Below are 112,887 nucleotides of genomic sequence, written 5' to 3'. Positions count from 1 at the left end.
TTAAAGAGTTTCTATTTTTTTCCCCTAAAAGTTTGCTTGTTTAGCTCTTACATATAAGTCTACGATCCATTTTGAGCTCATTTTTACATATGGTATAAGGTACACATCTGTGTTCAACTCTTCCCATGTGGATCTCCAGTTGTTAGTAGGCTATTCTTTGTCTAATGAATTGCCTAAGAACCCCTGTCAAAAATCAGTAAAACATAAATATTAAAAAAAATTATTTCTGGACTCAGTTCTCTTCTTCTGATCTCTGTGTCTATCCGACTAACAATTTATACTCTGTTGACTGTAGTTTTATAGAGTAAGTTTTGAAATCAGGTAATGAAACCCTTCCAACTTTGTTCTTTAATTTAAATTGTTTTGGCTATTATAAGTCTTTCATAATTCCATACAAATTTTAGAACCAACTTATCAGTTTCTGCAAAAAATCCTGTCCAGCCTTGTGCTCTTAAAAGGATAGATATTTTCAGGCCACCAACTTTGCCACCTACAACCCCTTAGGGCTGAGAATGCTAAGACTCCAGGAAATCACACATCTAATCATTCCACCAATATGTCTTCACCCTGTCTCCAGAAAGTTCACTCATTCATCAAAAGCAAATACAATCTAACTAAAATATGATAAATACACTCTCTTGCTACAGAAGTCATTCCCTGGCGAAGCTTTTAACCTTTTTGTCAATCCCCAGATACCCTCAGTTACTGATCTCTTAGAGCACATAATGGAAACACCAATAGGCAAAGACCACATGAATCTCTCTTAAAGGTCAATGATATTAAGAGCACTAACCAATCCTGCAGAATGTATTGCTCATGAAACACATCTGAATGTGCAAAGGGTTTTTGGTGGTGATTTAGATGGTTAGTGATAATAATAACTAACACTTATGGAGCACCCTCTAGGGGCCAGACTCCACACATTTAACTCATTTAGTCCCCAGAATGACTCTCTAAGGTGAGTACTCTCATTATACCATCTACAGATGAGGAAACTGGGGCACAGAGCTTTTAAGTCAACTAAAGTTCACACAATTAGGAAACTAGGCAGAGATCAGCTGTGGACACAGGAAGTCTGGCATTAGAGACCTACTCTACACTAGTACTCTATACTAGTGCGCTAGTGTTGATAATAACGTCTACATTAGATCTGTTGATAATAGAGACAAAAAAATATAAAGCCAGACGTTGCAGAACTGAGGCTCATTGTATTCATTTGTTCCCTCCCTTGAGGGCCTAGTATGTGATAGGCCTTTTGAGACACTGGTGATGTAGGTTGAACTGTGATATTTCCCTTGAAGAAACAATCCAGAGAGTGAATAAGTCCATATGGTGTAATGAGTGATGCATCTGGCAATGAAAGCAGAGGTAAGGACACCTAAATTAGCTTGTTGAGGGATGGAAGAAGGTTTCCTAGAAGAGGGGATGATCGCTTTCAGGGATGAAAGAGTGAGGCAAAGGAAAGAAAAACAAAGTGGGAGAGAAGACTTACAGGAAAGAGCATGGTGCCTGGGGTAAAGCTGCATAGTTTCAGAGTCAGGTGAGTGCACCACGGGGTTGAAAACAAGGTTGGAACAGTGATTGTGAGCTTTATATAATTTACAGAAGAGCATTAAACATGTGCTCCCCATCTCAAAATATCAAATAAAACAAAGAGGAAATGATGTGTAGAGCAGAAACCCAAGAGCCATGAAATTAGAGCTTTGGTCTACGCTGGGAATATGTAGACTGAATATGCATTAGGAAAAAAAATCCAGCTGTTGACAAGCACTTGATGACTTCCTGTCATTCTGTACAGAAACAGCCTCTTCCCTTTGAGAAAGTAAGATTGACTAGGACATCATTAGAGGTTCTTGCCAAGATCATAGCAATTCCTCATTCTCAGGGAACTTCGCTCCCACTACCATCTCCCTCCTCTTTTATAGCAACAGGCCCCCAAAAGTCCTTTATATGCTATGATGTTTCCTGTCTCCTCTGACCACTGTTGGATGAACCAAGGATGGGCACCTGCACCGTGCTGAGCCAATCAGATGCCAAATTCTCCTGTAGTTTAACTTTAGAACTATAAGACTGCTAGTTATCTTGCAGAACCCTGGCCGGGATGGAGTTTGTATATTCACATCATGGACTGGAGCTGCAGAGAACCAGGTTTGGCTCAGTGAGAATGAAACACAATGAACCTTTAGCAGGGCAAGGGTATCTGTTTCTAACGGCTTTCCAGTTCCTGTCTGTCTAGACCCAGCTGTCCCTCTACTCTTTGGTTTCTGAAATATCCACATCCTTGTAACAAATTGTCCTCATTTTAGTTTAGGTAAGACAGTTTCTGCTCTTCATGGAAAAAGAATCTTGACTATACTAGGGACTTCCCTGGTGGTCCAATGGTTAAAATGCCTCCTTTCAGTGCATGTGGTGGGGGTTTAATACCTGGGAAGCTACAGTCCCACATGCCATGGGGTGTGGGCAAACTTTTTTTTTTTTTTTAAAAAGGAAGAAAAATAATCCTGTCTATATCAATTATTTAAAACCCAAATCCTGAAATGCTAATACTGCCTGTATCTAACACCATGAGGGCAAGCTTGACTGTTCCGTTTAATTTTAGGTAGGACTCCAATCTCCCAACAGTGAAAAAAGTGGGTCTCATAAATTGGTTGTTAGTGAAGTCATTCCATTCCAATCTACCTAGACCTCCCTCCCCCCAAAAAGTAAACAAATCCCAAACAACTTGAAAATAATATTTATTCAAGAAAATAATTTCATCAAATCAGATCAAAGTGTTAGGTGGAAAATTTTAACTCGGCTCAGAGCTAATGGCCAAATTATTCACCTTTTAGGATAAGAAATTTTATAAAGAAACAGAGGTAATGAAGAAAATTAATCTTCCTGAGGTTCCTTCTCTCCTGAATTTTATGGCAGCTTTTTCAGACCTCATTCCACACCCCAGTTCCACACTGCTCTCCCCTGCTCCCTATAACATACTGATACCAACATAAAACTTTCTGTTAAACAACACTTCTGCCATCCTTTAAGTTTGTATATTGTTGATAACTACCATTAGCACTAATCTGAATGTATATAAAACTTGATTTTTTTCACTGCACTTCTATTTTTTACATTCTTTTATTAATACTCTGTTTTACAAAGCACTTTGTAGTATCTTATTTGATTCTCCCAACCACCTGTGTAACAAGCAGATAGAGAAACCGACGCAATTTTGCCCAAGGTAGCCTGGCAAGTAGAATGTGGAGACTGGGGAGCAGGTGCTTAAATCCATCTCCTGAGCTTGTGTCAATACAATACACGGTACATTGTGATCCTATAAATCCACTGTGGGTACTAAGGACTGTAACATAACAACTCAGGAAACACGTGTTCAGAATATTGTGTCTTTAAAAAGTCATTGAGCACAGAACTACTGCCTGCCCTCCATATCTATGGATTCTGCATCTGTGGACACAGAGGGCTGGTAAGGTACTTGAGTGTCCAAGATTTTGCCATCCTGCAGGGGGTAAAGGTAGAGGGCTGGAACCCCTCCCCCACACAGATCTAAAGGGGTGGCTGTATAGGTAAGCTTGTGATAGCAAAAGCAAAAATTTTAGAAAAAATTTTGAGGTTACATATTAAGGTTTGCTTTCCCTAAAATGTTCATCAAAAATAGGGCAAACCAACAGTAAAAAAAATTAACATAAAAACACTGATGTACCAGCCCCTGGATTAAGATTGCCACCAGCCACCCAAGCCTGATAGAGTCCCTTTCTAAGGTGGGGGGGGACTTTTGTTGAGTCGCTCAGTCCTGTCCAACTCTGCAACGTCATGGACTGCAGCACACCAGGCTTCCCTGACATTCACTATGTCCTAAAGATTGCTCAAACTCATGTCCATTGGGAATAATTATCTCATTCTGTAGTCAATGCTTCAAGTCATTGCTGACTTGAATTTTCTGATCTCATTTCATTCTCACAAAGGAGAATGAAAAACTAGAAATGACAAAGTAGAATGACCAAAGTTATTATCTCCATGTAACAAAAGACTGGTTCCAAAATAGGAAAAGAAGTACATCAAGGCTGTATATTGTCACCCCACTTATTTAACTTATATGCAGAGTACATCATGAGAAACACTGGGCTGGAGGAAGCACAAGCTGGAATCAAGATTGCCAGGAGAAATATCAATAACCTCAGATATGCAGATGACACCACCCTTATGGCAGAAAGTGAAGAACTAAAGAGCCTCTTGATGAAAGTGAAAGAGGAGAGTGAAAAGTTTGGCTTAAAGCTCAACATTCAGAAGACTAAGATCATGGCATCTGGTCCCATTACTTCATGGCAAATAGATGGGGAAACAGTAGAAACAGTGGCTGACTTTATTTTTCTGGGCTCCAAAATCACTGCCGATGGTGATTGCAGAAAAGACGCTTACTCCTTGGAAGGAAGTTATGACCAACCTAGACAGCATATTAAAGAGCAGAGACATTACTTTGTCAACAAAGTTCCGTCTAGTCAAGGCTATAGTTTTTCCAGTGGTCATGTATGGATGTGAGAGTTGGACTATAAAGAAAGCTGAGCGCCGAAGAATTGATGCTTTTGAACTGTGGTGGTGGAAATTCTTGAGAGTCCCTTGGACTGCAAACAGATTCAACCAGTCTATCCTAAAGGACATCAGTCCTGGGTGTTCATTGGAAGGACTGATGTTGAAGCTGAAACTCCAATACTTTGGCCACCTGATGCGAAGAGCCAACTCGTTGGAAAAGACCCTGATGCTGGGAAAGATTGAGGGCAGGAGGAGAAGGGGACGATAGAGGATGAGATGGCTGGATGGCATCACTGACTCAATGGATGTGAGTTTGGGTGGACTCCAGGAGTTGGTGATGGACAAGGAGGCTGCAGTTCATGGGGTCGCAAAGAATTGGACATGACTGAGCGACTGAACTGAAACCTATCAGGAAACTGAGGCACAAACTCAAGAAGTTACATAGTTACATACTTTTTGGTTACAAAAAGTAACCAAACCCTGGTGGAGCCAGTATTGAAACTAGTTGATTACAAATGCACTCATTTTATTATACAACACTGTTCTAGTCCTCAGTAAAGCAGATAGTCTCATTACATTTCAGTCCACTGTGAGTTGGGTACTGGAATTCAATTTATTTGGCTCTATATTCTTATTAGGAACATAATTTTATGCCATTATTAAATAAATGTCTAGAATCTTTACAAACATAAGCCTGCATACATGGAATACAAATATATCAAGTTCTATTTTCAGTTCATCAATGTAACTGCTTAAATATTTTCCCCCAATTAATGAAAATTTAAATTTTTCCCAATTAATGGAAAGAATTTCCCAAATTTTTCCTATTAATGGAATCTTTAAAGTCAAATAATCAAAACACAGAAATACAGGATGTCTTTACACAGCATGAAATGATTTGAGTATTTTGCATTTTTCATAAAAGAATTTATATAAATTTCTTTTATTTATGAAATACTTTAACTTATTCACTGCTCCTTTGAGTTTATATCTACCTAGAGAAATAGGTTGGGAAGACTACTCTACTTTACTGTTGAAACCAACAGGCATGGAGAAGGCAAGTGATGTATTCAGTTCTTTTGCAGTTTGGGGCAGAATTGAAGATGAACTCATACCCATCTACTCATCTGCTGGGTGTTATTAGCTGCCTTTAACGAATTATTAACGCTTATATCTTGGAGAATCCCATTCCCATAGCCCCCAAGCACAAGGCACTCAGTGATCAATTTTTGAGTCTGTTCTCTTGCTATAGGCTCTGCTCTCCTCCAGGGGATCTTCCTGACCCAGGGATATAACCGGTGTCTTTGGGCTTCCCTTGTGGCTCAGCTGGTAAAGAATCCACCTGCAATGAGGGAGAACCTGGGTTTGATCCCCAGGTTGGGAAGATCCCCTGGAGAAGGGAATAGCAACCCACTCCAGTATTCTTGCCTGGAGAATTCCATGAACTGTATAGCCCATGGTGTCACAAACAGTTGGACATGACTGAGCAGCTTTCACTTTCTTGCTATCGGTTCAGTTCAGTTCAGTCGCTCAGTCGTGTCCAACTCTTTGTGACCCCATGAATCACAGCACGCCAGGCCTCCCTGTCCATGACTAACTCCCAGAGTTCACTCAAACTCATGTCCGTCAAGTCAGTGATGCCATCCAGCCATCTCATTCTCTGTCATCCCCTTCTCCTCCCGCCCCCAATCCCTCCCAGCACCAGAGTCTTTTCCAGTGAGTCAACTCGTCACATGAGGTGGCCAAAGTATTGCAGTTTCAGCTTTAGCATCAGTCCTTCCAATGAACACCCAGGATTGATCTCCTCTAGAATGGATTGGTTGGATCTCCTTGCAGTCCAAGGGACTCTCAAGAGTCTTCTCCAATACCACAGTTCAAAAGCATAAATTCTTCGGCAATCAGCTTTCTTCACAGTCCAACTCACATCCATACATGACCACGGGAAAAACCATAGCCTTGACTAGACGGACCTTGGTTGGCAAAGTAATGTCTCTGCTTTTTAATATACTATCTAGGTTGGTCATAACTTTCCTTCCAAGGAGTAAGCGTCTTTTAATTTCATGGCTGCAATCAGCATCTGCAGTGATTTTGGAGCCCAAAAAATAAAGTCTGACACTTTTTCCCCATCTATTTCCCATGAAGTGATGGGACCAGATGCCATGATCTTTGTTTTCTGAATCTTGAGCTTCAAGCCAACCTTTTCACTCTCCTCTTTCACTTTCATCAAGAGGCTTTTGAGTTCCTCTTCAGTTTCTGCCATAAGGGTGGTGTCATCTGCATATCTGAGGTTATTGATATTTCTCCCAGCAATCTTGCTATAAAGATCATTTATTTTTCTTTAATGTGTTACTTCCTATTATATATTGGTATATATTGGTTCAGACAGTCTGAAATCCCTAAATCTACGTAAGAGGAAATACTGCTTTTTTCATCCTGTATTATTACAGTATGGAAAATATGTTCCAGTTTTGCTTTATACAACATGGAAATTGACTTAGAAAAGATTCAAGGATATCTTAGACGGTGTCCAAAATAGAACATGGAAAATTTGATAATAAAGGCATTTGCATAATAATAAAAATGAAACCTGAAAATGTGAGAGGAAGTCAAGATCAGAGAGGATATTTTGGAGGATTTTTCACCACCTTAAGTTTTCTTGAAAGCACAAATGAAATCCAGAGTGTCCAGTTAACTTCAAAACATGAAGTAAATAAAAGGATTCATGTATCTGGGGCATTAAGAATCACGATGGAACAAACCTACACACCTTCAACAAGTATTTTCTGTGAGGTCCTATCTTCCTCATAGATTCAGTTCTATAGGCTAAACATCAATCTGTCCCAGTCAGTGTTCAAATCTGTACCTGAAAAATAGCCAATGTCATGGACCATTATTTGGAAGACAGTGACATCTTCTGGTGGTTTATAGACTAAATTCAATTACACCAGTCTTTTACCCCAGAAACCATCCAGTTTATTTTTTGGCTGTGCACCTTATGGGATCTTTGTTCCCTCACCAGGGATTGAACCCGGACCCCTGACGGTGAAAGCACTGAGTTCTAACCACTGGACTGCCAGGGATTCACCAGTCACTGTTTTAAAGTAGATTTATCTATTCAGTATATCTTTATTAAACTCACAAGTTTGGATTCTTAAATTTCTGAAATGTTCAATGAAGTATAAATATTAATTTAGAAAATAACAATATATCTCACTTATTTTACTCTTTGAGTTGATGTCATCCCTGGCTTATTCAGCCAGCATTAATTCCACTCTTCCTTGTAATCAAGTCATTTGACCAGACCTTCCTTAATTCAAGCAATTCTCATATAATCTCAGGATTCAAAAGGGCCTTGGGAGTTACCTGCTACAATCCTCTCCCTCATATGTCCAGTTTAATTTGGGAAAATGTAATTCATAAGTAATCATTTGATACCATCAAAAACAGTTTTTAAAAGACTGCCCTCAAGGTTGAGCTCAAGCCCCATCTCCTCTGAAGAAGCCTTCCTCACTCCCCTGTCCAGGTTGGCTGTCCCTCTTATATTATATATATATAATATCTTATATTATATATATATAATATCTTATATTATATATATATAATATCTTATATTATATATATATATATATTCATTAGCAATGAAAACAATTAAATACTTAGGAATATATCTACCTAAGGAAACAAAAGACATATTTTTCACAGAACTAGAACAAATAATCTCACAATTTGTATGGAAATACAAAAAACCTCGAATAGCCAAAGCAATCTTGAGGAAGAAGAATGGAACTGGGGGAATTAACCTGCCGGACTTCAGGCTCTATTACAAAGCCACAGTCATCAAGACAGTATGGTACTGGCATAAAGACAGAAATATAGATCAATGGAACAAAATAGAAAGCCCAGAGATAAACCCACGCTCCTATGGACACCTTATCTTCGACAAAGGAGGCAAGAATATAAAATGGAGAAAAGACAGTCTCTTTAACAAGTGGTGCTGGGAAAACTGGTCAGCCACTTGTAAAAGAATGAAACTAGAACACTTCCTAACACCATACACCAAAATAAACTCAAAATGGATTAAAGATCTAAATGTAAGACCAGAAACTATAAAACTCCTAGAGGAGAACGTAGGCAAAACACTCTCCGACATAAATCACAGCAGGATCCTCCAAGACCCACCTCCCAGAATATTGCAAATAAAAGCAAAAATAAACAAATGGGACCTAATTAAAATCAAAAGCTTCTGCACAGCAAAGGAAACTCTAAGCAAGGTGAGAAGACAACCTTCAGAATGGGAGACAATAATAGCAAATGAAGCAACTGATAAAGGATTAATCTCCAAATTATACAAGCAGCTCCTGCAGCTTAATTCCAGAAAACTAAGTGACCCAATCAAAAAATGGGCCAAAGAACTAAACAGACATTTCTCCAAAGAAGACATAAAGATGGCTAATAAACACATGAAAAAATGCTCAACATCCCTCATCATCAGAGAAATGCAAATCAAAACCACAATGAGATACCATTTCACACCAGTCAGAATGGCTGCTATCCAAAAGTCTACATGCAATAAGTGCTGGAGAGGGTGTGGAGAGAAGGGAACCCTCTTACACTGTTGGTGGGAATGCAAACTAGTACAGCCACTATGGAGAACAGTGTGGAGATTCCTCAGAAAACTCGAAATAGAACTGCCATATGATCCAGCGATCGCACTCCTGGGCATACACACCGAGGAAACCAGAATTGAAAGAGACACATGTACTCCAATGTTCATTGCAGCACTGTTTATAATAGCCAGGACATGGAAGCAACCTAGATGTCCATCTGCAGATGAATGGATAAGAAAGCTTTGGTACATATACACAATGGAGTATTTCTCAGCCATCAAAAAGAATGCATTTGATTCAGTTTTAATGAGGTGGATGAAATTGGAGCCAATTATACAGAGTGAAGTAAGCCAGAAAGAAGAACATCAATACCGTATATTAACGCATATATATGGAATTTAGAAAAATGGTAACCTGAACCCTGTATAAGAGACTGCAAAAGAGACATAGGCATTTAGAACAGTCTTTGGGACTCTGTGGGAGAGGGTGAAGGTGGAATGATTGGAGAGAATGGAATTGTAGCATGTATATTATCATAAGTGACCAGTCCAGGTTCGACGCATAAATTTTCCTCTGTTCAAAAAAAAAAAGAGCTGTCACAGCACATACAGTATGTCCCCTACAGTAGCAACCTTCAAGTTGTGAACTTTCAGATGCAAAACAGGTGTTCACATGTTTGGTGTACACTGTCACATGCATGCATCCTCTACAAGCAGTTGTGCTTTTGTGTACTTTTTAGTACTGCATAGAGTGCAGTAGTATGATACCTTTATTTCAAGACCAGGATGTCCAGAAGCAAGTGTAAAAGCAGTGGTGATGTAGCTGGTACTTCTGTACTGTAAGATGAAAGTGTTTAATTAAAAAATTTTTTAATGTATTATTTGTGTGAAAAGTATTATAAACCTATTACAGTACAGCACGACATAGTTAATTGTGTTAGCTGGATACCTAGGCTTGGACTATGACCAAATTGGACTTGACAAATGTGCTTTTGGAATAGAACTTTTTGTATGTAGGGGACTCACTGTGTACCACACTGTCCTGTAACTGTCAACTTACTCAGTTACCTTTGTGTCCTGTAACTGTCAACTTACTCAGTTACCTTTGTGGTTGTAACCACAGTGCAAAATTCTTAATGACAAGGCCTATATCTCATTATGGGTTTCCCTGGTGGCTCAGTGGTAAAGAATCTATCAACTTACCAATGCAGGAGACACAGGTTCAATCCCTCAGTTGGGAAGACCCCTGGAGGAGGAAATGGCAACCTAGTCCAGTATTCCTGCCTGGGAAATCCCATGGATAGAGAGGCCTGGTGGGCTACAGTTCATGTGGGCTACAATTCATGCAAAAGAGTCAGAGATGACTTAGCAACCAAACATCTCATTACTACTTGTGTCCCAAGAATATCACAGCCTATAACCTATTTTTGGCTTATATTCTGAAGAATAAATATATTCAAATAATGCTTGGTGAGGTATCTGTTGTTCATTATTTTAGAGGCTTATGTCCATCATAAACAAGGTGGGGGTATCTCCTGAACACTTATAGTATGTCAAGGGCCTTGTCGGGTGCTTCATAACACGTTGACTTCATTTAATCCTAATAAGCCTGTAAGACTCGATCCTCATTTTATAGCTGAGAAAACATATCCCGGTCAGCTAAAGAGACAAGATTCATTCACTCCACATCTTTATTTACACTCTACCTTGTTTTAAAATGAGAATTTCCAAGAACATAATACAAAACTTCTTTTTTAAAAATAGAATTCAGAGCAAAGGAGCAGTAAGAATTTAAAAAATCAGATAAAGCCAGAAGGTACTGAACAATGCATACCATTAATGTCCTATGGACTTGCTACAGGTGGACTGCAAATTTCACTGAACTTCACATCTGTTAACATGTGACTTGTTCCGTTAGTCAGAGACTTTAAAAGATAAGTTGCTTAGAAGCATGTTTACTCCTAAATGAAACCTGAAGTTTCTCCTGTGGATTCTCAAAGCTATTGTATGTCAGAGTGATCCAGTGTCATCCTTGGCAAAGCTTCACAGTTCAGTCGCTCAGTTGTGTCCGACTCTTTGCGACCCCATGAATCACAGCACACCAGGTTTCACAATACAGTCCAAAAGGAAATTGATGTGTGGCTAATACAAGGCAATTTGGGGACAAAGGTCTCCACAGTGAGTTTAATTTCATTTGGAATTTCTAAGGAAATGGATGGATTATTCAGCGTTTAGCCTCCTCCATAAAACTTTCTCAAGAATGAGATTGTGAATGTTGGGCAATAAAGGTTGTTATCTGACAAGTATCTGGATAGAGATATCATTACTGATTAAGGGCAGGTCCATATGAACAGGGCTTCCTAGGTGGCTCAGTGGTCAAAGAATCCACCTGCTAATGCAGTACATGCAAGAGATTCGGGTTTGATCCCTGGGTCGGGAACATCTCCTAGAGGAAGAAATGGTAACCCACTCCAGTATGCTTGCCTGGAGAATCCCTTGGACAGAGAAGCCTGGCAGGCTACAGTTCATGGGGTCACAGAGTCGAACACAACTTAGCGGCTGAACACACACACACCATATGATCAGCAGAGCTGGAGACAGAAAAACCAACTCCTTCTGACACCGGAGCAGTTTAATGAGGATCCCACTTCGGTGAGAGGCCTTTCCATCTCTTCTCAAAAGTAATCTTAAGAGCACCCAGTTAGAGACAGGATTTTCTCAAAAACTGTTTTGGATCTGTTCCAACTGAACAAATACATAAAGAATCACATTCTGCCTCCATAGAGTATGAGTACTATAATTTTAGCCTGGAATTAAAAAAAAAAAAAAATGCCCCCACCGAGTCCCAGCTTTATCTGGCTCCAAAGTACTCCTAATGTGCCCGTGGACATGGCCCATACTTGACTTTGGTTTGATCACTGCATTTAGAAAGACTGGCAGAAACCCAGAAGGGCCTGTATGAATGTTAGATTCCTACATTCAAACTTGGGACATTAGACTCTTAATCTCATTTACTTTAATATGAAAGCCAAACACAGGTTTTCGTCACAACCGAGGCCACCACAAAGAATGTATGTCTAAAAAACAGGAAGGAAAAAAAAGAAAGTTGGAACTGTATCAAATAGGTCTAGAGTAGGTAAATCATATTTCCACTCAAGGCACATTTCAAAAGAATGTCCAGAAAGTTTTAATATAGGCTATGTATATACAATTCCCTATAGTTTTTGTTAGCACCAGTACATATCCTGTGGCCCCAATTTCAAATGGCTTAACAGATTGAGGGGTCTTACCAGTGAAGATGAGGATAGGAGACAAAAGCAGACATTTAAAAGGGAAATTTTAATGAAATCATTGTTAATTAGTAGAAGGTGGCTATTTTAAGACTTAAAAAAAAAGAACTCTTAAGGAGTTCAAAAGTAGCAGTGGCAAAAAAAAAGGTACTACCTCTGGGCTGGGAAAAAGGAAAAAGAGAATTAAGGAAGTAGACTAGGAAAGGCTTTCCTCCCCACTCCAACCACTCAAGCTGAGCGTAGGACTTCTTCAGTGAAGGCGTGGCTTCCACAGGAACATTCAGCAACCACCCCTGCCCCCCACCTCCGGTAGTGAAGAAATTGTCAGAGGGCCAGAGTGGGAGACAGTTGCTTGAGGGAGGGGCTGAAAGCAACCCACTGGAGCTCCTCCAAAGTGGGACATATGATTGAGGCACAGCTGGGGCTCTTCTGCTGGGGCTGCTGGGTTCCTGTGGTGACTACAAATGGAGAACCAGAATCCAGAAGGGACTTCATGCTGCTATTGCTTTGCAACGCCACTTTAGAACAGGACCCTCATCAACGAAGCCTAACATTCTGCCAAGTTGGCAAAGGGAGACATGTTTACAGGGTCCAGTATCACAAAGCAGGGTAGAGAAGGATGGATTTGGAGCTGGGAGTTGATATCAACAGTAAGGTGATAATTGCTATAGTTCACTCTTTTGTCTTCTTACTGTCCATGTATACCTACACTAACACAGGAGCTACTAGTCACATGTGGTTACTAAGTACTCAAAATGTGACTAGCCTGAATTGAGATGTCCTAAGTGTAAAATATACACTGCCTCTCAAGACGAGGTACAAAAAAAGAATATATCATTAAATTTTCTATCAATTCATGCTGAAAAGGTATTTTAGCTCTATTAAGTTAAACAAAATATATTACAATTAACTTCATCTATTTTTGCTTTTCAATGTGGTTACTAGGAAATTTTAAATTACTTATGTGTTCTGCATTCCGCGTAGTTAAATCCTCTCTGTGAGGCTGGAGTAGCTTGGCTGCTTTGGATAAAGCTTTCTATCAATAATACCTGTGCGTGTGCTGTGCTCAGCTGTTTCCGACCCCATGGACCATAGCCTGCCAGGCTTCTCTGTCCATGGGAGTATCCCAGCAAGAATACTGGAACAGGTTGTCATTTCCTCCACCATCAATATCTAACAAGCTCTAGTACGGTAAAATGGCTTTTTCCACCATACTGCTTCCTCCTCCACCAAAACTGTATGCTTTAATTCTATTATTAATACATGTCTGGATACTGCAAGCACTGCTGACCTGGCTCCCCTAACCATTCTCATCCACAATTCAGAGAAAAAGCCCAAAGGCTGATTTTGAGCATTTCTATTCTATCACCTCCATCTCCCACTGCAACACCAATTTTTTCAACATAAACGTATTTATGGTACCAAATAAGTACTGAACACATAACATTCACCATATTTAACCATTTTCACAAAAGCAACTCCAGAATTCATATAATAAAGGATATAAAGGATGCCGCTATGATAAAAAGCACTGGACTGCTTCTGCTGCTGCTGCTAAGTCACTTCAGTCGTGTCCGACTCTGTGTGACCCCATAGACGGAATCCTACCAGGCTCCCCCGTCCCTGGGATTCTCCAGGCAAGAACACTGGAGTGGGTTGCCATTTCCTTCTCCAATCTGTGAAAGTGAAAAGTGAAAGTGAAGTCGCTCAGTCGTGTCCGACCCTTAGCGACCCCAGGGACTGCAGCCCACCAGGCTCCTCCATCCATGGGATTTTCTAGGCAAGAGTACTGGAGTGGCTTGCCATTGCCTTCTCCGACTGGACTGCAGAATAGTGAAAAAAAGAAAATCTAGCTTCTATTTCTGGCTCTAACCTTCTTGGGTTAGGCCATGTTAATCTCTGATCCCCTGCTCCTACACCTGCTTGGAGAAAGAGAGCAATGAATTATTTCAGTTTTACCCAAATGATATGATGAAATCCTTTTAGGGATAACCAGATTTTTTAAAATTAATAGGACAGAATAATAATAATACACTATATGTGTTAAAGGTTTTATGAAACTTTTGTTTCAGATATAAATCTCATATACTGGGTTTGTAATGTAAGATATATTTCTTACTGTCACAGTAATAGTTTGAGAGCCAGCCACATAATCCCTTAAAATCCTATACTGTTGGAATTCAAATAATTTGTTCTGTTCTAAAATTATTTCAAGACCAGTAAATAACAAAGCATGAAATTACAACTTAATATAGAAAGTTTTATAAAAGCTGAAATTTATTTGGTGCATACTCTGTGCTTGCTATCAGGTACTTTCACATATACCTTTTCCTTTAATATGTAAAAGCAACCATGTGAGGTATCTTACAGGTTGAAAATAATAGCAAAAACCTATGTCCTTAACTTATTCACATGAAAGGTTATGTGTCCCCAAATAAAAATAAAATTAAACAAACAAACCCCAACCAAGTACATAGTCTATTTCCATTTCCTTTTATGCATCCTCCAAATACACCACACACTTTAGCATTAGGAGAATAAAGAACCAATTCAAATAAAGGGAATCTTTCTTGTAATTTTTGGAGACAGGTGCTTTTTAACTACCAATTTTCTACTCTATGCACAAGGGACTTAAATGCTGTCGCTATCTGAAATAATTTTAAGGTAATCCAATGCTTTGAAAATTTTGTTCACATAGAAATACAAGCCTAAAAACAGCACTATTTTTAGAGGCAAATTCACAACAGTAAAAGGCGATGGTAACAGTTCAAGTGATAGAAATGACTTAAACAAAATACCTTCAAGAAAGGAGGAAAAACATATAGAAAATTTTCCAAAAATATAGCACCATTACCTCAATGAATGAACAAATTTCAAGATGTGGAAATTACCTAAGAATCACAAATATTTCTCAAATAATCTGCTTTTATATTTAAACTTTCAAATTACATAGTTATAGTAAATTTTCTTATTAGGAGTTCAACACTGACATAGTCAAGTTATTTTACAAAATAAAAAGCAACTTCCTGAAGAGCAGTGACTACTGAATTGTTACTAAGAAAAATTCTTCAACATTATGCAATTTTATTCCTTATGTAAACTTTTCTCAAGATAGATACTGTGTTACAAATAAGACACAATCTGGTATGAATGCATTTGCCAAAAACATTTGATCTTCCTAGTGCTTTTCATTTCTTGGTAAGTTTCTTCAGCATTCCTGAGTCCTTTCCTAAAACCATGTAAAAAGTACCACTCGAAGAAAAACCAGACATATAGCTGACTTTTTATTTTTTTAAATACCTTCTTATTGAATGCTGCCAGCAATATTATCAAATTATATCTTATAATTAAGTAGTATATGTTCAATGTGAAGATATATATTTTTTCAATAAATAAATGTAGTGTCAGAACAGTAAAGTTCATAGGGTTTATTTTAAATGATTGCTGGTTTCTGATAATTAAAATCCACAACTCTATGGCAGCAGTTATAATATAATACATTATAGTTCTCTGAAAGATTAGTTTAAAGTTATAATGATGGAATATAACTTAACCGAATACAAATGACATCGATCCACAGTTGACTGATCAGCTAATCAGAGAAAAACATCAGAGAAAGGCCTTGAAAACGAAAGCATGTTTCCTGTTAGAAGAATTTATCCTTTTTTTCCTAAAAATGGCTAATTATGAACATAGAAATGTTTGAATGAAAGACCCTAAAATTATGAGAACAGAATTAAACTTCAGATGCACTAAGTGATGAGGTCAGACTTAAGCTGAAAATTAATCTGTTAGCAGCCAGAAGATGCAAGTGCTCATTTTTAGAGAAGTAAAGTTTATTACATTTGAAACAATACAGCAGAAATCTCAAAAGTTTACTCATTAAATATAGTTTAATTCTTACAAATCTCCTTTTGAAAATGCAATTCATATATGCTGCAACCTCTGAACTTTCAATTCAAAGTGAAGTTAAAGGCAGCAATCAGGAAAAAGCACAGAGACGGCTTTGTCAAATACCTGTACAAATCAGTACATAACTCTTCTGTCTGTGACACAGGAGGAAAAAAAGTGACTCTAAACATATCCAAGTAAATGGAGAAAAATACATTACTACTTGAGGCAGACCATGCTAAAAAATAATTTACAACGATCCGTTTGCATTTATGATAGTTAATAATGCCTTTAGTTTGAATCAATGAAATTAAGGTTAAATTAAATTTTGCAGTATTTGCTCAGTCTTTTGTACTAAACATTAGTTCATCTGAGAAGCAGTAAGATTGGAAAAGCAAATGACCTGATCCTTTTCATTATGCGTATCATTTTCTCAGTTGTACTAAATGCAAACAAATCAATACAGCATCAAGATTTTTCACATATTTAAAATGAAGACTAATGACTTGTGAAGGTAGACTGTGTACCATGTAGTATTTAACAGATGAAACTTGCAATTACCATCAACTCAGCTTTTAAAATAACACCAAGATATACAAGCCAAAATAAACATTTGATTTAAAAATTCTGCTATTCAAGATACTCAGGTATCTTTTTTTTCTCATTGAGATTGATATGGGTTGGGTCTTTTAAAAACCTGAAGAGGAGTTGGTAAGAGGAAAAAATCCTCAATGGTTTAAAAACCTCAACTGTTAGGAGTCCATACAACTACTATGCTGGCATGAAAACAGGTGTTTTTTTTGTTTGTTTGTTTTTTTCCTATCACAGGACCACTCTCCCATAGAAGTACTTCCTCCAAGCCAGCTATATAAAGATGTAAATCAGCTTACCCATGATTAAAACTGAAGTAATCCTTCAAAAATAGGAGCATGACACCTCACCCAAAAAGATCTTTTAAATCATTGCTAGCTGAACTGCTACTGGTCATAGTAGTTGGTGGCTGTGCAAAGTTCTGTGGGTTAAAGAAAGGATTAGCCTGCATTCCAAAGGCAGATTGTCCCATCATGTTCACCTGTGTTCCCATTACTGAACTGCCCACACCTGGAGACCCTTGAGGAGGTACAAACTGATTAAGCCACTGATTTGGTTTCTGTTGTGATAACTGGTTCATGCTAACTTTGGGTTTCTGAGGGCCAAAGAGATTATTAAGAGCAGACATATCTGTGGGTCTTTGCTGAGTCTGCTTTCCACCTGCAGGAGGAACACTCACAGCATTGAAGTTTGGCAAGGTGGAAGGTGTTCCCAGTGCCATCTTGGTCACTCCAGGTGTGCTTGGACTACTGAAGAAGTTCTGGTTTGTATTAACTGGCATGTTGAATCCTGAAGTCTGAAAGCCCATGTTAGCATTTAGGCCATTTGTTAAATTTCTCTTTGTATTGTCAATTGGTGTAGAAAACATCATGCCAAGGCCCGTGGAAGGAACAGAAGTGAAGGAACTTGAAGCAGAAATTTTAGGGGTGCTAACAGAAAGACTGGTCAAAGATGACATGTTATCCATCAATGTGTCTGTCAGGTCCTTAGTCTGAAAAATACAAGGAAATTACTTTATTCCAAATTACTTTAAAATTAGTAAAATGCTTGATAAATTTTATTATAAAGAACAAGTTAAAATTAAGCTTGTCTACACTGAGACAGCAAACTACACAGTTCAGAGCCAAACCCAGTTTGCCACATATTTAAACCTCTTTAAAGATGAACATTTGCAACAATTTGAATGACAGGGAACAAAAATTTGAACTCCAATTAAATGAAATGTTCTCTTCCCCATTGTGCCTCCACCAAAAAGCAGAATTGCATTTTTCTCATTAGATCTGTACTATAGAAAAGGATGTTGTTGTTGTTTAGTCGCTAAGTTGTGTGTCTCTTTTGTGACCCCATGGACTGTAGCCTGCCAGGCTCTTTGGGATTTCCCAGGCAAGAATGGGTTGCCATTTCCTTCTCCATGGGATCTTCCTAACTCAGGGATAGAACCTGGGTCTCCTGCATGGGTAGGCGGATTCTTAATCAGTGAGCAACCAGGGAAGCCCCACAGAAAAGGATACTTCATTATTTCTGTATTTTGACTTTCATCACAATTGTGTGGAAATTTAGTTTTCTAAATTTCTTTATTCTTATATAAGTACCTACAAAATACTTTATTTTGCCTCTTGGCCCACAAAGATTTTTCCCAGAGGAAAAAGTTTAATGATTAGGAGACAACAACAACAAAAATAATTCGAAGAAAGCTTTTAAGATAAAGTTATTTCCGAAACCAGTAAGAGTGTAAACTTTCTCCAAGCAGAGAACTTAATCACTGTTCTAAAACCAGCACCTAAAACAATGCCTGGAACATAGAAGGAAATAAATACTGGTCAAGACATACAGGTAAGAATCCCTAAATCAAGTTTCGAACATGACTATAACAAAAAAGCAAAAAAAATGAAAATTATTTCTTGCTCAAAAATACATAAATGCATGAACATAATATTCCTGATCAATTCAAAGTGAGCAGAGCTGAATTAGTATCACAGACCTAGTGTTTTTAAAGAACCGTCCCATTAATCTAGCTTCTTCTATATTGGTAACAAGCACTATCACAAAACATCGTGCATTAGGCAGATTATTGAGGAGGTGCTGGAAAATTCTCTATGCCCATACTTCTTAGAAATTACAAATTAAAGTATTCTCTGAAATACATTTTCATAAAACACTAGTAGGTAGACTCATTTCTACAATACCTTACTCCCTAAGAATAATATAATTATACCAAAAAAATGAACTCTGACCTGCTTGACTGGAGCAATAGGTGTGTGAACTTGAGGTTTAAGAGGCTGCTGGCTTTTCAACTTCTGGGCCTGCTCCTGTTCTTTTGCTAATTTTTGTTTTTCTTCAAGTGTAAGTGATGACTTAAAACAACAGCAAAAAAAAGTTAACTGTCAACTTTCATAATTTCATTTGTAAAGCAGAATATTGCTTTTCTGTATGTTTGACAATATCATTTGACAATACTTGACAATACCAAGTAGTTTACGAACTACTATATTGGTGACTGCCACAGCAGTATAACTAAAGTCAGTTATACTTTAGTTTTGTGGGGTTTTTATTTGTTTTTTTTCCTTTTTTATATATACCATTCATTTTCTTTTTTAATTAAAGGATAATTGCTTTAGAAAAGGCAGAGGAACTACAGATCAAATTGCCAACATCTGTTGGATCATGAAAAAAAAAGAGAGTTCAAGAAAAACATCTACTTCTGCTTTATTGACTATGTCAAAGCCTTTGACTGTGTGGATCACAGTAAACTGTGGAAAATTTTGAAAGAGATGGGAATACCAGACCACCTGACCTACCTCTTGAGAAACCTATATGCAAGTCAGGAAGCAACAGTTAGAACTGGACATGGAACAACAGACTGGTTCCAAATAGGAAAAGGTGTACATCAAGGCTGTATATTGTCACCCTGCTTATTTAACTTCTATGCAGAGTACATCATGAGGAACGCTGGGCTGGAAGAAGCACAAGCTGGAATCAAGACTGCTGGGAGAAATATCAATAACCTCAGATATGCAGATGACACCACCCTTATGGCAGAAAGTGAAGAGGAACTCAAAAGCCTCTTGATGAAAGTGAAAGAGGAGAGTGAAAAGGTTGGCTAGAAGTTCAACATTCAGAAAACTAAGATCATGGCATCTGGTCCTATCACTTCATGGGAAATAGATGGAGAAACAGTGGAAACAGTGTCAGACTTTATTTTTCTGGGCTCCAAAATCACTGCGGATGCTGATTGCAGCCATGAAATTAAAAGACGCTTACTTCTTAGAAGGAAAGTTAAGACCAACCTAGATAGCATAATAAAAAGCAGAGACATTACTTTGCCAACCAAGGTCCGTCTAGTCAAGGCTATGGTTTTTCCAGTGGTCCGGTATGGATGTGAGAGTTGGACTGTGAAGAAAGCTGATCGCTGAAGAATTGATGCTTTTGAACTATGGTGCTGGAGAAGACTCTTGAGAGTCCCTTGGACTGCAAGGAGGTCCAACCAATCCATCCTAAAGGAGATCAGTCCTGGATGTTCATTGGAAGGACTGATGCTAAAGCTGAAACTCCAATACTTTGGCCACCTCATGTGAAGAGCTGACTCACTGGAAAAGACTCTAATGCTGGGAGGGATTGAGGGCAGGAGGAGAAGGGGACGACAGAGAATGAGATGGCTGGATGGCATCACCGACTCGATGGACGTGAGTTTGAGTGAACTCCGGGAGTTGGTGATGGACAGGGAGGCCTGGTGTGCTGTGATTCACGGGATTGCAAAGAGTCGGACACGACTGAGCGACTGAACTGAACTGCTTTATAATGTTGTATTAGTTTCTGCTGTACAACATGAATTAGCTATAAAATTGGGAGATTCTTGTTCAACTGTTTTTATCTTACTCCAAAAAATATTTTAAGAACTCATCAAAAGCTAAGTAAGAATTAACAACTTAAAAAAAAAAACATGAACACACAACATTTTTGATACTAACGTCTGAATCAAATTCAGCGTCTGTCTTTTTTCTTAGATCTTCTTTGCTAACCTTTAAGCCCACAGTAGGTCCTCCAATTTTGTAAACCACAGTGTCTTGGTTTTACACATACAGGTAAGAAGAAAACTGCCCTTAGCGAAATTCAAAGTTGATTTATTTTTTATATTGGATGCTAATATTTCAGCTGGAAACTATAGTTTTATAGTTTATTATTCAAAATCAGGAGCAGAGAAGAGACACTGTAAAATTTATCAAGGGATGTGACTGGCAAAGTACAACAGAAAGGACAAGAAGCCAGGCAACCTAGAAACATTACCAATGTGGGAGAATGAATAAAAAAAGAAGTTAAAAATATTAAGCATGCTTATTCTCAACATGGGTTAGGTCATGATCCACTGATAACTTTTAAATTTCATAAAGATAATTAAAGAATGTTTCTATTAAGCTAAATAGTATTTCTCAACAAAAAAATCTATGGTTTATAGAAGTCATATAATATAAACATGCATGTCAAAAGAACAGTAAAGAAACTTACTCTTTTTTGTTTATTCTGTAACCCATCCTCTTTATTTTCTGATTCACCACCAGTCAGAAGGTCTGCTCCAATGTTGTTAAAGACTTTGTCAATCTGCTGAAACAGAAAAAAATCAACCAGTTGAACAATGCACAAAACTTTACTACTTAAAGATCAGAAGCTTCTGAAATGGAATGCACTGTCAAGCACTTTTTTCCCCCCAAAATTAGAATGATCTAAATGTCTTCTTACCTGAGACCCAACATTTGTAACTTTTGTCTCCTCAGAAGCATTCATTTGATTTCCTATATCCAAAGATCTGTAAGAAAGAGCTGAGTTATGACAAAGCTACAAAAAGAAATGTTTTTAAAATACTTGTCCTAAAAATAGTTCACCCACATAGAAGTTATTACAACCTAAACAAACTGCAACTTCATTAAGAAGAGTCATAATCTTTTTCATTACTTACTTTGTCTGCTTGACCCTACAAGTAACATTTGTATACAAGTCTTTTTTTAAAAACTTAACATTTGAGATTTACTGGAGAATTTACTCAGGGTGTCATAAAATCATGAAAGGACAGTTCTTACCATATGAGAGTTCAGAGCTCACTGAGAGACAAGATACAATATGGGAACTTAACATGATGAAGTTCAGAATCTATGATTCTAACAATATATATTCTATAATCAGTGAATGAAACATGTGGGCAAGATCTATGCCTTGAAAAACAGGTAAGATTTATTTAGACAGGAAGAAAACAAAGAGAAGGTTCATTTACACCTCAAGTATAAATACTAGATAGAAAATTTCTCTGTTGTAATTTTTAAAGATTTTCAGGGTTCCTATGCTAACACAGTTAATCCATTAATAGCATATATATATACACACACACATGTATGTATAGGCATATGCATCTCACAGAATATTTAGCATATACAAATGGCTATTTCATGTCATTCTACACCTTGTGTATTTACTTCCATGAAGCCTTTACCTTACACTGGAACAAGGCCAAAAAAGCTTCTTTTGGAGGATTTGGCTTGTGACTAGTAATTTTACTGATTTTCAGATGTCTTTGGCTCAGGATTAAACATTAATGGACATCTAAACTCATGTGTTTCTCTTTGGAGCAAAGAATATAGTGAATATTTGATCATAAAAACTGGCATTTTCTATTGAATAATTTTCATCTTTCCCCTCATCCTTTGTATACTAATATTTTGCAAATAATTTAGAAAATCCTCTCCATAAGACACACACACAAAAGAGGTGGATGCTGTGGTACTACATATGGAATGAATTCTCTGTAAATGTTTCAAAGGTTAGATAAAAGAGAAAGGGAGAAAGCAAAACACCAGGATTTCACAGATTTGATAAAAAAAAGACTTTTAAGTGGTGCTCTAGGTGATCAGCACCCTGACTTTACAATGCTGGTGGCTAATATAACAAGAGATTTTTCTCAGAAACAGAATTTTCTTTATGTAGAGAAAACATTAAGATTATATCATGTTATGCTTTTGTATTTAGAAATAAAATCAGATTTTCAACAACATTCTATTTAAATTCAGTTTAACTTAATCTGCTGGAAAATTTTTACACGCTTCCAGTTCAGTTCAGTTCAGTTCAGTTCAGTCACTCAGTCGTGTCTGACTCTTTGAGACCCCATGAATAGCAGCACGGCAGGCCTCCCTGTCCATCACCAATTCCCGGAGTTTACCCAAACTCATGTCCATCGAGTTGGTGATGCCATCCAGCCATCTCATCCTCTGTCGTCCCCTTCTCCTCCTGCCCCCAATCCCTCCCATCATGAGAGTCTTTTCCATATAGTCAAATTGAAATCCTTCAATTTTTCTCATCCATATTCTAGGAAATCAACCATGACATAACTTTAATGTCACTCCTGGACCATGTGCAATTCATATTCAACCTACTTACTTCTGCTGTTCTTGCATTATATGAAGTTGTTCCAGTTTAGTCTTATGTTCTGACTCCAATCTATTAAGCATCTCTTTTATGACGGAAATGAAAGAATTGAACTGGTATAATAAGAAATTGATATAGTTAGGATATTTCAAGTTAGCAACAAAGTAATCAAATAAAAAAATTCAACAAGTTATTCATAATATTCTCTATTTTTACCAGAATATGACCCATAGATCTGATGACACAAGAATAGATTATACATATTTTAGCTCAGAATATCGTAGCAAGCTTCTACAGTATCTTTGTACAGTGGTGATATTTTAAGTTCCAGAAAACATGTCTCAATAAGTTTTATATTCTGAGCTGTCTAACAGCTATTACTCAGCAGTCTTAAATAAATTCAACTCCACCAGTTATTACACATTGATTTTTTTTCAGACTAATCCAAAACTGACCACCTAATATGTACATATCTGTGTTTGCGTGCATGCTAAGTCACTTCAGTCACATCTGACTCTTTGAAACCCCACAGACTGCAGCTTGCCAGCTCCTCTGTCCACGGAATTCTACAGGCAAAAATACTGCAGTGGGTTCCCATTCCCTCCTTCAGGGCACCTTCCCAACGTAGGGATTAAACCCGCATCTCTTGTATCTCCTGCTTGTCAGACAGGTTCTTTACCATGAGTACCACCTGGGAAGCCCACAATCTGTTTAATGATGCATAAAAAATTACTCTTTATTCGATCATTATAAAAATGACACGTTTGGCTAAAATAAACCTTGCTTTCTAAAAAGCCAGTAGAAATATTAAATATACATAATCTAACTTTCAAATAATTAAAGTTCATAAGAATACCCAACTCAATGTCTAAACATAGTTAAATAATTCTTATGCTACTTCAGAAACAATTTATTTCAGTAATACCACAAATTACAGGAAGACTCTAGAAGCTACTTTCTTCCCTCCCCAAATCCAGTTCAGTTCAGTTCAGTCGCTCAGTCGTGTCCGACTCTTTGCGACCCCATGAATCACAGCACTCCTGTCTATCACCAATTCCAGGAGTTCACTCAAACTCATGTCTTTGCGACCCCATGAATCACAGCACTCCTGTCTATCACCAATTCCAGGAGTTCACTCAAACTCATGTCCATCGAGTCGGTGATGCCATCCAGCCAAAATGTAAGAGTTGGACCATAAAGTTGAGAGCCAAATAACTGATGTTTTTGAACTGTGGTGTTGGAGAAGACTCTTGAGAGTCCCGTGGACTGCAAGGAGATTAAACCAGTCCATCCTAAAGGAAATCAGTCCTGAATATTCATTGGAAGGACTGATGCTGAAGCTGAAACTCCAATACTTTGGCCACCTGATGCAAAGAACTGACTCATTGGAAAAGACTCTGATGCTGGGAAAGACTGAAGGCAGCAGCGGAAGGGGACAAAGAACTGACTCATTGGAAAAGACCTTGATGCTGGGAAAGACTCAAGGCAGGAGGGGAAGCAGACAACAGAGGACGAGATGGTTGGATGGCATCACTGACTCAATGGACATGAGTTTGAGCAAGTTCCAGAGTTGGTAAATGGACAGGGAAGCCTGGTGTGCTGCAGTTCATGGGGTCGCAAAGAGCTGGACACAACTGAGCAACTTAACTGACTGACTACACAAGGCTTTCAATAATCCCTCTTTCTAACTCACATACTCCTTACTTTGAATGTAAAAAGCACTTTCTTCATATACCTCTTCAACATATTTTCCTTGTTTTATCAATGTTTGCTGCTAAATCGCTTCAGTCGTGTCTAACTCTGTGCGACACCATAGATGGCAGCTCCCCAGGCTCCCCTGTTCCTGGGATTCTCCAGGCAAGAACCCTGGAGTGGGTTGCTATTTCTTTCTCCAATTATGAATGTTTATATGTAATATATTTATACATGCAATGCCAAGAAAAGAGAAAGCTGAATAAATTGAATAAAGCACAAAAATATTCCTACCTGATTGAGATTAAGATTGTTTTCAATACTCAGGGGAATCAGATGAGGCAATACTTTTCCAGCCAGCTGCTCTTTGGTGATTCCCAACTTCTTATGGGTAAATGTACATTTGTAAATACCTGATTTAAAAAAAAAGAATAAAATAAATGTTATAATTCAATACTACAAAATTAATAGAAATCAGAAAAACAACAATTTATCTATATAAAATCTCTTGAAAATCAGCACAGTTACAAATTTTTCCTTATCAATGCTTTGAAGAATGTTCTTACATATGTATCAGAATGATTTCAGCTTTACTGTCAGTTTAGATTTAACATACCATGACACACTTATCCCATATTCTTTGGCTTAAAACAGTGTAACTGTAAAAGCCTGTATTTTTTTTGGCAGATATACCCATCTGAATGCAGAATTCCAAAGAATATCAAGGAGAGATAAGAAAGCCTTCCTAAGTGAACAATGCAAAGAAATAGAGGAAAACAATAAAATGGGAAAGACTAAAGATCTCTTTGAGAAAATTTGAGATACCAAGGGAACATTTCATGCAAAGATGGGCTCGATAAAGGACAGAAATGGTAACATTTCTAAACCTAACAGAAGCAGAAGATATTAAGAAGAGGTGAAAAGAATACATAGAAGAACTATACAAAAGACCTTAATGACCCAGATACCCATGATGGTACCAACTCTGGCTCACCTAGAGCCAGATATCTTAGAGTGCGAAGTCAAGTGGGCCTTTGGAAGCATTACTACAAACAAAGCTAGTGGAGGTGATGGAATTCCAGCTGAGTTATTTCAAATCCTACAAGACGATGCTGTGAAAGTGCTGCACTCAATATGCCAGCAAATCTGGAAAACTCAGCAGTGGCCACAGGGCTGGAAAAGGTCAGTTTTCATTCCAATCCCAAAGAAGAGCAATGCCAAAGAATGTTCAAACTACCACACCACTGCACTCATTTCACAGGCTAGCAAAGTAATGCTCAAAATTCTCCAAGCTAGGCTTCAACAGTATGTGAACTGAGAACTTTCAGATGTTCAAGCTGGATTTAGAAAGGGCAGAGGAACTAGAGATCAAATTGCCAACATCCGTTGGATCACAGAAAAAGCAAGAGAATTCCAGAAAAAATACTTCTGCTTCACTAACTACGCTAAAGCCTTTGATTGTGTGGATCACAATAAACTGTGGACAATTCTTCAAGAGATCAGACCACCTTACCTGCCTCCTAAGAAATCTGCATGCAAGTAAAGAAGCAACAGTCAGAACTGGACATGGAAGAACAGACTGGTTCAAAATTGGGAAAACAGTACGTCAAGGCTGTATATTGTTACCCTGCTCATTTAACTTCTATGCAGAGTATAATCATGTGAAATGCCACGGTGGATGAAGTACAAGCTGGGCTCAAGACTGTCGGGAGAAATATCAATAAACTCTGCTAGGCAGATGAGACCACCCTGTGGCAGAAATCGAAGAAGAACTAAAGAGCCTCTTGATGAAGGTGAAAGAGGAGAGTGAAAAAGCTGGCTTAAAACTCAACATTCAAAAAATGAAGATCATGGCATCTGGTCCCATCATTTCATGCAAATAGACAGGGAAACAATGGAAACAGTGACAGACTTTACTTTTTTGGACTTAAAAATCACTGCAGATGGTGACTGCAGACATGAAATTGTTGCTCGTTGGAAGAAAAGCTTTGACAAACCTATACAGCATATTACAAAGCAGAGACATTACTTTGCTAACAAAGGTCCATTTAGTCAAAGCTATGGTTTTTCCTGTAGTAATGTATGGATGTGAGAGTTGGACATAAAAAAGGCTGAGCACTGAAGAACTGATGCTTTTGAACTGTGACATTGGAAAAGACTCTCGAGAGTCCCTTGGAGAGCAAGAAGATCAAACTAGTCAATCCTAAAGGAAATCAATCCTGAATATTCATTGGAAGGACTGATGCTGAAGCTGAAGCTCCAGTACTTTGGCCACCTAACATGAAGAGCTGCCTCATTAGAAAAGACCCTGATCCTGGGAAAGTTTGAAGGCGGGAGGAGAAGGGGACGACAGAGGACGAGATGGCTGGATGGCATCACCAACTCTATGGAGGAGGTTGAGCAAGGCCTGGGAGATGGTGAAGATCAGGAAGCCTGGTGCACTGCAGTCCATGGGCCGGAAAGAGTAAGACACAATTAAGCGAGACTGAACAACAATGATAGTACCAGGCAAAGCCTATTCGAATCAGGTATAGTATTTCATACTATTCACTCAAACTTAGAAGTATCTAAGCATAGGTCCTACACCTTTATTCACTTCAGTCAATCAGACTCAACATCTCTGAACTTTAATAATTTAACTCCACACAATCCTTCCCTGTTGTCTTACATATTTACTCAACTTTCAAGACCCTGCGGTTATACCTGTTTCACAAAGCCTTCATTTGGTAAACTGAGCACATTTGCTCCTCAATCTCTGAATGCTTTCATGGTGTAAGAGTTTTGTATATAAGCTAAAGCTTTGGAACACACTACCTCCTATTATTCTCCAGTTAATGCACCCTTCACTTTATACTCAAAGAACTCTGTATGCCCACTAAATGCTTGTTTGCAGAGCACTATGCTCATTACTTTCCCTTCAGTTGGTCTCACTGAGCTCTCACAAAACTCCTATGATGATATTATTTTACCCTTAGGTGATAGATAAACTTTTCAAAGTCAATCTAAGAACTGGCACAGCCAGAATTGGGGTTAGGGCTCTTTTCATTGTGTCAAACTCCTTGTCAAGAAGACTAATTTCCTTGAACTCAAAAGTTTCATAACGTATCACAAAAATTCTATGTCCACAGAGGTCTACAACAGATTACTTAGTGACCATTCCTATAAATATTTACTGAGGATATTCTATAAATCAGGCACTACAGTAGGTATTTAAGATAATGGCTGAATAATATAGATTTTCTTCAAAATTAACACAGAATTTCAAGTTTAGTAACTTGTTAATGTTTATGTGATTCTACAGCTAACAGTATGGGCTTCCCTGGTGGCTCAGAGGTTAAAGGGTCTTCCTGCGGGAGACCCAGGTTCGATCCCTGGATCGGGAAGATCCCCTGGAGAAGGAAACGGTAACCCACTCCAGTATTCTTGCCTGGAGAATCCCATGGACTGAGAAGCCTGGTAGGCTACAGTCCACGGGGTCGCAAAGAGTCGGACACGACTGAGCGACGGAACGGAACAGCTAACAGTATAACAGACCCCAGCATTTTCAGACTGGACTTCAACTATTTATAAACAATTTCAGAGTTTTTTTAATAGAGTGATTTATAATTAGCACGCTGACAGACTAGAAGGTGCTGTAAGGCTCATAATGCTTTATCAGCACTTAGCAATTTAAAATATATGTTTTCATTGTCATATTTTGTTGTTGTTGCTAAGTTGGTAAGTTGTCTCCAACTCTTTTGTGACCCCATGGGCTGTAACCCACCAGATTCCTCTGTCCATGGGATTTCCCAGGCAAGAATACTGGAGTGGGTTGCCATTTCCTTCTCAAGGGAATCTTCTCAACCCAGGGACTGAACCCATGTCTCCTGCACTGGCAGGTAGGTTCTTTACCAGTGGGCCACCACGGAAGCCCTGTGTTCATATTTAAACATATCTAAATTAAGAGCCAACTCTACCACTTTTTAGCTGTATAATCTTGAATAACTTACTTCATTTGGCTAAACCTCATGGCCTTATTGTAAAATAGAAATAAAAGTACCAAATCTCATTAGATTTTAGAGAGGACAAAATAAGATAATGCATAAAAGACTTAGCAGAGTGCCTCTTATAAATCGGGTAACAAACATTAGGTATTACTATTATGATTGGTATCAGCATTTCAAGGAGCTTAGTTTGCCTCTCTCATTCAGTATCATTTTTAGAGGGAAAACTGCACGCTATTTGTGAAGCTGGGATTCCCAAATGTTTTCATCCCTTTGCAAATGTCAGGTACCACCACTTTTGCTAAAATTAACAGAGAGAGAAGTTATATCATGGCATTTACACCATCATTCTTCAGCTACTGAATGCTATATATATGAAAAGAGAGCAAAATGGTTTTACAGACTGAGAAGTTTACTTGCATGATTATGAAACAGTAAAGTAGCATCAAATGACATTAATTTTTCAGCTACCTAAAATTCCCATGAGGACCGCAGGTTCCTTGGATGGAATTTGTTGTAAGAAGGGTAGAATATCATCAAGTACAAACCATTTATCCAAGTATTCCAAAATCTTTCCTAAGCACACTAATGAATTTACACGTACCTATTAAAAGAGGTAAACTGAATTAGTCATTGAAAGTCTTCACAATCTAGACCAAAGTATTTTAAGCATGAGTCTAATCTTCATATATGTTAAAATTTCAAAAATGAAAGAAAAGTTAAAGACTCTCATCCTTTATTAATATACAAAATTCACATATTTATAAATTCCCCTGATTTGTTTCAGAAAATTTATGATTGCTTTACCAGGATACTAAGTAGCCAAAGGCAAAGAATGATTTTACTTTCATGTCATTTTAAATAAATTAGGATTTGAGAAGCTTTACTACATATTTGCTTGCTAAGAATATTTTCTTGAGGTCATTTGAACTATAAAAAGGCCTACATTCTCCCATCAAATGATTCATTTTACTGGGCCTCTAGTATATTTCTCTAATTCATGTTCAAGTCATTCTTAAATATTTTAACAATATGTGAAAATTCTATCTGCCCTACCCGAAGTTTTATATTTCTAAAGATATTTTTAATATAGTTACTAAAACCTGGTATTTAGGAGCTCTTTTATCAAAATTTTATCTATAGTCTCTTGACTATTTTGTTAAACATTTCACACCCTACTTTCTTTGCTAGAATTTTTTAAGATAGAATACTTTGAATCAGGATCATAATATTAATAAAATTTTTTTTAAAGTAAACTAAGAAAAGCGGAAAACAATTTAGGTGATTAAAAAAAATTAATTGTGGCTTAAAGCAAAAGAGGATTAAGAAAAAAATTACTCAAATTTCCTACTGAAGCACTAGCTGACAGGGAGTAATGTTAGGGATGGAATACTATAAAATTATATATCTGGGCAAACTACAGCTATTGCTCACTTTCATTGTACTATTTATAGGCTACTTAGAGCCAAGATGAAATATATGAACAAACTATAAGAAGATTACTAAACAATAAGAAAATTACTAAGCCAATGAGAAGTGAGGGACAAAAATATATAATTACTTACAGCAAGGGAAGACGTTTGCAGACATGCATTCTTAATTCTTGGTATCAAAGCATTTTTCATGGATGGGTAGTCTATAAGATTTGCAAAGGTTGGAATGATGTTTAGACAGAGTTCCTATTAATAAAATAAATTGGATCAATCTCAGAGAAACATATTAAAAAGCATTTTGTATTTGCACAGTTAATTTTGCCACATAGTTTGAAATAAACTTGTATCTATCATTTGATCCTTTCAAAAGCTATTTGAAAGAAAAATACTTATTATCAATTTTCTACTTTACAAATGAGAAAACAGTCTCAGAAGACCTCACTCAAATTCATGCTAGGTCACACAACTAGCACATGTACCAAAATTTCCTGATAACATTCCTAATTTCTTACTCTGAAAACACAAGTCTTCATTTAATTTTAAAATAGGAACATCTTAAAAAAAAAAAGTAACATCTACGTTCTGCTATCTCTTACAAGAGAAAGATCAAATATTATACCAATTCATGTAAAACTATTCCTCCTAAATAATGAATTTCTTAGCTGTTACAATATCCATATGATGGAATATAATACAAACATTTTAAAATATATGTTCAAAGATTGTTTAATAATATCGAGGATAAATGTAATAAGACACTATTATATCATTCCAATTTTTAAAACATGTATCTGTCTACAGACTTAGGAAAAAGAACTGGAAGGATATATCTGGAAATGTTAACTGAACTGTGGGCACCTCTGACAGAGGATTTAAAGTTTCTTTATATTGATATTTTCAAGTATTTCTAAAATCTGATACTAAAGCAAATGTAACATATAGAAACAGGAAAAGTCGTTTAAAAAATTCTTGTTAACTAATGCTATGCCACAGTGTAAATGACTGGAACTGGGAACTCTGAGTATAACAGAGGAAAGGAAGGATGATGGAGGATTAAATGAGATAAGAAAAAGAACAGGAAATGGCTTGAGAAAAAACTGGCTGAAGAACCCACATCTCAGATATCTTATAAGGTAGAATGATTCTTTTAGGAAAGCACGAAAGAGCTTACTGAAGAAAATGGAGTATCAGAGAAGGAGTTATTGATGATACCTGGCAAACCAAGATATACTTATTTGTAGTTAGCAGACAGAAATGAATTAATCACTAAGAATCTGACAGAATTTTGGCAAATATTTTATCTACTTAAACTTAATTCCTAGATTTCCAAAAGGCAGACGGAAAGAAGAGAGTTAGTATCCATTCAGAAGTATAATAATTAAGCAGGTGACATAATTTGAAGATAAGAAATACAAGCTACATTTAAGAGACTATTTTTCCACAGTTGGTAGAGGAGAATGAGCAAGGCTGAACAGTCAGTGAGACACTGTGCTCCTGTTACCAGAGGGGAACAGTAAAGTTCAGTCTTTAATTCATCTGAGAAAGACTGGACTGAACACTCCATATATGCACTATGTCATACAATCTAGGAGTAGGTTTTAAAGAGGCAAATGTCTAAATCACTTAGTTAAAGGAGGGGAGAGCTCTCTCCATACAAGGAGACCTAAGAACAGGGGAGTGAAAAAATGAAACAAAAGAAAGTCCAATTAGCGTGTTTGCAGCAACTTCTGCCTTTTACGTTCTATTTTCTCTATAATTGGTGGTGGGGAGGGGAGAAAGAACACAAGTTCTCCATGTAATTTTAAAGGTAAATAATTTTAAAAACTGGTTTTCATTTATCAATGCCTCTAATGATCCTAACTTTTCTAAACCATCTTTTAATTTTCCAAATGTTTTTCTAAACTCTCTCTAGCCTCTTAAATGTTCCTAGTTCCAATCAAACTTCACTTTAAAAATACCACTCCAAAAAAAATTTCACAAGTTACTTCCTAGCCTTCTTACTTGCAAAGGCGTGAGGAAAAGACTTTTGTTTCATGCTCTTGCTCTCTCTCCCAAAGCTTAGGCAGGTTTTAACTTTATCAGACTCTTACCAAGCAATGCTGATACTAGTTAACTGGACTGGTGTGACTAAACACTTCTACTGAAATGACATCAGAATTGCTGGTTTCTCAAACTTGGTAAAATTGCACAAGTCCATTTGAATTATATATTAATTATTTTAGTAAAATACTGGCTGGTTAACTTTTTTGCTGAACTAACCCCCTTATGAAGAAAAGACTTCCCTGGTGGCTCAGACAGTAAAGCGTCTGCCTACAGTGCAGGAGACCCGGGTTCTATCCCTGGATGGGGAAGATCCTCTGGAGAAGGAAATGGCAACCCACGCCAGAATTCTTGCCTGGAAAATCTCATGGACGGAGGAGTCTGGTAGGCTACAGTCCATGGGGTCGCAGAGTCAGACACAACTGAGAGACTTCACTTCACTTCATTTTATGAAGAAAAATGACTTTCACATCACTTGACCCTCTCTTTCCTCCCTAATCTAGCTGAATATATAATCAGATTGGCTACACAGAGCCTGTGGGAATGTTTCAAGCTATAATTCACAATTCCTTTGGAAAGTGCCAAAAAGTAACAGTAAGTAAACCTTTCCCAATCATTCCATGTCATTTGGACAAAGGATGTAAGAAATGATGTTATAAGGAAAAATTTTAAAATCAACTTCGCAACTTCGAATAATATAAAAGACCTCAGATAAAGACTGAAGTGAATCAAAAAAGTGACCATATATGTATGGTATTAGGTTCACATTAAAAATAAAAAAGCTTGGTTATCAACTTATAAAAATTAAACTTCTATGTTTTTCTTTACTAGAATATCTACACTGGCAAAGAGAGTATAAACTTTTAAATATGAAACCTTTTATGCAATGAGATGCTCTTTCCACAGTATGGGGGAAAAAAGCTCAAACTAAATTATACTTTTAATAGCAATCCAAACTTTTTTTCCAGATAATCCATAGAACCAAAATTTTAGTAGCAAAGAACTAAAAGTTTGGCAAAGTATGCAATGAACCAGAAGTTTGGCAAAGTATGCAATGAACCAGAAGTTTGGCAAAGTATGCAATGTTTTAAAGCACTTCTGTAACATGAATGCATGACTTTTCACGCATTAGGGATGCTTACACTAAATTATTATCTGCTTTTCTACCTACCTGCTATACAAATTAAATTCAATTCAAAAGCAAAAACATTTCTGAATAGAAGACTGAGTTACCAAGCATGAAAAAATCATGAGTATGGGGAGTACCTGCTTAATGCTTTCATAAGAAAAAGGCACATACATGTTTGTCATTTTAACTCATATGTTAATTACTCATTTAGGAAGAAGGTATGTAGCAATCCAAACTACAATAAATCAAACCTTCCAGAATAGTACGTTTCTGATAAGTAAAGAGAACAATAAATCATTTTATTTTATTAATACCGGTATTCATCAATTGATTCTTCAAATTAGTTAGGAGTGGATATATTTTAAAAGTACATAATGAAATTTACTAACTCATTAATATGTATTATTGAGCTTTATATACAAATTTTATGACAAACTTAAAATGTAATTTACTTCTTTCTTTTGCTTTACTAATCAAAATCATCATTAAAAGAAAAAAATAGGAATATTATACCTGGATCTGAATGGAGGGAGCCTCTAGGGCTCTGTAAACCATTGGCAGGACACTGTTCTTGATCTCGTCAGGAGGAGTTTTGGTTAGCAGCAGATCCATTTTTTGGAGGAAGATTAATAAAATCTGTGTATACAAGGGGAACAATGTATCAAAGTCTAGAATTTTTATGCCACTTTACATATGCCAAAATTTAAAGCTGCTTCAAAAGAATAAGTCATGTATTTTGACACTTACCATGTTGCTAGCCTGAAGGCATGGAAGACAAAAACATATAAATCAAGTCTCTTATGTTTCTAGAAGCACAATATTTAACATCTGTTTTCGGTTTAAATATTTAAATAAAAGTTAATTTCCTAACTTTCACATATCTTCAGTAATACATCACTCACCCACAAGTACCAACTATCTAGAAAGCTACTGGGTAAAAAATAAAAGTTTGGGGGCAGCAAAGTCAGACGTTGCAAAGAAGTAAATTCTATCACTTGGCTTCTATGAAGTTCAAGACAAGAAAAGGTACAGAAATGAAAAGGACTGTCAGGAAAAATTCTAGAAAGAAACATTTTCAGTTGTCCCTGCTCATCTGTCCTATCACATAGCTAAGTGATAGAAACAAACCATCCCTTCTATTTATGCAGACTAGTTTTGTCAAGGCTCAGCTAAAATTTTTCAGAAGGGATTTTTAGCTAGACTATGCGACTGAAGTGACTTAGCAGCAGCAGTAAGGGAGAAGAAATGCAAAGAATGAAGGCAAATAAGTGCTCAGATGATAGATTCCTTAGGCTCCTAACTGATGCACAGATTGGTGGACATCTGACTCCACTGCTTTTCTTCCAGACACCTTGACCATGTTTGGAGAACTCTGCTTCAAACCCTACAGTTCCGTCACCTGCCCCTTTCTTAGGCAGAGGAACTCTTGCCTTACTACCACAGACTTCCGTTTCCCTCCCTTCAAGGGAAGGACCACAGTCTGTCATTAAACCGTTAAATTAGGTAATCAACAGTTAACCAATAAGCTATTGCCATGTAGTATCAGAAACTTAGTAATATTTACCATGTGCTAGAAAATTTCAATTAATTTCAACAACTCCTTTAACTTCAGAAATGACCAAAATAGAAGCTGTAAGAGAGTAATGACTTGTCCAAGGAGATGAAGGTGGCCAGATTCTAACTGAAGTATGGGACCCTGCTGCTCCCTTAAATCCAAGTCCACCTTGAATCTGGGGAATAAATATTTTAATAGAGTCCATATCAGACTCTAATTAAATTTTCTCTTAACAATACACACATTACTTCCATGGTGCTGGAAGCATGCTCACTCTTCTAGTGAAACTATTTATTAGCAATAAAATGAAGGGAACAACTGGCACAAACCATCTACAAATTCAAGATTCAATAACAAAGCAGAAAAACAGAAATATTTAAAAGTGCAGGAGAAAAATATTTATTTTACTAAACTGTAACTTTCAGTAAGGCCAATGGGAACAATACAGACATGTAAAACTTCACTACAGTTTGTTTTCTGAGATAGTAACTTGTTGAGAGCTATAGACATTTACTTGCAAAGTTCAACTATAACTTTAGGAATGGTTCACTTCAAGCATATGAAAAATAGCTTCTGACTAATGGAAAAGCAAGTCTCTCACACTTACATCAATTTTTAAAAAGCCAGATATCCATTCCTTTTGTTTTCAGTGATAGCCATCATTGATTAAGACCACTGAATAACCACAGATAAACAGGAAAAAATATCTACATACATACCTGGATTGGCTCCTGCTGTTTAAAGACAGGCCCAAGTTCAGGTAGAATTAACTTAACATATTCTTCTTTGGTACATTCTTCAGCAATGAGTAGAACATTGGGCAAAACAAAAGGTACCATGTCAGGGTTTACAAATTCTGAACTCAAACAAGGCAAAATTCTCTGCACAATCACACGCTGAAAAGCAAAAATGTTTTCTTAAAATTAATCTTTATATCAGGTTTTTAGTATTAACATTGAAGTTAAGCATCTAACACCTACAATCCTTTTGGGTAAAATGACTATATAAGTGATAGTTGAAACTGGGACACTTTTGAGAATAAAATATTACTATTGCTAATTATGCCAGGACAAAAGACATAACCTGGGAACATTACAGAGAAAGGGGGACATATGGTCACTCTTTAGGAAAACTTTCTTAATTAGTCCTCATTAATATAGTTCTCTTAATTTCTTCATTACTTATGATTCATATCCCATATTGCAAATTATTGTTTCATGCACGTTAACTCCATCTACATTTACTAAAAGGGCCTTGAAAACAGGGACAATATTTTGTTTCCCATTTATTCTCCAGGGCGTCGAGGTAAAGGGCTAGACAAACAGTATATAACCAATGAATATCTGATAGATTAAACACTGGAATTATTTTTACAAAGGATTTAACTAGTTTTCCAGACAGTGGCTTTTTCAGCATTCATTAATATTTTTAGACTATGTTATCCTCACAATATACTAAGCCAGGAAGAGAGAGTAGAAGAACTGGAGAGACTAGTATCATACCGAAGTAACCCCTTAATTGCTTGTGAGACATGATTTCCATGACACTTTACAACTTCTCTTCTGATGTTTAATGTCCAAGTGCTGACAGAATGTGGTCCACTGGAGAACGGAATGGCAAACCACTTCACTATTCTTGCCTTGAGAACCCCATGAACAGTATGAAAAGGCAAAAAGATAGGACACTGAAAGATGAACTCCCCAGGTCAGTAGGTACCCAATATGCTACTGGAGATCAGTGGAGAAATAACTCCAGAAAGAATGAAGGGATGGAGCCAAAGAAAAAACAAGACCCAGTTGTGGATGGGACTGGTGATAGAAGCAAGGTCCAATGCTGTAAAGAGCAATATTGCATAAGAACCCGGAATGTTAGGTCCACGAATCAAGGCAAATTAGAAGTGGTCAAACAGGAGATGGCAAGAGTGAACGCTGACATTCTAGGAATCAGTGAACTAAGATGGACTGGAATGGGTGAATTTAACTCATTTGACCATTATATCTACTACTGAGGGCAGGAATCCCTTAGAAGAAATGGAGTAGCCATCATAGTCAACAAAAGATTCCGAAATGCAGTACTCGGATGCAATCCCAAAAACGACAGAATGATCTCTGTTTGTTTCCAAGGCAAACCATTAAATATCACGGTAATCCAAGTCTATGCCCTGACCAGTTACGCTGAAGAAGCTGAGGTTGAATGGTTCTATGAAGACCTACAAAACGTTTTAGAACTAACACTCAAAAAAAATGTCCTTTTCATTATAGGGGACTGGAATGCAAAAGTAGGAAGTCAAGAAACACCCGGAGTAACAGGCAAATTTGGCCTTGGAGTACAGAATGAAGCAGAGCAATGACTAACAGAGTTTTGCCAAGAGAATGCACTGGTCATAGCAAACACGCTCTTCCAACAACACAAGAGAAGACTCTACGCATGGACATTACCAGATGGTCAACACCGAAATCAGATTGATTATATTCTTTGCAGCCAAAGATGGAGAAGCTGTATACAGTCAGAAATAACAAGACCAGGAGCTGACTATGGCTCAGATCATGAACTCCTTAGGGCCAAATTGAGACTTAAATTGAAGAAAGTGGGGAAAACCAATAGACCATTCAGGTATGACCTAAATCAAATCCCTGCCAATTATACAGTGGAAGTGACAAATAGATTTAAGGGACTAGATCTGATAGACATAGTGCCTGATGAACTGTGGACGGAGGTTCGTGACACTGTACAGGAGACAGGGATCAAGACCATCCCCAAGAAATGCAAAAAGGCAAAATGGCTGTCTGAGGAGGCTTTACAAATAGCTGAAAAAGAAAAGAAGCCAAAAGCAAAGGAGAAAAGGAAAGATATACCCATTTGAATGCAGACTTTCAAAGAATAGCAAGGAGAGATAAGAAAGCCTTCCTCAGCGATCAGTGCAAAGAAATAGAGGAAAACAACAGAATAGGAAAGACTAGCAAGAAAATTAGAATTACGAAGGGAACATTTCATGCAAAGATGGGCACAATAAAGGACAGAAATGGTATGGCCCTAACAGAAGCAGAAGATATTAAGAGGTGGCAAGAATACACTTAGAAGAACTATAGAAAAAAGATCTTCACAACCCAGATATTCACGATGGTGTGATCACTCACCTAGAGCCAGACATCCTGGAATGTGAAGTCAAGTGGGCCTTAGGAAGTAGTATCACAATGAACAAAGCTAGTGGAGGTGATGGAATTCCAGTTGAGCTATTTCAAATCCTAAAAGATTATGTTGTGAAAGTGCTGCATTCAATATGCCAGCAAATTTGGAAACCTCAGCAGTTGCCACGCGACTGGAAAAGGTCAGTGTTCATTCCAATCCCAAAGAAAGGCAATGCCAAAGAATGCTCAAACTACCACACAATTGCACTCATCTCACATTCTAGTAAAGTAATGCTCAAAATTCTCCAAGCCAGGCTTCAGCAATACATGAACCGTGAACTTCCAGATGTTCAAGCTGGTTTTAGAAAAGGCAGAGAAACCAGAGATCAAATTGCCAACCTTTGCTGGATTATCGAAAAAGCAACAGAGTTCCAGAAAAACATCTATTTCTGCTTTACTGACTGCAGCCTACCAGGCTCCTCCATCTATGGGATTTTCCAGGCAAGAGTACTGGAGTGGGGTGCCATTGCCTTCTCCCTTTGACTGTGTAGATCATAATAAACTGTGGAAAACTCTGAAACAGATGGGAATACCAAACCACCTGACCTGCCTCTTGAGAAACCTGTATGCACGTCAGGAAACAACAGTTAGAACTGGACATGGAACAAGAGACTGGTTCCAAATAGGAAAAGGAATACGTCAAGGCTGTATATTGTCACCCTGCTTATTTATTTTATATGCAGAGTACATCATGAGAAATGCTGGGCTGATGAAGCACAAGCTGGAATCAAGATTGCTGGGAGAAACTATCAATAACCTCAGATATGCAGATGACACCACCCTTATGGCAGAAAGTGAAGAAGAACTAAAGAACCTCTTGATGAAGGTGAAAGAGGAGAGTGAAAAAGTTGGCTTAAAGCTCAACATTCAGAAAACTAAGATCATGGCATCTGGTCCCATCACTTCATGGCAAATAGATGGGGAAATAGTGGAAACAGTGACAGACTTTATTTCTGGGGGCTCCAAAATCACTGCAGATGGTGCTTGCAGCCATGAAATTAAAAGATGCTTACTCCTTGGAAGGAAAGTTATGACCAACCTAGACAGCATATTAAAAAGCAGAGACATTACTTTGTCAACAAAGGTCCATCTAATTAAGGCTGGTTTTTCCAGTAGTCATGTATGGATGTGAGAATTGGAGTATAAAGAAAGCCAAGCGCAGAATTGATGCTTTTGAACTGTGGTGTTGGAGAAGACCCTTGAGAGTCCCTTGGACTGCAAGGAAATCCAACCAGTCCATCCTAAAGGAGGTCAGTCCTGGGTGTTCATTGGAAGGACTGATGTTGAAGCTGAAACTCCAATATTTTGGCTACCTGATGTGAAGAGCTGACTCATTTGAAAAGACCCTGATGCTGGAAAGACTGACAGCAGGAGGAGAAGGGGATGACAGAGGATGATGGTTAAATGGCATCATCAACTTAATGGACATGAGTTTGTGTAGTCATCGGGAGTTGTTGATGGACAGGAAGGCCTGGTGTGCTGAGGTTCATGGAGTGCAAAGAGTAGACACTACTGAGCGACTGACCTGAACGCTTCTAATTATTTTATCCTATTTAATTATTTTTCCACCATGTAAAAAAGATCCACTAAACATTTATGACTTCAGTCGTTAGCCTTTTAGACATTTATGTACCCTTGGCTAAAGTTACATTTTGGGGGAAGTGTTGTTATAGTGAAGTCAAGGTAAATTATAAATGCTAAACTCTTGACTACAATAACAAACTGATCAACAACAAACCTTAGGCTTCCCTAGTGGCCCCAGTGGAAAAGAACCCACCTACCAAGGTAGGAGATATGAGTTCTATCCCGGAAGCAGAAAGATCCCACATGCCACAGAGCAACTAAGCCCATGTACCACATCTATTGAGCCTGTCTCTGCAACAGGAGAAGCTTCCGCAATGGGAAACCTGTGCATCACAACTAGAGAGTAAGCCCCGGCTTGCTGCTGCTGCTGCTAAGTCGCTTCAGGCATTTTCAACTCTGTGCGACCCCACAGACGGCAGCTGACCAGGCTCTGCTGTCTCTGGAATTCTCCAGGCAAGAACACTGGAGTGGGCTGCCATTTCCTTCTTCAATGTGTGAAAGTGAAAAGTGAAAGTGAAGTCACTCAGTCGTGTCCGACTAGTAGCGACCCCATGGACTAGAGCCCACCAGGCTCCTCTGTCCATGCGATTTTCTAGGCAAGAGTACTGGAGTGGCTTGCCATTGCCTTCTCTGACCTGCTTGTTACCACTAGAGAAAAGCCCATGCAGCAACAAAGACCTAGCACAGCCAAGAATACATACATACAACTCCCCCCTCTGCAAACAAGTGGAAGACAGCATATAATGAAACATAGAGAAGGGACCATTTGTTTAAAAAAACAACCACAAACCTTAGGCAGTTTTGGCAGAACCTTTGGCAGTCCTTTGAAAAACTGTGATTTCTGAAGGTTATCTCTTTGGAATAAGGTATCAAAATATTGCAGTGTTACTGCACCAACATCATCAAAGAAGGGAATCTAAAAACAGAAAAGTAAAATTATTTTAATAAATATTGAAATACTTCTCATATGTGAAACTGACACAGTATGGTGAAAAAAAAATACTCAGAAACATTTAGCAAAATGCTCAAGACAACTTAATAAAAATTCTAATTGTAAAAATCAGATTAAGAAATAATAAATTACTTCTCTTTTTGAAGTCAATTTTTCAGAATCAGAATCTGTGAACTGTCTACACAATAACATTTACTTTACATAACTAGTAAAATATTGAAAGATGAACTAAAATATCTTGAGGCCATAAACAGTACCATTTATTAAAATCCATGCTTATATGAGTGAATTAAGAGGGTTATGAACTCTTAGCATGTCTAGAACTTATGCATGCCCAACTGTAACTATTATGTCTCTTTATTTGAAATCTTAACTTTATATCAGAGCACTTACATCATAAATTAATTCCTTAAGATTAAAGGACAATGAATATTTAAAACACCCATGAATACAGACGTTATCTGGGGACTATATATTAAATCTTCAGAAGCATTTAATCAACTTTAACTCATTTTTTGTCCCTCCATCTAAGGCAGGAATTAATATATACTCACCTTTGTCATTTGATCTGCATCTGGTCTTACAGTTGGAGTTACATTTAACAGTAGTTTTACATGTTCACGGACTTCCTCAGGTATACTTGTAAGTGAACTAGATCCTAAACGACTCAACTGTTCAAGAGTAATGTTAAATATGAATATAAAGTATTCAAAAGACACACATTTATATTGTGAACAGCTCATTTAAATATTTTTGAAATTTAGTAAATGTATTTTTAGATTGAAAAAACTGCTATTGCAAGATAACTAAAACATGTCTTTTAATACCTGAAATTGTCTCTATTCCTAAAGCAAAATGCCCAGTATTTTAGGCCATATTTCAATTTTCACTCCAGTAAATAAATGCCATGATTAAAGTTGTAGTAACAAATATTAATCCTAAGAATTACTTTTGTTAAGTTGATTTTATGAAAACAAAATATGAGACACTCCTCCCAGTTTAGAGAATTTTCTGAACATATTTTAGAAAAAAATACTAAGAAACATTTAATACATTTTTAATGCAAGCAAATATTTAAAGGCAAATACCTGATCCAATTGTCTGCTGAAACTCTTGTAAATATCTTGCTTGTTAACTTCAAATACAGGTTTCCCTTTATTAAATACAGCATACATGACAGTTCCTAAAGAGTACATATCACTGGCTGTTTCACAGGTCACAGAAAGTATATATTCAGGAGCCAAATATTCAGGATTTGGAAGACACAATGATGGTAAATTTGGGTCCCATTCTTTACATGGAAACTTAGGCTATAAAAGGATAGAAAAATGATCACATGGATTAAATATGTCAAATTAAAGCAAACCACTGTCAACTACTAACAATTAAGTTTTAAATTCACACTCAGTCATGCAAGTGAAAATGTCATCACCACTTTCAATTCTAAATTTCCCCAAATCCCAAAACTACAACATGCATGAAACAAGCTAAGAGATAGAATAAGAACTCTTATAACTTTGAGATTATTGGCACTCTCTTCCAGAAAACAAATTATCAGTATACTATATGATGCATTTTGAACATGGAAAGGTCTGGCCTATGTTTTCTGATACAGGCTTCAAACTTACAAGCTCAAGTAGTTGTTTGAAACCTTGTTCTTTCACTAATGAGCTATGTGATTTAATTAATAGGTTCAAAAGGCTGTTGTAAAATTAAACAAATGTATGGAAAACAGTCCCAGCACAATGCCTGACCCATAGTATATCTCAACAAATACTAATTCTTTCTGCTTCCCCTAAAAATGTTTACTTATATTACAAATATTTTTTAGGTCAAATCGTGGTTTCTTTAACAACTACGTAGTAAAAACTTGAAATATTGCAGTGTTTCCCTAAGTATAAATAGGTAGGTTTCATACTGACTAAGTAACAGGTGCTTTTTAGCCAGAAAAACTGGGTTCAAATCTTAGATCTACTGCTTACCACCTGCCTAAACTTAAAGCAGGTTAGTTCATTCTATGAGTCTAGCTTGCTCATCTGTATTATTCCTATACCTCACTGAGTTGTTGCAAGGATAATAAGTAAATACACAGGTAGTGTTTAGAATGGAGAAGGCAATGGCAAGCCACTCCAGTACTCTTGCCTAGAAAATCCCATGGACGGGGGATCCTGGTGGGCTGCAGTCCATGGGGTCGCTAAGGGTCGGACACGACTTAGCGACTTTCACTTTTCACTTTCACACATTGGAGAAGGAAATGGCAACCCACTCCAGTGTTCTTGCCTGGAGAATCCCAGGCACGGGGAAGCCTGGTGGGCTGCCATCTATGGGGTCACACAGAGTCGGACACGACTGAAGTGACTTAGCAGCAGCAGCAGTGTTTAGAAAGAGCTTCAATAAACGTCAGCCATGACTGTCACTGCTATTGTTGCTATCATGCTCCCTAAACAAGATTCTGTGGTTCAATAAGTTGGGGAAACACTGCTAAATTCACAGTTTGTTCCTGTACCTGACATTCTGAGGGGGAAAAAACCTACCTAACCCCAAAGTGCTCAAATTTGCTTAACTCTAGCACTTGCTTCTAAAGTATCATTACTGTGGAATTAGTGTATTAAATATTCTCAGGTACAACGAACATTAGAAATTTTCTATAAAGCTATAAATTTAAACATACCATTGTACCACAAAGCCTATTTATACAGATTTATCAGACTTCCCAGATGATGCCAGGGGTAAAGAATCTGCCTGCCAATGTAGGAGACACAAGAGACGTAGGTTTGATCCCTGGGTCGGGAGGATCCCCTAGAGGAAGAAATGGCAACCCTCTTTTCTGAAAACTCCCATGGATGGAGGAGCATGGCATATTGCAGTCCATGAGGTCACAAAGAGTTAGACACGACTAAGGAACTAAGCATAGGTTTCTCTGTCCTCTACTGTCTATCTGCTCTCAAACTCATGTCCACTGAGTTGGTAAGGCCATCCAATCATCTCATCATCAGACATATAAATTCTCTATTTCAGATGCAATTCAAAAATTTCCAGAGCTTTAAAAAAATTAGAAGAATAAAACCTTTATTACCTCTTGTTCAGAAGGATTGGTTGATGATACACAAAAATCAAAGCCCATTATTTTCCAGGCTCCACTTTTATTCAAAATTATATTTTCAGGTGTAATATTTCCATGAACCATTTTCACACTGCTGTGCAAAAATGACAATCCTTCAGAAACCTGTAAATTGGAATAAAAGATATTTTTACATTCAAGTATATTAATAAATGTCTCATAATAATCAAATTTCTGCTTCTCCCAATAAAACTTTTTACATGTCAGGTTACTAAATTTCATAAATGCAAAAGTGTAGAGAAAGTTGCCAGAGCATTCTAAGCATTAGCAAGAAAATCTCCCAAAACAGAGAGCAACTACTTATTTAAGTTCCTTTCTACATACACAAAAGCAAAAGAAAAGACTTTGTGTCCCAAATTTATTCAGTTCCTGAGTTTGAAAAGTGAGAGAATCTGGTTTCTGAGTTAACAGACAGTAAATATCAAGAAACACCTTCGTAAATTTGATTCTAATTCTTAATATTTTTTATACTTACACTCCACATTGATATTAAGATTTTCTTAGTATTGTGCTCAGTTTTCAAACTGATGTTCACTCATTCTTACTTTGGATTAATATTTGATAATTTTATATTTGTGCCTGAGATCACCATGGTATTTGGTAACAAAAAGTGAAGACTGGATTTGAAAGGACCAACCATACCAAGTTTTGGAAAGATGTGAAAAAATATGTAACTTCTATATACTGCAATGGGACTGCAAAATGGTATTACCATTTCTAAAACGGTTTTTCATTTTCTTAGAAAATGAACTATATACATACTGTTTGATTTAGTCATCCCACTCCCTGGTAATTAACCAAGAGAAGTGAAATTAAATGTCCATCAAGAACATGTACATGAATGTTCATAGCAGCTTTATGCACAAGTGTCCAAAACCGTAAGCAACCCAAATGACTGTCAATGAGTACATGGACAAGAAACCTATGGTACAGCCATGCTATGGACTACTGCTCAGAAACAAAAAGAAGCACTGATACATACAACTATATGAGTGAATATCAAAATAATTTGATTGATTGAAAGAAGCCCAGCCAAAAACACAGTACATATTGTATGATTTCATTTAGAAAATTCTAGAAAATACAAACTGATTCACAGTGACAGAAAGCAGGTCACTGGTTTCCTGGGATGAGAGACAAAAAGGTAGCAAGGAGCAAGAGGTAAGGATTACAATAGGTATGAGGAGACTCTGGAGGGTCATGGATACGTACGTTATTTTGACTGCAGTGATGGTTCTACCTAGGAACTTAATAACTGTGTATTTTTAAATATGTGAAGTTTACTGTATGCTAATTAATTATACCTTAATAAAGCTGTTAAAAATAATAAAATTATCTCTGTCCCCCAAAACAAAGAATCTACTGTATAAATTTACTCTATAAAGCTGAAGATATTTTGGTAAGTAGGGGAAGGAAATCAGCAAAAGTGGAATGGACTTATGAGATGCATTCTGAACGTTTAAAACTCAAAAAAATATAAAAGGAACCACACATCCACCAATCAACAAGTGCTCTTCTCCAAAGGTTACTAATGTTATGTTTCATACATTAAAAATACAACTTAAGCCTAACAATAAACTGTAGAGAGAAATCCTAGAACATAGAAATGATTTTTAAATTACTGAAAGCAGTTTATATAGCTAAATTTGAAATGGCTATAAAAATACTTTTGAAGGAAAATATTCCATCCACATGATGAATAAAAATACATACCTGAAGCAAACCATATTTGGTTTCTACATCATAAAGTTTATAATCCTTAATGTCTGGAGACACAGGGGAAGGTAGATTTTCCCAGTTACCCAGAACATTGGCTAAACTGGCAAAAACTGGTTCTGTGCAAAATGCCAAGCAGTCCCTGTTTTAAAAAAAGAAAAATATGAGTGGTCCTATTTAATTACCAAGAAGGTAGACAAGTTTAGATTTATTTTCACCATTACTATAACATACTTAGACTCACAAAGTCAGGAAGCTCTGTATATGAATTACACTGGATAATTACCATTGTGCTTTTTGAATAATTAATATTCTTTGTGGAAAACCAATAAAAAAATTTAGAATACTGTTATATTACCCGCATTTCTAAGGCTATAATATTCAGAATATGCTCAAAGGAAACTATAGACTTCCCAGATGCCTCTGGAGCAAGAGGAGTCAGGACATAGCTCGAGCTCGCATAAGCTGGCCACATTTCTTTTTTTCACTGTTAAAAACAAACATCTGGATGGGGGGTGGGGGGGCGGTCCCTGAATTATGTCACTTGAGACCTTTGTGAGTTGTTGGAGCCCTGGGCAGGCACATTATTTTTGCATCTTTTGGTCTGTCTTTTGCACCTGGAAACAATGTGAATACCTTTTTGTTCTTGCTTTGGCAAACATGGTTATCCCCTGGGGCCTCCTCTGGTACTTTGCAAGCTCTGGTACTTATCCTCCATAGCACATTGCTAGTAGAGGTGTGCATGCGTGCTGGCCAGGGGCTGGGGGGTGTCCTGTTTCCAGGTGGTAAGTGGGTGGGAGTGTCCAGGAGTCTCTGGCATAGGTGTGGGTCAGCAGTGGCCTGCTGTAGGGTTGGGGGCACTGAGTGTAGCAGTGCCTGAATGGGACCTTTTGAAGAAAGTCACCTTTATCTTTATTATCTTCTACCTCCACCATAGTTTGGCCCCAGATAAATAACAGAGAGGGAACACAGCCCCACCCACAACAGAAAATTGGATTAAAGCATGGCCCCGCCCATCAGAACAAGACCCAGTTTCCCCCTCAGTCAGTCTATCCCAACAGGAAGCTTCCATAAGCCTCTTATCCTTCTCCATCAGCAGACAGACAGACTGAAAGCCACAACCACAGAAAACTAACTAATCTGATCACATGGTCCATAGCCTTGTCTAACTCAATGAAACTATGAGTCATGCCTTGTAGGGCCACCCAAGACAGATGGGTCATGGTGGAGAGTTTTGACAAAATGTGGTCCACTGGAGAAGGGAATGGCAAACCACTTCAATATTCTTGCCTTCAGAACCCCATGAACAGTATGAGAAGGCAAAAAGATAGGACACTGAAAGATAAACTCCCCAGGTCGGTAGGTGCCCAATATGCTACTGGAGATCAGTGGAGAAATAACTCCAGAAAGAATGAAGAGACGGAGCCAATGCACAAACACCCAGCTGTAGACGTGACTGGTGATAGAAGTAACGTCCAAAGCTGTAAAGAGCAATATTGCATAGGAATCCGGAATGTTAGGTCCATGAATCAAGGCAAATTGGAAGTGGTCAAACAGGAGATGACAAGAGTGAACATCGACATTTTAGGAATCAGCAAACTAAAATGGACTAGAATGGGTGAATTTAACTCAGATGACCATTATATCTAATACTGTGGGCAAGAATTCCTTAGAAAAAAATGGAGTAGCCATCATAGTCAATAAGAGTCTGAAATGCAATACTCGGATGCAATCCCCAAAATGACAGAATGATCTCTGTTCGCTTCCAAGGCAAACCATTCAATATCACAGTAATCCAAGTCTATGCCCCGACCAGTAATGCTGAAGAAGCTGAAGTTGAACGGTTCTACGAAGACCTACAAGACCTTCTAGAGCTAATACCCCAAAAAGATGTCCTTTTTATTATAGGGGACTGGAATGCATAAGTAGGAAGTCAAGAAACACCTGGGGTAACAGGAAAATTTGGCCTTGGAGTACAAAATGAAGCAGGGCAAAGGCTAATAGAGTTTTGCCAAGAGAATGCACTGGTCATAGCAAACACCCTTTTCCAACAACACAAGAGAAGACTCTACACGTGGACATCACCAGATGGTCAATACTGAAATCAGACTGATTATATTCTTTGCAGCCAAGATGGAGAAGCTCTACACAGTCAGCAAAAACAAGACCAGGAGCTGACTTTGGCTCAATCTCCTTACTGCCAAATTCAGAATTAAATTGAAGGAAGCAGGGAAAACCATTAGACCATTCACGTATGACCTAAATCAAATCCCTTATGACTATACAGTGGAAGTGAGAGTCAAGGGATTAGATCTGATAGACAGAGTGCCTGATGAACTATGGACAGAGGTTCGTGACACAGTACAGAAGGGTGGGATCAAGACCATCCCCAAGAAAAAGAAATGCAAAAATACAAAATGGTTGTCTGAGGAGGCCTTACAAACAGCTGTGAAGAGAAGTTAAAGGCAAAGGAGAAAAGGAAAGATATACCCGTTGGAATGCAGAGTTCCAAAGAATAGCAAGGAGAGATATGAGAAAGTCTTCCTCAGTAATCAATGCAAAGAAATACAGAAAAACAACAGAATGGGAAAGACTAGAGATCTCTTCAAGAAAATCAGACACCAAGGGAACATTTCATGCAAAGATGGGCACAATAATGGACAGAAATGGAATGGACCTAACAGAAACAGAAGATAGCAAGAAGAGGTGGCAAGAATACACAGAAGAACTGTACAAAAAAGATCTTCACAACCCAGATAACCACGATGGTGTGATCACTCACCTAGAGCCAGACATCCTGGAATGTGAAGTCAAGTGGGCCTTAGAAAGCATCACTACGAACAAAGCTAGTGGAGGTGATGGAATTCCAGTTGAGCTATTTCAAATCCTAAAAAATGATGCTTTGAAAGTGCTGCATTCAATATGCCAGCAAATTTGGAAACCTCAACAGTTGCCATGGGACTGGAAAAGGTCAGTGTTCATTACAATCCCAAAGAAAGGCAATGCCAAAGAAGGCTCGAACTACTGCACAATTGGACTCATCTCACACGCTAGTAAAGTAATGCTCAAAATTCTCTAAGCCAGGCTTCGGCAATATATGAACCGTGAACTTCCAGATGTTCAAGCTGGTTTTAGAAAAGGCAGGGGAACCAGAGATCAAATTGCCAACCTTTGCTGGATTATCAAAAAAGCAACAGAGTTCCAGAAAAACATCTACTTGTGCTTCATCAACTACCCCAAAACCTTTGACTGTGTGGATCACAATAAACTGTGGAAAATTCTGAAAGAGATGGGAATACCAGACCACCTGACCTGCCTCCTGAGAAATCTATATGCAGCTCAGGAAACAACAGTTAGAACTGGACATGGAACAACAGACTGGTTCCAAATACGAAAAGGAGTACATCAAGGCTGTATATTGTAACCCTGCTTACTTAACTTATATGCCAAGTGCATCATGAGAAACGCTGGGCTGGATGAAACACAAGCTGGAATCAAGATTGCCGGGAGAAATATCAATAACCTCAGATATGCAGATGATACCACCCTTATGACAGAAAGCAAAGAAGAACTCAAGGGCCTCTTAATGAAAGTGAAAGAGGACAGTGAAAAAGTTGGCTTAAAGCTCAACATTCAGAAAACTAAGATCATGGCACCTGGGCCCATCACTTTATGGCAAATAGATGGGGAAACAATGTAAACAGTGACAGACTTTATTTCTGGGGGCTCCAAAATCACTGCAGATGGTGATTGCAGCCATAAAATTAAAAGACTCCTGTTCCTTGGAAGAAAAGTTATGACCAACCTAGACAGCATATTAAAAAGCAGAGACATTACTTTGCCAACAAAGGTGTGTCTAGTCAAAGCTACGGTTTTTCCAGTAGTCGTGAATGGATGTGAGAGTTGGACTATAAAGAAAGCTGAGTGCCAAAGAATTGCTGCTTTTGACCTGTGGTATTGGAGAAGGCTCTTGAGAGTCCCTTGGACTGCAAAGGAGATCCAAACAGTCCATCCTAAAGGAAATCAGTCCTGAATATTCATTGGAAAGACTGAAGCTGAAGCTGAAACTCCATACTTTGGCCACCTGATTGGAAGAACTGATTCATGTGAATAGACCCTGATGTAGGAAAGATTGAAGGCGGGAGGAGAAGGGGATGATGAGGATGAGATGGTTGGATGGCATCACCAACTAATGAACACAAGTCTGAGTAGACTCCGGGAGTTGGTGATGGACAGGGAGGCCTGGCATACTGCAGTCCACGGGGTCGCAAGGAGTCGGACAGGACTGCGCAACTGAAGTGAGCTGAACTGACTGGGAGTGACTATGGAGCCCATGTCTAGAGGATCAACAAGGCTCCCCCAGGTTGCCAAGGGGCCAGGAGATACTATGTTCTGTTCAGAGCACGGCCCATGGACACACCTGGAGCTGAGGGAGCTTACCTGGAGGAGGTCAGTGGGGAAGATTTCAGGGCCAGGCAGTCAGGTCCAGATGCTGGTCGGAGTGACTGGCCTCATGACAACCTTAATCTCAGAGCAGCTTTGTTTTTATCTATCATTTTTAAAGGTGTCACAAGTTTCCAATTTTTAAAATTATCATTCTTGATTTTTTTTTGTAATGCTTTGGGCATACTGCGTGGCGTGCGGCATCTTAGTTCCCAGAGCAGGGACTGAACTTGGGCTGCCAGCATCAGTAGCTCAGAGTCTAACCACTGGATGGCCAGGGAATTCTCTATTGTTTTTTGATTATAAGAATGTTTAGAAATTCAGAAAATGCTAGATATTAACATTCAATAAGCCTTGTAGACTAATGATCAAGAACTCAAGCTCTGAAGACAAATACCCAATTTCAAGTCCCAGCATCCTTATTCTTTGTTGGTCTCATTTAGACACTTTGAGTCTCACTTTGTCCATTTGTAAAATGGTGATGCAAGACCACCATGAAAAGGGTTACTGTGAAGATCAAGTGCATGTGAAATACATAACATGCTGACTAAAATATAAGCTCAGTAAATGCTTACAATTGCTACTATAATTACCAAGTGTCTGAGACTTCAAGTCCTAACATTTCATGCCTTAGGGCTTAGGCTATGATAATGAAAAATTATAAGGCAGAGAATTAACAAAGCTATCCCAAGCCTCTCCACCTAGACAGTGACTGCTGAATGGCAAACATGCCTTCTGCTATTCCATCTGTCAGTAGTACTGAGTAACTTTTTTTTCACCTTGAACCTATTTTTCAAATGAAAGCTTATGCAGAAGTTCAATATGTATAAGAGGTAAAGACAGAGTTGCTGTAAAGACAGAGTTGCTTAGGTTGAAGGAGGAGGTTACACTGTCCTGCCAGCTCAGATATCATGAAAGATAATGATCCTGATCTTGTTCTTCACTCCCTCGCTAAGCTTATTAACAGAGCGGACACCAGGCTTTCGTTCACTGAACTGTTCTGTTCTGTTCAGTCGCTCAGTCGTGTCCGACTCTTTGCGACCCCGTGGACTGTAGCCTACCAGGCTTCTCCATCCATGGGATTCTCCAGGCAAGAATACTGGAGTGGGTTACCATTTCCTTCTCCAGGGGACCTTCCCGACCCAGGGATCGAACCCGGGTCTCCCGCATTGGAGGCAGACGTGTTAACCTCTGAGTTAACTGGAGGAAAACTGCTCAAATACTCCTAGGGTTTGTCTACAATTTTCAGTGATTCCCAGGACTCATTTATTTTAGCAACTCTAATTTTTTTCCTTTGCTGTCTTGTCCTCAGAATCATTCTTGGTCATATCAATATTCATGATTATTCTTCAAGTTTGAAGGCCTTATTATCTTTCATGAATATTTATTTCCATCATCATTACAAACAGTTACACACCAGAAGTACCATAGCCCATCTCATGGACCATCTTCCCCAACCACAGGTATTTACTAACCATTCATCACCTACCTTTTACTACCACCACCTAATCTAGCTTCCCAGTAACTTTATTCAACAAGTCTGAAGTATTCAGTCCTGACTACACTTTCTTTCTCCCTACTGCTTCAGTTGAATCATCCTTACTACCCTTTACTGAGCAAACACTTATTAACCCTGTAGTTATCATCACAGGTTTCTTTTACTCTCTTGCTTCTGTCAGAAGCTGAAGCAAAAATACAAAATCCAAGACTTCATAAACTTATCATCTAAAGACATAATATACTTAACTTTGCTCTTTTTATTTTTCAACATTCAAAAATATCCCTTCATAGCCCTCTTATATTAACTCCTCATTCTTTTACCCACTACTCATCTATGATCCACGTTCTACCTGAAAAAAAGTAAAGTTCATTTAATATGAATGATCTCATTTCCCTACACTTTACCTCAGTATATTAGTGATTTATAACTATCCTCCTGAAATTTCCTTTTAGTTCCTTCCCATGGACGGAGAAGCCTGGTAGGCTACAGTCCACAGGGTCGCAAAGAGTCGGACATGACTGAGCGACTGAACGGAACGGAACGGATGGGATTTAATTCACATAATGATGTTTTCTCTACTGGGTTCCTTTCTAGCTTCCAAACTGCCATCCTACTGAAATTATTGAGTATCACTAATAACTTTTTCCTAGCCAAATGCAATGGTCCTTCTCAGCCTGTCTTTCCTTTTTATTAGGTGGTCTCCAGTGTTAAGGAGTCCTTTCTTCCCTTACTTGGCTCCCATAACACACTGCCAATTTTTCTCCTGCCATACAACATGTATGGCATTTCTCCTCCAGTTTCTTTCCCAGGCCCTTCTTCCCCCTTTTCAAGTTCTGTCATCACTACTCTGCTCTTTTGACTCATGCTCCTGAAATTCACTTTTTTCATGGTTTTAATCACTGCCTCTATGTTACTAGGGCTTTCCTTGTGGCTCAGCTGGTAAAGAATCCACCTGCAATGTGGGAGACCTGGGTTTGATCCCCGGGTTGGGAATATCCCCTGGAGAAGGGGACAGCTTCCCACTCCAGTATTCTGGACTGGAGAATTCCATGGACTGTACAGTCCATGGGGTCGCAAAGAGTCAGACACAACTGAGCAACTTTCACTACCACTGTGTTATTCACCTCCATAGACATCACCAACTCTGAACTTTTGTATGGCTTACTGTTCTATAGCACATTTCTTTTGGATGATCCCAGTGTCATTTCCATATTATTAAGTCATTAAAAACTGGAAGTTACTTTTTTCTTCCGTAACGTGTTCCTATTTCCATCAATGCTACTGTAATTTTTACACCTAGCCATGAAAATGCCTTAAAGTGACCTCTGAATTATCTCTCTTCATGAATGCCAATAAAGCCCAAGTTCTGCAATAGTTAAATCAGTATAAGGGGAGCTGTAGGGTCAAAGATAGTGGAGTAACTGAGGGCTATGGGGTGACATACAGGACCTAGTAAAAAGTTAAACACCCAGAACAGTACTACCTGGAACACACATAAAAACAACCTCTGAACATTGAATCAATAAAGAGGGCACAATGAATTCTAGCAAATTAACAAGAACCACTTCTTTCAGGCAGGGACTTCTCTTGTAGCTTCCATTTGGAGTAATGTAGTCTTGAGCATAGAATAAACACATACAGACTCAAGGCAAATGCAGGGAAAACTCCTATTAATACTTCAAAAAGAGATTATATACATAGCACATGCAAGTAAATTTTAAAGAAGTAATTAATCCATTAGAACTCAACCCTCAAAGTTTATAAAAAAAATTTTCACTAAAAGTATGTTGCATAGATAGAATGCAAATATAAAGGTTTTTTTTTAAATTATTTTTTTTAGGAAGTCTCTAGTGTAAGTTTTCATAAAAATTTACCTGGATTCTTCTAAAGGATGCTGGACAGTAAGAAGTCGAGGGTGTCGTAGTCGAGTTAACTGTTGGACTCCTCGTTTTAGAGAATCAATGATTTGATCCTTTTCAAATTTTTGATATTTATCAATCAGCTTTTTATCAAAGACAAAAACAGCCACTTCCTAATAAAAGAAATGTGTAATCTTAATCAATAATATATAAAAGTAATAAAATTTGAGCTATGCATTATCTACAAACGCGTAATACTATGCAAATTTTAACACTATTGTAATACTTTTTTGGTATCGAAAAGTTGGTTTCTTCACGATTACTAAATTTAAATATTTTCAAAGGTATAAGATTCAGGCTTCCCAGTTGGTGCAGTGGTGAAGAGTCCACCTGCCAATGCAGGAGACACAAGAGACACGGGTTTAATACCTAGGTTGGGAAGATCCCCTGGAGAAGCAAATGACAACCCACTCCAGTATTCTTGCCTGGAAAATCCCATGGATAGAGGAGGTTGGTGGGCAACAGTCCATGGGGTCTCAAAAGAGTCAAACACAACTTAGTGACTGAACAACAAAATGTGATATAAGCCTCCAGGAAACTATTTGAGTGAGAGACTTAAACAGCACTCACATGTATACTGCCTTTATAAGTTAGCCTGGCATACACACACACACACAGTATTAGCTCTTTTGATCAGTTTGAGACACAGAACAAACAGGAGCTAAGAACATTATGTAATATTACTTTGAACGAAAAATAAATGACCTACAAGTTCAAGCTCCTATCTCACTATTCATGTGTACAATCTTATTTTAGTAAGTGTTCTAACACATTTTAAAATGCATCTAATTTAAATGTGTTTATTTTTTCAAGATGTTTTAAGTCTTTAAAAAAAGACGTGACTTCTGAGTTCCGACGGATTCACCTCTCTGAAGGAAGAACACTACTGTTCATAAAGAAAAAGAAACAACACACTCTCTGAGGCATCCATTCACTGTCTTAGGTCAAAGATAAAAGATGCCAGATTAGGTTATCAACTATCTTAAAATATTTTCTTTGGTCCAAACAGTTAATTAAAATTAACCAATGTCAACAAAGTAGTGACTAGTTAACTAAACTTTAGACCTCATACTGATTTTCTAAAAAAAAACTTAGCCTGTACCTCAAAACTATTCAACAGAATAGATTATCACCTAATCTCTAGTTTGTGTCTTGCTTCTACTACTTCACTATACTACCCTCTCTGGTAACACATATCACCTGTATAAAATTCCTATCTTATCTATGCTTATATAACCATTTTAATCCTAAATATGCTATTCTGTAAAAAGACTAAGTCAGTTTCAAAGCTATAAGAGAAATAAAGCAGAATAAACTCAGCCCAGCAACTATCTACTAGACATTACAAGAGTTATTTTATAGCATCTCTAGAAAGAGATTCTAGAAAGACTAATGGTTAGGAAGTAAGAGCTGCTTTAAATAAACACGCAAAAAGGAAACTAAACAGTACTTATGACTAAATAGTAGCTTCAAGTGCTAATAAACTATAATTGAAGATCTATCCATTTCCACATGTTCACATGTTGCACTTGGTTAAGTTTATCTAGATAATAACTTTTAAAAATCCCAATGGCTCATTTTATATACAGAACTAGCCTAAGAACTTTATTTTACTACAAAATACACATTTGCCATGAAGATTCTTAGGAAATCTTAATTTCACTTTCCTAAATTATTCACTATGAGGTACTTCTTCAATGAATGTCTTTCAAAAATAATAAAGAGCAGCAGAAATTGGTTTTTGGAAGCATAAAGACAGAATAATAATACAGATGTATAATCAGGTACAACGAAAGCACAAGTAACCAGGCACAAGTAACTCTGTATTTACCAAGTCGTCTTATCTTGCTGTATTCCAGGTTTCATAAATATGTTCTTTTTTCATCAGTTTTTTAAGTGCTGTTCTAACAACTCTTCTCAGAGGGTTTCAAACATTTAAGTTAAAAATTTTAAAGTTGTACGTAATCTGAAAATTTTAATTAATTATCTACTAATGTGAACTTCTGTAGTAGAGGAACAACAGACTGGTTCCAAATAGGAAAAGGAGTACATCAAGGTTGTATACTGTCACCCTGCTTATTTAACCTATATGCAGAGTACATCATGAGGAACGCTGGGCTGGAAGAAGCACAAGCTGGAATCAAGATTGCCAGGAGAAAGATCAATAACCTCAGATATGCAGATGACACCACCCTTATGGCAGAAAGTGAAGAGGAACTCAAAAGCCTCTTGATGAAAGTGAAAAAGGAGAGTGAAAAGGTTGGCTTGAAGCTCAACATTCAGAAAACAAAGATCATGGCATCTGGTCCCATCACCTCATGGGAAATAGATGGGGAAACAGTGGAAACAGTGTCAGACTTTATTTTTCTGGGCTCCAAAATCACTGCGGATGCTGATTGCAGCCATGAAATTAAAAGACGCTTACTCCTTGGAAGGAAAGTTATGACCAACCTAGATAGCATATTAAAAAACAGAGACATTACTTTGCCAACCAAGGTCTGTCTAGTCAAGGCTATGGTTTTTCCAGTGGTCACGTATGGATGTGAGAGTTGGACTGTGAAGAAAGCTGATCGCCGAAGAATTGATGCTTTTGAACTGTGGTGCTGGAGAAGACTCCTGAGAGTCCCTTGGACTGCAAGGAGATCCTACCAGTCCATTCTAAAAGAGATTAATCCTGGGTGTTCATTGGAAGGACTGATGCTAAAGCTGAAACTCCAATACTTTGGCCACCTCATGCGACGAGTTGACTCACTGGAAAAGACTCTGATGCTGGGAGGGATTGGGGGCAGGAGGAGATGGGGACGACAGAGAATGAGATGGCTGGATGGCATCACCGACTCGATGGACATGAGTTTGAGTGAACTCCGGGAGTTGGTGATGGACAGGGAGGCCTGGCATGCTGTGATTCATGGGGTCGCAGAGTCGGACACGACTGAGTGACTGAACTGAACTGAACTGAATGTGAACTTGAAATAACCAATCCTAGGAAAAATTACATAGATAACCCTCAAAGGGCTATGTATACAAACCCTGAAAATATTAATATAAGGATTCTTTTTACTTGGAAATACTGCTGTGTTTTTTTGTGTTTTTTTTTAATACAATGTGAAATTATGATAATTTTTGAAAATCATGTAAAAAACAGTAAAATATGAAATGGAGGAAAGAACAGATGTAAATTTTAAATGCAATAGTTTGAATATCATAGTATTTATTTCACTGCCATATAACAAGAGAAAACACTTTCCTATTTTTAACTATTAAAACCAGGTATAAGAATCTCCTAGCCCAAAGTATCTTACCTGATGTTTACCTCAAAGTCAAATTTAAGATCATATATTGTGCTATAAGGGCTGCCCTGTGGGCTCAGACAGTAAAGAATCTGTCTGCAATGTGGGAGACCCAGGTTCAATCCCTGGGTCAGGAAGATCCCATGAAGAATGGAATGGCTACCCACTCCAGTATTCTTGCCTGGAGAATCCCATGGACAGAAGAGCCTTGCGAACTACAGTCCATGGGGTCACAAAGAGTTGGACACGACTGAGTGACTAACGCTTTCACTTCACTTTCATTCTGCTATAAAACACAACTACAATCAAGTACACTATATGCTAAGTAAAGAAAAGCTGAGAGGGTAGGCAAGATTCCTTCAGCCTCAATGTCACTTTGCTGCTGCTAAGTCGTTTCAGTTGTGTCCGACTCTGTGTGACCCCATAGACGGAAGCCCACCAGGCTCCCCTGTCCCTGGGATTCTCCAGGCAAGAACACTGGAGTGGGTTGCCATTTCCTTCTCCAATGTGTGAAAGTGAAAAGTGAAAGTGAAGTACCTCAGTCGTGTCCGACCCTTAGCGACCCCACGGACTGCAGCCTACCAGGCTCCTCTGTCCATGGGATTTTCTAGGCAAAAGTACTGGAGTGGCTTGCCATTGCCTTCTCTGCAATGTCACTTTAAGCGGGAAGTAAAGGACAAAGAAGAGTATCCTTTTCCATTATTTTTCCCCCAGTTTCTCTAAAATCAGCACTGTTCAACAGAACTTTCTGTGATGATAGAAAGTTCTATACCTGCATTGTCCAATATGGTAATACTAGCCACATGTGGCTATGCAGCATTTGAAATGTGACCAGTACAACAACAGAAAAACTAAATTTAATCTTAATTTTAATTAATTGAAAAAGCCATACATATCGTATGGCTACCAATATTGTATTAAGTACAGCTCCAGATTATCTATTTTCTCTGATTCTCTTTTAATAAATATGAGGCTACTGAAAAAAGAATTAGCATTTTTCAATTAAGGGAGAAATTCAAATGAGGCTTCAGGGCCAAGCTGGTTAGGCACTCAGCTCTTCCTTAAGGAATCAGTCAGCATTCCAGACAGGATACTCAGAGTTCTGACCTCTGAGGTTTGAAAGAGGCAAAGAAAGAAAATTCAAAATCATACCCACAGAGAGCAATGATATATTCTAAAACTACCTTTTTCCTCAAAGTAATAATTTTGTCAGAAAACAAAAGGAGTACAGTATAGTTTCATAAGAGAACTCAGTTCTGAAAGTCAGCTGCTGAGAAATGCTACATTAACGTGCAATATCTAAGCAATCATCTATTATTTGTGCCTGGTTCTCATGTTCTATGGCAACAACAGGAGCTCCAATAGTAACAGAGGGTTTCAGCATATGAACTAATGATATAAACACAAACACCCTGAACTCTTTTGATTAAGGACAAAGACACTATTATGTTATTGCATTCTTAATAAACAATGCAAAATTTAGTAGGTATTCTTTCACTTTTCCTTTATATAACTGATTATAAAAGCAATTTATACTGGCATTGGAGGTTGGTTATTTACATAACTTCATGATTTCATTCACAGCTTTCTAAGTAGTCAATACTCAAGGAACCATTATTTTTTGGATAAGCTGCTGGTGAAAGTGAAAACAATGTTCAAAAATGACCAATCAATATCTAAGGTACAGATCAACTTTGGACTTAAGCACTTCCAACCAAATGACAATAAAAACAAGATTTAAGGTCAGGTACAAACCACATACCAGCAATCTATTACAGGAACAAGACTCCTCCTTCATAAAAGGATAACCAAAGCCAATTCAGTCTTAAATATACTTATTTGGGAATAATCTGGTTTTGGAAAAGTCATAATGCATACCCACAATTATACAATTTTGATACTCATTGGAACATATGTGTAATAAACCTCACATGTCTTAAAGTCTGTATGTTTCACATATAGGGAAGTGAAGTACTTTCAGAAACTAATTTTTCTTTTTAAAGAATATATTTCCACAGAGGTTTTAAACCTGGAGATTTTCCAATTCTTCAACAATTCCAAAAGAAAGTGGTTAGTAAATTTTAGTAATCCTCCACATTTCTCAGAACTATCTGTTGGTTTCTTAAATTAATAAAAATACAACTCAAACTACTCTTCACTAAAAGTACAGTTTCAAAATAACTTTTAAATCAGTATACCCCAAAACATACTACTGATTATATCCCACAAATATATCGCCCTTTGATGGTAAAAATTACCAGGTTAATAAACATGAAAAAATATTACAGAAGTCTATTTTCTAGAAGGTTATAGAAGAAAAGAGGGAAGTAAGAATGCTTAAAAAAAGAATGCACTTAACATTAGAAAAGTTTAACTGAGTAGTATGTCATAACTCATTGATAAAGATAAAAGGAACATGGGAATTTTTATTCTAAAACATTTTGCTAAATATCTAATACACTCATTTGCTCAACTGATATGTTTATGTTATTAAGTAAACAAAATTAAATCACAAGATGAGCTGATACATCAAATAATGTATTTGTAACTAGGACATTCAAGGGCATGTTTAAAAGCATTTGTTTTTCTATGACCTCCTTAGATGAATGAAATGACAACTAAAGAACCGATTGCTTTCAGCATTTTTTAAAATAAAAAAGGATACATGCACAGTATGGTCATTATTAGCATGTGTGTTTTTTTTCCAGCTGAACTTTAAGTTAAAACTTACCTGCTTTGTTGACTTTTTTGTGCCATTAAAAATCTTCCAAGCTAGCCCATTGCCACCACTGGCAATATGTCGGCCAACATCAAATTCTCTAGTGACAGGATTTCCCATCACAGCACTAGTGACGTCAGCTGTTACTTTTGTAACAGTACTCTTCAACTTATTTAGCATGGACTCCATGGCTGCAGTTCTGGGTAGTTATAGTTACCTAGAAACACAGAATATAGGAGAGCAGTGATCATTGGTTCTTACTTCTTTAAGCACTGATTCATTACTTACTGTGAAAGTTTAATATACCCCAAACAACAAGCAAAACAATCCTATAGAGACAAAGTTATATGTTAGTTTTGCCTTCAGAGAACCCAATATACTTGAGTCTAGGAGCCAAACTGTGCTTCCACCTTAACTGTCACAGACTAACAAGAGAAAAGACACAGTCACACTTGACACTAACATGAACGCTGCTCAACTGTACAATAATGGTGCATATCATAAGACCCTTGAAGACTTGAAGTGGTACAGAGGGTCTGAATCTTTCTTCTCAGTAAAAATAATACACAAAACCTGAAAGGCTCTACTGTTATACTAAACCATACCAGATGGAAATCTGAATCTACAAAAGGAATGGAGGACCCTAAAAGTAAAAATTATTCAGGTATATAAAACACTTATCTTACATTATCTCTAAAAGATAGCTAATTAAAGCAAAAATAGCAAAAATGTATTGCACTTATATGTAAAAGTAAAAATGTGACAAGACAAACCAAGGATAAGAGAGGTGAAGTGAAAGTATATTTTTGAAATATTCTTATATGTGAGGTAGTATAATACCATTTGAAGTTAGACTGTGGCACATTAAAGACATACTAAAGACCCTAGAGCAAGACCTAAAATAATAAAGAGACAAACCTAAACAGCCAATAGTGGAAATACAATGGAACCCTTCAGTAAACTGAGTTAATTTTTTAAAAAATAGGAAAAAAAAAAAAAAGAACAAATGTGAAAATAGAAAATAAGTAACAAGATAGAGCTAAATTCAACCATATAAATAACTACATTAGATGTAAATGATTTAAAGCCCTGTTAAATGAATGAGACTATCAAACTATATTAAAAAAGCAAGACTCAGTTATACACCGTTTACAAGAAACCCACTTTACAGGATGATTTAAAAGTTTAAAAATGGGTACTTCCCTGGTGGTTCACTGGTTAAGACTTTGGGCTTCCACTGGTCGGGGAACTGGATCCCATATGCTGCAACTAAGTTCAAAAATGTGAAAATATACCGAGCTGGAGTGGCTATATTAATAACAGACAGAACAGGCTTCAAGACAAAGAGGGACACTTTACAGTGACAAAGTTGTCGATTCTCAAGAAGATATAACAATCCTAAATGTGTACATATTGAACTAAGGGAGCTTCAAAATAAATGCAGCAAAAACTAATAGAACTGAAGGAAGAAACAGACAAATCTTCAAGTGTAGCTGGAGACTTCACAGATCCGTTCTTAGTGGCTGATGGACAGAAAGACCAAAAAGACAGAAAATCAGTAAGGAAATAGAAGTCCAGAACAATGGAGATGTGGGTTCAGTCCCTGGGTCGGAAAGATCCCTTGGAGAAAGAAAATGGCAACCCATTACAGTATTCTTGCCTAGGAAATCCCATGGACAGAGGAGCCTGGTGGGCTACAGCATGGGGTCACAAAAGAGCAGGACACAACTTAGCAACTTAACAACAACAACAAATCAAGTAACCTAACCTAAAACACTCCACTCAACAAAAGCAGAATGTATTTTGTTTTCATATGTACATGGTATATTCACTAAGATAGACTATATGTTGAACCATAAAATAAGTCTCAAATGAGTGAAACTACTGGAATAATATAAAAAATGTTCAACAAGGACAATGAAATTAAGCTAGAAGTCAGTGATAGATAAATATCTAGAAAAATGCAAATACCTGGAAATTAAACAACACTTCTAAATACTCAAGGGTTAAAAAAGAAACCACAGAAAAAAATTTAAAATATCTGGAAATGAACGAAACTGAGAAATCTGTGGTATGTAGGCAAAGCTTGCCTCATAGGAAATTCATAGCTTTAAATGTTTATATTAGGGGAAAAAAATTCCAAAATCAATGGTATAAGCTTCCAACTTAGGAAGTTAGAAAAAAGGAGAGAATTAAACTCAAAATAAATTTAAAAAGTAGAAAGAATAAAGAATAGACTTAAATGGAACAGACTGAATTTAATTTAATAAGAGAAATGAAAAAGAAAAGAATGAAGCCACACACTTTTTTAAGATAAATCTCTAATTACATTAAGCAAACTTTTAAAAACACACATGACCAGTATTGTAAATAGAGGAAATCCTGCAGACGCTAATCCCTTACAGATTCTATAGATTCTGAATCAATCAGGTATTATATTATGGATAATCTTATGCCAGCCAATTAATTCAACAACTTGGATAAAGTGAAAAAATTATTGGGGCGGTACAACTACCATAACTAAAGAGAAAGTCAGAATAACCCTATATTTCCTGTAAGATGTTACAGAAAAAACCCAAATGACCTTTCTGGCCAACCCAGTAAAAGAAATGCATTTCATAACTACAACTCGTACCACAAATAGAACTCCAGGCTTAGATGGGTTGACTGCTGAGTATGGGGTGACTGCAGCCAAGAAATTAAAAAGACACTCAATCCTTGGAAGAAAAGTTACAACAAACCTAGACAGCATATTAAAAAGCAGAGACATCACTATGTCGACAAAGCTCCATATAGTCAAAATTATGGTTTTCCAGTAGTCATGTGTGAATGTGAGAGCGGTACCATAAAGAAGGCTCAGCGCTGAAGAACTGATGCTTTCCAACTGTGGTGCTGGAGAAGACTCTTAAGAGTCCCTTGGACTGCAAGGAGATCAAACCAGCTAATCCTAAAGGAAGTGAAGTGAAGTCACTCAGTCGTGTCCGACTCTTTGCAACCCCATGGACTGTAGCCTACAAGGCTCCTCGTCCATGGAATTTTCCAGGCAAGAGTACTGGAGTGGGTTGCCATTTCCTTCTCCAGGGGAATCTTCCCCACCCAGGGATCGAACCCGGGTCTCCCACATTGCAAGCAGATGCTTTACCATCTGAGCCACCAGGGAAGCCTAAAGGAAATCAACCCGAAATATTCATTGGAAGTACTGAAGCTAAAGCTGAAACTCCAGTACTTTGGCCACCATTTGTGAAGAGCAGACTCTCTGGAAAAGACCCTGATGCTGGGAAAGATTGAGGGCAGGAGGAGAAGGGGGCAACAGAGGATGAGATAGTTGGACTGCATCATCGACTCAATGGACATGAGTTTGAACAAACTCGGTGAGATAGTCAAGGCACAGAAGCCTGGTGAGCTGCAGTCCATGGGGTTACAAACATTTGGACACAACTGAGCTACTGAACAACAATAACTAGGTTAAGGCAGAAAAATTTTTTTGACAAAAGTCAATGCTCATTCAGTATAAAAATGCACAGCAAACTAACAACAGAAAGGAGCTTCCTCAACCTGACAAATGGTATCTCTGAATATCTACAGGAAGAAAGAGAAGAAGTAAAATTCTTTATTCTCAATAACACGATCATACACACAGAATGTCAGAAGTAATTCACAAAAACAGCTACTGGAATTAATATGTAAGTAAGCATTAAGGCAGAATATGAAAATACTTTTTTAAAAAGACTACTTTTATATTTTAGAAACAGACAACTGAACATGGAAATTTCAAAATTACCATTTTGAGGGAGGAATGGCCAAGATGGTGGAATAGAAGGAACCTAAGCTCACTGGAAAAGAGTCTGATGCTAGGAGGGATTGGGGGTGGGAGGAGACGGGGACGACAGAGAATGAAATGGCTGGATGGCATCACCGACTCGATGGACATGAGTTTGAGTGAGCTCCGGGAGCTGGTTATGGACAGGGAGGCCTGGCATGCTGTGATTCATGGGGTTGCAAAGAGTCGGACACGACTGAGCGACTGAACTGAACTGAAGCTCATCTCCTCTCTCGAGCACATCAAGATCAAAACAATACACTGAAAAGGACTGAAATCTACCAGAAAAGATCCTCTACAACTAAGGACATAAAGACAGAACCACAAGATGGGTAAGAGGAGTGGACTCATGATATAATCAAATCTCATGCTCCCCCAGGATACGAGATATTTCCCCACAAACTAGAGAAAAATTTTATTACAGAGGTTCTCTCACAGGAGTGAGAGAGCCTTACATCAGGCTCCCCAGCCCAGAGCTCTAGCACATTGGGAGGAGAAACCCCCAGAGCATTTGGCTTTGAAGGCCAGCTGGGCTTAGCCATGGGAATTCCACAAACTTCACTCTTAAAGGATGCACACAAAAATCTCACACACACTGGAACCAAGGGTAAAAGCAGTGATTTCATGGAAGCCTAGGCCTATGAGAAAGTATCTTGTAGTAACTTATAATGGAAAATGACCTGGAAAAGAAAATACATATATGTATGTATGTATGTATGTATGCATAACTGAATCATTTTGGTGTATGCTTGAAACTGTAAATCAAACATACTTCAATTGAAAAAATTAAGGAACTAAAAAAATGTTGACATGCAAAGTAAAAAATTTAAAAGGCAAACACTGATGCAAATAAATACAGCAAATGGAAAAAATAGCATTTCAAGGACACAAAATACTTAAGAATAAATTTAACAAGATACAAAGACTTAAAAAAGATACAAAGATACAAAGACTTGCATAATGAAAATAAAATTTTTTGTGAAAAATTGAAGATGACTTAAATGGAAAAAGTTGTACCGACAATATTGTTTGTACAATATTGTTAAGACATTGTCAATTTTCCCCATCAATCTATAGACTTGATGCAATCCAATCAGAATCCCAGAGGCTTCTGTAGAAAGAAACTGACAAGCTGTGAAAATGTTACTCTGAGAACAGGTCCATAGGCTTCACTAGATTGTTTAAGGGTCTACCGCACAGAAAGAGGTCTAAAGGCCTACCACTCATCAAACTTTCACCTGCTGTGTATTGTTGTTGTTTAGATGCTAAGTCCTGTTCCACTCTTTTGCAACTCCATGGACCCTGTCAGGCTTCTCTGTCCATGGGATTTTCCAGACAAGAACACTGGAGTGGGTTGCCATTTCCTTTTCCAGGGGATCTTTTCAATTCAGTGATTGAAACCCCATCTCCTGCACTGGCAGGTAGACTCTACCAGTGAGCCACCAGGGAAACCATGTGTATTCTTTCCTAAAATTGATTTGCCTGAGAACAAGTGTGTACCTTGCAAATTTTCCTTAGCCAACTCTTTTTCACAATTTTCTCCCACTTGACCAAAGTAAAATGTTTTTCTCAGCCATCCCAGTCTTATTATAGGGCATTTCTCTGGGTATACAAAACCTTAGCAGGCATGCCAAAAGGGAAAATGCAGTTCGAGAATACATTAATCCTGAAAGTCTCTTAAGAGTAAAGCAAAAAGAAGTTTGGTAAGAAATTCTGAAGGAGATTATGCTTTAGTTCTTAACAGCAAAATCCTATGCCTTATCTGTCACAGAAATACAATTAAGAAACAAGATAGTTATTACAGGAGTGTATAGAACACGCTTATTTCAATTAATAAGCAAAAACTCCAAGGTTCTGATAAAAATAAAACATAATCTAAAAATTAGATACTCTGTAACTATCTAAACCCTCGACAAAAAAAATTCTGATGCTATCAACTTAAAGCACAAAAAGCACAATGTCTTACAAAATTAGAGAATACACAAGCAAAAATATCTAGAAGGCCACTGGACGAACGTAGTGTTAGTTTGTGTCCTATTTTCTCAGTTAATTAAATTGTATTTATTTAGATATAACTTACTTTCTTCTGTTAAAGATCTGAACTGTCTGTAAATAGAAATGAAAATTGCTTTCCTTTTTCTATTTAATACTGCATTTCTGAAAGCAGTTGGAAAATGTTACTACTGGAATTATGAAAACATTTATTGCCATGCCAAGTTGTTTTCTATGAACATCTGCTACTGATTTTGATGGGAAGGTGGAAGAGACATTAAAATCCTATTTAAAACCTACACATCCTTTCCTCTAACTCTGCCTAAAATATGTATTACATGCTATGCACGTGTCATATGTTGGGAATACAGATGTAAATGGAAACATTTCTGCTATTTAGGGACTCAGTTGAGTAACACACTCTGAAAAGACTTATACCAGTTAACTAGAGTATAAATGTAACATGCTTTGGCAACATGAAAATGGGCCCAAAAATGAAGTGTTCGTAAATCAATTATATTCCAATAAAAAGTTTAAAAGAAAAAAAGAGAAGTGTTTTTCAAGTAGGAGAAAAGTAAAAGAGTTTCCAGAAAGGACTGTGCCAAGACATGAAGGTGAGGAAGACTATATATGATGTGATTTGAAAATTATAAATAGTTGAGTATCAAAACAAAGGATATTTTCAGAGTTAATATTCAAATTTGAGTTGCCTATCCATTAGCCAGAGTCAACACTGGTAGAAATACACATGAAAATACATCTGGTGAACTATTTTATATTTATTGAGTACCCACTATGTACCTGACACCACATAAGAAACGGGAAAAAAGAAGCAAAGAAAAAATAAGCCATGAAAGAGCTTACCATCAAAGTGGCAAGAGGGAGAGAAGTAAACCAACCACAAGAATTTTTGAAATACTTTTTTTTGGTAGGAGGTGCTTACAGATTACTAAAGTTTTTAAAAAGATAGTGTTTAAAAAAATGGTTAAAAACATTCTTTGGCCTATACAGAAACCATGTTTAGTTTTACTTGGGAAACAAAGATTGTATCAGCTGAACACAATCATTCTCTTTATAAATACAAACAGTATATAATTATTATAAGTTGAGCTAGAACCGATTATTTCAAGAGACATCCCTGATTTAAGAAACAAAAAACTAAGAAGACTTAGCAGTGGACAGTGAAGCACACATCACTCAGTAAATTACTGGGTACAGAAGAGATAAAAAACACCAGGCTAGGTATAGTAGGAGAAACAAGAAGTAAAACATTGTTTTTATTATTAAGTCTGTATATAGTAAGATTTTAAAAGCAGAATGTGAGGTTACAAGGCAACATATGCTAAAGTATCAAATAACTAATTTGAACAATAAGTAAAATTTGAGGAAAAATTACATCCAACTCTTTAGAAGGCACTTTCGGCCCCTGAACTAAGTACAGTTTTTACTATAGGAAGTCAACCAGACACTTGGAAATTATTATAATTAAAAAAAAAAAAAAAGCAACAGCACTGGGGTGGCAGTGTCTCACTGTTCAGCAACTCTGTTGTTCAGTCGCTAAGTTGTGTCCGACTCTTTGGGACCCCATGAACTGCAGCACACCAGGCTTTCCTGTCCTTCACTATCTCCCAGAGTTTGCTCAAACTCATGTCCATTGAGTCAATGCCATCCAACCATCTCATCCTCTGTTGTCCCCTTCTCCTCTTGCCCTCAATCTTTCCCAGTATCAGTGTCTTTTCTAGTGAGTCAGTTCTTTGCATTAGGTGGCCAAAGTACTGGAGCTTCAGCTTCAGCATCAGTCCTTCCAACGAATATTTAGGGTTGATTTCCTTTAGGATTGGCTGGTTTGATCTCCTTGCTGTTCAAGGGACTCTCAAGAGTCTTCTTCAGCACCACAGTTCAAAAGCATCAATTCTTCAGCGCTCAGCCTTCTTTATGGTCCAACTCTCCGTATATGAATACTGGAAAAACCATAGCTTTGACCATAAGGACCTCTGTCAGCGAAGCGACTTTTCTACTTTTAATTCAGCAACTCTAGCCAGAAGAAAAAGAATAACTGACTAGGAAATTAGACAAAATGATAACTAAGCTTATTTCCATAAGACTGTGATTATTACTTAAGACGACCTAAAATCTGAAATACAGTGCAGTGATTCATGGGGTCGCGGAGAATCGGACACGACTGAGAGACTGAACTGAACTGAACTGAACTGAAAACTGAAATGCGTGAAAACCGAAACTCATACAGCACAGAAGTGTTGTCAAAAAAAATGGTTTTCAAACTTCAAAGCAATGATCTTCAAATTCTGGTGAATGTCTAAACTGTGGTGCTGGAGAAGACTCTTGAGAGTCCCCTGGACTGCAAAATCAAACCAATCAATCCTAAAGGAAATCAGGCCTAAATATTCATTGGAAGGGCTGATGCTGAAGCTGAAGCTCCAATACTCTGGCCACCTGATGGGAAGAGCCGACTCACTGGAAAAGACTGATGCTGGGAAGACTGAAGGCAAAAGGAAGAGAGGGCGACAGAGGATTAGACGGTTAGATAGCATCAATGACTCAACGGACATGAATTTCAGCAAACTCCAGGAGATGGTGAAGGACAAGGAAGCCTGGCATGCTGCAGGACACAGGGTTGCAAAAAGTTGGATACAACTTAGTGACTGAACAATAACTACTTGTTAAAACATATAAATGCCAAGGTACTATCTCAAGCCTTTGGAGTCAGAATCCATAAATGTGCAGTCAAGGCATTTGTATTTTGAGCAGCTCCCCAGGTGATTATGACGTGCAGTATGAGAATTACATGATTAATTACAGTCTTCAGTGGCAGCAAAACCTGGGTTCAAATGCCAGGTTTCATAAAAGCACTATAACCACCAACTAGCGTTCCTAACACTATTTCCAGTCTTTAAAAAAGGGAAATTGTCACCCATGCCTCAAGTAACTGTTGAGAGGATTAAAGACAACGATGCGCACAAAATACTGAGAACAATTCCTGGCACATTTCATAAGTCGTCAATGAATTCATACATTTAACAAACATTTATTAAGCACTTACACAGTGTCAAGACATGAGGGAAATCTCATTAACTTAGTAAGTATTAATCAGTATGGCAATTCTGCGATGGCATCATGAGAACATACAATCAGGGGAATGTATCCTAATTAGGAAAGTCTTCCCTGATGTAAGCTGAATGAAAAGCAGGCATTAACTGGATGAAGAGGAAAGAGCATTTCTAGGCAACGGAAGCATCATAATCAAATGCCATACACCTGAAGCAGAACAGAAAGAACGAAGTGACTAGGAGAAGAAAAGGAGGCCAGAAGGCGCTGTGGAGATGAGGTTGCAAAGGCAATTAAGAGCTGCCCAAACATCCTGTTAAGGATTTTAGTTTCTCCTAAAATACGTGAAGGATTTCAAACATGAAGATTATGTGATCAGATCTGCATTTTGAAAAATCACTCAGTCTGGTGTGCAAAACTATAGAAGGAGCCAACAGTAAATGCAGGTAGACCCTAATTGTGTGCTCTGTGTGTGCTAAGTTGCGTCAGTTGCGCCTGCCCTTTGTGACCCTATGGACTGTAGCCCGCCAGGCTCCTCTGTCTATGGGATTCTCTAAGCAAGAATACTGGAGTGGATTGCCATTTCCTACTCCAGGGATCTCCCTGATCCAGGGATCAAACCTGCGTCTCTTATGTCTCCTGCAGTGGCAGGCAGGTTCTTTACTGCTAGGGCCACCTATTGCTGCTAAATCGCTTCAGTTGTGTCCGACTCTGTGCAACCCCACAGACAGCAGCCCACCAGGTTCCCCCATCCCTGGGATTCTCCAGGCAAGAATACTGGAGTGGGTTGCCATTTCCTTCCCCAGTGCATGCAAGTGAAAAGTGAAAGTGAAGTCACTCAGTTGTGTCCGATCCTAGCGACCCCATGGACTGCAGCCTACCAGGCTCCTCCGTCCATGGGATTTTCCAGGCAAGAGTACTGGAGTGGGTTGCCACTGCCTTCTCCGGAGGGCCACATGGGAAGACCCTAATTAGGAGACCATAAGTAATTCAAATAAGAAATGATGGTGGCCGAACTAGAATACTAGTGTGAAGACCAGGAGTAGACAGACTCAAGAGATATTCAAATAAGACTCCAGGAGAGGCTGATATGAGACAGGAAGTTGTTAAACTTGAACTCCTATAGAAAGGATGGATGATGAAAACTAGTCACTTGAGTCAAACACAGTAAGAGGACCTATTTTTCTTGGGAGATAAGTCATGATTTTCAAACATGTGAGTATGAGTAGTTATTCCTAATTATGGTATTGGTTTTTATAGAAACATTTCAGTGTACATTGTGCTTGTATTTTATTGGGTGTTTTATTTTACTGGGTGTTTTTGGATATCAGAGAGAACAGAATAGGTTTCTGCATGTGTGTAAAATGGATCTGAACAGAATGAAGGTCCTTACTTTCCTTTAGGTTCTTTCCTTTAAACACTCCCTCAAAATTGTCTTTTATGACAGTTTAATAGTGTCTCAAGAATTCTACTTATACACTCAGCTGACAAATTATTTTAAAACTTAAAAAAAATTAGTATTTAACTGAAAAAAAAAAAAAAAAGCCAAACAAACAAAAAAATAACCTGTAAAGTCCAAAAGGAAGCTTCAACCACTTGACTTTCAATCTGTTACCAGAACATGAAGGGGGTTTTATTGTGACAGGCTGGTTTGGAGCATTAACCTTAAACCATATTAATATTCCAGAATGAAGAGGCTTGCGAATTTGACTTAGGAAACTTCTTACTCCGAGAATCCAATTTGTAAATTTTTTGACTCCAGACCAGTTTGCAACTTAAAACTGTGTCACTACTGACTTGGTGCTTTTAAGTCACTTGAGACTGGAGCCTCAGGAAGACAGTTATGAGAGCTGACTTGATAACATTGGTTCCCTTAATTACTGACCATAGGTATGTACTCTGTCGGATCCCAAGTTTTTTCATGCTCCATGGGTCTCAACCTTCTTCCATCCTTTCTCTCCCACTTAGCAAAACAGGAGCGAAGGAGCCTCGGAGAGGGTATATAAAAAAACACCTGCCCCACCCACCTCACTAACAATAACCTTCCATTCCAGAACTAAAGCTCCTATCAGAAAAGGACGCTGGGCCGGAGGGCCTCAGATGGTAACCCAGGTTATCAGAGGCGCACCTCAGCACTGAGGGGAGCTCGTCTCACCCAGTCCCGGAGTAGTGTCCTATTTCCCAAAAGGGAACAAAGATCTCCACCGCGGAAACCCGAGCTCCTGAGCCTGAGCAGGGGGCTCGCCCTCCAGCAGATGGCTCCAGCCCGGGGTCTCCAGTCGCTTCCAGGCCTCCTCGGGAGACTCGGGCCTCCCGGATCCGCTCCCCACAGCTTGCCGCTCCCCTAGCCCTGCTTCGCGCTAGGGCGCCGACCGCCCAGCCGGCCCCGCCTGCAGCCAGCAGGCCCGTCACCAGGCAACAGTGGCCAGCCCCGGGGACCTTGGGAGGCCTACCCCGGGCGCTGGTCCTTCCCCATTCCTTCTCTCTGCCTGGGGAGCCCAGGCGGGTGCGCGATCGGTGAAGGAGGTCGTTCGGTGCCCATGGGCGGTCACTCACCTCTTCCCCGTCTCCCTCAGGAGGGGCGGCGCTGGGGCTCTTCCCCACCCCCGCCCCCCAAACGCCTCTCTGCTGCTCCTGCTCAGCCTCGGCGCCTGGCCGCTGCCGCCGGCTTACTCCATAGCCTCCCACACGCGAGCGGCCTCAAAGGCTGGAACCGGAGGAGGGGGAAGGGGAGGGGAGGGGCGGGACTGGGGAGGAAGAGTGAAGGAGGGGGAAGAAGACCGAAAGACCAGTCGGTCCGGGCATGACGTCACTTCCGGCTTGTTCGGAAGGGGCGGGACCGGGGCGTCTTTGGTCCCCGCCCCAAGAGAGCCAAGTGGGGGCGGGGTCACGGGCAGGAGGCGGAGCCCGGTGGACGAGTTTCTGGCGGTTCGTTTGACTCCGCGGTTGCGTAGCCTTGCCCTGACGGCCAGATCCAGCTTCCCGGCCCTGGGCGGAACGGATCGAGCTTCGTGAGCCCTAGAGGCTCCAGGAAAAGAAGGACAGGTAGCCCTTTAGAGCCTAAAGAGGGGGACGGCTGAGGGGAGCGAAGGTTTGGACTTTGAGCTCAGCCTTTGGGGCCCGCCCCTTTCCTGGACCCGCCCCTTTCCCCGCCCACCTGTCCTCTCAGTCCGTCTGAGGACCGCCTCTGGGTCTTTTCAGAAGCTACTCTTCTTCGGGAATCCTGGAAAGCAGTGCTTCTCAGACTTTAATATGAACCCATGATTTGGGTATGTTGTTAAAATGCAGCTTGGATTCAAGAGTACGGTCTGATGGTCTGTGTTTCTAAGACGTTCATTAAGATGATGCCAATGCTGCAAGTCCTTGAGCTCGAGGACTATTTCTTTAACCTGGCCTACTTGTTTAATGACGCTTAGCGAGGCAGATGGTCCATGGAAAATAACCCTGTCTCCACTGCTCATAGACTCCTAGGCTTATCGACCCCACGCTACCCTAACCTCTACCCTACTTGCTCTTAGTTCTCAAACCTTCCCCTTTTCCACTCTGCCCTCCGCCCCCTGCTCCTGTCTACGCACTGTCCACAAGGTCTCGCGCTGTAATAGTTCAAGGATAGACTTCTGCTACAGAGGGCGTTTGAAGGTGACTGTTTCTTTGCTCTAAACATCGCACCGTTGTGTAAAATTCGCATCCAGTTTCCTGTTACTCACTCCTTGGAAGGAAAGTTACGACCAACCTAGATAGTATATTAAAAAGCAGAGACATTACTTTGCCAACAAAGGTCCGTCTAGTCAAAGCTATGGTTTTTCCAGTAGTCATGTATGGATGTGAGAGTTGGACTATAAAGAAAGCTGAGCACAAAAGAATTGATGCTTTTGAACTGTGGTGTTGGAGAAGACCCCTGAGAGTCCCTTGGACTGCAAGGAGATCAAACCAGCCAATCCTAAAGGAAATCAACCCTAAATATTCATTGGAAGGACTGATGCTGAAGCTGAAACTCCAATACTTTGGCCACCTTATGTGAAGAGCTGACTCATTTGTAAAGACCCTGATGCTGGGAAAGATTGAAGGCAAGAGGAGAAGGGGACGACAGAGGCTGAGATGGTTGGATGACATCACCAAATCAATGGACATGAATTTGGGTAAACTCCGGGAGTTGGTGATGGACAGGGAGGCCTGGCGTTCTGTGGTCCATGGGGTCACAAAGAGTCGGACACGACTGAGAGACTGAACTGAACTGAATTGAACTTCCAGTTATTCATGGGCAAAGGAAGAAAGACCTTAAATTCTCGGATTCTAACAACAAAAATCTAGAAACAACATTCTAGATGTTTCAATTTATTCTCTTATCTTCCTAAAAATTTTTTTATTAAAAATTCACTGGGGTAGGAGGGAATGAAGAGTGACTGCTAACTGTATGAAGTCTTCTTTTTGAGGTGATGAAATGGTCTGGAGTTAGATGAAAGAGATGGCTGCACAGAGTTGTGAATGAAAAGTCATTGAATTGTACACTTTAAAAGAGTGAATTTTGTGAAATGTAAATTATATCTAAATTGTTAAATTTTATTGTCTCCAATTAATTGAAAAAGTTTATATATGTACATTATAAAAATCAGAAATATGTATGCTGAAAAGTGAACATGCCTTCATTATGTCTATTTCCCAAAGGTTAGTTTGAATTTTATCCTTCCAGACCTTTCTTTCTGTTTTCATATATTTGTGTATATTTTGGGAATTTAGTTTTGCATAACTAGGATGATATTTGGAGAAGGCAATGGCACCCCACTCCAGTACTCTTGCCTGGAAAATCCCATGGACGGAGGAGCCTGGTAGGCTGCAATCCAGGGTGTCGCTAAGAGTCAGACACGACTGAGCGACTTCACTTTCACTTTTCACTTTCATGCATTGGAGAAGGAAATGGCAACTCACTCCAGTATTCTTGCCTGGAGAATCCATACAGAAGGCTGAGCGCTGACAAATTGATACTTTCGAACTGTGGTGCTGGAGAAGACTCTTGAGAGTCCTTTGAACAGCAAGGAGATCAAACCAGTCCATTCTAAAAGAAATCAAACCTTGAATAGTCACTGGAATGACAGTTTCTGAAGCTGAAGTGCCAATATTTTGGCCACCTGATGAGAAAAACTGACTCACTGGAAAAGACCCTGATGCTGGGAAAGATTGAGGGAAAGAGGAGAAGGTGGCAACAGAAGATGAGATGGTTGGATGGCATCACTGATTCAGTGGACATGAGTTTGAGCAAACTCTGGGAGATAGTGAAAAACAGGGAAGCCTGGCATGCTGCAGTTCATGGGGTCGCAAAGAGTCAGACATGACTTAGAGACTGAACAGTAACAAATGATCTCAGGTCTTCACTAAAAGATTGCTGATTTATTTTTGGTCAGTAACTCAGCAGTAGCAAACTCAGATGCCTTTAGGACCCAGACAGATGAGAGAGCATGTGAGTATTTCATTTTCAAACATGTAGGAAAAATATATACTGTCGTTTTGCTTGAAATGCATGGCCTTTGTTGTTTAGTCTCTAAGGTGTGTCTGACTCTTTTGCGACCCCGCCAGGCTCTTCTGTCCATGGGATTTGCCAAGCAATGGCCCCAGTGGCTGTTTTTCCTTTTCCTGCTTAAGACAGAGATATAACTCTAGGGAAATTAATTTCTACTGTAGCAAAACCAATAGCATACCATGAAAACGGTAGCTGACAACTTCACTGGGATACAGTAGGAAGTGGTGGGGTTTGAGGTGAGCTGAAAATGACATGTCAGTGCAAATAGGGTAGCCACTAACTTATATCAGCTAACTTTGGTCAGGCATTAATTCAAGCCCAGTATTATGAGATCTTATGATACTTTAAAAGAGAAGCTAGAAACTGAGAATTTTATATGAAATCTCCCATTTTTAAACAAGTTAATTCTACTCAAAATACTGTATTCAAAATTCTATTTAAAATAACCAAACAAATCACAGCTATGACCCAAATTTAATGCATAGGCTATTGGCAGTACCCCTTTATAGATAACAGCCTTGTCATGGCAAAGGGGCTTATATAACTCAATGAAGCTATGAGCCATGCCATGCAGGGCCACTCAGGATGGACAGGTCATAGTGAAGAGTTCTGACAAAACATGGTCCAGTGGAGGAGGAAATGGCAAACCACTCCAGTGTTCTCAAGAACCCCATGAACAGTAATGAAAAGGTAAAAAATATGGCACTGGAAGATGAAACCCCCCCCAGGTTGGGAGATGTCCAGTATGCTACTGGGAAGAACAGAGGGCAACCATGGGGTCTCAAAGAGTCAGACACGACTTACTGCCTGAACAACAATGATTGGCAGTAAAGCTCTGCAAGAGATTTACTGTAGCTTTAGCTTCTGTAATTTTCTTTCATTTAAAGAAAAACATAATATTAATGATGATCCAATGCTTAGAATAAAAAAAAAAACTTTATTAACTCTTAACATAAATGACCAGAAACCCAAGTTGAAATTAGTCCCTAATAATATATTTGAATTTAAAAACAATTTAGCTACAACTATCCCTGCTTTGAATACAATTGTAAATAATTAGTAATCTCATTCTCTCAGATGTGCAAAATAATTTGTAAGCAGGACCAATAGTTTTTTATATCTGGAATTAACCTATTGATAATACCCCTTAAAAGCTAGATAATATCACTTTATAACTAACATAACCAGAAAATAAAAGTAATATGACTCATAAGCCTGATGTCTATTTAAAGATCAATCCTGAAAAGAAAAACTGTAATTTAGCCAATTTAATTATCCCAGCATTAAATTCATCCATTATATTATGTTAATGCTTTTGTATTGCTGGAAATAGAATTTTATAATACTGGTTGAATGTGTGTATGTCTTTTGTTAGTCTGATAGTTGTATTATTTTTCTTTCTAAGCTGTGGAAGATGTTTGAAAACAACAAACATTGTTATGTATTCTTCAATTGATTCACCTTCTATTCTTGGAAAGTATTTTGGAACCTCTAGTTAAAAAACAAATTCTTCAATTAAATAGAGAGGAAGATCTTGTTATCGCAAACAGTTGCCTAACAGACAGAGAGGTGATTCCAAACTTAACGTCTACCTGAGTCAGTTCAGTTCAGTTCAGTTGCTCAGTTGTGTTTGACTCTTTGCGACCCCATGAACCACCGCAAGCCAGGCCTCCCTGTCTATCACCAACTCCCGGAGTCCACCCAAATCCACGTCCATTGAGTCGGTGATGCCATCCAACCATCTCATCCTTTGTCATCCCCTTCTCCTCCTGCCCTCAATCTTTCCCAGCATCAGAGTCTTTTCAAATGAGTCAGCTCTTCTCATCAGGTGGCCAAAGTATTGGAGTTTCAGCTTCAACATCAGTCCTTCCAATGAACACCCAGGACTGATCTCCTTTAGGATGGACTGGTTGGATCTCCTTGCAGTCCAAGGGACTCTCAAGAGTCTTCTCCAACACCACAGTTCAAAATCATTAATTCTTCGGTGCTCAGCTTTCTTTATAGTCCAACTCTTACATCCATACATGACTACTGGAAAAACCATAGCCTTGACTAGACAGACCTTTGTTGGCAAAGTAATGTCTCTGCTTTTTAATATGCTGTCTAGGTTGGTCATAACTTTCCTTCCAAGGAGTAAGCGTGTTTTAATTTCATGGCTGCAGGCACCATCTGCAGTGATTTTGGAGCGCAAAAAAATAGTCAGCCACTGTTTCCACTGTTTCCCCATCTATTTGCCATGAAATGATGGGACTGGATGCCATGATCTTAGTTTTCTGAATGTTGAGCTTTAAGCCAAATTTTTCACTCTCCTCTTTCACCTTCATCAAGAGGCTCTTTAGTTCTTTTTCACTTTCTGGCATAAGGGTCGTGTCATCTGCATATCTGAAGTTGATATTTCTCCCAGCAATCTTGATTCCAGCTTGTGCTTCATCTAGCCCACTGTTTCTCATAGTGTACTTGGCATATAAGTTAAATAAGCAGGGTGACAATATACAACCTTGACGTACTCCTTTTCCTATTTGGAACCAGTCTGTTTTTCCATGTCCAGTTCTAACTGTTGCCTCCTGACCTGCATACAGGTTTCTCAAGAGGTAGGTCAGATGGTCTGGTATTCCCATCTCTTTCAGAATTTTCCACGGTTTATTGTGATCCACACAATCAAAGGCTTTGTCATAGTCAATAAAGCAGAAATAGATGTTTTTCTAGAACTCTCTTGCTTTTTCAATGATCCAGCAGATGTTGACAATTTGATCTCTGGTTCCTCTGCCTTTTCTAAAACCAGCTTGAACATCTGGAAGTTCATGGTTTACATATTGCTGAAGCCTGGCTTAGAGAATTTTGAGCATTACTTTACTAGCATGTGAGATGAGTGCAATTGTGCGGTAGTTTGAGCATTCTTTGGCATTGCCTTTCTTTGGGATTGGGATGAAAACTGACTTTCCCAGTCCTGTGGCCACTGCTGAGTTTTCCAAATCAGGAGAGAGGCTACTTATTAACTGATGAATATATTGGTATTTATTCAGGAATTATTGAACTTTTAGTTAAGTGATGTTTAAACTTCAGTTTTCTTGCATAATAATAAAACCTGAAGATACAAGTTGCAGAAAATTATATGTATTATATGAGTATTGCTTTTTTCGGCTGTGCTCTGCAGCAGGTAGGATCTTAGTTCCCCAAGAAGGGATTGAACCCCTACCCCCTGCAGTGGAAGCATGGATTCCTAACCACTGGACCACCATGGAATTCCCTGAATGTTGCATTTTAATATTTTTTTCTATGGTGTCATATTACTTCATGGAGTCTTTTTTTTTTTTTGGCCAAAGTCCATGGCTTATGGAATCTTAGTTCCACCACCACAGATGAAACCATAGGACCTGTCAATAAAAGCACCAAGTCCTAACAACTAGATCACCAGCAAATTCCCTCATAGAGTTCTTTTTTCACTTTTTTTTACCACTACTTTTTGCCTGTCATGTAAATTGTAATGTCAAATGTAATAATGTAGTATAGGAATTAGATCTAAGGTAATTCTATCATAGGGACATTCTAAGAAATATTTTGATACACTACAGGACTAGAGAGGGGCTTCCCTTGTGGCTCAGCTGGTAAAGAATCTGCCTGCAATGCAGGAGACCTGGGGTGGGAAGATGCCCTGGAGAAGGGAAAGGCTACCCACTCCAGTATTCTGGCCTGGAGACTTCCATGGACTATACAGTCGCAAAGATTTGGACATGACTGAGCAACTTTCACATTCACTTTTCACCTTCACAGGGCTAGAGAATTGAGGTGTCTGTAAATATTAATTTCTGATGTACTAATTTGGTGATCTTTTAGTAAAATAAAAATTGAGTGACATATCATGTCTTTTTTTAGCTAGGTAGGTGACCATATAATTTCACATTAAAAACAAATTAAGGGGACTTCTCTGGTGGTCCAGTGATTAAGACTGCGCTTCCAGTGCAGAGGGTGCGGGTTTGATTCCTGGTCGGGGAACTAAGATCCCACAGACTGTGGCATGTAGCCAAAAAAATGAAATTAATGTTTGACAGTGCTGGATATAATTATGCATGTGTTTGGCATATTATATAGATAATTTCATATATGTTTGAAATATTTTATAATAAAAACATTTCAAATGTAAAAATGAATCTGCAAACCAAACAGCATCACAGAATTTTAATTGACTGCTAAGTAGTATAATCTGCATTTATTTTTTCCCCTTGCTTTGTCTTCTTTTAAACCCATGTAACGAAACTGCAATACTTTGGCCACCTCATGCGATGAGTTGACTCACTGGAAAAGACTCTGATGCTGGGAAAGGTTGAGGGCGGGAGAAGAAGGGGACGACAGAGAATGAGATGGCTGGATGGCATCACCGACTCTGTGGACATGAATTTGAGTGTACTCCAGGAGTTGGTGATGGACAGGGAGGCCTGGTGTGCTGTGATTCATGGGGTCGCGGAGAGTTGGACTTGACTGAGCGAATGAACTGAACTGAACTGAACTGAACAGAAAATGAAAAAAGAACAGAATCACTTGAAGCAACACAACTATATCTAAGATTGTTGTTGTCCAACATTAGAGAAGAATTAACAATGGCTACTTACTTTTGTGGCAATTGCATCAGAAGCTAATGCCAACAAGTTACAAAAAAAGGTGAAAAAAATTGCAACAACAGTTTTAATACCTTCTATTTATTTCATTTAAAACCAATTCAAGCTAATGAATCTTTTTGTTTACAGTTTGATAACAAAATGGTGGTCCTGAAAACTCTTGCCAAAGCAGTTTTGCAATCTAAGTCATTATTAAAAGTACAGGTAGGACAACTAGTCTTGTTCCTACTGGAGCTGCACTATGAGCTCTTCAAGGTACATCTGGTATTTTGCCTCGACACACTTATTACTAAGCTATTTGTGTCAGATGAAAAAGCAAAGTATTCACTTAATGATTTACTGAGTACCTATAATGGGCAAAGATTGAAGGAATGCTCTCTCCCCACACCCACTAAAGAGAAGGAAGCAGATTCAAAACAACGTTGGTATTTAGTTGATATTTACAAGTATATTGATTAATTTCTTCAACCTATTTCTGGTGCATTACTATGTGCCAGACACTGTCTTAGGTACTTGGAACACATTAGCAAACAAAACGCAAAGATGCAGACCCCTTTTCACTTTTGCTTCGGGGACCCAGGTTCGATCCCTGGTCAGAGAACCAGGATCCACAGGCCGCGTGGCGCAGACAAAAATAAAAACACACCCAGTAAGTTATCATCATACAGTTTGATCAAAAGCAACAAATGCAATAGGAAAAAAAAAAAGAGCAGTTTAAAGGAATTTTGAGGTGCCAGGGTGGGGGTTAGTAGGAGCTTATGGTTTAAATGGTGTGGACAAGGTTAGGCTCACTGAGAAAGTGAGACTTGAACAGATAGTGGAACAAGGACAGTCAACTAAATGGCCATGAGGGTTGGGAGGGTGTTGGTTTGGGGCAGAAAAAATGGTTCCCAGAGCAAAGGACTTGGAGGTGATGCTTGCCTGGGTGCAGAGGAACAAGAGCAAAGAAGCGATGAGCAGAGGGGAGAGCAGTGTGAGATGAGGTCAGAGAGGAGGTGGCCCTTGTAGACCATTGGAGAGACCTTGCCTGTCCTTGGAATTAAGTGGGGACTCATGAGAGGTTTTGAGCACGAGAGTGGGCTCATCTGACTGATATTTACAAAGATAACTGGCTTTTGTGTTGTGGACAGATTATAAAGGGGGCAGGAAGGAAGCAGAAAAATCTTTTAGGAAGCTATTGTAGTAATCTGGGAAGAAATGTAGTGACATGAAACAAAGGAGTAGCAATAGGGTTAGTGAGCCATTGTCAAATTCTTGATATATTTTGAAAAAGATCTTAGAAAAAGATTTTTTTTTTCCTAACAGAAGAAAAAGATTACTTTTTTCTAAGGTAATCTTAGAAAAAGATTACCTTTTAGCCTCACTACTATATTTTAGTACCAGACACTGGTACTTTTAGTGGCATTATTTCTCCAAAGCCTCTATAAAGAAATATTCCCTTCTCAACTGGATGGGAGGGGAGTTTGGGGGTGTGGATACATTTTTAAAAAAATTGTTCCCTTCTCATTTTTTTGTGTGTAAAAAATTTCTCTCATGTCATTAGAAACACATTGGTTTGAATCTTGCAGCAGTTCTCTCACCCTTAACTGAAGTTTCTTCTCCATTATTTCAGAGAAAAAGGTGGTACTAAATATATACAATAGAAGCAGTCCCTTTTTTATGACTTTTGAATGAAATATATTCTAAAGCTCATTTAAAAATCAGTTGTTACTCTGCACCTCATTTTTCATCATAAAATATAATAAATAGAGATTAGGGTAGTGGTTACATAAATATTTAATTCTACAGTCACTAAACCAAAATTCATGTTTTTTCCTTACTTATAAAAAGATCCAACCAGGAGTTTAGAAAGAATGTTTTCTCTCCTCCTCTTCCTTAGCATCTCCACTTACTTCTCACTCTGCCTCCTCCTCTAGGTAAATGAATTCTCCTCTTTGCTACATATGGTTGAGAAGTTGGAAAGGATTTCTTACCTCCCCCTCATGTCAGAACTAGCAATGTCATAAAGAAAGATACTGGTTCAAATTTTGTAGCAGGACTGAAAGGGAGAAGCAACTGGACGAGGGCTGGAGGATGTGCTGGTATGGAATTCAGGAAGCAGGGAGAAGTGACTCCAATGACTGGTTTCTGGAGATTAGGGGATGAAGTATTTCAGGGAAATTGAGATGAGGGTATTTATAATACGGGATCTCAAGCAAGCCAAGCTTTTCCCTGTTCCGGGGCTTTACCTGTGCTGTTTTGGGTATGTCTGGGACGTTTTCTCTTCAGTCTTTTTATGACCTCAATCACATCACTTCAGGCCTCTGCTCAAAATGATAGCCTCTCAGTAACTCAGAGGGGCATCTTTCTATCTTCTCTAACTAAGATATCTACCCATCTTCTTCACTCTAGCTTTGTATCCTGCTTTATGCTTTCTTAATGGCACTTATCACTACCTGAAATTATATATTTGCTGACTTTTGAAATTGTCTTTATCTCATGTGCTGTCATGTCTGAGAATGCAAATTCCATGAGTTCAGACTTGAGGGTGCTTGTTTATCACCTATAACTGTCCTGGCACATAGAAAGCACTCACTAAATTTTTGTTGCATGACAGAATGAACTGATGGGGATGGCTTCATATTTGTAAATTTTCAGGAGAACAGAAGCTAATGGAAAGGTACCTACCTTGGGGGTCAAGATGAAGGAGCTATGTGGATACGAGGTTCAACGTTGGTAGGTTTACCCTCTGTAACAATGTTAGCTGAGGAAATTTTCCCCCCAGATACATGTTGTAATCTGGGATTTCCTTCGTGTAATAACTAAGACTGGAAAAGTAGTATATATCTATTTTAAGAGAATGATGTTATTATGTATTTTAGAGCTACTATTTACATATAGATCATGTGATTACAGTGCAAGATTATCTAGTCCAGTGCTGTTATGGAAGTACAAATAATTTTTATTATTGTAGAACACTGTACTAATGATTGGTTAACCTAGTTTCAGATATACCACATATGTGGAAGGAGAAAATATAATTTTAAGAATTCTAAAAAAATTTCAAGTATTTATATACCCTTTATAATTCAGAGGCCTTCTGCTACCCGCCCCCTTTCCCCATCTGTAATCCTCTTCTCCTATGTATTGGTCAAAAAAAGATTTTTTTGCCATTCCCTTCTCCAGGGGATCTTCCTGACCCAAGGATCAAACCCGGGTCTCTTGCATTGCAGGCTGATTCTTTACCTTCTGAGCCACCAGGGAAGCCCCCTATATTAGATTACTGGCTAGAAAAATTCATATTAGAAACTTGAAAATATCTGTTTTTATGTAGACACCAGTTACTTTATTCAATCTGGTTAGTAAGAAACTCAAGAAGCTTCTGCATGGAGAAGATCCAGATGCCATATCAGGTATTGACTCAGACTTATTCTTTCTATATCATTAAGTGACTGTTATAGTCACATAAGTTGGAAGGGAACCAAGGGTATGTAATAAATGTACAATGTTATAAAAGGTGGTTACATTAAGGTTATTTTTTAATATCTCTAGATAAGTTCTTCTCTAGTTCTTTTTGGAAGCCTCTGTTTGATTACCTTTCTTCTAAAAAGGTAAATACTTTCTGTATCTCATTGCTGCTTCCAGATGGGGGTATTCATAATAGGGAATCTCAAACAAGCCAAGCTTTTTCCTATTATAGGGCTTTACCTGTGCTGTCTTGATTATAAGGAAAAGGATAAATATTTGTTATCAGAAACATTTAAAATCAACTGACTGAGAAAGTGGTTCAGATGATCAGATATGTGTCTAAGGATGGAAAAAAGATGACACAGAAAAATGGCATGGCAGGTTTTCGTGTTCTGAGACTGATGTGAATTGTGATAGGGCTAAAGGCAGTACGGTATAGTATAGAGACTTCAAACCCTGGGAGTGGGGCGATCCCAGGTTCAGACCCTAGCTCAGCCATGTGGTCCAAGCTTCTGTTTCTTTATTGATAATGCAGGGCTAATAATATTAATGCCAACAACTCTACACCTTAGAACATTGAAGATTTAGTGAGAAAAAGTACAAAAGGTTTGATATATGTAAACATTCATTGTAAGCTATTATTATTATTTGAAGGGCAGTAGATTCTGAACAGAGAGTTAGGTGTAGGATTTTAAGTTTTCAGAGGCAATGTAACTCCAGGGTGTCACCACATGTGTTTAAGCAAAGGCCATTATAGTGAAAATAGAAAAAAAACAACCACCCACAAAACCTAATATTAATGGGCTGTAGGATTTCAGAAGTTACCGTAATTGAGAATTGTTTTGCTGTGTCTGGAGACTAAGGTGTCCCCATCTGTAGATCAGCGTAGAGATAGGCTTAGTTGACTGTACATGCTAAGACAGCTCACAGAGCCATGAAAAAAAGACTGCTCATGTTCATGAAATTCTTTATGTTTTGTACATGCTTCTGATGGGGGCTCAGGACACATTACCCCAAAACATGACACATGACATTGAATATTTTAAGCTGAGAGAGTTTGAGAAAATGGCAGAAGCAGGAGGGTTGCTCTGACCTACTCCCCTCTTGCCATTTCTCCCTGAGATAGATAGACTATAACACCTTCATATGAAAGATGCCCTCTCTACACCAGGAGCAAAGGACTATCCTTATCTCCCAAGGCAAACGGAAGTCAAGAAGAATCTGAACAAACAGGCTTTGCTAACTTTTCCCAGTTTATTACAATTACCTCATACCTTACCTTGTCACATTCTTTCAGGACTGTGTATTCTTCACCAAAGAAAAGAAAGTGAAATCGCTCAGTCATGTCTGACTCTTTGCAACCCCATGGACTATAGCCATGCGATTTTCCAGGGCAAGAGTACAGGAGTGGGTTGCCATTTCCTTCTTCAATTCTTCATCAAACCTAGCATAAAGTATATAGGTCTGTTTCTTTGAGTCTTCATTTCCTTATGAAGGCTCCTATGTCAAACAAAACTTATTAAATACATTTGTATGCTTTTCCTCCCATTTTTGTATTTATCAGTTTACTTCTCAGACCTAGCCAGGGACCCTAAGAAAGTCAAGGAACTTTTTCCTCCCCTTCAATTTGTGAGTCATGTCACTTAAATTCCAGTGTATTCCACTTGAAACTAGAATAGTAGTACATTGGTTCTCCTACTTCATGGACTTATTTTGGAAATAAAATCAAATAATGTATGTACAATAAGACAAGGTTATGTTTTGCTCAAGTATAGAGCACAGTATACTGTAAAGAAACAGTATTACTCTGAAGCAAAGAAAATATAAGTAATGTCATCTACCTATTTGAGGAAAAAAAATCCAGCATAACACCAGTTTGAACAGGTACATTTTCATGATTTTCTTTTTTTACCCTGCTTCTCCATTTGCACTTTTTTTTTTAGGTTTCACATCTTGCCAAAGTTTGACATACAAGGAGTTTGAAAAAAAAAGGAAAAGACAAGCCGATACCTTCACCAGTTGGCTCTTGAGATTAATAGTAATCCTAGTATCTTTTTTTATGTTAAAAAATATATTCATTTATAAAAAATACAATGGGATAGGTTTATGCTGAGAAATGTAGCAATAAATACAGTGGAAGAAAACAGAGCAATTCTACATGATACATTGGCACAAACAGGAAGAGCAAAGGCAACCCCAGACTGATGTCTGCAGGCCAGTTTTGTACATGCTCCTTTTGAAACACCACTCGGAAAAGATCTTGTCGGCTTAGGTAAAAAATAAGTACAAATATAATCACAAATGCACACTGATCAGGACTTAAAATAGCTTCTTATTGTTTGAAAATACCAGTTTAAGTAGAGGACTGTAAAAATGCATAGATTTTTAATGAAAGAATTGACTGTACAAGAGTACTCCCCTTTCACAGTATTCCTTTTTACTTCTTATGTGAGTTATTGGTTATGCTGTACGATTTAACTCTCACAGCACTAAAAGGCAACTATTTAGGGAAGAGGTGGAAAAAGGAATGTTTATGTAAGGCAATAGTTCCTTTAGGTACAATAAGCATAATAGTGTTTTCAGTTCAGTTCAGTCGCTCAGTCGTGTCCAACTCTTTGCGACCCCATGAATCATAGCACGCCAGGCCTCCCTGTCCATCACCAACTCCCGGAGTTCACTCAGACTCATGTCCATCGAGTCGGTGATGCCATCCAGCCATCTCATTCTCTGTCATCCCCTTCTCCTCCTGCCCATTAGAAGATGTTAACTGTCCTCATGTATATGGTTATTTTGAATTGGGGAGGAAATTAGTATACCTCCAGTGGAAGAGCTGAGAGGGTGATTCTAGACAGGAAAAAAGTGGAAACATGCAGCCCAACCCTCATTATTAGTAGGGGTGCAGGGGAACATCTCCTTATTAGGAGTCTGCATTTTAATGTTGCGTGTGAATCAGGTGGAGAATTGCCAGCTATCGCTAAGAATGGATGGCACTTTGAGAAATGTGTTCAAGATACTACTGTGTCCTTGGATCTACTGCTCATATTTATAACCTTCAGATATCTTCCTTCTGAACCTCGTTTTGTTTTTAATCTCTAGAATAAAAATATACACGAGTAATTTGTGTTTATAAGACTGGACCAGAAATATCAAAGGTCTGAGAGACAGAGTGGTAGGGAACAAGGGTCTGCGCTCTGGGGTCAGAGATCTGGATTTACTACCTGACCTATTTGGGTTCATAAGGGAAAATGTTAGTAAGTGAGAACACTGGGTTGAGATAAAATCCAATTTAGAAACAGTAGAATCACTAGTGCTTGAAATGTTTAATTTGAATGACACATTCTATAGCATTCCCTAATGGAGACTATTTTGAATATACTACTGTTCAGTTAAACTTGTTTACAAAGTAAAATGATTTTTACTGAAAGGTTTTGAAGGTTCTGGGGCATTAATTCCTAAAGAGAAATTCCTATCCCAGCTACTCCACCTAGTGTCAGCTCCATACAGTTTATTAGGCTTACAGCAAATTCCCAAGGGTATTGTCATTTAATTTGAGGCTAAACCTTTTTGAGCAATGTAGGGACAAAGTTTTTCTTCCCTGTATAAATAAAATCCATTTCCAATCACTGAAAAGCTTATCTCCTATTAGAATATTCAGTAAATTATATTCATGACAATTAGGATCATGATTCATCCTGCTTAACACTTCATAGACTTCTTATTCATATTTTTAGGTCCTATTCAGGTAAATATTATTTAACTTGGAGAAATAAATGTTGAGATAAAAATTCTACCTCATAGAATTTACATACATAAAGAATATTCAGTGGACTTCCCTGGCAGTCCAGCGGTTAAGAATCTGCCTGCCAATGCAGGGGACATGGTTTCAATCCCTGGTCTGGGAAGATTCCACATGTGGCGAGGCAGTTAAGCCTGTGAACGACAACTACTGAAGCCCATGCACCGTACAGCTTGTGCTCTGCAGCAAGAGAAGCTTTGTAAAGCAGTTATCCACCAATTTAAAATAAATTAGAAAAAGAAAAAAGAGAAGCCACCACAATGAGTTCACACACTGCAACTAGAGTAGCCCCCGCTTGCCACAACTAGAGAAAGCCCAAATGCAGCAATAAAAACCCAGCACAGCCAAAAATAAAAAATTAAAAATAATGTTCAAGACTGAAAACCATTCTTTTCTAAATTTTTTTTTTACTTTTTATTTTGTATTAGGGTACAGCTGATTAACAATGTTGTGATAGTTTCAGGTGAACAGCAAAGGGACTCAGCCATATATGTCCACGTATCCATTCTCCCTCAAACTCTCCCCCGACTCAGGCTGCCACATAACACTGAGAAGAGTTCCATGTGCTATACAGTAGGTCTTTGTTGGTTATCCATTTTAAATACAGCAGTGTGTACATGTCCATCCCAAACTCTCGAACTATCCCTTCCCCCAACTCCGCAACTGATAAGTTCCTTCTCTGAGTCTGTTTGCTTTGTGAGTTCATTTGTATCACTTTTTAGATTCCACATATAAAGGATGTCACACTGTATTTCTCCTTCTCTGTCCAACTTAGTTCAACTTAGGATGAACATACATACATGTTGCTGCAAATGGCATTTCATTCTTTTTAATGTGAAAGCCATTCTTGAGACCTCTTTTCTGTGTAATTGCTTATGTGCTAAAAAGGTTTTTGAACATAAAAACCAAAAGGCTGCTGTTGCATATCAACTCTGTCACTTAACTCTGTGACCAGTGATACTATGAGGCAACTCTTTATTTATAGGTGTGATAGTTCAACTTTTAATCTTTGCCAGCACTCCACTTCTGGCTACTGCCAGCCATATCATGCATAACCCACTCATAAACTAGGTCTGAATTTTTTCTCTTTGGTCAGATGTGGGTTGAGAGAAAGGTAAACAGTATAGTAAGAATAAATGCTTTAAGTGTGATCTCTTGTGATTAACTTGTCCATCCTGAGTCCAGTCTTGTATAGAGCAGTTCCACTTGACACGGCATGTCACTGAACAAGCCTAACCTGCACGGGGGAAGGGAAATGATGCCAGAGCAGAACTGACAGCAGCATTTCTGGTTGTTCTATTTGCATGAAGATATCGCTGGCGATGACAGCGCAAGTTTGAACTAGTGGATCAGAGACTTAAAAACTATGAGATAAGATAATGAATACCCACCCATGTGCCCAAATGCTGCCCAGCATCACAAGAAAGTAACATACCACATATCACTAGGTCGGGAAAAGATCAAAATTCAAAATTCCAAGAACAGGGCTTCCCTGGTGGTCTAGTGGTTAAGAACAAATCTGCTAATGCAGAGGGCACAGCTTCAGTCCCTGGCCCAGTGAGATCCCACGTGTGCAGAGCAACCAAAGCTGAGTGCCACAACTACTGAGTCCAAGTATCACACTTCTGTAGCCTGTGTGCCTAGAGCCCATGCTCTGCAACAAGAGAAGCCACAGCAATCAGAAGTCCATGCGCTGCAACAAAGAGTAGCCCCTGCTCACCAAAATCAGAGAAAGCCCACACAAAGCAACAAAGACCCAGGACAGCCAAAAATAAATAAATAAATCTTCAAAATTTGAAGAACAGTCTCTACTAAATGCTACTGCTTTTGCACCATTGTAGAGTCAAAAAATCATTAAGTCGAACCACTGTTGAGTCAGGGACCATCCATATAATCCAAATGTAATTGTAGTGGACAGTTCTTTCACCCTGCCCAGCATCTGTCTCTTTATCTTAATTTTCCTTTGGAAAACTACCTTCTTTCACTCTAGGCTGTTAAAATCCCTGAAGACAAGGGGTAGGTGCAAGATTCTAGCTAAGGTAGAGAGATTGGTAGGAATTTGATTCATGAGCCCAATGACATAAGAATTTCATCCTAAAAAATGGTGTATAAGAAAATTAAAAAATGGTGTAGTGTTTTTATGAGTGAAATAATACACTTCTGAAACATGGCAGTGATCAAAAACACTCGACTAAATTGGTTTAGATTGTCATCTTTTCACACTTACTCCAAGTAAAAAATAAACACGATACAAACATAGGTTAGTTTTTCCAACTTAAGTATATAGAAATAAAAATGACGATTTAAAAATAAAATACTTAGCTCTAAAAGAGAGAAATTGTATCTCCACTGGGGAAGGGAAATGATGAACACACACTGGTCAATTCTGAGTCAGTCACACAAAATTACCTTCTAAGGAAACCTGACCAGTGAGACAGTTAAGTTTGCGTTTTTGGCTATAAAGAATTAAACTTAAATTACACTCACTCTTTCATCTTTTAATGAAAGATAACTTACTCTCAGAAACAGCATAAGCATTGTTAGAATAAGTCTAGTTCCTAAATGAAAATATGGGGTGAGTTACAGTTTACTTACTAACCTAGTTAAGAAACCTTTGAAAATTAGCCATGGATCAAAGTATTTACATAAGTTCGAGATGTTATCTTAGGATGAAAGCTAACACAGGTCCTTAACTTCCTTTAAAAAGAATGCTGAAAATTAAACCTCTGTCATAGTAAGTCAGAACTTTCAGAAATGTTTCTTAAATATCAAATTTCTCTTCACAGATAGAATGTCCATTTTCTTCATAATCTTCTCTTGTTACCACCATATCTTCAAAATCGTCATTCTCTGATATCAATTTTCCACCTTCCCAGGCATAAGTAATAGGGCTAAAAATAAAGGTAAAAGAAATGAACCCAGATGATTTTACAGAACTGAAATGCCAGAAACATTAATTAGTAACTAAAATGTGGCAATCTGTATCCAACTTGATTTAACAGAAAATCATTTCAAGTGTGAAAATAAGTATAAACTTCAGAGGAGGGGCTTCCCTGGTGGCTCAAATGGTGAAGAATCTGCCTGCAATGCAGGAGATCGGGTTCAGTTCAATCTCTTGGAAAAGAAAATCCCCTGGAGAAACAAATAGTAACCCACTCCAATACTCTTGCCTGGAAAATTCCATGAACAGGGGAACCTGGAGGGCTATAGTCCATTGGGTTGCAAACAGTGATTAACTTTCACTTTCCACTTTCAAAGAAGTAAAGAAACTCAAAGAAAGGAAACTTGGTTACCACTACAAATAGATCTTTACTTTTTCCCTGTGCTCTGAATTTATGGATCTTCTAAGAAAAATCAAGAATACAAATAAAAGATAAAAAATGCATAAAAAGAAAAACTGGAATATATCTGAGTCTAACTTTTGTATGTGGCAAAGATACATCATCTCATCAATTCACCCTACAACCGATGAAACTGCTATTATAAACTCACTTTATATATCTGGAAAATGAGGTTCAAAGAGCTTCAGACTGAAACTAGGATTCAACTTGGGAGTTGTTTTCACAGTCTGTGCTTTTGCTCCTATACTTTGTTCCCTCTAATACATAAGACATTTAGAAAACACAGTGCAGTGCAGGGGAGGGGGTAATAAAAGGAAGAAAAGAAAAAAAGAAAGCACAGTTCATGACAAACCTGTTACATGGTAGGAAAAGGGCACTAAGTAAACTTAGAGCACATCAGACTTTTAATTTATGTACAACCAAGGTTATACTGGTTATACTTTGTGTAATTCTACTATTTCTCTCCCCTAGTTTAATTTTAAATCTGAAAAATGATACAGGAAATTTTCCTTATTGTATTTATTGCATTTCCTAACCTTAAAAAAACTAAATCTGTATCTAGATCTATCTGTAAAGATGTGCAAAAAAGATCTGATGGATAAAAGAATAAAAACTATTTCTCTTTTCATATCCATAATGTGTGTTCATGACTTGCATTTTAAAATTCAATATACTTCATATTCAAAAGAGTATAGGAACATTAATGCTGATAAAAATCATTCCAACATCTAATGGTTGTTTGTTCTTTTATCTGATGGCTATCAAATTAAGTGACCAGATGAGGGCCTTCTATTAACTGCTATTGATTTTAAAAAACTCCACTTTAGCTTTAAAATAAAATTCTAAAATTAAAAATCAGGTATGTGGGGGACTTCCCTTGTGGTCCAGTGGCTAAGATTCTCTGCTCTTCCGATGCAGGGGATGTGGGTTCAATCCCTGGTTGGAGAACTAAGATCCCACGTGCCTTGTGGCCCACATCAGGTGTGTGAGGTCTTGTTTTCAACTCTGCTACAGTGGAGCAGTGAGGGGGGGATTACTGGAATTTGGTGAGAACGCCTGCCTCCAACTAAACAGAACTAAATTTTAGTCTGGTTACTGCAATTAACTTTACCATAAGGCCTTTGTTAACTCACCAGCCCTTGTTTATTTAGAAAGTAAGTACATAGAACTAGACAGATCGGTAAGCCTTTCTGACAGCTCTAAAATTCTACATTAATTATCTGCTTTTTCTCATAAAACAGGATAGGGGGTACATGTGAAATAGCCTTGAATTAAAAAAAAAAAAAAGACTACTTAAATATAAAAGTTTATTTTAAATATTTTAAATTATTTTAAAACAACTTATCAGTTGACATAATTAATCTTATTGGTTAAATCCTCATATTTGTATTCTTGATAGAAACTCTCAAAAAATGACAGTTCAGAGAAATCGAATAGTTAATAACCTAACTGCTTTGTCTGTAAAAGTTTTTTAGGAATGAGGACTGATTCACTACAGGGAAGTGATCTTATATTAACTGAGCACCTGTTATTTACTAAACATGATGATCAGTACTTTACATATTTCACCTCCTTTTAATCCACTTAAATGTTAGGTTTGTCATTTCAATTTTCGAGAAAAGAAAAATGAGCATCCCAAAGGTAAACTAAACCTGCCAAAATGGTAGAAGTAGGCTTTAAACTCAAGTCTGTCTATAGACCTCTTTTTATCTACAAACTAACTTCCATTATTTGTTTCTATATAAGCCAAGACTTACTTTTCAGGCAGCACAACAGAAACATCGTAATCTGTTGGAGTGAGACATCGAACTTCCGAGTAAACTCGATCCCTAAATCCTGGGAAAAGGGAATTTCCTCCTGTCAAAACGATGTTCTTAAAAAAATGTGGCTGCATTTCTTTTAAAAGAGATAAAAAAGAGAGAGAAAAGAGACATTAGAAAATCTGTTTACTTATCGTTCTGGAGAAATAGGGAGGTGGGCTTAGGTAAAAGCAATTAGGAATTCAAGTTACTAGTTGGGAAACCATTTATTTTAACATATAAATTATAAGATGTTGTGATGAGATTATCATTTATACAAATAAATACATTAAACAGAAATATGACCTCATAAATCTTTAAAAGCAAGGCAAAAGTGAAGGGGTTGAACTACTAGCAATTTATTACATATACATATAAGCTATATGTAAATGAGTAAAATTCTAGTACCAGACCTATGAAAATTACAACTGTTCTTCCATAAAATGAAAGAGGTCTTTATGTGGGCTGATATGGTTAGCTGGTATAAAGATAAAAAAGAGGTCCATTTTTAACTTGAGAATTCAAGTTTCCATGTTATCCCACTAAGACACACATATTTACTGTGTAATACTTAAAAATAGTGAAAAATACTGATTATATAAAATGAGAAATCAACATGAAATATTAATATGAAAATAGCTGTAAAATAGCTGTATTAAAACAACTGGCAAGTTATGGCTCAGACGGTAAAAAATCTGCCTGCAATGCGGGGGACCTGGGTTTGATCCCTGGGTTGGAAAGATATCCTGAAGAAGCTATACTAAGGTGATGGCATTATCTTTCTTTTTCTTCTTTTTTTTAATGGGAGGAAAGGGCATTGCATGTGCAAGATTTTCTACAATGCCTAAATTGTTCCTTAAGAAGAAGGGAGACATTTTCAAGGTATAAAAGTACTCCAAAACTCTAGAACATCATTTCATTAAATCATGCTTCAAGAGAACCCAGACAACACTGTGAAACACTGTACTTTAATTTCAATAAAACTTCCAAAAAAAAAAAAATGCAAAGAAACAGAGGAAAACAACAGAATAGGAAAGACTAGAGATCTCTTCAAGAAAATTGGAGATACCAAGGGAACATTTCATGCAAAGATGGGCTCGATAAAGGACAGAAATGGTGTGGACCTAACAGAAGCAGAAGATATTAAGAAGAGGTGGCAAGAATACACAGAACTGTACAAAAAAGAGCTTCAAGACCAAGATAATCACGATGGTGTGATCACTCACCTAGAGCCAGACATCTTGGAATGTGAAGTGGGCCTTAGAGAGCATCACGACGAACAAAGCTAGTGGAGGTGATGGAATTCCAGTTGAGCTATTTCAAATCCTGAAAGATGATGCTGTGAAAGTGCTGCACTCAACATGCCAGCAAATTTGGAAAACTCAGCAGTGGCCACAGGACTGGAAAAGGTCGGTCTTCATCCCAATCCCAAAGAAAGGGAATGCCAAAGAATGCTCAAACTACCGCACAATTGCACTCATCTCACACGCTAATAAAGACATGCTCAAAATTCTCCAAGCCAGGCTTCAGCAATACGTGAACCGTGAACTTCCAGATGTTCAAGCAGGTTTTAGAAAAGGCAGAGGCACCAGAGATCAAATTGCCAACATCCGCTGGATCATGGAAAAAGCAAGAGAGTTCCAGAAAACATCTATTTCTGCTTTATTGACTATGACAAAGCCTTTGATTTTGTCGATCACAATAAACTGTGGAACATTCTGAAAGAGATGGGAATACCAGACCATCTGACCTGCCTCTTGAGAAACCTGTATGCAGGTCAGGAAGCAACAGTTAGAACTGGACATGGAACAACAGACTGGTTCCAAATAGGAAAAGGAGTACGTCAAGGCTGTATATTGTCATCCTGCTTATTTAACTTATATGCAGAGTACATCATGAGAAATGCTGGGCTGGAAGAAGCACAAGCTGGATTCAAGAGTGCCGGGAGAAAGATCAATAACCTCAGATATGCAGATGACACCACCCTTATGGCAGAAAGTGAAGAGAAACTAAAAAGCCTCTTGATGAAAGTGAAAGAGGAGAGTGAAAAAGTTGGCTTGAAGCTCAACATTCAGAAAACAAAGATCATGGCATCTGGCCCCATCACTTCATGGGAAATAGATGGGGAAACGGTGTCAGACTTTATTTTTTGGGCTCCAAAATCACTGCGGATGCTGATTGCAGCCATGAAATTAAAAGACGCTTACTCCTTGGAAGGAAAGTTATGACCAACCTAGATAACATATTAAAAAGCAGAGACATTACTTTGCCAACCAAGGTCTGTCTAGTCAGGCTATGGTTTTTCCAGTGGTCAGGTATGGAAGTGAGAGTTGGACTGTGAAGAAAGCTGATCACCGAAGAATTGATGCTTTTGAACTGTGGCGCTGGAGAAGACTCTTGAGAGTCCCTTGGACTGCAAGGAGATCCAACCAGTCCATTCTAAAGGAGATCAGTCCTGGGTGTTCACTGGAAGGACTGATGCTAAAGCTGAAACTCCAATACTTTGGCCACCTCATGCAAAGAGTTGACTCACTGGAAAAGAGTCTGATGCTGGGAGGGATTGGGGGTGGGAGGAGACGGGGACGACAGAGAATGAGATGGCTGGATGGCATCACCAACTCGATGGACTTGAGTTTGAGTGAACTCCGGGAGTTGGTGATGGACAGGGAGGCCTGGCGTGCTATGATTCATGGGGTCGCAAAGGGTCAGACACGACTGAGCGACTGCACTGAACTGAACTACCTTCCAGTATATTAATCTAAAAACCATTATAATTGTTAAATTATAAATATCTATTCTGTGCAAATCTGGCTTAAAACTTTTCTAAAAGGGATACAGCAATTTAATACTCATGAAGAGATGAATTACTTTAAGTTTAAGTAGACCGTAATTACTTTTATCAAATTTATAATCTGGGACCAATAAAGAATCATTCAAGTGCATTACTGGATCTGGAAGTCTCTGCAAATAAAGTAGCCATTTGTTCAAACTATTCAGAAGAAACAGCTGACTTCTTAGGATTCAGAGAGCTTATAATTTTTTAAAAATATTGTGCGAAAGTCGCTCAGTTGTGTTCGACTCTTTGCAACCCCATGGACTATACAGTCCGTGGAATTCTCTAAGCCACAATACTGGAGTGGGTAGGCTTTCCCTTCTCCAGGGGATCTTCCCAACTCAGGGATCGAACCCAGGTCTCCCACACTGCAGACGGATTCTTTACCAGCTGAGCAACAAGGATATCATTATTTCTCATTAATTTATTAATGTACCTTCAGGTAAGTTCTGAATTGAATAGACAATAGCTTCTGGAATCCCCATTTCTTGAATGCCTATATCAGAAGGATTGAAGAGTATTTCTGGAACAGCAAATCTCTCATTGGCCAAACGAAGAATTTGTTCCCCAGATTTGTATTTTCCACTTAACACCATCTCTTCTCTTGGCTTAAAGAAAAATAAGATTAAAAGTATGCTACATTATCTAGCTCATATAATGACTAACATTTAGTAATCTTAATACTGTGAAATACCAATATATTAACCATGTTCTTGGAAGTTTCAGGAGTCTAAAAATTTAGAAAAATGTGGTCTTCTCTCCTGTTACTTAAACCACACAATTCAGTGATTATTTACTCTTAATGCGGCTACTCCCTCAAAGATGAGCTGGCTTTATTCCACACATTTTAAAACAAACAAAGAAAAGGATAATAGAGCAGAAGGAATTTCATAATCTATTTATAGTAACAGAGTGAATCCACTTTCTAAAGAACAAAGAACATACTCTAAAAATTTTATTATGCATTCAATCTCTATTCAAACATCAGTTACCAAATCATTTAGGCAAATAAATGGACTTTATCACTGAAATTCTTCTGCTATTTATTTTCTGCTAACTCATTAAACTCTGTGAGCTGTAATTCCTGAAGGGCCCAGGAAAAAAATAATTTCCTTCTATAACATTCTACATCATTAAAATAATGGTTCCTCTCAACTGTACTAAGAATCATCAGCTCTTCTAGACGGTTAAAGACATAAACTTCATTTGACTCATATATGCATTTTTTTTGTAATTAATTTATTTTTTATTGGAGGCAAATTATTTTACAATATTATATTGGTTGGTTTTGCCATACATTGATATGAATTTGCCCCGGGTTTACATAAGTTCCCCCTCCTGAACCCCCCTCCCACCTCCCTCCTCCCTTTATCCTCCCTCTGGGTCATCCCCGCATGCCAGCCCTGAGCATCCTATAACATGCATTGACCCTGAACTAGTGATTCGTTTCACATATGACAACATACGTGTTTCAATGCCATTCTCCCAAATCATCCCACCCTCACCCTCTCCCATAGAGTCCCAAAGACTGTTCTATACATCTGTGTCTCTTTTGCTGTCTCGTATACAGGGTCATATATGCATTTTTACCTGTAACTGACTATATCCAAATCCTTTATATAAAATTATTTAAAATGTATGAAAATATTCACTTGTTAGACAGTAAAGTATATAAAGACTATAACAGATTCCTCAATGTAATCAGTCATCCATTCTCTGTTCAGGTTTCAGCTTCCTCAGAGGCTTTTTCTGACTCCCAAATAAAAGGTTCCTCCAGTAATCATCCTCTATCATCCTTTGTTGTCCATATTGTTCACCATCACAAATCCGCTACCCAGTACAGCATGCAAGCCAACAACGTGGAGTTCTCTTCAGGCATTTTACATACATTAGCACTCTGAATTCTCATATAACCCAGTAAGGCAGGCATATTTTCCTTTTATTAACGATCCAATTGGGCTAGGCAAGGTTATGTGACTTGCTCAAGATCATTCAGCTAATAACCCCGAAACACACAGTATTTCCTCCTACTACATTCCACAGGAGACACAGGTTTGATCCCTGGGTCAGGAAGATCTCCTGGAGGGCATGGCAACCCACTCCAGTATTCTTGCCTGAAGAATCCCATGGAGAGAGGAGCCTGGCAGGCTACAGTCCATGGGTTGCAAAGAGTCTGACACAACTGAAGCAATTTAGCATGCATGCATTACACTGCTACTCCTAATCTGGATATGAATGATTTTGATTGCTATCATTTGGAAATTTCTCACTTGAAACAGTATTTTTAAATATATCCTAAAAAAAAACTGCAATAATACTCTAGGAAATTCACAATACTATAGGAAGAACAAGGAAAACAACACATCACTTTTTACCCAGCTAAACTACTGCTGCACTGGCAAAGAATATTATTTCTGCACAGATATTCTTCCTTCTCAAGAAGAATGGAAAATACTTCCTATGAATTAACAAATTCATTAAAAAATGATATTGGTTTGAGTGTACAGGATGTAACTCATCTAGTCAACACTCAAAATAACTTGAGACAGATACAGATATGGAGAATTTCATTTGACAAGAAGTCTTCTAGTCCACACTCCTAATTTTACAAAGATCAACTGATTGACCCAGGGTCAAATATCTAACTAGGGGAAAGAGCCAGAAGTAGAAATCCTTGCTGAATGTTAGCTCTGAAATCACTGTTAATATGTAATCTGGAACTACAAGCAGTTTCTGTTTCTAAGAATACAATTCCAAAATGATTTTTGTTTTAGACATAGATGAAGAAATTTAAAAGGGCTGCTGGGAGTTGCTATTTTAGTTAATGTAGGCCATGATTGACTGTACAGTCCTCATCAATTTCATTCTGGTAACATGAAAAATATGTATAAAAGTGGCAAATGGTAACTATTAAGTAATTGTTAACTTAATTTTCTCAATTAAGGTCAGTAAAGCATTCATTACATTTTAGTAGGCATTCTCTTTCTGTTAAAGAATAAAACTGGAATTGCTATCAGCTGTAATCGGTAACAATATTACAGACCTCATTATTATTGCTGTCACCAATACTAGAAAATCAAGGTTGTAACTTTTTCCTGAGTATTTAAAAATATTCTTGAATAAACAATCAAGGTCCAAGTTTTAACAATATTCTAAGTATAAAGACTCTGAAACAAATTCTCTTTCATTTTATGCAGTATGGCTTTTCTAATTTCAAACATATTTTATCAGCTCTCATCAAAGATTTTGATTATCAGGCAACAATGAAAACAAGTTAATCAAGTATTAAATTAAAAAAGATACATTTTAGGAGTAATCCTAACATATACAAAATCTAGTCATTTCTAAACCTTAAAAATTATTAAGATGTACACAATTTAACATATACTGAAATATAAATTTTAATATTAATTGGCAAAGTAGAAATTAAACCGTTATTTTTTAAACAGACATTTGAGGTAACATTCCATTATCTGGTAAAAGTCCAGTCCAACTATGTCCACTCAATTGATATTAAAGTGTACACGTAACAAGGAGTCCATAGAAGTGCAGTCACACCAAGATTCTGATCACAAGGCCAAAGTCAATAAAAGAGTTGCAAACAATACAATGTGGCTTTTGCCTTTTTTCTCTGATGAGAAACAATACAACAGTCAAATGATGGAACAACCACACCTCTACTAGCTCACTATGTACAGTGAGTGCAGTGCCGAGAAATCAAGGCTTATGATTTGGGAAGGAAACTGGCAGAGTTCGGTAGATAATGTCCAATAAACTGGTAAGTTGTCATTTGCAGGGCAGGAGAGAACTACGTTTTACAAAAGAGAAAGATTTCCAAACCTAGCTAATAGTCCAATCACCTGGAAGAGATTTTTTTTCTCTTTTAGAGATTAAGTTTCCAAACTTAGGTACTAAATATTTCCAGGGACAGGGACAAAGAACAAGGACATCAATTGTTCTTCAAGTGGCCCTGGTGATTTTCAGTCAGGTTTAGAGACACAGGGTCCATCGTTTAGGGTCCATCCTGGTAGAAATACCGATTACTTTATCATCGTAAGTTCAGAGTGCTGTAAATTCTCTATAAGGTGTTTATATCACTGGACTGCTTTAAACAGCTATAACTGTATGAGGATGATCAAACATGCCTGATGAGAAAGAGGCCTGCTATCTATATGTTTGGGGCAGTTTTCCTTGTCTTGCAAAGAAAAAACTACATCTTCCATATTCTGGGAGTCAGGCTTCCAGTTCCTCTCTCCAGTTCATGTCCAGATAACCAGATTCCATAATCTGTCATAATTCTCACTTCTTAAAGTCAGCCTCGGTCCTTCCACAAGGATCTATTTCTAAGGACATTATAGGATAATACTGATTTTATAAGAACTTGGGTAGCCTTCTCTGAATTCTGATTTGTATTTCACCTTAAAAATCTGGCCCCCCCCAAATTTTTTTTTTAATTTCAGGCATAAAAACAAGTATAAATAATTATATAAAACCCATGTATCCATCAGTCAGTTTAACATAACTTCACAGATAACACTCCCATTTTAAATGGGGTGTTATCATTCATATACACAGTTTTTATACTTTTACTTCATTTTTATAAATGCCCACATATAAAGAATTATTCTACACATCCTGAAATAGTATATAGTCTTCTAAACAGAAATTAGATTTATCCATAATGATCGCATACCTCTACTATACTTTTACTGCTTATTTTATAACGTGAATAAATCAAAATTTATTCTTCTTCCACTAGGGAGTATTTAGGTTCTTCCCAAGTTTTCACTCAATGTATACTGCAATGAACATTACCATAAATGTCTCCTTGTGAAAATATCTCTGTGTGCTTAGGTTTCTGACCAAAGACTTTTAACTTCTAAAAGTCTTCACCAAGCCAGTAACTGTAAGGGCAAACTTCACATTTACCCAAACATAAAACTGAGCTGATCAAAGATAGGGAGAAATTATATTGTTTTGACATCCAAGATAAACTCTACTCAACATTTTCAAAGTGCACTGGATTTTGCCTTTTTCAATTACAATCTGACATCACAGCCCTGGGTCTGTTGTGTCAATAACATTCACAACAGGCAAATAATCTACTTCTAACTGGACTTACACTAATTCTTAAGAAAACAGAGATGGTTAAACCATAATATAGGTAAAGTTACTGTTTATCTCCAGATTTGTCCCATAAGCTATCACAGTGGATAGTTCTTTTTCTAAATAAATTTAATACAGATATTAGTTAATCATTCATACTCTGGTGTCTACAGAAATGGCCAACAGGCAAGAAGGCTATCATCAACTCTGACATTCCATCAATCCCAGCTAGATGCTTTTCAAATCTGAGTGGTTGCTTGAAGAAAAACTTAAAATTACCTTGCATCACAGACTTAGAAAACAAACTTATGGTTGTCAAAAGAGAAAGATGGGGAGAAGGATAAATTAGGATATTGGGATTAATATACACTTCTATACGGGTGGCTCAGATGGTCAAGAATCCACCTGCAATGCAAGATTCAGGTTCAATCCCTGGGTCAGGAAGATCCCCTGGAGAAGGGAATGGCTACCCACTCCAATATTCTTGCCTAGAAAATTCCATGAACAGAGAAGCCTGGGGGGCTACAGTCCATGGAGTTACTACGGGCTTCCCTAGTGGCTTAGAAAGTGTAGAGTTTGCCTGCAGTGCAGGAGACTCAGGTTCAATCACTGGGTCGGGAAAATCCTTTGGAAAAGGGAATGGCTACCCATCCGAGTAGTCTTGCCTGGAAAATCCCAAGGACAGAGGAACCTAGCAGGCTACAGTCCTGGGGTCACAAAGAGTTGGACATAACTGAAGCAACTAAGCATGCATCCATGCACAATATATATAAAATAAATAATAAGAACCTACTGTATAGCACAGGGAACTCTACTTAATATTCTGTAATAACAGAAAGAAAACACTTGAAAAAGAATAATGTATAACCGAATCACTTATTATACACCAGAAACTAATACATTATAAATTAACTTCATGCTAATACAAAATAAAAATTTTTTTTAAATTACCTTACAAAAGCCCTTTTTAATTGTACTAAAGTCAGGCAAAACATAGTCTACCATTACTGTATTTTCTTCTCCTTTCAACCTGGAAAACAAAATAGAGACTTATGAAGTATTTTAACTATGTTCAACATTAGCCAAGAATCAACTTTCCAATTCTTAGGCTACCATTACACATACTTGGCAATATCCATGTCTCTATAAAAATCCTGAGACACATAGCATACATCTTCTTTCACTTGATTAATCACATGTGTTTCATCCATAACGTGTAACTGCCTAAACAGAAATAAAAATGGTAATGTGAAATGAAAACAATTTAAATGCAACTTATCATTGAAAGTATTCTTTTGGAATTAAATTTCCAAGTAACTGATCTTTAAAAAATATTAAATTTTTGAATGTGTAAAATATTTTTAACTTTATGGAATACCCATTCCATTATCTTATTTTAAGTTGTGCTTAGTCACTCAGTCAGGTCTAACTCTGCAATCCCATGGACGGTAGCCCACCGAAGTCCTCTGTCCATAGGGATTCTCCAGGCAGGAATACTGGAGTGGGTTGCTATGCCCTCCTTGGGAGGTGATTAAGTACACTAATTCCTAATCTTTTAATAGTGGACAGTCAACTAATATTGGCTAATCCAGAAACATATCTATCTATATATTTTTATTCTTCGGGGGGAATATAGTTGCTTTACAATGTTGTGTTAGTTTCTGTTATACAACAAACTGAACCAGCTATATGTATCCATATATACCCTCCCTCTTGGACTTCCCTCATACCCACCCAACATCCTATCCCTCTAGGTCATTACAGAGCACTGAGCTGAGCTCCCTGTACTATACAGTAGGTTCCTACTAACTATTGTTTTATACATGGCAGTGCACATTATTAAGGCTTTTAGAGATTAAAAAAAGATAAAAGATAAATAAAGTTCAAGTATTATACTGTGTATGGAGAACTGACAAGAGAAATGGAAAAGGGAAGCAGAGATTTATTTTCTTTTTAGACCCTTATTTCCTTATATGCATTGTACAATGTTTTACAAGGTATGTGCACATTTGTAATTTTAAAATATTATTAATGTATTAAACTCCCGAGAAACTGGAAATGTCTTTCTGGTGGACACTACCATTTCATATGTCAGAAAGCTTTTTAACTTGACCATCATTGGTATTTACTGAGTTGGTCAAAAAGTTCTTCCATAAGGTGTTACAGAAAAACCCAAAAGGACTTTTGGGCCAACCCAGTATCTATGTAATACAGTCTTTAAAGCAATAATTCAGAACTGTCACCTGAAATTAAGCTAAAGGCAAGGCATAATTTTAAATTACTTTAAAAATTTCACCCCCAGCATCTCATCTTCCCATAGAATCAAAGCTAAGTATTACCTATAAGATATAATTTCTTTTAGATGATTGGTTAGGAGTTTTCCTCCCACATTAATCCTAAAAAGGAAGAATTCAAATTTAGTTCAGTTTATCACACATTTCATCCAGTTTTATTATAAGAAATAAGATGAAAACTGAATGCAACTCACCGAATAATTGCTTCTTTTTTCTTCTTACTTCTACAGTAAGGAACTATATGTGTAAAGGAATATCCACTATCTACAATGATACAGCATAACTCGGAAGGATTATCTCGGAAATACCTATGTGCGCTGAGAGCCCCAGCTATTAAGAAAACAAAAGATAAAGAAAAAAATAAACACACTGAATAAAGTACAACTAATTTAAAACAATAAGTAAAGAAAAGCAGCAAACCAAAGCAAACAGAAAGACAGAAATTTTGCTTTGTAAAAAAAAAAGAGAGTTAATCTAAAATAACATTCCTAATTCTGTCAGATATTTAAACATTAAAACATGATATTTTTGTGGAAAATGGTAAAAACTTTGTGATCAACTTTAAATATTTACTTCACAACTTGTAATAATTATTTAATAGCAAATAATTTTGCTGAGCATTTATTACATGCTGGGCACTATTCTAAACTCCATGAGTGTGTTTTAATCCTCACAACAATCCCATTTTTACAGATGTAGAAACTGAAGCAGAGACGTTAATGATGTGCCCAAGGTCACATGATTAGAAAGTAACAGAGCCAGGATTCAAACGTAAGCAGTATGACTCCACAGCAGGTTTTCTCAGCTTCAGAACTACTGACATTGTGGGTCAGATACTTCCCCAGTGTTGGGGGCTTTACTGTGCACTGTTTTAGCAGCATCTTGGTCCTCTACATATTAGATGCAAGAAGCACCATCCCAGTTGTGACAATGAAAAATGTCTCCAGACACTGTTAAATGTCCCCAGGAGCAATATCACTCTTGGTTGAGAACACTTTTCTAGAGATTATGTTCCTGACCATTACAGTATATTGTTGTTTATACAGACTTAAATGGTACATGCTAAATAGGTGAATACTTTCTTTGTACAGTCAATTTAATTCTAGCCTTTAAAAAACTAACTTCTAGATGATATTTATAGATTGTTTTTCCTCATATTGGCAGTCTGAGCTATTAACATTATTTCAAACAATAATAAGAATAGCAAACACATCAGTGATAGAAAAGACAACTATCTCAGAAAAAACAAACTTTCAGAGATTAGAAATACGTTGCTAATTAGCTTCATTAGGGAGAAATACCATATTAAGAAGATACAGTGAGAGAAGTCTGACTAATAAGCTCGAGGACTTCATTTAGTTTTAAATTTCATCAAATTTAAAAGAATGTCACTCAATATTCTTGGATTTTAAGTGTTTATTCATATTCACATAACTCAATTTCAATCAGAACTTTAACTCACCATTTACTCTTAATACTGCTTGAAACTGGTATTCTTCAAATAAGATTTCATTCATTGATTCTTGAATTGAAGTGAAGTTAAAATATGGTTCTGTGATGATAATATTAGTGTCTAAAAAGTCAACCTATAAGAGGAAAAAAAATTCCCAGTTTTGTAGCTTTGTAGTTACAATTATAAACATCTTCTTTATGTACATACATCTATTTAATTCTCACAATAACCCTAGAAGACATGTCTTACTATTATCCCCTTTTGAAAGGCGAGCAAACTGAGACACAGAAGAGCTGAATGAGTTATCGAGGTCCACATAACTAGTTAATGACAAACTTAGGACTGAACTTGGGAAGTCTGGTTATAGCATTCATGGTCTTCAACTATTATTTAACTCTCTTAATGGTAGCACTGATAAAATGGTACCATCAAATTGTTTAAAGATAATGATTCAAAAGTAATGAATGATACAACTACAAGCACTGGAACTGGTATTTTGTTTTTAAAAGGTAATAAATAAAATAAAAGGTAAAAGGTGAAAACTTTGGGATATTTAATGTTTACACAATTCTCTCCCACATACTCTTAAAGAAGCATTAAAATTTGAATATTCTCTCAGGATACCTAAAGTCACACTAATGATATTAAGAGTACAAAATTCTAACATTGTATCATTCACACATTCAGATAAATGAGCAAAAAAAATTTATTGTGAAAAATGAGACGATAATGTGGTCTAAGAATAGTAGATATCTGAAGTAAAATTTTAATCTTAAATTTCATATAGATTAGCTCTTCTCAACCTCAAATTCCACTTCACAATAGAAATTCTACGCACTTGCACTTATTTAGAAAATCAAAGCTAAGCACAGTAGATTAAGTGACTTAAATATTGTAAGAAATATTCAAAAATTTATAAATCTTAAAATATAACTTCTAATTTTTCACTTGAATGAGACATAGAAATAGAAATGTGAATACATACTCCAACTTGTTACCTGATACATTTCTTTTCCAAAAAGGTAATCCCAAACTTGTCTTTGAACATCCCAATTCACCAAGTAGCCCTAAAAAATTTGTTTTATGAATTAACTTTTAAAAAATCAGATCAATACATTGTAAATCACTGATTACTATCTCTTAATTACTCTCTCTTTACCAGTCTAATACTAGTTGAATCTCAAAGCTATTACATTGGTATGTTTCTCTTCTTTTAAATATTCAAAACATTACAAATTAACAATAACCAAAACATCAAAGGGCTCAAAAGACACACCAGTATGTAGAGATGCCCCTCTATATTTATTTTCTTTTATGTTTGTATTTCATTCAGCTTTAACATAAACAAGTAAAATTCAGTACCCACAATCAGTAACTAAATTATGGTCATTTATTTTTATTTATTGAAGTATAGTTGATTCTTTTTCATAGAGGTATAATTATTCATGGCTATTTTTTAATATGGCAATTTAAATTCAATTTTTGGTTTTAATAAGCTCTTAATTCAACTTTAAATAACACTTTCTCAGATATCTAAAAATATTTTCAAACACACAAAATCTTATAATACATTTCAAATTATCTTTAAATGTAGGTCCTTAATGCTAGAAATGTCATAGAGTTTGATTACCTTTTGAAAAGGAAGAATATAAAAGAGTCCAGAAGGGTCCTTTATTTCATCTATCTGGTTAGCAGTAAAAGTTTTAAGACGTGCTGTTTTTGATCTAAACTGACAGTTTGGAATAACTCTACAAAGAAACAAATAATATAATTATTCCCTAAATACTTAGTTCTTAAAAATACAATTACCTAACAACCATTTTTATTTTCTAAAAGAAAGAACATGAAAATTTCCAGAACCAGTGTTTCTCATTCTGTCTTCAAAATATTTAAAAATGACTTAAAAAAAAAAAAAGTTCTACCATATATCAGGGCTTACCCTGATAGCTCAGCTGGTAAAAAATCTGCCTGCAATGCAGGAGACTCCGGTTCCGATTCCTCCATCAGGAAGATCCGCTGGAGAAGGGATAGGCTACCCACTCCAGTATTCTTGGGGTTCCCTTGTGGCTCAGCTGGTAAAGCATCCGCCTGCAATGCAGGAGACCTGGGTTCGATTCCTGGGTTGGGAAGATCCCCTGGAGAAAGGAACAGCTACCCATTCCAGTATTCTGGCCTGGAGTACTCCATGGACTGTATAGTCCATGGGGACGCAAAGATTCGGACAGGACTGAGGGACTTTCACTTTCACCATATACCAGGTTCTGCACTGGACCCATTATCTTCCTCAAATAATCTTCAAGATATTATTACAGGTGGGCATTGATTCTGCCACTGCACACAGGTGAAGAGGGGCTGAAGTAAAGTTAAAGTTCCTGAAAAAAACTCAATACCATTCTAGTTAAAAAAAAAAAAAAGCAAGTTCAAAATTCTGACCATAAAGGTAAGTTTCCATGGAGTCAAAGATCTTCAGTTGCAAGATACTATAGTGTACAGAAGTAGGAGGTAGTTTTAAATATAGCTGCTGCCCACCATGAGCTTACAATCTGGTTAGGAAGACAAACTAGAGCCATTATCCATCATACATGTCTACACTTATATGTGTTGTATGCGACTGTGTGCACATATATATACATATATATATAGAGAGAGAGACAGAAGGATAGAGAGAAAGTGAGGGGGAGCAGAATTTGCCACCCTCAAATATGCCACTATGGCCTGAGGATTACTTTGCACTAAAGGCAATCAAAATCCTTGCATTGAGATAATACAGTGAAAGTGTATAATCTTTCAGGACATGATTTTTAAACCCTGCATTGTAGTCAATCTTATGGCTATAATAGTATTTTAGTCAATGTACTATCCTTGATTATTTTGCTTGCTTCTTCCCCCACCCCTCTTGTCACTATACCGAGGTTCCTCGGCCCATGGGATTTTCCAGGCAAGAGTACTGAAGTGGATTGCCTTTTCCTTCTCCAGGGGATCATCCTGACCCAGGGATCCAACCCAGGTCTCCCTCATTGCAGGCAGATGCTTTACTGTCTGAGCCCCAGGGAAGCCCGAGTATTCAGAACCTACTCTTCTCAAAACTTTTAAATTAGTCCTTAAGTACATGATAAGAGATTTTCTGTTAAAAGATAAGAACAATAATACACACTGCAGAAATAAGACTGCAACAATTTACATTTTTACTCAGTCTGACTGTTCTCTTAAAAAAAAAAAGGAAGGAGGAAGTAAAAAAAGTCCCCGGGTCCCCTGTGAATATGCTACAGGAAAAGCGAGTCTTTAAATTTGCTTAGTCTTTCAGTTCAGTTCAGTCGCTCAGTCGTGTCCGACTCTCCGCGACCCCATGAATCACAGCACGCCGTGGTAATGTATGGATGTGAGAGTTGGACTGTGAAGAAAGCTGATCGCCGAAGAATTGATGCTTTTGAACTGTGGTGTTGGAGAAGACTCTTGAGAGCCCCTTGTACCGCAAGGAGATCCAACCAGTCCATTCTAAGGGAGATCGATCCTGGGTGTTCACTGGAAGGACTGATGCTAAAGCTTAGTCTTTACTCAAACGTAAATAGTTTATGAATGCCAGTGTATTAACTGTTTAACCGAATCTAAATCAACTAGGTCAGTCAGAGAGCACTTAGAAGGGTTTGAATACAAAGCCTTCAAAGTCTTCAGTCACTGACACAGTGGTTTTTACACTTTGGTGGGGGGGGGGGGTACATTTAACCCGTGGAGGATTTGACAGAGGCCATAACTGCTTCCCAGGAAAAACGCATATACACGCGGCTCAGGATCCTTGTGTACAGGCCCCTCATTTGGGAACCTCTTCCTTAGAAGGCTACTTGCCTATTTCCTGTTACGAAACGAAACACAGATCCCACTTCCGGGGCCACAAAGTCCAAAATCAGTAACCCGAGTCCCACTTCAAAGCTTCCCAGCTACCCAGTTCCAAGCCGAGCATCCCTCAAACAGAGTGAGAGCCGCGCGGGGGCGTTTGCAGTTTACAGACGTCCCCAAATGAAGCGTAGCACACGTAACTACTAAGCATACAGGCTTTGTCTCTTGCGGGCAGCGAACACTTACGAGACAGTTTCATGGCTGTAACCGATTTTGGCGTTGTAAGCTCCGTTATCCAGCACTAACGTCGTCATTTCAGCAGAAACCAAGTCGCCGCAGCCTTCTCCAACCCCTCTGCTCACGTTTTTCCCAGCACTCTATGGTTACTGCTTCCGGCACTCTATGGTTGCATCCACCGAGCACACGGGCGCTTCCGGTCTCCCTTAGCAACCGAGGACGCCGGAAACCAGAGATTGCACTGCCGCCCTACCTGCTTGCAGTCATACCATAGTTCCTATCCTAACCTTTTTACTTCTTGGCCAGATCCAATAAGAGAGAAAATGCTAAAGTTTTTTTTTCTTTCAATGCGTGGTTGTTCTTTACTTTTGTAGACTTGAGTTGCTTTTGGAAGTTTCTTATAACGCCTATAACGAACCATCTCTGTGGGAGGTTTGGGAGGGAAGGTTGTGTGTTCGAATAGTATTATTCAGTGACGTCTTTGAAGAATACATTGCAAAACCATACGCAGCATGGAATTGGGTATGAAGACTTCAGCTTCATCATGCGCCACTGCTCATCCGAGTGTTGGATCCAATCACCTTGTTACAAACACGCTGTTGCGTCAACCGCCTCGCTGTTTTACTCACACTCTTCCCTGTCCGCTTGCTCTTCTGGACCGAGCTTTGTGTCTTATCGAAAAAAACTTCTCGATATCTGACACACTCCTCTCCGTTTCCCTTCCTAAAGTTAGGTATTCCTCCTGTGTGTTCCCGTGATGACTTGGGCTCACTCCACAATATCGTAATGGTTAAGAGAATGAATTTTAAATTGGAATCCGGACCCTGCCACAAAATGGCTGTGTAACCTTGGGTGATGAAGATAAGGGTTAATACTTATGCAGCACTTAATGCGTGTGGTTAAATTTTGGGTTTTGGTTGTATTTCTTAATTTAATCTTTACAATTTTTGAAGTAGGTCCTATTACTGAAATCAAAGATAGTGGTTAAGAGTGCTGTTTCTTCTTTCAAACTCCTGGGTCAAATCATGCCTCTGCCACTACATGTGTTGGACAGGTTAGTTTTAACCTCTTTACACCTTAGTTTCCTGATCTATAAAATGGAATACTATAATAATTTCCCCTTGCCGAATTGTTTTATGAAGAGTAAATGATAAAATTCAAGTACCTGGTAGTAGTTATCATCACTGTCATTGCCATCATCATCCTTTTATTTTATGATCATTCTATTGCCTTTGCCATGGCAAACTTCTCAAAGTCAGGCACTCTCAGTTCAATTCAGACACGCAGTCGTGTCCGACTCTTTGCAACCACATGAAAAGCAGCACGCCAGGCCCCTCTGTCCATCACCAACTCCTGGAGTCCACCCAAACCCATGTCCATCAAGTTGGTGATGCCATCCAACCATCTCATCCTCTGTCGTCCCCTTCTCCTCCTGCCCTCAATCTTTCCCAGCATCAGGGTCTTTTCAAATGAGTCAGTTCTTCACATCAGGTGGCCAAAGTACTGGAGTTTCAGCTTCAACATCAGTCCCTCCAATGAACACCCAGGATTGATCTCCTTTAGGATGGACTGGTTGGATCTCCTTGCAGTCCAAGGGACTCTCAAGAATTTTCTTCAACACCTCAGGCACTCTACTGGTGTCTATAATTCTTTGTAAAAAAAAAAGTCATTGAAACTTCAAATTTAGTTATATCCAATTTTAGTAATCAATTTCCTAACAATATTAAATTAATAGGCTTCCTCATGTAAAAAATATTTATCAATCTTACATCATAGAGTGGTCACCATTTCGATTCACCTCTCATCTTTTAAAATATGCTCTTTCCATTCTATCTCTACTGGTTTTAAGCCCTTTCTCACTTCAGTTCAGTCACTCAGTCGTGTCCAACTCTGCGACCCCATGAATCACAGCACGCCAGGCCTCCCTGTCCATCACCAACTCCTGGAGTTCACTCAAACTCATGTCCATAGAGTCGGTGATGCCATCCAGCCATCTCATTCTCTGTCTTCCCCTTCTCTTCCCGCCCCCAATCCCTCCCATCATCAGAGCCTTTTCCAGTGAGTTAACTTGGCACATGAGGTGGCCAAAGTATTGGAGTTTCAGCTTTAGCATCAGTCCTTCCAATGAACACCCAGGATTGATCTCTTTTAGAATGGACTGGTTGTATCTCCTTGCAGTCCAAGGGACTCTCAAGAGTCTTCTCCAGCACCACAGTTCAAAAGCATGCTTTCCTTTATTTTCCCCTGAGCCCAGATCAAGATCATTTTTGTTCTTGGCTTCAGCTATCCTTGAATAAATCCTAAAGAAGAACTTCCACCCCCAATTGCAACCTGAATGTTTCTATTCAGACAGCCTGAAATAACCTTAAAGGTAACATTCAAAACAATTTTATCTCCACAACTGCTTGTTCCATCTCTATTACTTGTCTGAATTAGTGGTATGCCCCAGTATCGACCTAGTGCCTCAAACTAGAAACCTCAGTTACCTTCAACAGCAATCCTTCACTTAATCCTGGAATTTTTCCTTGATTTTTTTTTTTTTTTGGTTGTTTGTTTGCCTCTACTGATACTGCTTCATCTTCACCAGAAATAGTAATGTTACAAGTTTCTCAAGGTTCCTATTTCCATTCTCTTCTCAATATGTTCTGTCCTCTGTACTGCCAGTATGATTATCAGAAATATTTTTCTGAATCAGAGATCTCATCATATTTCCCAAATTCAATCACCATAGTTTTCCAAGGCTTGACACTGCCTATGAAATAATGTCCATGCATTTGCAATCTCATCTCCCTTCCACCCATCCCACGTTGTCTGCTAGTAAATATTTAACAACTGAATCTCCAGGCGAAAAGTCCTGATTTGTAGTGTTCACCATTTTATGCAATGAAAATATTGTTACAGTGGCTGATTACAAGCTTTCCTGAAGTTACCAAACACTGGAACACAGATTTGGAAAGAGACGTGCACAACTGGTTCATGAGCCAGTATGAACTGGCTGAGTATGAAGTTGAGCCAGCTTCAGCACAGACTGCTCAGTAAAAGCTCTGACTTCATTCACCTTCACACCATGCAATCCCTCTTCCCACCCCTCAAGATTTTAGTATACATAATCTCAAGCGTGTGACTATTGCTTTTAAAATACATGTATATTTTGGCAGTGTGTAATTTTAAAAGGGTTAAAAATATCACTCTGATATAAATACTTTGACCACCTCATGCAACGAGTTGACTCACTGGAAAAGAGTCTGATGCTGGGAGGGATTGGGGGTGGGAGGAGACGGGGATGACAGAGAATGAGATGGCTGGATGGCATCACCGACTCGATGGACATGTGTTTGAGTGAACTCCGGGAATTGGTGATGGACAGGGAGGCCTGGCGTGCTGTGATTCATGGGGTCGCAAAGAGTCGGACACGACTGAGCAACTGAACTGAACTGATACATAGTGAACATGTGCAAATATTTAAGTTGCATTAATAAGTGAAATAACTTTATATCTTATCTTGCTTGTTCCTGCATTAATGTGAGTTAAATTTTTGATGCACATTGATTATATATTTGAATGACAATCATGTTTCTAACTTTTTGAAAATTAAGTAGCAATGAACAAAAATGTAAATTTAACCATAGAATTTATGGTGGGTTTATGACAGGTGTTCTCTCGGTTAAAGGAGAGGCAAGTTGAAATTATTGTCATGTCTTTTCTAAAGAAAAAGATATTGTAACTACTCTTATTAACCTGAAGTATTCTTTAATAGTTCGTACTTTGAAAAGGAATTCTCATGCAGTTCTAGCACATTAGACTACTTGCCGTTTAGAAGTCATGGACTTTGACACTTCTGTCCTTTTTCATAATTGTGTTCCACCTGCTTGAAACATCTTTTTCCACCTAGTGAGTTAGTAATGATAGCCAACATTCTGTTGTGTCTGGTACTCTCTAAGTATTTAACCTGCATTAACTTAGTTAATCCTCACAACAACCTCATGAAGATAAATAATATCAGAGGGCTGGAGAGGTTCGGCACTTTCCCTACCATTACAAAGCTAAAAATTCAGAGTGAAGTTTCAAATACAAGGCTGGCTTTGGAGCCAATTCATTTAATGTTAGGGCTTCCCTGATAGCTCGATTGGTAAAGAAAATGCCTGCAATGCAGGAGACCCCAGTTTGATTCCTGATTTGGGAAGATCCACTGGAGAAGGGAAAGGCTACCCACTCCACTATTCTTGGGCTTCCCTTGTGGCTCAGCTGATAGAGTGAACTTTCAAATCCAAATCTGACTTTGGAGCCAGTTCATTTAACATTAAGCTGACATTCTCACCCTTGGAATAATATCTCCACTAAAATCCCATCTCTGACTAGACAAGATAGAATCACTCCATCCTTTGTGTTCTCATGACCCTTTTCTTCTGTTTCTCATTATGCCAAGGATAATAATAGCATTAAGAGCTTGACATATGCTAGCTACTTTGTTGAACACTATATATGCGTTTAATCCTAACAAAATTGAGATACTTTTATCTCCAATAGATGAGATACTGAGGCTGAGATTGAAATAAGTTGCCCAAGTTTACACTCTGCCTACAAAGTGGCCAAGTCAGCCTTTGAACAAGAGTCTAATCACAGAGCTCAAGGTCTTAGCAAAGGAATTTACCTTTCATCTGAGGCTGTTAATTAACTTCTTGATGACAGGAAGTTTGTTTTCATTTAGGCTACTTAGTTACTTGAATAGTCCTTTATTTGTAGTGCATTATAAATGAGTAAATTGAGTAAATAGTCAATCCACAAGTATCTGCTTTCCCTTGCTTTAAATGGGTCAGGTGTTGGACTATATGTAAACTATCCCCTTGCCATTCCCATACACTCCCACAGAGTTTTCTGATGCATCCCTCAGAGATAGTGTAATTTTTCCCCCCCCTTTATCAGATGTCACTGGATGGTAATTTTCATCTCTGTAAAGTATTGGTTTGGGGCTGGGTTGAGTGAAGGTGCAGAGCTAGAATAGCTCTCCCTGATTTCAACTATTTCCTTCCTTTTCATAGAAATTTTTAAGTGAAATTTTACATCTTTATTTCTCTAGATACAGCAACCTAGTGAGTTTGTAAGGCTGGTATTATCAACCTATTGTATAGATAATTAAACTGAGGCTGAAAGTAAGAAATTATTTTCTCCAGGTTAATGTAACTAGAAAATAATAGAGCAAAAACTATAGGCCTTCTCATTTCCAGGTCCTGGACTATATTAACACACCGTAACAGCTTTCACTTTCCTTAAAATTTCTAGTTCAGTTCAGTTCAGTCGCTCAGTCATGGTCTGACTCTTTGTGACCCCATGAATCACAGCACGCCAGGCCTCCCTGTCCATCACCAGCTCCCGGAGTTCACTCAAACTCATGTCCATCGAGTCGGTGACGCCATCCAGCCATCTCATTCTCTGTCGTCCCCTTCTCCTCCCGCCCCCAATCCTTCCCAGCATCAAACTCTTTTCCAGTGAGTCAACTCGTTGCATGAGGTGGCCAAAGTATTGCAGTTTCAGCTTTAGCATCAGTCCTTCCCATGAACATCCAGGACTGATCTCCTTTAGAATGGACTGGTTGGATCTCCTTGCAGTCCAAGGGACTCTCAAGAGTCTTCTCCAGCACCACAGTTCAAAAGCATCAGTTCTTCGGCGATCAGCTTTCTTCACAGTCCATCTCTCACATCCATACATGACCATTGGAAAAACCATAGCCTTGCAATACTTTGGCCACCTCATGCGACGAGTTGACTCACTGGAAAAGACTGTGATGCTGGGAAAGGTTGGGGGCGGGAGGAGAAGGGGACGACGGAGAATGAGATGGCTGGATGGCATCACCGACTCTGTGGACATGAATTTGAGTGTACTCCGGGGGTTGGCGATGAACAGGGAGGCCTGGCGTGCTGTGATTCATGGGGTCGCGGAGAGTCGGACACGACTGAGCGACTGAACTGAACTGAACTGAACTGACTAGACGGACCTTTGTTGGCAAAGTAATGTCTCTGCTTTTTAATATACTATCTAAAGGAAACATCAAATTATATCATTTGGCCAGGGGAACGCAGAATATCTAAGCAAAGAAGAATATGCAGAAAACTGAGTAAATGAAGGCAAAGCAATCAGCACTTTGTGGAGTCAATTCTGACAGGGA

At 38.1% G+C, this 112,887-nt stretch overlaps 2 protein-coding genes across 9 annotated transcripts; both read right to left on the bottom strand.

The window, feature by feature from the left end:
• Positions 1 to 14,673: 14,673 nt before the first annotated feature.
• SCYL2 (SCY1 like pseudokinase 2) lies at positions 14,674 to 71,169 on the bottom strand. 5 transcript variants are annotated; one of them, XM_055395024.2, is made up of 18 exons: positions 71,013 to 71,168; positions 59,591 to 59,795; positions 53,525 to 53,682; positions 45,704 to 45,848; positions 43,946 to 44,095; positions 41,958 to 42,179; positions 41,424 to 41,540; positions 40,708 to 40,833; positions 35,865 to 36,041; positions 34,104 to 34,226; positions 30,554 to 30,667; positions 29,460 to 29,592; positions 25,300 to 25,418; positions 23,326 to 23,426; positions 21,640 to 21,706; positions 21,409 to 21,504; positions 19,140 to 19,259; positions 14,674 to 17,896 (listed from the first exon to the last, which is right to left on the bottom strand). In XM_055395024.2, the coding sequence occupies exons 2-18, from the start codon at positions 59,765 to 59,767 to the stop codon at positions 17,252 to 17,254; spliced, it is 2,790 nt and encodes a 929-aa protein (XP_055250999.1). In that variant the 5' UTR covers positions 59,768 to 59,795; positions 71,013 to 71,168; the 3' UTR covers positions 14,674 to 17,251. The 5 variants fall into 5 exon arrangements, with proteins under 5 accessions (XP_055250999.1, XP_055251001.1, XP_055251000.1 ...); XM_055395026.2 differs by having other exon boundaries at positions 21,409 to 21,501; XM_055395025.2 differs by lacking the exon at positions 71,013 to 71,168 and adding an exon at positions 70,585 to 70,976.
• A 15,055-nt stretch (positions 71,170 to 86,224) lies between these two features.
• Positions 86,225 to 106,892, bottom strand: ACTR6 (actin related protein 6). 4 transcript variants are annotated; one of them, XM_055395575.2, is made up of 12 exons: positions 106,734 to 106,857; positions 104,593 to 104,741; positions 104,284 to 104,401; positions 103,652 to 103,720; positions 102,663 to 102,786; positions 101,395 to 101,530; positions 101,246 to 101,302; positions 100,032 to 100,130; positions 99,858 to 99,936; positions 94,237 to 94,408; positions 90,926 to 91,064; positions 86,225 to 88,718 (listed from the first exon to the last, which is right to left on the bottom strand). In XM_055395575.2, the coding sequence occupies exons 2-12, from the start codon at positions 104,655 to 104,657 to the stop codon at positions 88,589 to 88,591; spliced, it is 1,188 nt and encodes a 395-aa protein (XP_055251550.1). In that variant the 5' UTR covers positions 104,658 to 104,741; positions 106,734 to 106,857; the 3' UTR covers positions 86,225 to 88,588. The 4 variants fall into 4 exon arrangements, with proteins under 4 accessions (XP_055251550.1, XP_055251549.1, XP_055251551.1 ...); XM_055395574.2 differs by lacking the exon at positions 104,593 to 104,741 and having other exon boundaries at positions 106,734 to 106,892; XM_055395576.2 differs by lacking the exons at positions 101,246 to 101,302; positions 104,593 to 104,741 and having other exon boundaries at positions 106,734 to 106,892.
• Positions 106,893 to 112,887: the final 5,995 nt, after the last annotated feature.

This window comes from Moschus berezovskii, chromosome 6 (genome assembly GCF_049115385.1).
Source record: "Moschus berezovskii isolate FMDL1 chromosome 6, NW_MosBer_1.0, whole genome shotgun sequence".
Classification (NCBI taxonomy): Eukaryota; Metazoa; Chordata; class Mammalia; order Artiodactyla; family Moschidae; genus Moschus; species Moschus berezovskii.
This window is presented reverse-complemented; position numbering and strand designations above follow the sequence as displayed.

Excerpts from the sequence above, each read along its gene's own strand:
- SCYL2 (XM_055395024.2), bottom strand. The coding sequence starts at position 59,767 with ATGGAGTCCATGCTAAATAAGTTGAAGAGTACTGTTACAAAAGTAACA. Across the intron at positions 42,180-43,945 it reads CCAATCCTTCTGAACAAGAG|CCTAAGTTTCCATGTAAAGA; the intron begins GTAATAAAGGTT and ends ATCCTTTTATAG. Across the intron at positions 29,593-30,553 it reads TGCAAACGTCTTCCCTTGCT|GTACGTGTAAATTCATTAGT; the intron begins GTAAGTAATTAT and ends CTCTTTTAATAG.
- ACTR6 (XM_055395574.2), bottom strand. The coding sequence starts at position 106,801 with ATGACGACGTTAGTGCTGGATAACGGAGCTTACAACGCCAAAATCGGT. Across the intron at positions 103,721-104,283 it reads ATATTCTTCCTTTTCAAAAG|GGCTACTTGGTGAATTGGGA; the intron begins GTAATCAAACTC and ends CAAATTTTTTAG. Across the intron at positions 102,787-103,651 it reads TTGGAAAAGAAATGTATCAG|GTTGACTTTTTAGACACTAA; the intron begins GTAACAAGTTGG and ends TTCCTCTTATAG.